Source organism: Lepeophtheirus salmonis, chromosome 4 (genome assembly GCF_016086655.4).
Source record: "Lepeophtheirus salmonis chromosome 4, UVic_Lsal_1.4, whole genome shotgun sequence".
Lineage (NCBI taxonomy): Eukaryota > Metazoa > Arthropoda > Copepoda > Siphonostomatoida > Caligidae > Lepeophtheirus > Lepeophtheirus salmonis.
Genome location: NC_052134.2, coordinates 21,123,947 through 21,265,846, shown reverse-complemented (window position 1 = coordinate 21,265,846; position 141,900 = coordinate 21,123,947). Strand labels below are relative to the sequence as shown.

The 141,900-nt window shown below is 32.8% G+C and overlaps 17 protein-coding genes and 2 long non-coding RNA genes across 46 annotated transcripts; 7 read left to right on the top strand and 12 right to left on the bottom strand.

The window, feature by feature from the left end:
* Positions 1-2,078: 2,078 nt before the first annotated feature.
* Positions 2,079-7,801, top strand: LOC121115673 (sodium- and chloride-dependent GABA transporter 1). The gene is made up of 7 exons (XM_040709773.2): positions 2,079-2,887; positions 4,061-4,336; positions 4,403-4,529; positions 4,595-4,727; positions 4,792-5,030; positions 5,090-5,666; positions 6,755-7,801. The coding sequence occupies exons 1-7, from the start codon at positions 2,584-2,586 to the stop codon at positions 7,070-7,072; spliced, it is 1,974 nt and encodes a 657-aa protein (XP_040565707.1). The 5' UTR covers positions 2,079-2,583; the 3' UTR covers positions 7,073-7,801.
* On the bottom strand, positions 7,704-10,805 carry LOC121115674 (adenine DNA glycosylase). Its single transcript, XM_040709774.2, has 2 exons — positions 9,463-10,805; positions 7,704-7,915 (listed from the first exon to the last, which is right to left on the bottom strand). The coding sequence occupies exons 1-2, from the start codon at positions 10,780-10,782 to the stop codon at positions 7,865-7,867; spliced, it is 1,371 nt and encodes a 456-aa protein (XP_040565708.1). The 5' UTR covers positions 10,783-10,805; the 3' UTR covers positions 7,704-7,864.
* A 381-nt stretch (positions 10,806-11,186) lies between these two features.
* LOC121115675 (uncharacterized) lies at positions 11,187-20,832 on the bottom strand. Its single transcript, XM_040709775.2, is given in 2 exon segments — positions 11,187-18,107; positions 18,109-20,832. Coding segments are annotated over 2 exon segments (8,646 nt in total). The 5' UTR covers positions 20,551-20,832; the 3' UTR covers positions 11,187-11,903.
* Positions 20,833-21,436: 604 nt separating this feature from the next.
* Positions 21,437-27,432, top strand: LOC121115676 (beta-1,4-mannosyl-glycoprotein 4-beta-N-acetylglucosaminyltransferase). Of its 6 annotated transcripts, XM_071887717.1 has the most exons (5): positions 22,646-22,828; positions 24,367-24,621; positions 24,681-25,178; positions 25,801-26,679; positions 27,089-27,432. In XM_071887717.1, exons 4-5 carry the CDS (start codon positions 26,036-26,038, stop codon positions 27,324-27,326), a joined length of 882 nt encoding a protein of 293 aa, XP_071743818.1. In that variant the 5' UTR covers positions 22,646-22,828; positions 24,367-24,621; positions 24,681-25,178; positions 25,801-26,035; the 3' UTR covers positions 27,327-27,432. The 6 variants fall into 6 exon arrangements, with proteins under 6 accessions (XP_040565712.1, XP_040565710.1, XP_040565711.1 ...); XM_040709778.2 differs by lacking the exon at positions 24,367-24,621 and having other exon boundaries at positions 21,437-22,828; positions 24,971-25,178; XM_040709776.2 differs by lacking the exon at positions 24,367-24,621 and having other exon boundaries at positions 22,630-22,828; positions 24,942-25,178.
* Positions 27,433-48,138: 20,706 nt separating this feature from the next.
* Positions 48,139-48,709, top strand: LOC121116321 (cuticle protein 7-like). Its single transcript, XM_040710553.2, has one exon. It carries the CDS (start codon positions 48,194-48,196, stop codon positions 48,587-48,589), a length of 396 nt encoding a protein of 131 aa, XP_040566487.1. The 5' UTR covers positions 48,139-48,193; the 3' UTR covers positions 48,590-48,709.
* A 2,355-nt stretch (positions 48,710-51,064) lies between these two features.
* On the bottom strand, positions 51,065-55,894 carry LOC121115677 (katanin p60 ATPase-containing subunit A-like 2). The gene is made up of 5 exons (XM_040709780.2): positions 55,628-55,894; positions 54,796-54,878; positions 54,362-54,694; positions 52,665-52,951; positions 51,065-51,710 (listed from the first exon to the last, which is right to left on the bottom strand). Exons 1-5 carry the CDS (start codon positions 55,770-55,772, stop codon positions 51,272-51,274), a joined length of 1,287 nt encoding a protein of 428 aa, XP_040565714.1. The 5' UTR covers positions 55,773-55,894; the 3' UTR covers positions 51,065-51,271.
* Positions 55,895-58,578: 2,684 nt separating this feature from the next.
* Positions 58,579-63,944, bottom strand: LOC121115678 (uncharacterized). 8 transcript variants are annotated; one of them, XR_011779710.1, is made up of 7 exons: positions 63,596-63,859; positions 62,924-63,520; positions 62,570-62,659; positions 60,438-60,545; positions 59,150-59,177; positions 58,799-58,995; positions 58,579-58,743 (listed from the first exon to the last, which is right to left on the bottom strand). XR_011779710.1 is itself a non-coding variant. In XM_040709782.2 (6 exons), exons 1-6 carry the CDS (start codon positions 63,697-63,699, stop codon positions 58,734-58,736), a joined length of 1,068 nt encoding a protein of 355 aa, XP_040565716.1. In that variant the 5' UTR covers positions 63,700-63,944; the 3' UTR covers positions 58,579-58,733. The 8 variants fall into 8 exon arrangements, 6 of the variants coding, with proteins under 6 accessions (XP_040565716.1, XP_040565718.1, XP_071743815.1 ...); XR_011779709.1 differs by having other exon boundaries at positions 58,837-58,995; XM_040709782.2 differs by lacking the exon at positions 59,150-59,177 and having other exon boundaries at positions 58,837-58,995; positions 63,596-63,944.
* A 2,026-nt stretch (positions 63,945-65,970) lies between these two features.
* Positions 65,971-68,772, bottom strand: LOC121115680 (uncharacterized). 4 transcript variants are annotated; one of them, XR_005863643.2, is made up of 4 exons: positions 68,615-68,772; positions 68,334-68,538; positions 67,170-67,847; positions 65,971-67,111 (listed from the first exon to the last, which is right to left on the bottom strand). XR_005863643.2 is itself a non-coding variant. In XM_040709786.2 (3 exons), exons 1-3 carry the CDS (start codon positions 68,699-68,701, stop codon positions 67,348-67,350), a joined length of 792 nt encoding a protein of 263 aa, XP_040565720.1. In that variant the 5' UTR covers positions 68,702-68,772; the 3' UTR covers positions 65,971-67,347. The 4 variants fall into 4 exon arrangements, 3 of the variants coding, with proteins under 3 accessions (XP_040565720.1, XP_071743814.1, XP_040565722.1); XM_040709786.2 differs by having other exon boundaries at positions 65,971-67,847; XM_071887713.1 differs by having other exon boundaries at positions 65,971-67,847; positions 68,081-68,538; positions 68,615-68,753.
* A 950-nt stretch (positions 68,773-69,722) lies between these two features.
* Positions 69,723-70,686, top strand: l(1)G0004 (lethal (1) G0004). The gene is made up of 2 exons (XM_040709789.2): positions 69,723-69,889; positions 69,949-70,686. The coding sequence occupies exons 1-2, from the start codon at positions 69,859-69,861 to the stop codon at positions 70,581-70,583; spliced, it is 666 nt and encodes a 221-aa protein (XP_040565723.1). The 5' UTR covers positions 69,723-69,858; the 3' UTR covers positions 70,584-70,686.
* Positions 70,687-72,598: 1,912 nt separating this feature from the next.
* Taf7 (TATA-box binding protein associated factor 7) lies at positions 72,599-75,173 on the bottom strand. Its single transcript, XM_040709790.2, has one exon. It carries the CDS (start codon positions 74,583-74,585, stop codon positions 73,428-73,430), a length of 1,158 nt encoding a protein of 385 aa, XP_040565724.1. The 5' UTR covers positions 74,586-75,173; the 3' UTR covers positions 72,599-73,427.
* Positions 75,174-79,125: 3,952 nt separating this feature from the next.
* On the bottom strand, positions 79,126-81,650 carry LOC121115683 (uncharacterized). Its single transcript, XM_040709791.2, has 2 exons — positions 80,915-81,650; positions 79,126-80,817 (listed from the first exon to the last, which is right to left on the bottom strand). Exons 1-2 carry the CDS (start codon positions 81,648-81,650, stop codon positions 79,961-79,963), a joined length of 1,593 nt encoding a protein of 530 aa, XP_040565725.1. The 3' UTR covers positions 79,126-79,960.
* A 62-nt stretch (positions 81,651-81,712) lies between these two features.
* On the bottom strand, positions 81,713-83,336 carry lwr (ubiquitin conjugating enzyme lesswright). The gene is made up of 2 exons (XM_040709792.2): positions 82,986-83,336; positions 81,713-82,890 (listed from the first exon to the last, which is right to left on the bottom strand). The coding sequence occupies exons 1-2, from the start codon at positions 83,206-83,208 to the stop codon at positions 82,625-82,627; spliced, it is 489 nt and encodes a 162-aa protein (XP_040565726.1). The 5' UTR covers positions 83,209-83,336; the 3' UTR covers positions 81,713-82,624.
* A 924-nt stretch (positions 83,337-84,260) lies between these two features.
* On the top strand, positions 84,261-94,132 carry LOC121115685 (apoptosis-resistant E3 ubiquitin protein ligase 1). Of its 7 annotated transcripts, none has more exons than XM_071887710.1 (8): positions 84,488-84,809; positions 85,319-85,448; positions 86,520-86,784; positions 89,305-89,771; positions 89,827-90,128; positions 91,643-92,389; positions 93,587-93,661; positions 93,916-94,132. In XM_071887710.1, the coding sequence occupies exons 2-7, from the start codon at positions 85,401-85,403 to the stop codon at positions 93,612-93,614; spliced, it is 1,857 nt and encodes a 618-aa protein (XP_071743811.1). In that variant the 5' UTR covers positions 84,488-84,809; positions 85,319-85,400; the 3' UTR covers positions 93,615-93,661; positions 93,916-94,132. The 7 variants fall into 7 exon arrangements, 6 of the variants coding, with proteins under 6 accessions (XP_071743813.1, XP_071743811.1, XP_071743810.1 ...); XM_071887709.1 differs by having other exon boundaries at positions 84,504-84,798; positions 85,322-85,448; XM_071887708.1 differs by having other exon boundaries at positions 84,505-84,798.
* A 4,350-nt stretch (positions 94,133-98,482) lies between these two features.
* On the top strand, positions 98,483-108,051 carry PolD1 (DNA polymerase delta). The gene is made up of 6 exons (XM_040709798.2): positions 98,483-98,639; positions 101,109-102,968; positions 103,431-103,774; positions 104,244-104,461; positions 104,983-105,368; positions 107,417-108,051. The coding sequence occupies exons 2-6, from the start codon at positions 101,112-101,114 to the stop codon at positions 107,912-107,914; spliced, it is 3,303 nt and encodes a 1,100-aa protein (XP_040565732.1). The 5' UTR covers positions 98,483-98,639; positions 101,109-101,111; the 3' UTR covers positions 107,915-108,051.
* On the bottom strand, positions 98,646-100,993 carry LOC121115689 (uncharacterized). Its single transcript, XM_040709802.2, has 4 exons — positions 100,818-100,993; positions 100,603-100,759; positions 100,310-100,535; positions 98,646-98,976 (listed from the first exon to the last, which is right to left on the bottom strand). The coding sequence occupies exons 1-4, from the start codon at positions 100,831-100,833 to the stop codon at positions 98,752-98,754; spliced, it is 624 nt and encodes a 207-aa protein (XP_040565736.1). The 5' UTR covers positions 100,834-100,993; the 3' UTR covers positions 98,646-98,751.
* Positions 107,958-113,993, bottom strand: LOC121115688 (cytosolic 10-formyltetrahydrofolate dehydrogenase). Of its 5 annotated transcripts, none has more exons than XM_040709801.2 (3): positions 113,737-113,993; positions 108,843-110,908; positions 107,958-108,786 (listed from the first exon to the last, which is right to left on the bottom strand). In XM_040709801.2, exons 2-3 carry the CDS (start codon positions 110,883-110,885, stop codon positions 108,055-108,057), a joined length of 2,775 nt encoding a protein of 924 aa, XP_040565735.1. In that variant the 5' UTR covers positions 110,886-110,908; positions 113,737-113,993; the 3' UTR covers positions 107,958-108,054. The 5 variants fall into 5 exon arrangements, with proteins under 5 accessions (XP_040565735.1, XP_071743806.1, XP_071743807.1 ...); XM_071887705.1 differs by having other exon boundaries at positions 108,843-110,925; positions 113,737-113,850; XM_071887706.1 differs by lacking the exon at positions 113,737-113,993 and adding an exon at positions 110,966-112,065.
* A 2,626-nt stretch (positions 113,994-116,619) lies between these two features.
* On the top strand, positions 116,620-117,794 carry LOC139905057 (uncharacterized). The gene is made up of 3 exons (XR_011779526.1): positions 116,620-117,284; positions 117,338-117,477; positions 117,540-117,794. It is a non-coding gene; the product is annotated as an uncharacterized lncRNA (long non-coding RNA).
* Positions 117,795-122,053: 4,259 nt separating this feature from the next.
* Positions 122,054-124,829, bottom strand: LOC121115690 (uncharacterized). Of its 3 annotated transcripts, none has more exons than XR_011779705.1 (3): positions 124,433-124,829; positions 124,224-124,374; positions 122,054-124,143 (listed from the first exon to the last, which is right to left on the bottom strand). It is a non-coding gene; the product is annotated as an uncharacterized lncRNA (long non-coding RNA). The 3 variants fall into 3 exon arrangements; XR_011779706.1 differs by having other exon boundaries at positions 124,236-124,374; positions 124,433-124,562; XR_011779707.1 differs by having other exon boundaries at positions 124,244-124,374; positions 124,433-124,562.
* Positions 124,830-127,421: 2,592 nt separating this feature from the next.
* On the bottom strand, positions 127,422-138,348 carry LOC121115691 (uncharacterized). Its single transcript, XM_040709804.2, has 5 exons — positions 138,316-138,348; positions 132,270-132,497; positions 131,599-131,713; positions 131,435-131,534; positions 127,422-127,668 (listed from the first exon to the last, which is right to left on the bottom strand). The coding sequence occupies exons 1-5, from the start codon at positions 138,320-138,322 to the stop codon at positions 127,573-127,575; spliced, it is 546 nt and encodes a 181-aa protein (XP_040565738.1). The 5' UTR covers positions 138,323-138,348; the 3' UTR covers positions 127,422-127,572.
* Between the last annotated feature and the right edge of the window lie 3,552 nt (positions 138,349-141,900).

Here is a 141,900-nt window from a genome sequence, read left to right as displayed (position 1 = left end):
AGTTTTTTGAAAAAAATATTTCAAATATCAGATTTTCTACTAAAAAAATAAAAGTTTCTTGATTTGTGGAGGGCTACAACCATCCAGCCCACCCCTTGCGAACGCCCCTTAAAAAATGCTTTGTCAGCAGGACATAGGTATAGGCTGATACGACGCGATAAAAATTTTGGATCATAGAGAGCATCCCTAATAAAAAAATCTTTAAATAAAAAATCCAAAGTCGAAACAAAATAATAAGAAGATAACAGTTATATAATACATAAGTCAGAAACGACAGCTGCACCTTTATAAGGGCAAGAAAATTAATATAAACAGAAAAGAAAATATCCGAATTGTATAATAATTAACCTTCAATATTCAATTTCAAGAAGGCATTTAAATTACTTACTATATCGGCTGCATCATTACCTAGTTGTTGTTGTTGTTTTTTGCCATTATCACACAGCAGACTCAATTTTTTACTAAACATAATGGATAATGATGAATGGCGTGATCTGCAAAGTTGGGAAAGGTCAATTTATGTATTACAATATCGCAGGAAAACCCCATATGTTGTGAAACTTGAAATTATTGCATCCGGACAAAATCCAGATTCCTAATAAGCAAATTCTTAGCAATTTATGAAAGTATAAAGGTAAAAAAAAAATAGACAAATTTTCTGCAAGAACCGTTGGAAGTGAGGGGCAGGATTAGTGTTGTGTCGGTCCTTACTAGGACTGAGAACCCCGGTGCAGTCCCACTTCTCGCTCCTTAAAGAAGGTAAAATCGATCCCTCGTTACGTCATTGAGGCTCTTTTCTCTCTTTATAACTCTTCCATTATATAATAGAATACAATTATATAACTAAGTAACAGTATAATATGTTCGTATTATATTGTATTATAATGAAAAAATATAATGTTTTTTGTCAGACTTGTACATAATCTTAATACATATCTCATATATCTAAATAAACCATTGATATTTTTATAAAAAAAAATTACAAGGACTGAACGTTAAGAACCGGTTCTAAAAAAAACTGGAATTAACTGGATAGAACCGACATAACACTAGGTAGGGGGGTATGGCCCCTTAAATAACTGAAATTTTATATCCACTTTCTTTCTTTTCCTTTTTGAAAAAGGAGGAAAAAATATCTAATGAAATATCATGACAGCTAAACTGCTCTCCTCAAACACATTCCATAAATTGGCAGGGTTACCATGCAGATTGTCGGTTTATCATATTTTGTAACATGCCCAAAATACACCATATTTTCATCACTAGTAATAGTTGTAAAAACCATCTTTAAAATATTAAAAAATGCCGTTCATGCACAGATTAAAGTAAAAGTGAATAGATGCAATGACGTATAGTCACGTAGATCTTGAATTGTCGTCCACTTCATCAAGGAAGGGATTTAATACAAATAGCTCCGATTATGAAACATGCACAAATCCATCGTTATGTTAGAAATCTTAGTTTGTCCCATAAGCATTTAATCAATGACGACCCAATGTCATTTGATCCACCTAAACTTGACTAAAATGCTTGTATCCCGTAATATCACATTTTGTATCGTGGAGTCCGATATATTATAGGGTTCATTGTATTAAGGTTTTTCCTGACTTCAATATATACTGGCTTTACAGTCCAAGTCCCCACCTTTGGGTTTCATACACCAAAGGATAAAGGCGTAGCAAAATGTTGCTCATTGTAAGCTACACGAAAAAAGGAGTTTATCGTATTCTGATAAAAGCAAATGACTCATGAATGATGAGAAACACACTCATGAACGCTATCCTTCCTATAAAAGATACCTAAATATTGTATCTTCAAATCTTCCCTTACAATCCTTGAAGACATCAGCAAACTATTCAGTAAATCATGTTTTCTTTACTTTTATAAAATAATTTCACCTTTTTTTTTTTTTGCAAGTCGAAATACAAAAATTTCCATTGGGGTTCTCTTTTTATAATATGGAAAATTTTTAACATAAAAAAAATATGCGAAAGCCGGTAAAAAAAGAAAGCCCCTGATCGAGCGTGTTTTTATTATAATTTCCTTCCCTCTTTGTTTTTCCTAAGGAATGGAAAATTATTAGTGAGGGAATGTTCAGTTGTAATAAACACTGGACAACAACGAATAAATTGGACTTGGGAAAGACTTTATCTAGACAATACTTGATATACCGCACTTTTTGACATAATTCATTTCCCATGATTTTTGAGTAAATGGTTAGACCGTGGTGAATCACGTAGATAATATAATTATTGAAGATAGAAAGAAATAGACGGAAAAATTTGGAGCGCGCCTTGTAGCGTTTATTTTTCGGGCGTGCTATTCTTTTGATTTAAAAGCGGTGAAATTCAAATAAGTGTTTACTCTTGCCATTGAAACACATCGACTCCGTTCTTGAATACGTCAACAACGACATTGAATTGTGACATAATAAATAAACGAACGAACATTCAAATATCATCACGTTAATTTTTCATCACAACACTGCACTTCCTCAGAGCAGGACATACGTAACGAGTTGATTCAGAGTCCTTTGGTGGCTCGTAAGATACAAAACTAGTCACACACACACACAAAATCAAGATGATACTTAAAAACAAAGAGTCGTCCCTAGCGCGACCCATCAACTATCTTCTTATGAAGGCAAAGGGTCAAGATCTTTGCAGTTATCAAACCACATCAGAGAAGATGCCAACGCCGCCGACCTCTTCAGGAAGAGAAGAAGGGGAGAAGGAGTTAACACATGAAGAAATTGAAGCCATTGCTAAGGAAGAAGCCCGTGGAACATGGGGCTCTCAATGGGATTTCGCCATGAGCTGTATTGCCTATGCTGTGGGGCTTGGAAATGTTTGGAGATTCCCATATCTCTGCTATAAAAATGGAGGAGGTGAGTAAATTAATACTAATTTATTTATGTTAAAATAGAGGGGGATTATGGGACGGAAAAGTAGCCTTTGGGGTTGGAAATGAAGGGAAAATTCCTTTTCTTCTTAACCCCTTTCCTTATTACTTAAATAAAGTATATCCCTTTTGTAAGACAACAAGTAAGGAAAAGGAAGACAAATCCACCACTAGAGCTCAAATTTCATATATATACATAATTATTATTATTTTTTGTTAAAAACACAAACGCATACTATGTACAAAATAATGATTTAATTACATATTATATATAACAAAAGCGCACTCTTTGAACTCTTATTTGCATGTGTTGTGCTAGTCCAAAAGTCAAACAATTTTCTCTCCCGCAATTGCAATTTACTATTATTTCAAACGGAGGATTTTCGTTATTGAATAAATGATGCACATTGTTTTATAAATTGCTCTGTTCCTTCCTTTAGACTGGAAATATTAGTAGAATTTGCTTTTGTTCCTTCCCTTGGACAGGAAATGTTAGTAGCATTTGTTTCTGTTCATATGTGTGGAATATCCTTTTGACGATTTTTTTACTGTTATCAAAGTTGTTGCATTAATGTATTATTATGGAAAGGGATTTTTTCTAGTTGTTCGAGGAGGGCTTTCTCTTTCTTCCTTTTCCTCTCTTTTTCTTACTCTTGGAATATTCCATTTCAATAAGGGAAAATTTTTCTATCTCTCTGTCTCTCTTTTCACTTTTGTTGTTTCTTCTTTTCGTTTCCATTTCTTTCCCCCTGAATACTTAAATCTAGCCAAAAATATGTTGTAATACATATATACATAAATCTAAGTAATCATTAAATATAGGATAATTATGCGTTATTATTTTTTATTCATTGTTAAAGAGGGTAATAAGGTTCAAATATTGTTAAACAGCAGTACGTAATAGCAGCTGATTTATTCTCAAAGAGAAATCAAGAGAGTTAGACGTACGAATGAAAAGCCGGTAATAGATTCTTCTCTAGGGGATCTTAGGAATATTTTAATGGAAAAATACCAACGAAAAGCGGGGAAATATTAATTTCCCTATCATTTTCTACAAACAGAAACGCACAACACTTTTAATGAAGCATGTTACATGATTATGATATGATATTATATTAATATACTTGCATTAATTCTATAATAACTCCACCTTTATTAGGAGCATTTCTCATCCCCTACGCCATTGCCATGCTCACTTGTGGCATACCTCTCTTTCTTCTTGAAGTATCTGTGGGTCAATATTTGGGTGTTGGAGGTATGAGCGTTGTGGGTCAGCTCTGCCCCATACTTAAGGGCGTGGGATACTCTGCTCTCATGATGGTCTTTTTGGAAAATGTTTATTACATTATTGTTGTGGCTTGGACGATATTTTATATTCTGAATACACTCTACAACCTTACTACGGGGTTGCCTTGGGATGGGTGTGATAAAGGAAGTAAGTGGGAGGAGATCCTTTTCACTTAATGATCATTTTAATTAATTATTTTTTTATAAATCATAGATGGCTCTTGGGCAGGAGAAGATTGCTTTGATCCCGAGTCTGGACTTCCCTACAATGAGTCTAATGCTTTCCTTGTTCATGGCTTATTAGAAAAAGACACCATGCCTCCAGTTGAGTCCTATTGGAAGTACGTTGTTATTTAGTCAATGTGTATTTAACTCATTAATTAATTATAAATTTCTTTACATATAGCAATCATGTACTTCAAATCTCTTCAGGAATTGACGAGTTGGGTGGAATCAGATGGGAACTCATGGCTTATCTTGCTCTAGCATGGTGTTTAGTCTATCTTGTTATATGGAAAGGTCTTCATAATTCTGGAAAGGTATTAATTCCCGATATCTGTTTCCCAATATATATATATAACCTATTTATTTTTTTTCATTCAGATTATTTGGGCTTCTGCCATATTTCCCTACATTATTTTGACAATCCTCTTCATTAAAGCAATGACTTTAGATGGTGCAGTTGAAGGAATTAAATATTTGTTCACTCCTGATTGGGATCGTCTTAAGACGAGTGAATGTTGGATTGATGGAGGAACTCAAATCTTTTTCTCATACGGTGTTGGAATTGGAGCACTCTTGGCCCTTGGTTCTTACAATAAATTCCATCATAACTGCTATAGGTTTGTATTCTGTATTTCGAATATTACGAGGGTTATAAATACATTCTTTGAATTTCCAGGGATGCCATGTTCGTATGCTGTGTTAATACGGCCACCTCATTGTACTCAGGAATAGTCATTTTTGCTATTTTGGGGTTTATGGCAAAACAGAAAGGCGTTGAAGATATTGGAGATGTGGTCAAATCTGGGCCAGGTCTAGCTTTCTTGGTATATCCTGAAGTTGTGAGGCAGTTAGAACCCTCTGCACTTTGGGCTATTTTATTCTTTTTGATGTTGTTTACTCTTGGAATTGACTCACAGTTTTGTGGGATCGAGTCCTTGATTGTGGGTCTTGTGGATAACTGGCCTAATTATCTTCGACCAAGAAAGATTTTGTTTACTGCTGCCATGTGCGTCTTTATGTTTTGCCTTGGACTTCCAATGATTACAAATGGAGGCGTCTTTATTTTCCAATTGATGGATTTCTATGCAGCTTCTGGGATGTCCCTACTTTGGTGCGTATTTTTCCAAACGGTGGCTATTTGCTGGTTCTTTGGAGCAAAGAAAGTGTATAATTGCATTGAGCTTATGGTTGGATTTCGCATCAACTACTACTGGTATTTTAGCTGGGTCGTCTTCGCACCATGTTTTATGTTTGTAAGTTAAATTTTCTTACTAATATGGCCTATCAACACACAAAACAAGATAGAATAATGAGTCTGGGTTACATTCAATTGAATTTTTTGAAGAATAATTATCGTAAATATCTATCAACAAAAACTATTCTTACGCAAATTTCTCCACTTAAAGTAACAAAATCACAATGAAAGAACTATAAATTGATTTTATGTCATTGAAAGGGGCCATATAATGACAAGAGACAATTTAAGTATTATTAATTAAATAAAGGTTCTAAACTACTTTAGTTAACATTCTTCTTGGATAGTACCTAGTCAGGGGTGTCCACATATTTTTTTTAAATCAAAAATCCACAACTATTATCAATAAATAAATAAATTTGGAAAAAAATTCAAAAATTCACAGCTATTATCAAAAAATATCAAGAATCTATTCCCAAGAAATTAAACTTTTTGGAAAAAAAAAATCAAATATAAAATTTTCTTGCAAAATGCAAAAATTCCTTCATTTGGGAGGTCTAAAGCCCCTCCAGCCCACTCCCTGCGGACGAGACCCCTCTAGTATCTCAACTCTTCCCAGAAATTTGACTATAAAGCCTATAATAATTGATCGAATTGTATTTCTATAAAATATTGTTAAAAAATACAATGAGAATCCTTTTCTTGATTTTTCTTCAAGATTGTTTTTATGTTAACTCACGCAAAATTGCTAACACAAAAGCAATTTTGAGTAAACATCAAATAAAGGAGAAATCTCCCATTAATTCTTTTACATCATATCAACACAAATATTACATAGACAGCCAATTAGAGGCTTTATATTCAAATTTATTGGACGGAGATGAAATATTATCAAAGAAGAATGTTGACTATAGTAGTCTTCATTTGATTTATGAGATTTAAATTGCCTTCCAATCAGATGTCTCTTCAAATATAATTTATCATTCTGGATGGAAATTGGCAATCTTTAATTTCTGGAAGAATACAAAAGTAACTTATTTTGAGTAAAATCACTTGAGCTTGTTCTTATGTTGAATGGCTAAAAATATGTCCTTACAAGAATAATTGAAATACTTATTCATGTTTGTCTCCTCCTTTTATCTTTAGGGAATTTTCATCTTTTACTTTCTCAAGTATACTCCCATCACCTATGGAGGATCCTATTCATATCCACTATGGGGCGAAGTTTTGGGCTTTGGCATCAGTTGGTCTTCAATGATCTTTGTACCTGGTTACGCTATATACTTTCTATGTACCAATGAGGGTACTTTTAAAGAACGATTACTAAAGGGCATCACACCAAATATCAAACCACGACCAGACGCTATTATTGCATTGGAGAAACAACGGCAAAAACGATTGGCGGATGAAGAAAATCCTGAAGTAGAAATGAGGCTAGTTGAGCCAGAAAGTAATCATTTATAAGGAGATTATTCATTATCGTTAATTAAATCAAAAGAAGAAAAACTCAAAAAAAATCCTTAGGGAGTTTTAGAAGCAACAAGCGAACAAACAAAAAATCTTCTTAAACCTTAACACTAGTTTCATTCAGACAATTATAATTATTAATTAATTTATATTTTAGGAAGCTTTTCGTTTGTTATCTTCCTATCCCTTTTTTTTATTATTATTATTTGAATGACCTCATATTTTATTCTCGCAACCTCTTTTATATTATTATATCATACTTATAATAATTAATCATTGATTTTATGTATTACAATAATCATTTTTATTTTATTACATATTATATAAATATCTCTTCAATAAGCAGCTTCATAGTATTCGATATAAATATATTTTTTTTATAGATAAATAGTACTTTTTGTACAAAAAAAATAATGTATACACAACAGCCCTATAATTTTACTCATTAATCAATGTTCATTCCAAACGTCTCCACCCCCCTTCTTGCCCCTTATTTTTTGCGCTTATATTGCTGCATGAAATATTATAATTAAACGTTTCGCTGCATCCCGGATTTTTATTGTATTTTACTTCATTATGTCATATATTTTATAAGAGGGGATTTACAATAATTTCTTCTCATGGACAGTTTTTGCAAGTCATAAGTTTATTTTTTGTCATTATTTAGAAATTCAGTATACACTATACATATATATTTATTGAAATAGAGATCTATTTTGTTTAAAATGTAAAATTCTTTTTATTGAGGCACAGCACGATGGATTGATTTCCTTCCTCCAATTCCAGAGCTCATTTGGTCGTAAAAAATGAAGTAATTCTTTTCTGCTTTTTTGGAGGTTCCTATCAAGAAAAAATTATAAGTTAATTCAGGGGCGTCTGCAGGGGGTGGTGTGGAGGGGAAAATTAAGGAATTTTTACTATAAATTTTAATGTTTGAATGTTTTTATTAAAAACTTTAATATTTTAAATTTAATTTTCTATGAATAGCTATGAATTTTTGAAATTTTTCTCAAAATTTTCTTGTGAACAGCTGAGGATTTTAGATATTTTTTGAGAATAGCTATAGATTTTTCCAAAAAATTGCAATAAATGCAATATTTGAAAGTTTTTTGAGCAACTGTGATTTTTGAAAAATTAAAAAATAAATAATTTTTGAAAAATTAAAAATAAATAATTTTTGAAAAATTAAAAATAAATAATTTTTGGAAAATTAAAAATGAACAATTTTTGAAATTTTTTTCCAAAAGATTTTAATTTTTGTTCAAAAAATTCCTAAAATCAAGCCTCCCCCTCCCCTAAAAAAAATAATATACATATATATTCCTGTGGACACCCCTGTAATTAGATTTAAGTAAGGTAATTACAAGTGTTGAGACTCGGTCTGAGACCAAATGATTTTTTTGGTCCGGTCTTATGTGATTTTTTCAAACTCACTCATCTGGACCGATATTGTGGTCCAGACGGAAATTTTCTTTTCTAAAAAAAATGTCACACAGATGTATAAAAAAATGACGTGGAAACAAAACCAATTTTTTTGTAGATCGAATTTTAAAACAAAACTGGTACAGACTAAAATGGTTGAACTGAACTAGTTAAAATTATAACAGTCTCAGATTTCCAGACCAAAAACCAACAATAATATCAACTAAATTATGTGTTAAACTTTGACTGTACCTTTATTGGGTTAATCGTTTTAATTTACACTGTACATAATAAGACCTTTTACCCGGACACAATAAAAAAAAACTTACTTTGGAAAAGTTTGATACTTTTCAGTCTAATTTTGGCATAGTACAGGACATTTTAATTTTAAAAAAGATTTTAGGGTCGAAGTCGGTCATTTTTAAACCTCTTGTGCATATTGTCCCCATAAATTGAACATTTTTTTTTTATGGATTTGGTTAATCAGAAAAAAAGACTTGTCCACCTTGCTTTTAATAATATAATTTAAGGTGTCAAAGATTTGCAGTTTCTCTGTTTTATCAAAGATACAAGAGTTAAGTGATATTGCAAAATTTAACCCAAGTGAAGAAAAAAGAGAAAGATTAATTTATTATCTTTCATAAAACACCGAAATACCAAATTATTGAGAGCATCTTAGACCTCTTAATTCATTATTAATAAAAATGTGTTTTTTTTACTGATTTACAAAATCCTAAAAAATAATCTTAACCTAAACAATTGTATAGTTTATGTTCTAATATTTACGGATAAAATAAACTTTGAGTCTTTAGCAATGATCAAGGATTCTTAATTACGACGAAATTAATTTGTATATAATAAATGTAAAAATAGTCTTCCATTTTCAGTTGAGGGCACTATGATAGTTAACGATAATTGAGTAAATACCCTATTGCATAAAATTAGTTAAAATATGTTCAAAGTACCATGGATTGTTTTTGATATAATCGGAGAACTTTTTTCATTGCTGTGGATATTGATGAACTCTGTACGTCTTCAGCAGTGCCCATTAATAAAAAGCTCTGATAATTGCCAGCTTTCAATTTGGGGCTTAAATCATCTTCTTCCTCTGCTAGGCTCGTGCAACTCCAGACTTTGTACGTTTGGCTTATGTGGGAAAATTGATGGAACACTTCTCCAATATACTGCAGAGAAGAGCATTCAATCCCTGCATCATCTCTTAAGACCCTATAAAGTTCATTTACGCTAGAGTTTCGCGTTTCGTCTTTTGATGGAATACTAAAAAATTCATATAGATTGGCTAAAAGGCCGATTGAAGGTCTTTGAAAAAGAAGGTAGCGAGATGTTGTGGGCGTTCTAATTATGATTACCTCTGAGACTGCATCTCTTACTTTAGTCTTTTTAAGTTTCACAGGATAGTTCATTACCCCCTTTGCCTTATCATAGTCCCTTATACATAAATGGCAGTCTTCAATGTCGTACTGATGAAGGGATGATATCTCTTTCAATGCTGCACATTCATCCTTTAAAGGACACACTTTACAAGAAGGATTCTTTGGAGTACATATAGTCGCACCCAGTTCCATGAGTGACTGATTAAAATCTCCTGGACGCTCAGGATCAACTAACTCATTTGCAACCCTCCAAAGGAGATCCATTACCTCTTTACTGGATGAATCTTTACCAATAGCTTTGAGTCTAGTGAGAACACGAACCACGTTACCATCAACTACTCCAACAGGACAATTATATGCAATGGACGCAACTGCACAAGCCGTATATTGGCCAACACCAGGGATTTTGCGCAAACCCTCAACTGTGGAGGGAAATAGTCCATCAAATTCATTCACTACCTTGACTGCACCCTCAAGAAGTCTTTTTGCACGTGAATAGTATCCCAATCCGGACCAAAGACGATTAATAGAGTCTAAATTTGCGGATGCGAGATCAGTGACCGTTGGCCAAGATCCCATCCAACGGTTATAGTAGTCAATAACTGTGGCCACTTGAGTCTGTTGCAACATGACCTCAGAAATCCAAATGCCATAACCTCTTTGATTATTATCTGAGGAGGATTCACTAGCAAGAGTCCTCCATGGAAGGGTACGTTTAGAAGAGTCATACCAAGACAAAAGTTTTTTGCGAATGCCAGATATTGCTATTAGCTTCTCATCGTCCTCGGAATCATGGTTTGAAAAATGTGATGTGTGGAAAGCACATATGTTACTTTTTCTTGCAAAGGACTCTGTCGACTCATCCGTCGACGAAGACAACTTCCTTTTCATATTTTCGTTTCAGCTCAAGCTCCTAGTCAAAGTTTAAAAAAGAAAAATTAAGATGATAAAAGATTTTGGTTTATTTAGAGCAATTGTTTTTCTTTAATTATTTAATTTTTCGATATAAACTAATAACATAATAGCTTTATATAATATTTTGTAATAGTATAATACTTATGGATAGTCAATAATTATCGATTGATTTATTATTAAGAAAGGATTTTTTTTTGTCTTCTATTTAAGTTTTTATTTTTTTGGTACATTAAAAGTCGTAAAAGGGGGATGAAGAAAAATGCTTTAAAAATAAGAATAATTTAAACAAACTTCATTTTAAGATAAAAATGACATGGGGGTTTTGTTTGGGAGTGGTTGTTGGAAACGCATCTAAATAATGTTGTTATAAAGTAAAACTCTTTGTTGGTTTGTATTTTTTTTTTTTTTTTAAATCATCTTAATTTGGTCATCCATTTAAAAGTGGTAGGTGTAATAATTATCATAATTAATGAATAAATTGAAGATAAAAAAATATTGCGTCATGGACAAAAAGTTATTTATGTACTTTGAATAAATAAGAGGAATTTTGAAGAACACTAAATAATATTAAGTATAAGCACACTAGGGTTTTTTTTGTTGTTGTTTTTCAGCCTTTTCGAATTTCGATTACAGGACTAGTACAGAAGGGTTGACATGTGGTTTAAACATAACCTACACACAAAAAAAACGCCAAAAATTACGCATTTAGTCATTAAAGATTCCTTAATTTGCATAAAACAATTTTGATTGTTGTACAATGAAATTGTACATCTAGGCTATATTCTTACCTATTCATGATAACTTACTTTTCCCCATTAGCCTCGTAATCAAAATTCAAAAAATTGGCAAGTAACCTCCCCTAATATACGAGTACACAAATTAATACACATCAAAATTGAATAAACATCCTTTGATTATAGCCAAAAGAACAACTATTTAATATATAAGTATGTTGTACTATATAGTGCATTAAAAATGTTCGTTTCTAATTAAAATAGATGCACAATTAAAGATTAATAAGTATCCGGGTTACCACCACGTAGATATTAACATAAGAATAATAACAGTAGTTCATAATCAGCGCAGCCGATGAGTGATTAATCTTCTTCTTCTTCCTGACCCTCTTCGTCTTCATCTTCTTCCGACTTACTTTCATCAACGACTAATTTACTTTCATCATATTCATCATCCGAGTATTTAGTAGGTTTTTTACTATTTGTATTTTTTACAGTCTTTTCGGGCAAGTTTTCAGCCGAGGAAGAAGAGCCTGAAAGAGTCTCGTGAAAGGAAAATTTTTTCCCCCGAGTTCTCCGTTTGGAATTAATAATTTGAAGTCGATACTTTTGAGCTCGTCGATCAAAGCCCTCAGAGTCTTCTTCCTCTGAATCTTCTTCTCCCCCTCTTTTTCTTTTGCGGCTGCTACTACTACTTTTGATATTGACGTTTTTCTTAGATGCACTTCTCTGACGACTACTACTTCCATAGTCTTCATCCGAGTCCTCCTCTGTTTCCGTCCACGAGTCATCTCGGCTTTTACTCTTGCCCCCTCCTCGTTTCTTCTTTTTGTTAGAGTTATTCGTCTTCTTTTGCCCATCGCCCTCATCGTCGCTTAGGCTACCATCAAAAATGAAATCATCGTCGTAGAGGACTTTTCTGTTTCTACTGGATCTTCTTGTGGGATTACTACTGCCTTTCTTGCCCTTGGATCTTTTATAGTTCCTTTCTTCAGAGTCATCAGAATCTGAAGGAACTTCGAAGTCTTCATCAGGATCCTCTTTTTCAGAGGCACTAAGTTGAAAATCACTGCCACTATCTTCTCCATCATCCTCACTGGAAGCAGCTAAATCACTCAACTTTTTCTTTTTCTTTTTAGTTGTGGATGAGGTCAACAAATCTCTATTGATTTTCATTTTAATGGACTGATGGCCCTCACCTCCTTCTTGATCCGCCTTTTCATCGCCTTCTTGCCCTTGTGCACCAAGTATATTCGACATATCTTTCCCCTTTCCAACACCAGGTCTGTTGTCAATCTCATCCCCTTCCTCACCATCATCTTCGTCGTCATCATCATCTTCTTCGTCATAATTAGAACGAGGCTCTTTTCCAGCGGCAATAGCCGCAGAAGACGCACCTGCCCCTACTACTATTCTACGTTTTAAATCCTCATCTCGAAGAGCAGATTTGATCATATCATCATACTCCTTCATATTGTAATTAACGTTGCGTGCAGCCCGTCTCCGCTGTGAAGGGCCAGCATTACTCTCAGAATCGTCCGAGGAACTAGAACCAGAGCTAGATTCATCATCGCTCGAACCTGAATTAATATTAGAATTCCCACCACTCGAACTTGATGATTTCACCTTCCTCTTTTTGGCACGCTCCTTCGTAGGAATAACTTTAGATAGGGATAAGGATACAAATGCGAGTCTCTCTTTTCTTTTTTCATCTGCTTCTCTCTTCTTCACAACGACTTCATACGTGGCAAACCGAGATTCCAATTTGTTAATAAGGATTTTATGTTGGCAATCAGGGCAATGCCAAATGCCTTCAGGGATAACCATCAATGAAGGTCTAAGACAGGATGCATGCCAACCCACCTCACATCCTTCAGAGTCGCATAAGAGAATCCATTCTGGATGATCCGCTTTGTTACATTTCTTACAAGCAAAATCATCCTCCTCTTCCTCAGATTCTACTTCTTCAATTTTTATAGCCGCCTTCTTTTTCTTCCGTTTAACAAGTGTCCTTGCGTGCTTTATTGGAGTAATTTCTTCTTCAGGTACATCAGACTCACATGAAAATTCGTGATCCGATTTGAATAAATCATCATCCTCTACGTGAACAATCCGTTCTTCTGCACCATATTCTTCGTCAAAGTCATCTTCGGCATTCTCTTCATCATCAGAGTCGGAGCCAGAAGAGTATTTCTCAAATTCCTTCAAATTTTGTTCACCTCGCTTTTTTTTCTTTTTTTTCTTGCGTTTTTTGAGCTTTGCTTGGAGACTATTATCCCCATCTTCATCATCGATTTCCTCTCCTTCGTAGTCGGATTCTTGCTGAGGCTGTTTCTTCTTCTTCTTCTTTAAATCTGGTTTCAAGACTTCCTTTATACTATTATTTTTTTTCTTTTGATGAGCTTTAAACTCTAAAAGTGCTTCCTCTTCCTCTCGTTGCCTCCTTTCTGCCTCTTTAATACGGAGACTCGCAATGCGTCCACTTGAACGTCTTGACTGTCGAAGTGGAGGAGGGGGAGAAGACTCTTGGCGCTTTTTGACAACATTATTGTTATTTGAACGACTTTTACTCTTTTTGATTGGAATTTTATTGTCATCTTCTTCATTACCAGCAGCCGGAGATGTTTTTACAGAATCCTCCTTATTTTGCTCACCCACTTTTCCCCCATTGATTCTACCATTATTCCTTGCATCATTAAGAGCACCCTCTCCTTCACCCTTAATAATCATTATGGGCTCTTCTACAGCTTCTTCTACAACAAGAGGGGAATCGTTGTCCACTTTAGATTTTTTAGCTCCATCTAAAAATTCCGTAGGGGACTCTGTAAGACCACGCTTCTTGAGAGGCATATACTTAGGAGGAGAAGATGGTACCGATTCTGACTTGTCAAGTTCTTTACTTATTTCAGATTTTGAGGAATCATCCGTAGTAACATCAGGAACTTTTTCAGTGGGTTCATTTTGACATTCTGGCTCAATGGCTAAGGTCTTTTCGACTTCTTCTTTAGTCGGAATATAACTTTGATTCGAAGAATCTAATTCTTTTTTTTCAACATTAGACGACCTAGTTCCATCATTATTTTTATTCCCAGGATTCGTCGAACCAGATGGTGTAATGAGGTTTGCACTTTTTAGAGATTTATTTTTTTCTGAAGTAATACCATCACTTTTTGTCTTTATCCCGTGTGCAGAAACTGAATCACAACTTTGCTGATCCGACTGTTCTGATTCACTTTTTTCGGATACACTAACAACATTTGCCACAGTTTCTTTTTTAGTAGGGTTTTTTTCGGCTATCAAGTCTGGAGAAGTCGCCGACTTCTCTATTGAATCCTTTTTATTAATAGTTGTAGTCGTTGATGAAAAATCATCATCTTCATTACTTAAAGGAACCAAAGTATTTTTATGATCACTTTCAAACGGACTTGGAGAATTGGATTGTTTATTTGAAGCGAGGTCTTTAGCTTCAAAGAGTGAAGATGATGAGGACATCTTAGAAGACGTTGCTTTAATATTACCGATAAGATCAGTTACTGAAACAATGCCAGGAGAGTCTTTCCTTACTGAGGAAATATTAGCTGAAATGGGTTCTTTCAGTGCAATATCATCCTTTATTTTACTGGTCTTAATTGAATCAACTTCTTTAAGTACATTTTTCGATTGTATGTCAGAAGATGGAGATAAATTTGACAAATCCAATTTTTCCTTCGGAACATTACTTGACGGAATTGAATCCATACTAATAGAACTACTACTAATCCCTTTTTCTTTTGTAATTGACTCTTGAGATGATGATTGATTTTTACTTAAATCTGTTTTATTTGTGTCATCTGTTTTAGATTCATCGGACTGATCTTCAGAAGAATAAGTGTCTGGACTTTTTGTAGATAGAAGATTATCCTTCAAATGCAATTGAGATCCTTTATCGCGAAGGGATTTATTTTTATTAACTTCAATCAGATGTTCTTTGCTAGTATTTACAACCAATTTAGTTTTTAAATTGTCAGGAATTGCAAATGAATCCACAGATTTAATAGTATCTTTGGATTTTGTAATTGGGTGATGGATTTCCAAAGGGGGACAGAATTGACCTTCTTTCTTCTTTTCATGAACTTTTTGATCCTTGGAGACATCCCTCTCAATACCAGAAGCAACAAAAGTTAAGGAATCCTTTTCAATATTAGATGTACTTTTTGACGTAACTTCACATTGTAACGCCTTATTATCATGCACAATTATATTTGATTTTTTATGAGTTGAAGCCGATTTATCCTCAACAACCACAGAACCTTTCTTCTCAATTTTACAATCCAATTTGATTGATTTAGTCTCTTTCATCTGAGATCTGAGATCAAGGAGCTTATTTCCAGATGAAGCACTACCTGTATCAGAGTCCACGCATAAGTTTTTCTCGCCACTTACTAATTTAGAAGTAGTGTTCAATTTGGTACTATTTTCCTCCTTCGGTGGAGTATTATGGTCAAGCAATTTTTTGATTGAAGAATCCCGTTGAAGGATTGGATCATTGACTTTGATTTTAGATCTAAGATCTGGAGACTTTATAGCGTGTGAGTCAGTAACATTTTCAGAAAGGATCGGATCGTTCACCTGGATTGAAGATTTAAGATCTGACGACTTACTAGCGACTGAATCACTATCTTTTACAGATTTAACGGAATCTGTAACTTTGTTCGTAGATTCGTGATCTGTTGACTTTCTATCGTGTGAATCACAAATTTCTCGAGACTTTATAGGATCATTAACTTCAATAGTAGATTTATTATCAGATGATTTAACAGAATGTGAGTCCCTAATTTTTCCAGATGTGATGGGCTCATTTACTTTAATAGTAGGTGTTTGATCTACCAACTTTTCAGAATGCGAAACAATAACTTTTCCAAATTTGATTGGATCATGAACTTTCTTTGTAGATGCGGGATCTTGAGACTTTTTAACATGTGAATCACTAAATGTTTCAGATTTTACGGGTCCAATTACTTTTTTTGTTGATTCATAATCTGGCGATTTTACAGAATGTGAATCACTTACTTTTTCAGGTTTCATTGGCCCAATTACTTTCTTTGTAGATTCATAATCTGGTGATTTTACAGAATATGAATCACTAACTTTTTCAGGTTTCATTGGCCCAATTATTTTCTTTGTAGATTCACGTTCTGGAGATTTTACAGAATTTGAATCACTAACTTTTTCAGGTTTCATTGGCCCAATTACTTTCTTTGTAGATTCGCGTTCTGGGGATTTTGCAGAATGTGAATCACTAACTTTTTCAGGTTTCATTGGCCCAATTACTTTCTTTGTAGATTCGCGTTCTGGGGATTTTGCAGAATGTGAATCACTAACTTTTTCAGGTTTCATTGGCCCAATTACTTTCTTTGTAGATTCGCGTTCTGGGGATTTTACAGAATGTGAATAGCTAACTTTATCAGGTCTCATAGGCCCAATTATTTTCTTCGTAGATTCGCGTTCTGGCGATTTTAAAGAATGTGAATCACTAATTTTTTCAGATCTGATAGGTTCATTCACTTTCATGGTAGATTTGTGATCTATTGACTTTTTGGCATCTGAATCACTAACTTTATCCGGTTTCATGGGCCCAATTATTTTCTTTGTAGATTCGCATTCTGGCGATTTTAAAGAATGTGAATCACTAACTTTTTCAGATCTGATAGGTTCATTCACTTTCATAGTTATTGACTTTTTAGCATCTGGATCACTAACTTTATCAGGTTTCATGGGTCCAATTATTTTATTTGTAGATTCGCGTTCTGGCGATTTTGTAGAATGTGAATCACTAACTTTTTCAGGTTTAATGGGCCCAATTATTTTCCTAGTAGATTCGCGTTCTGGTGATTTTACAGAATGAGAATCACTAACTTTTTCAGATCTGATAGGTTCATTCAATTTCGTGGTAGATTTTTGATCTATTGACTTTTTAGCATCTGAATCACTAACTTTATCAGATTTCATGGGCTCAATTACTTTCATTGTAGATTTATGAATTGGCGACTTATTAGAATGCGAATCACTACCTTTTTCGGAAATAATGGGCTCGTTAACTTTCCTGGCGGATTTGTGATCTGGTGATTTATAAATAAGTGGATCAATAAATTTTTCCACATTAATGGGCTGTTTCACTTTTACAGCAGGTTTATGATCTGGCAACACTTCAGAATGCAAATCACTAACTTTTCCTGATCTGACAGCCTCATTTACAATAGATTTATGATCTAGCGACTTCTTATCGTATAAATCAAACACTTTTTCAGACATGATAGACTCATTTCCTTTCAGAGTAGATTTTTGATCATCTGATTTTTTAGAATGTGAATCACTTACTTTCTCAGATCTGATAGGGTCATTCACTTTCTTAGTAGATATATGATGATCTGGTGATTTTTTAATAATTGAATCACTAACTTTTTCCGAGCTGATGGGATCGTTAACTTTCTTAGTAGATACGGAATCTGGCAACTTTTTAGCCTGTAAATCACTAACTTTTTCCGATCTGGTAGGATCATTAACTTTTTTTAGTAGATACGGAATCTGGCAACTTTTTAGCATGTAAATCACTAACTCTTACCGATATGATGGGATCATTAACTTTCGTAGTAGATACAGGATCTGGCGACTTTTTAACGTGTAAATTACTAACTTTTTCCGATCTAATAGGATCATCAACTTTCGTAGTAGATGCAGGACCTGGCGACTTTTTAGCGTGTATATCCTTAACTTTGTCAGCTCTTATGGGTTCATTTACTTTCTTAGTAGATACGGGATCGGGCGACTTTTTAGCGTGTAAATCAATAACTTTTTCAGCCCTTAAAGGTTCATTTACTTTCTTAGTAGATACGGGATCTGGCAACTTTTTAGCATGTAAACCAGTAACTTTTTCCGATCTGATAGTATCCTTCTTAGTAGATATATGATGATCTGGTGATTTTTTAGTTTGTGAATGACAAATTTTTTCGGAGCCGATGGGATCATTAACCTTAATTGTAGATTTATGATCTGGCAACTTTTCAAAATGCGAATCATGAACTTTTCCAAACTTGATCGGATCATTAACTTTCACAACTTTTTTTTGATCTGTTGGCTTTGAATCGTGTGTATTAATAACTTTCTTGGAAGTGTTAGGCTCCTTCACTATCATTACAGATTTATGATCAGGCAACTTTTTAGAATTCAAATTACCAACTTTTCCAAACTTGACAGGTTCATTCGCTTTCATAGTTGGTTTATCATCAGGTGACTTTTCAGAATGCGAATCACTAACTTTCCCAAATTTGATGCTAGATTTGTGCGAATCACTAACTTTTTCAGGATTGATTGGTTGATTATTGACTTTCAAAGTCGATTGGTTATCTGACGACTTTTTTGAATGCGTATCACTCACTTTATCATTATTGATGGGTTGTTTGACGTTTATAGTAGTTTTATGATCTAGTGACTTTTTGTCATGCAAATCACTTACTTTTTTGGAATGGAGTGGCTCATTCACACCTATATGAGACTTGGTATCATCAGAAAGCTTATCATCAATTATTTCAACTCTTTTTTTAACATCAATAACATCGACTGTCTTGTTTGTAACTAAAATCTTACGATCAGGCATTTTTTCCTGAGGCATAGCACTTAGAGGACCCATATGCAGCATAGTATCTTCCTTTGTATCTAATTTCGATACTGATACGGATTTAGAGGAATGTTCTTTTTCCAAAGAATAGGGAGTAAACAATTTTTCTTCTGATTTAACTTTGACTTTAGTATCAGAAGCATTAGATAAAGTGGATTCTATATTAAAAGAAGGCTTTGGCTCTGGTATATTCTTTACTTTATTGAGAGTAAGAGATGAGGAGATACTTTTTTGTATAGATTGCTTATGCAAAACGTCGTCGTCCGTATTAACTTTGGTTATAGCAGACTTTTCACTTGATGCAATTACATTTTTCGAATGATCTGAAGATATTTTATAAGAAGACGATGAGGACGAATGGGATTCATTCCTTTTAATAATCATTTTCGGTATGGAGGAGGTCGTTCTCTGTTGAATAGGACTCGTAGACAGTGAATAATTTTTTTCATTTGTGTTTTTAGATACTTCTAATCGATTATCAACAGCAGGTTTGTGATCTTGCAATGGACCACGACATTTTTCTTGGATGGACTTTTTTTCATTATCTTCAGTTCTCATAACAACTTTATTAGAGGTATTTCTATCTGTGGATTTATCTTCTGAAGGTGAAGAAGGGTTGAGAGGTGAAGTATCCTCCTCTAAGTCACTATTAGCAACACTGGTAGCGTTAGAGTGTTCAATTGAATTCGGAACGGGTCTAGTATCAAGAATAATATTTTCAAGTCCGTCCTGCAGAGAGGCTTCGTCATCCAAAGTGGATGGCGAGGGCTCTTTTGTACTAAGACCATTATTCTTAAGTTTATCGAGGAGAAGAATAAAGGAGGCTTTGTCTTTAGCAACGAGTTCCCATGTTTCTTCGTCCAGGTCTTCCTTGTAGATGCGGAGAGTTCCTTCTTCATCTTCAAAGTACCAATAGAGATCCCCCCGCTTATCCTGCCCCAAGGGGGAGGATCGCAGATCCTTCTTATGCGAGAGGGAGTTCTTAAATTTCACATTAAATTCGAATTGGGATTCACAGAGAGATCTTAGAATCCGTATTTTGACCTCTGGACTCAGGGATGCGAACCCAGAGTCCAGCATTTCTGCTTTGGCATCCTCTTCCCTTCCACTCAAGTACCGAATCAAGGATTTCTCCCAACGATCCGCAGAAATGGACTTGTGTACTTTGCGGAGAAGCTTCACAATCAGATCCACAAGGAATGGGGACGGCGGCCCCGAACAGGACTCCAGGCCCTCCTCCAAAGGGCTGATCCGTAATTTCCAACTCTCTCCGAATATATCCTTACCAAACCGATGCAGAAATTCCAGAATTACCGCAAAGTTCGGATCCGTGTCCGAAGTAGTGAGTCCCGTCATCTTGTTTTCAGGTCATTGGCGGTTTTTATTTTGATTTTGATTCCACACTCAAACACAACCGTAGCTTAGCGGCTTACACAAACTATCCACTTTACTTCTTTTCTTTCTTATCGGGCTCCTTCCTATCCCCATACGCCGCTCTCAGCAACTCTTCTCTCTCTCCCTCTTCTTGTCTCTCTTTATCCACCTCCAAACACGCCCTCTCACTCTCTCTTTCTCCTTCCTTCTCCCTCTAAACCCCCTATTTCAGCTTCTTCTTCTTCTCTTTACGTACAACAAACGTAGACTAAAGCTCAATCTTCGCATTATAAATACTGTTTAAATTGTGTACAAGTTGCAACTTGTACACTCCCCTTGTACAAGTTACAATTACTACGTCTCACAACCAGGGCTGCCAGTTTGAACTCTTCAACAAAACTCCAGGGGTAGCAATATAAAAACCCAAGCCTACAAGGAAATTGATATAATGACTGTGATTCATTTTCTTATCTTTATTTAAGAATTAAAATAGGAATCTTCACTCTCCACAGTTACCATTGAAACATTTATTGATTCCTTATTTTTTTATATTCCTTTATTCTCTCTTGATCAAAAATTCAATTTTAGCCTTAATTTTCGGACCCAAAAGCATATTCTTAGCATTATAGATCCCGAAAATGACATTTTTCTCGTAATGCTTACATATTCAAATTTTACTCTAATTTTCATTTAGATATATTTAACAATTATTTATACTGTTGATGAAAATTTTATCTATTTCATGAATCGATTTGGCAAAATCTACTAATTTTGTATAATGTGCTATATGTCTGAAACATGTGGCAACTCTATGGCTATAAAGTAACTATAGTTTGAAAAGGTTTCAAACGTGTATACAATATACAGAACAAGGCTTCAATCTATTGTAATATATTTTGTCTTAAAATAAGTAAAACTAATATTATTTATTAGCTTTTTATATAAGAAAACTCCAAGATTCAATACATTTTCTAAGCCAAAGTCCTAGAGGATACTATAATACCCAATATCTGGGGTGGAGAACTCCAAGAATCTACTAATTATTTAATTAGAAATTCAGTAATTAGATTACTATTGATGATCATAAGGCATTTATATCTATTAAATTTACTTATTCATTACGTATTTACGATTAACATTCAATTATAATAATTTGCTAAATAATAATCATCAATCCAAGTAATTAAAATCAATAAATGAGTCCAAAATTACACCATTAATAGATGGATCATCTAAGGAAATTATCTTTTAAATTGTTCATTTATAATTAATTAATGATTCATATAACTTTTTCGGTTCTAACTTGAACAATATGTTTGTACAAGTTACAATTTGTACAAAATCGTAACTTGTACACCACAGCAGTTTTTAAACATCTTTCTCTTCATCTTTCTAAATCCTTCTCTCTCTCTCTCTCTCTCTTATTGCTATATTATACATCAATTCTACCAACTGAAAAGTTATTTATTTTTACAATCATTGCTCCTTCGAAATTGCATGCTACATCTGGTAGAAATGCTACTCCAAAAACCAATTAAATTTTACAATGTAAAAAAATGTTCAGGTATAACATGAAGATGATTTTTCAGCTTCTAGCCTCCTAATAAGCTCACTCTGAGGATGAAACATGGTTACTACTACATACTTTATGTTACTAGAGAGTCTTATACATTTATTATTTTATTTCTATTGTAATATAATGTATATAACTACAAAATGGCTACTAGTTAACATATATTTATGATAAGACAAAATTCGATCATATATAAATTATCAATGATTCAATTGTCCCAATTAATTTAGATAGTTATCTATATTATATGAATTAATTAAATTTTATTTCTTTCATTGCATGCTGTATGGGTAAAATAATTGTCATACATAATGAAGAAAACATAAATTTCACTCATGATACGATAGATATGAATACATCATCAACTGTGTCTCCTAGGCATGCATAAAATCGTTGTTATCTCCGTGTGTATCAGATATTATGAAATTGTAGATTTTCTTGTACGCTTTTAAGAAAATAGAAACTTTTTATAAAATCAAGTCAGGTATATAGGAACAAATCGTCACTCAGAGTGTACACTAGTCTATGGTAATGTTCTTGTAAAGATCAACAACTTATTTTCTTATGGGTTATTCAGCAAAGTATACTATAAGTACTGTATCAAAAATGTGATCTTTTATGATGTTGAAGAAGAAATATATTCGCCATCCAGGACTTGGAATTATATTCATTCTTTTAGTGATCCAAGTAAGTTAAAAAAAAATCCAAAAAGGGTCCATAGTAAGATGTCCCATAAATATTCAAGTAACTTTTTAAAAATCCACTTTTTCTTTTCTATTTGATCTCAGCTAAACAAATACATGGTACATTTTTTCATTCTTGAACAAAGATTACAGGAGTTGACTTGAGCTTAAACTTTAACTATGACTTAAGAGTAGGGAGGATTGGGACATAAAATACTTCAATGCAAATTACAGAAATCCCATAAGTATTATTTTAGTAAATAGATGTAAATTTGTTATGTACAATTCTATATCATCCGCATAACCTCTGAGTAATTGAGCACAACATTTCAACTGGGTTTGAAATTATCTACACAAGATTATTATAAAGAAATGTGTCGAGTTTATTTTATTATATACCTTATGTTGGTATTAGTGTTCAATTTTCGAAACTGTTCCAATACATACAGTAAAAAAAAGATTGCAATGATTATATTTTTTAAAGAGATTGATGTTTTATCAATAAATTAAATATCTTATATACCACTTTTAATTCAAAGTGATAGTCCAATTCAAAATGGGAATAGTCCATTTCAAAATCTATTAATCAAACTCAAAATGAGAACAATCAAATTCAAAATGAAAACTGTCACTTACAAAATGAAAATAATCAAATTCAAAATAAAAATTTATCAATTTAAGAAAATAAGCTAAGAGAATTGGAGCTGTGATACAAAAATTTACTACAGATGCCTGTGCAAGATGTATCGCTAGTGCGTATAGAAACTAAAGTCAGTACTGCTTTAAATATTGAAGATATGGCGTTTTAAAATAATTTATTGTTACGATGTATTTAATTACACTATATATAGGTATATAAGTAACAATTTTTTTAATTTTTGGTCTTATACCAGGGTCATTCAAAAATATGTAGTTTCTTAACGAAAGTCATTTTTTTTTTTAAAGGTCCACAATTTTCAATCCAAATCAATTTTCAAGTGGACTATTTCCACTTTGAACCGGACTATTCTCATTTTGAAATGGATTATTCCATTTTGAACTAGATTATTCACATTTTGAATTGGACTATTTTCACATCTAGGACCCCCTTAGACTAAATATAGAGGCGGGACTGAGATTTGGGAATACTTGTAGGTCCTACCAGCTTATTGATAAAAATCAAAAAATACAAATTTTCAACTATATTTGGACTTCATTCCAGGTTAGCCCTGGGATTAAAGTGTATGTCTATTAGATTTAAAACATTATTTTTGTTTTACGTCTTATCTTTTGGGACACCCTAGTGTACATATTTAATTATCTAATGTATAATTTTGTTTCTGTGAAGGCTTCTATATTCAACAGTAATCTTCATTGAGTTTGGTTTATATAAATTAATAGAACTTTTGAGGCTTGCAAATTAAATAAAGAATTAATTAATTAGTTGTCAGTTATTATTTAAAATATAGGTATAGTGTAATCCAAAATTAGAGTCCTTCCTAAAAATTAAAATAATTATAGATTATGGTTTGTATTACATTATCTATTAATGCTTTTTTATAGGTTTAATATTGTCTTATTAAAAATGAACAATATCTCATTTAATGTACTTGCCCTAGCTTTGAAAAACTTGGCATAGAAGCCTCGTCGCTGACTTACAAGTCACAGCTAGTACACACGTCTTCCGGAATATTTTGCCTATGCAGCTACCATCAGGGAGTCCTGTTGAGCCAGAAAACTACATTGGCTTCCCCTTCAACGATACTATACATTGCAAAGTAGATGGAGTTTAGATTAGGTGAAGATTGAGGCCATAAGGTTTTTGCCCCAAAACTACTCAAAATTGACTTTGTACCATTCTTGTACTTTATTTGCAGTGTGGGTTGTCGCAATAATTCTGACTTTGGTAACGAAATCTTGATACACAAGTCTTAATTTAGTCAATTGACGTTCACGTTAATAGGACTTTAATTCAGGACTACACTGTATAAAACGATTTTTGTCCAAATGATTCCTTCGATTCCATTTTCTGTGAATGTTTTAAACTATGTAGTTATGTAGACAAATTACAAATCCTTTATTAGATTATTAATTATTTATCTAGCTGAGAATTATTGAAAATTATGGAGTAATTTCAGATACCAATTATCACGATATTCGTACCTAGGCTCCATAAAAGTTCTCAGCCAATACATGAATTGAATTCTAAAAGACTTCTTTTAAAAAAATGAAGAAAGTTATCCTACATCGTCTTTTGTACCTCAAGAGTATTGGAAGTTCAAAAATTTTGATGTAGAAAAATGGGATCAAATTCAAAGCATCAACTTGAGAGATGGCCCTTTAATAGACGACACTCAACCAACAGAATATTTCAAGTAAGTTATAGTTAAGATAAACATTAATTTGATTATATTTGGGTTTGGAGCCGTTGACCCCTCCTTTTTTGACAAATTCCCCTTCATTTCATTAAAAATAAAATGACTAATGTTCAAATTTATTAGGGCACAAAAAACTTTTTTCCCCTTGCGAGATATCAATTTTAAAGTACGCCAGATGACGTCACTTCATTAGACGTATGCCATTTTTTCTTCCCTTCGTAGAATTCACTTTGTGAATTCAACTATGACAGTAAATTTATGGAGGTTGCGTACTTATTTAACGAGTAATTTACCCTCATTAGCCCTAACGGATAAAAAAATATTCGATCAGGCAATTAAATTTGGCTACAGAATGATCATATGGTCGTTGTTTCGTCTACTTGGTATGAGCTTTGGTCCCTGGATATAAGATATCTTTGGGAAAGAATAAAAAAGAGCGAAGAGTTAAACGGCTAAATGAATGCAGTTTTAATATTTTTTCGTTCCTCGTTCAATTTTTTTTCCAGTCTGATGCTCTGGCATTCAAAAATAAACGGCGCTCCTTTTGGGTTCAATATCCAAGTCTGATTATAGTTAAGTTATAAATAAATTTTATTCTAATTATTTTATTTGTTTATAGAAATATTTCCAATGCTACTGTATGTTTCATCGAGGGAACAGATTGGACTCTTACATCAAATAAGGACTGCATTTGTAACGACAACTATTTTGGGACAGATTGTGGAATCCCTGACTCTGTATGGTACGGACATTATGCTACTCATATAAACTCACGAAAACTTCTCAAAAGAAGGAAACATCCCCGAAGACTTATTCAAGGGGTTTTAGTTAATCATGAATTCGATTTTTTAGAAATGAGAATTGGATCGTCTATTGATGTTATGGACGCGTATATCATACAAGAATCAAACTACACTACATTTGGAACACCGAGGAAATTAGAGATATATGAACGCTTATCAAGTGGCTGGTTGCGAAAATATCAAGATAAATTGATTTATGTTTTATTGTCACACTTTAATGAAAAATGGACAGAAAACGGTTGGTTAGCTGAAAGTTATATTCGCAATCACATGAGTCTGAAGGGGTTGCCAATGATCAGTGATAAACATGACGATGACTTATTCCTATTATTTGACTCCGATGAAATACCAAATCGCTCAGTGCTACTCTTTTTAAAGTTGTATGAAGGCTATACGGAGCCAATTAAGTTTGGATATCGATGGACAGTTTTTGGATTTTTTTGGCTGAAAGCAGATGATCCTGGTATTTTAAGCCTCTTATATGATTCAAAAACTGAGAAACTTTTGCAACTATATAATGCATGCACGATTGGCATGCTAAGGAAAGTTTATGGGAATAACGCTATGCTTCTAAGAAAAAATGCATATAAACATAAGAAATTAAAAAAAGAATTTAGAGTCTATGTGGCTTCACATGATGTCAAAGTCTGGAATATAGGGACTCTGGGACACTATGCCGGCTATCACTGCTCTTGGTAATTATAATATATATAAATAGATCGTTTTTATTGACGTCACTAATTGCATATTCATTGGAGGCAACGACGCCATCTTGGAGGCTCATATTTCATATTTTTACCAGATAATATGGACAAACCTCCAAATAACCTTGATGAAACTTCATCAAATGGCTTTAAAATATAAAAATGCATAACAAGTCATGAATCTTTATTGTATTTCACAACCTTTTTTTCTAAAAAAACAAAAACAAAAAATAAGCTTATAATCAATTGGTAGTTAGCCAATTCTTTCGGCAGCTAGCATAAAATTAGACAAGTTTAGGCCTCCTCCAAGATGGCCGATTTAATTAATCCTGACGTCACAAGAAAACGCTCTATTCCTATTTTAAAAATTTACATTACTATGTCACACTCATTTTTACAGGTGCTTTCAGCCCGAAGGTATTCGTCGAAAATTGCTCTCCGCTCAGAAAAATGATAAACCTCGCTGGGGGGATTATCCAGAAAAAACTAATTTAACATACATTCAGAAACTCATCAAATCTGGTGAATGGTTTGATGGAACCCATCCTTATATTCGTGCTCAGCCCCTAGATAAATACTACGCTCCTTCCTATGTTCTTAAAAATTCAAAAAAATATGAATATCTTTTGTTTCCATAGATCCATCATGTCATCCCATCAAAATATTTAGATATAATTGATTTTTACCTGTTAGACTTTAATTATAATTTTCTCATAATAAAATTATTGGTAATTGAGACTAAAATACTTTGATCCAGGGTTTCGTTTCTTTTTGGCTTTTTGAAGTGTATTATAATGAAAAATATGAATAATGTTTCGTAAGTTCTTGGATGTGGTTTCAAGGTATTTAGTTTTGCAACATGGTTTTCCATAAAACGTGTTTTTATAATATTGTTCTTTTTCATAACAAGGGTAGTAAAAAGTAATCTGTTATTTTTACAATAGATGACTTTACTAAGGTATATCTTGTCTTCCATAAATGAAATCGGTTTACGTTAGGCTCCGTTAAAAAGATAAGATTTCGTACTTAAAAAACTTCTCGGGCACTTTTGTGATTGTTTGACTCAGTATTGTTTTTGTGTGCGTCAAAGATGGACATTAGTGAAGAGAAAATACGCCCTATTTCACAGTTTTTCTTCGATAAAGGCGAAAACGGAAGTCAGGCGGCTGCAAATGTGAATAGTCTTGATGGGCTTGATACTCCAGTAGCAATTACTTGCAATATTGGTTTCGTCGATTCTGTTCCGGAAATTTTGATGTCAAAGATGCATCACGCTCTGGAAGGCCAATTGTCGAAAATCTTATTCTGTAATCGTAATTTATTCTGCCTAAAGGATAGATTTTGGACAGGAAAACAACCAGGCCACTAAAACAGTCCTCGCTTTCATGATCAAATATGCAGGAGGAAAGTATATGGACGTTGTCACTCTCGTACCGGTGACAAACTTGACCACTAGATTTCTGTTACACCAATATAACTATATCATGAAGTCTTTGTGGGAAATTGGATTCAGAATTGTTGCCATTGTCTGTCGAAAATCATACTATCAATAGAAAATTTTACACTGAGTATCTATGGGATAAAGTTCTACAAACATCAATCCGTCGTCCTTAAGACAACACGAAGAGGATATTTCTCTTAATAGATACAGTGTATAAATATAAATATATACAACTGCTTTCAAGGAAATGAATATTTTGTTGCTCCTAATATTTAACTTTCTGGATCTACTTTTCTACGTCCCAACTTTGCTCATATTCGAGAAATTTATTCTATGGAATCAAGTTTTCAAGTGAAATTAGCCCACAAGCTGTCTCTGAAAGCTTTACATCCTACAGCCATCGAGAAGACTTGCAGATTCAATTTTCCACGAGTCTACGATTGGGGCTCTCAAGTTATTTTCCAAAACTAACCCTGAATTTCTTGATACTGCCGAGTTTCTTGAGTTTATAAGAAATCAGTGGTGCATTCTAATCATTGAAAACTTGGTCACAAGAAGCGAGATACTCTCAGAGAACGCATCTTCAAGAAAAAATGACGCCTTTGGGATTTTTTTAAAGAGTTCGCAATATTTATTGACGAGTGGAAAAAGTTCGAATGGAAAGGACTCAATTCAATTTGACCCAATCGAAAAGAGATTTGGCTGATACTTTTCCAATTTTCAATCTTATGTATTGTACCGACTGCTACGCAAGACAGGCAGATTTTGACAAAAACCGCAACCACTCATAGTCTATGATGTAACTATTGCTAGAATTTTCAATTTAATGTAAAGTAGGGACTGCTGGCCAAGAAAAACAAACTTTATAGAATCGCCGTAGCTCATGGACAACGCGCTCAGGAGAAGTTATTCTCTTGAATTCAGTGTGTGTTCGCGCCCAGGTAATTCTTAGAGAAACAAATATACTTAATGTAAGATGGAGTAAATGTAATACTTTAATGTTTACTTATACTTAATCTGTGCAACTCCATCTAACCAAAGTTGACAAAAACACACAACCACCCATCTACTATTACGTCAATATTAAAAGCGCGGTGGAAGTTGTAGACGCGTTATGGTATAACCTTGTATTTCTATTAACCTTGATAAAATCTAAAATACAGTGAAGATAGATTATATAAATATTGAAAGCGCCCTCTATGTTATTAACATACCTATTTATTACTTCTACGATTTGAATGTTTTGGTCAGCTATGACGGCGACTACTTATTTTTCATATCAAAACTCTTGGTAATTATATTGAAAACGTAGAAGGAGCCAATCAAAAATTTTCACAATCGGATTAAATAGTTATAGCGTATCATTCTTTTTAAAACTAGTTGTTCAGCGATATCTTTTATCATTGATTTGAATAATATTAGTTTATTCATTTTTCATAAAGTTTCTATAGATTTAAAGTTAAAGTATAAAATATTTAACATATTCACTCCAGATCTTTTCCCCTACGGATCCCCTAATACACATAGAATAAGTAATATTTATTTCCATATGAAAAGCTAACTGAGGCGATTAGTTACAATCAGCTCTGACAAGGAAGGAGCGAGAATTACTCCGACGTCAGTTCTCCATTCTACTTTGAATACTACAAGGACTTATAATTGTAATTCCACAACAAACCCTGAGGGTTTCAACCCGTATTTAGTTATCACACACAAATATTCAATCCGGTTATGTATATAATTGTATGTAGTGAAAATGAAGTCCACTCTTAAGGAATTAAACAAAAATAACAACAGGTCAGGAAAAGAGAATTAACTCTTCAGTTTGCCAACTAAAAAAACCCAAAAAAAAACCGGTTGAGCCACAAATTGCACCCAATTTTCATTTTTAGCAATACTACTGTAATTATGGCAGTAGACCCCATTTAAACGGGATTCCAATTTAGTTTACGACTAAATTTGGCAGTTCTAAAATAAATTTATATAAAGATGTTTCTTGAAAACCTTATGAATGGGAATGGTGTTTTTATTCCAGTATGGTAAGCTTCTCATTCGGACCTCAAGGTTGTTCGTTTTCCAAGTCTTATGTATTTTATCCAGGATATCAATAAGATAATAACAGACGCTGAGAACACAGCAAACAACTGCTTTACCAGTTTGCCAGAAGCAAGCCAGAGCCATTTTGGTGTCTCACAATACCCACCTTTTGACATGGCGGGCCCGAAAAGGAGTCACCGTTGGGTCATATGGAGGTATGACTTTAGAACCTATCTCTCTTTATTTGGATACATGTGTTCACAGAAGAAGGCAGCGTTACTCCTTTACTTTTTTCTCTCAAGTACAACAGTTGCACAAAGCACTGCAACTAAAGCCCAGAGAAGATGAAGACTCTTATCCGGGGCATAAATGAAGCATTCTTCCTGATTGAATCTGTATTTTTTGAGCGTTTCTGCCTGACAGATTCTAACTTCCTATAAAGAGGATTCCTTTTGGAACTATCGTGAATAATACTTAAGGTCCAGCTGGGACGACTTTTACAGAATGTGTAGACCCATTCCCGTTAGATGAACTCCGATAGAGCCGTTCTCATTTCCGATAATACTCCAAGGGAACACATTGTACGAAAGTAGCAATTCTCGTTGAGACTGTTATCGGGGGGATGTCCAACATTCAAAGAAGCCCTGTAATTTGTGTGGGTATACACTTGTACCCGCTGCACTAGTTGTCCTGCAATTGGCTAGAAGTGCCGCTAGTCCAATGACACTGATGACTTTGCTTCCTGTAGCAAGTCAGTGGTGAGTAACACTGTTACGGGGTGTACGTTCCACGTCTCCCTTTCAGAACCCTCTCAAATAGCCTATGTCTACCTGATCGTGAATGGAGAGTTGGTTTCCTAATAAATCGATTTGTGTGCCAAAGTGAACCTTCTCCCAAGGAGTATGGCCCCTACGTTCCCAAGCTCTAAAGTCACTGGTCATATCACGGTATATAGAGGGAATAAAATGCCAACTTATGGCCCTGTGCCTTACCCATTCTGATGAATGGGTCCGATCAAGGACGATTGGAATTTCTTATTACGGATGTGGACCAGCTAATTTTGGGATCTTAACCTGACGTAGACCTGAAGTTGGTCTTCTTACACTCACCTAGTTCCCTGTGGCATGCTGTTGAAGAATGTGATGGAAAAATGGAATCCTTTAACCGTGATTTTGAAGAACTTTCCGAAGACTCCCCTGGTCATATTGCTATGCACTCAAAGGCTGAGGTTCTCGTTGAAGTTGATGGTAAGGCAAGGTATATACGAGCACGTCCGGTACCCCTGGCTCTCCGCAGACAAGTAATTGAAGAGTTAGATGAACGCACCAAAGAACTCCTAACAGTCAATATCCCTATTGGTTTGTTCCGGTACTCAGTTTCTTGTGAGGAGGAACTTTGAAGGCGTATGATGACGACGACGATCAACATCAAGCCACGAATGCTGCAAAGTCTGGGGATTGGTCCAAAGTCGAGTTTAGAGCCTACCTCAGGAAGAGGAATTGTTTCTCTATTCAGAATGAGTTGCTGTAGGGAGGGGGGGGGGAGGTATTCAGCTGGTAGTACCCAAGTCTCTGCAACAAATTTTTTTGGAGGAACTACACCTGACCCACCGTGGCATTGTGAAAATGAAAGCCATAGCGCGGCAGAAATTGTGGTGGCCCAGTATCGATATGTCAAAATATGTCCCCTTTACTCCTGCCGGTACCGCATTCATTTCGATTATGCCAAAACAAACGGCAAAGATGTTCTGGTACTGATGGACTCGGGATCCAAATGGATTGAGGCTGCAACTATGTCAAGTACTTCCACTGAAGCGACACTCAAGCAATTATTCTCGTGGTTCACAAGGCTTGGATTTCCTCGAATTGTCCACTCAGATAATGGACCTCAGTTCAGTGATTCATGCTTAAAACCAAAGTTAAGCGAATGGGAGTAAGGCACAAACTCTCCCCTCCATATTTCCTTGAATCGAATGATCAGACAGAAAGAGCAGTTAGAATTGTGAAGAACATGCTAAAAAAGAAACCAAATATTCTCTAGATGAACTAATTTTCTTATATCGCTCTACATCGCTCAATGGTGGGCGAACTCCGGCTGAACTTCAGTTAGCTCGTCCAGTACGAACCTTCCAAGATGGTTTCATTGCCTCCCATACACCACCTCTACTGAAATCTGAATCAAGTTCCCTATTGTAAATGATAGAGGATACACCAAAGGAATGAAGATATGGTGTAAAAGTTACCATAAACGTGAGGAAAAATGGATCCCGGTGACCCTAGTGAGCAAGATTGGCGAACTAATCTGGACTGTGAGAATCTGGGACCATGTTGACAAGGCACATTAATCAACTTAACCCCCGGCTCAATTGTTGGAGGGGGAGGGGGGGTGATGTTATGTATTTAATTTATAGTATTAAATAGGCCTACTTTACCAGTTCTATCTATCACAGTATTTTTATACTTTAAAAAGAACTCTATATTTTAGTACCAAGTACCAAGAGTATCTTTTAACTGGACGTATAATTAATATATAGAAAATGGCTACAAATCTGATATATTACTTAGTGTTTTACTATTAGTCTGAGACAGTTATATTTTTTGTTGGACCAAAGGAATTCGGACCAACAAAAAAGCTGGGTCTGGACCGGTCTTATAGAAAAATCCGGTCTAGATCGGTCCAAAGGAAAAATTCGCTCTAGTTCTATCCCATAAAAATAAGTCTAGACCGATTCTCAAACTAAGTTGTTTATAAAATGTATTTTCAAGTACAATGACGTCATGTGATGTTTCAACAGAGATAGATCGGATGAATTTTAATCCCGTCTTCTCTCATGGAATACGTGATTTCAGACATCTCTTGAGATGAATGATCAAATTAAAAGTATCTCCTTTCGATTCCTTCTACCTTCCTTTGGTCCTAACTTTTAGAGAAAATAGAAGTCCACTTCTTCCGGTCTTAATTAATTAAAAATGATCTTAGGCCTTAGCAATTGTATATATTGTGTAGTTTTGAGATTTTTTGAAAAAATCAATGACGGTTGATCTAGAAAAAAACGAAATTTGGTCACTCATAATAAAGTTAAGACCGGAAAATCGATCCATAAATTGAGACCGAAAAAAATCTGTCCACATAGTGAGACCGAAGAAAAATAGGTCTGCGGTCTGGAACGAAAAATATGCCTAGAAAAATCACATAAGACCCAAGCGAAAAAAAAAAAAGAAAGATGATGCTTGACCGAGTCTGACCACTAATAATTAAGTGAAAAAATCAACCACGTGTCTTAGGTTATGAATGACCCCTTATATGCTCTATTAAATAACATAAATGTACAATATATGTATAAACGAATATATATTTATTAGGCGTTGACACTAAACGGGGTTCTACTTATTTCATATTATATTTCAACCATTCAAATTTCTTTTTTTGAGAGATCATTTGGCTGTGGTTTGAATTTCTCTTTTTTCTTAGAAGGGTTAAACTTTGTAACGAAATAGTTATTGTTATGATATCATAAATAGGAGTATATTACATTTACAGGCTCGATTAGGTAATATCCGGACTATGTAACACATGGGCTGAAATGCCCCAGGCTTAATAAAGAAAAAAAATATATTTTTTTAAATTATTATTTTTATGATTTATGTTTTCTATTCGCTTTATGAAGTAGAGTCCCCATAACCTTTTTCAAGCCATTGCTTAGCTTGACTGGATTTTTTTTTTGCATCAAGAAAGAGTTTATAATTAGAATACGATATTATTTTAGATACATTATTTTGGAAACAACAAAAAACGCGTCATACTTAGCACAATAGCTAACAAACTAATGAAACAAATGGTCATGAAATTTTGACAGCTGGATTTTGAAGGTTGGTACTAACTGAAAATGTGATAATAAAAAATAACGCCATCTATATGTGTCCATCTGTCATAATATCCGAAAAATATCTTTTAGAGCTATAATTGACTTAATAGGAGGTCGAAAAGCAATTTACCACATCCCAATTCTCGAAAAACCTAACTTTTTTCTAATAACATTAGCTTTTTTAAATAAGCTGCGATGTAATGTATTTTCCTTTCAGATGTTTCATTTCATAAGTTGACTCTTGTATGATTTAAAGCAATTAATTGTCTCTACATATTATGAACTTAAAAAAGATATATCATAGCATTCTGATTTTGATATTAGTTTATATCAATCAAGGGGTCCTTTATCTAGAATTCGTCTCATTTCATATTATTTTATCTTTGATACTTATTCTGATCAAATTATCAATTCAATGTATTACTAATTAATCACTATTACCTAAATAATAATTAATCAACAGTTGGCAACAAGAAAGATATATAAGACTAGGTACATGCGACGTGCTTACACTTCCACAAAAATTAAATCTTGCTAATTGCTCTAAATTAATTAGGTCCAGATCGATCTAATCGACCTTGTATCTATATTATTATGCAATTATGTTAGTCGACCTTCATAATTTATAAATAATTATTATTTGGCACATTTCTTTGCCCTTTTAGAGTGGGAGGTCTCTTTCATCATATAGGTCGACATAAAGGGATTTCTAATCACTCAAAAAGATATAATGAAATACATAGTTTGAAACTCTGTGTCAGAAGGTGACGACAACTTGAGTTCATCATAAAAAGCAATGGAGCTTTATACGACCAATTATGGAATAAAGAAATACCTTTACTTACGAGGACTTTGAAATAAGAGAGCTTGGAAATGAGCCTACTTTGATCTTTAGATTAAAGATAGGATGGCTATTTCACCCAGATCGGAAGTACCAAGATCCAAAATAAGTAAACGAGTAATTTATTAGCTATGTTGCCAGACATTGTTGCCTTCAACGGCATTGGGGTTCCCCTGATCTGGTTCCAGGAGGGTTACAGGCTCACTGCAGCCATGTACATCGACTTTCTTGGAAAAAAAAATTCACAGCTATTCAAAGAAAATTAAATTTTTGAAGAAAAAACATTCAAAGATCAAATTTCAAATCTTGTATTTTTTGAAGAAAAATTTCAAAAATGTACGGCTATTCACGAAAAATTATTATTATTATTATTTTTCAAATATTAAATTCAGGTACCCCACCCCGTCTTACTATAAGTGTATCTAAACTCAAGATACGAACAAAGGTATGGACTGAATTAAACTCGTAAGCAGAGATACGACTGTAAGTACTTTTATATTAGATCTGCGGCATAATTGTATTTAAGTATGTCATTTAGACGTCATGTGTCAAATAATAAAAATTATAATTATATTTTTATTAGTAAGAAAAAGTTGGAGTAAAGTCAGCAATGGAAGAGGATTTCGTATACAGTCGAGCGTTCTAATTATTTCAACATCCACATCATAAGATATCAAGATATTATTTGAATCCATTCATATTTTCATAATTTGAATGATCTCAATAATCATTCACACACTTTAGATAAATGAAACATTTGTCTAATTACTTCGTTAACATTTATTACTGGATAACACTTGAAATGTTGTAGTTTAAAGAACGAAATAAATACCTCCGCCGACGAATTTTTGGCCGCTGTGAGTTTGTTTGTTAGTTACCAGGATTATCCCAAAAATAAAAGATCGATTTTGATCTTACTTAGTACGAAGATAAAATATTGTCACAGTAACAGGCCATTAAATTTGTATGGGTTCAGTGTCTAGTATCAATGTAACACAATACGTAAAAATCCATAGTTCACCATAACTTTTTAACAATTTGAGATTCATAACTCCTTTTTATTTAAGGTGGAGGTTTTGTACTCTACCGAGTGTCACTCTTATTTGTTTGTTTGATAGTCAACAGGATCAGGGCAAAATTTTGAGAGGTCGAGGTAATACAAAACGTAAAAATGTATAATTGCCATAACTTTAGGACTCAATTAGATTTTAGGGGGAGTTTTTGCTATCTACGGAATGACGATTAAATAATAGCTGCTCAAGTTTTGCCCATTTCAATCAATTATTAGTTCCTACAAGACACACGAATTCGGTGCTGGTTAATTGCAGGGCCTACCCTCAATACTTGCCTATATACTGTTTTCCAATGGGTTGAGATCAGTCAGGGATGGATTCCAAAAGCGGTTCAGCAAATAAAAAGTATATGACAGAACATAAAACTTCTGGGGGATTGTTATCAGTATGGACACTGGATAATGGTCAAAGTATTCCTAGCATAGGACCTTGTTTTATTTGAGATAGAGCTGACAAGGACACGTTTAAATCATTACAACTTTGACATTGGGATGCGTGGAGCCTCCCTTAGAACTGATTAAAGATTTCGTTTCGTATCTCGAAAATGCTTTGATATTTTTGAAAACGTTTTGTTTTGTATATACAGAATAATAACAGCTGCAGAAGTCTTATTTATGAAACCTTTGGATTGTGGTTTATCATACCACTAAAAAAACATATAAAAGGCTTGTCATAATTATATTTACAAAAAAAATCAAAAATCTATAGCTATTTATAGAAAATTACATTTTTTCAAAAAAAATTTCAAAAATAAAATATTAAATTTTTGAAAAAAATCAAAAATCGACAGCAGTTCACAAAAAATTACATTTACAAAAAAAAAATCAAAGTTCAAAAATACATAGCTATTCATAAAAAATTTCAAATATTAATTAAAACAAAATGTAATTTCAAATATTCAATTTAAAAAAAAAAAAATTCCCAAAATTAAATTTTTTGAAGAAAAAAAAATTAAACATTTTTGAAAGAAATTTCAATTATTTAATTTTTGCACTGCTGCATAAATTTACAGAATGAAGAAAAAAAAAATTATAGTCAAAACAAAAAAAAAATCCTTAATTTTTGAGGGGGAGGCTACAGGCCCTGCGGCCCACCCTCTGTGGACGGCTCTTTTAATTTACCTAAATATTTCTATGAAATATATGCATGTAGGACATCTTATATATACAAAAATGAACATATCTATCTTCCTCCTTCGTTTTTGCTGCCTAGCAACAGTTTTTGTTTTCTTCTAGCTCTATCTACTATTAAAAAGAAAAGTGAAGAGAAGATTGTATTAGTCAGTTAATTCGTCTTGGATGAACACTTATGAGAATTCAATCTATTCAATATTTTTTTATTTAGTAACATGAAAGGAGATTCCATTAGCCAGTTAATTTGTCTATGATTGCACACTTATGAGCATTTTATTGAAGCATTGGATATTAGGCAAGATACTATGTTATTTGGAGGTAAAGTAATTTGAATGTTGTTTTGTTGTTGTTGGTGCATGTATTAAGCGATCTTCACTTTAAGCAAGTAAGGAGTATGTAAGTTTAATGATATCACATCCACTTTGATTACCATCCTTTGAACGGACAGACTCATACTTACTAGTATGATGTACGTAAATAAATTTGACATTTCTTTTTTGTTTTTATGTTAACTCTACACATAATATATATAGTACTTGATGGATTATTATTATAATACTTATATAAAACGTATTATATGGATATGTATTGGTAAATAAATTTAATTCGATTACAGCTGTGAGGAACCTCGAATGTAAAAACCACAGCGTATATTAATCCCTTTCCAGTCTTTTTGTCAGTCCAGGTAAATTGTACTAAAAATGATAATTACATATGATACACATTTGCAAAAAAAAACCAAAAAAAAAAAAAAAAAAACAACCATCATAGGGCAGCAAAAACTTTATCATAATAGTTTCATTCACAAAATATACTTGATTTACTAACATTATTTTGATTTCTAAAACACGACCGATGAAAACAAAATACTTTTTTAATTTTTTTACAAAGTTAGTTTGATTGTATCTCGTAACCTTTTATAGGAAAATAAATAGGAAGAAGGCTCAAAATTAGTTTGTAGTTGTTCATTTTTGATTCAATTTTTCCCCAACATAGAATTATTATTCACAACTATTGAAAAGTGTTGACTGATTAACAAGAGGTAATTCGTGCTGAACCAATCAACGTTTAGAACTCAAAATCGCCAAAACAAAAGTAATGCCCTTTATTTAGATATATTATCAGGGGTATCCATAAGGGGTGCGCTGGGATGTGTTTTTTTTTTGCTTATTACTAGAAAATTTAATATTTAAAATTTGTTTTCTAAAATTTTAATATTTGAAATTTTTTTTTCTAAAAATTTAATATTTGAAATCTTTTGTCTGAAAATTTAATATTTGAAATTTGATTTGTGAAATTTGTTTCAAAAAAATAATAATTTTTTTTTGTTCAAAGCTGTAGATTTTTGAAAAAGCTTACAAAAAATTTATTTTTTTGTGGATAGCTTTGGACCCCCCCTTCCAATCTATTCCTGTTAACTCCTTGATTATGATTTGTAAAATCGATGGACAAATAAAGTCTATAGATCTACTGAAGAGTCTTATTGTGTGTTACCTCTTGTCAATCAATTATTTTAACAAAGAACTTTTTAACGGTTTTAAAAAGATTTTTAATTAGCCAATAACACCTTGCATAAAAAGTGCAAAAGAAGAACATCATCCCAACGAGGAACCGCGAACGGCTCTTTGAATGTTGCCGCACTTTTATTAAATTTTCTTGTTTAGAGTGGAGTTTTGTATGGATGAAATCAATGATAAAAGTCCAGCGTAGAATGCGCATGTTAAAAAAATAAAAAACAAAAATCAACATGGTGACCCTTTCAATTTGAAGAATGTTTTTAAGGAGATAAAAAATAATGCTCATGACGTTTCATTAGATCAGGTACAATCAGCTGTGACAAGAGAGGACGGAGAAAAGGATATAGACAAGGACATGTCGATCTCCAATTCTACTCTGAGTCCAACAAGGACTTACAATAATAACTCCACAAAAAATCCGCCGAGTTATGTTCCGTCTTTTATGAGCACACACGAACGTTCAAACAGGTTTTGAATATAATTGAATCTATTTAGGAAAGGAAGTTCATTTCTGAGGAAGTAAATAATAATGACAACTGCTAAGGAAAATAAAATTCATTTTTCAGATAACCAATTCCAAAAAAACGGTACAATTAAAAAAGTCAGACGATTTACGATCACTCCCTGTGCATAATATTAACTGTGTACTTGGTAATGTCGGAGAAGTTACCTTTTTTTTAGTGGAATCGAACAAGAATCTATGAAAATATTATACGACTTCAATAATTAATGAAGGTTGAATTATTTAAATTAATTCATATTTCGATATATTAAAGCATAAACAATTAGTTACAAAACAAATGTGGTAAAAATAACCCTTGAACTTGATCTATGAATTTCCATTCGGGTAATCCAAGCCGTTGAGCGTCACCAGTACCCCCATCCACGCCGTCAGCAAGTCTCAAACGTTGGAGAGGAAGAAGAGCTCTGTCAACAAGGCCAAGCTGGACCTAGTGGAGTTAAAGAAAATAACACAGGCTAATCCCTTCAATCCATGAGAGGCCATATACGAGATCTAGGGGTTGCACATCAGACTGTCTAGAGAGTCATTAAAAAGTTTGTGGAAAGTGGCATATGAGAGTGGAGAGGCCACTTTTCAATCCACCAATAAAAGAAACCCATATCTTCCGTTGCAAGACTCTTTTGAATGCGTCTTTTGAGTTCTTTTTTGACACTTCCCCCTCCCTACAGCCCTGATGCGATGCCAACCCCCCCTCGAATTCATCTTTTGGGTGTATGTCGAGGAGAAGGTCTGCAGTGTCTTTCATCCAAAGATCAAGGCCATCATAGCCACAGTCATCCAGCACTGGGACGGTATGACAGAGGACTACATCTGCAGCGGGTGGCATGCCTTCTGCTGCCACCTGGAAGCCATCATTGATGCCAAGGGTGGCTACATTAATGAATAAGAGAGCTCAGACACACATCTACTCCTACTATTGATTTTGTTGAAATTCTATTATTAATAATTAAATTATATCTTGTTGAAGTTTAAAATTCAAAGTACTCAGATATTAATAGACCACTCGGCTTAAGGATTTTCTCCAATCCCTGGTTTCAACTTTTTGTAGATTGTAAATAAACAAGAAGTGATTATTTCCCAATTAATTATTCATTCGTTACACTTCAATTTTGCTATAATAAACGGATACATTTATTTCCTGTAGTGGGGATCTTTATTGTATTTTGCTCCTTCAACTATATTAATCCCACACTGATAAATCCTTAACATTGAAACAATCAAGGATTTGAATAGTTTCTAAACCAAGACTCCCACATCTAGTCCTCGAATTTGTATAGAAATTATCTATGAAAAATATAGCGGGTGTACACACTTTTTAAAATGAATTCCCATATGCTTTTTTTGAAATACATAATTAAACAGTAATATATATACTTAAATATAATTCTAATATTTTTTTTTCTGCACTTTTGGTATTATAAATGTTGAAGGTTCCACTCTTTAGCCATTATACATTTTATCCCTTCAAAATCATTTAACAGGCCTCTGTTGTGAACAGTAATTTTAATTCAGGTGTACCATGAGTCCTTTCCTGCCTTATCCTTTCACTCTACGAAATGCCAACAATCCCTACGTTAATGATTGTGCCACTCCACCACTTGTCCCTCCCTGCAAAGACTCCTGCAATGTATCGTAAAAATATCCATTTTGACAAAAAGTGACTTGTGATTTAATGTAAATATTATTTAAATTAAATAAAGTTAGACGATTTATTATACAATTGTAATTCTTAGAAATTTATATCAAAATGGTATTTTTTAACTATTTTTAAAAATATTAAATAATTAGCATCGGGTATCTATGGGGAATAATTGTTCCATCACTAGTAAAAATATGAAGTGGCTTATAAAGGGTTTTTCATTAACAGGGCTCACATTTTTTTTTTTTAAATAAAACGAAAACGGTTTGAGATATCGACGATTTCTTTATTTGACGTTAAAATACATTCAAGTTAATTTATGAATGAAATTCGATGTCGTTTGAATGACTACCACGTGAACGTTTTACGAAGTCCAATCGTTGAACCCAATTTTTGACTACTTTTCCGCATAAATTGGCTGAAACTGCAGCAATTTCGTGTTGAATATTTGTTCTGAGCTCTTCTAACGTCGACGGGTTATTGGTGTAGACCAGGGCTTTCACGTGACTCCGAAGAAAATAGTCTAGAGGTCTTAAATCGTACGAGCGAGGCGGCCAATTGACTGGTCTATTTCTGGAGATAAGACGCTCACAAAACTTACTCTTCAATAAATCGATTGTAACATTTGCTGTGTGTGAAGTTGAAACCACATATCGTCCAAGTCCATATCTTCCAATTCAGGCCAAAAAAATCGGTTATCATGGCGCAGTAACGATTTCCATTCACAGTAACGTGGCGATTGTCATCGTCGACGAAAAAGTACGGCCCAATGACACTGGCAGCATGCAATCCACACCAAATAGTAATTTGATGGGGATGTAATGGCACCTCATGAATCACGTGTGGTTTTTTCGGCCCAATACCGCATATTTTGCTTGTTAACAAAGCCATTGAGCCAAAAATGTACAATAACAAATATGACGTAGTTTTGGAAACCTATCAACGTAAAGTGTGAGCGTCTCTATTGAAAACCCCTTTAGTAATAAATGTTTCGTCAATCTAAAGTGTGTCCTAATAATAACCCGGTAGTCTTTTGAGGATTTGAATAATGGAAATTGCATTTGTGTAATATTTTTGCAGTGATGATTATCGTTGAAATAGTAAATAGATGTACTAAGGGCTTTATATTGAGAAAATTATATTTATACTTAACATATGCTATTATTTCGCATGGAAATATAAGCGTAAATTTGATCAAGATGACTTTGAAATGATCTCCTTATGTGTGTCAAATATGAAATTAAATTAAATAATCCGAGAGGTAGTTAAACGATTATTATTAATAATTTATATCAAAGAAAAATTCTTGCAAATTTACAGAAGCATTATATAAAGTAACAGCGGCTCCCATCATTACAAAAGCAAGCTCACATTATCAGTATCTCACAAATGAATCTGAGTTACATTTAAATTTTAAGACTGTTATTTATAGAGTGGTAAACAATATGACGTGGAAAAGGAGTTATACTTTTTGTATTTACATCCAAAAAATGATTTTTTTTCCTAAAAGTGTTATCATTATTATTCCATTATTGAGAAGAGAACATCAAAGAATAAAGTTATAGCTAATGGATATGCTCACGAAAGACGGGGAGTAACAATGAGGGCTTGATTGGGAGTTATAAGTGTAAATCCTGGCTTGCCTCGGAGTAGAGTTGAAGATCGATATTGGAGTAATTTTAGCATATTTGTCTTTGCTATACCGGGTGGTCCATTGAAATCGGAACACTTACTAATTCAATAATTAATTATGGTTGAGAGATTGAAATTGATTCATATTTTGATATATTAAAGCATGAACAATTAGTTACAAAGCATAACAAACCTGAGCTCGCTAGCTTACGTACAAGTCGAGAAAATGACACATGACGTATCGACGAATATCCAATCGAACACTTAAAACAGTTGGGCGTCTCCAGGACCATCGTCTACCCCGTCAGCAAGTCCTTAACTTTGTATAGGAAGAAGGGCTCCGTCAAAAAGTTCAAACTGGATCCGGAGGAGTTAAAGAAAACAGCCCAGGCCAATCCTTTCAAGTCCATGAGAGTTAGAGATCTAGGGTTTTCACACCAGACTGTCTAGAGAGCTATAAAAAACGTGGGTGGAAAGAGCCTTGTGAGGCTGAAGAAGCAATGAAAAAACCCATCTCCTCTGTTTAAGAAAATTTTAAATGAGTCTTTCGGGTTCTTTTGAATCCCAGTACAGGCCTAATGCCAACCCCCTTAACTATACCTTTTGGTGGCATGTCAAGGGGAAGGCCTACAGTGTCCATAATCCAAACAAGAAGGTCCTCAAAGCCACTTTCAGCTTGCTCTTGACCCCATGATAAAGGACTATATCCGTAGCGGATGCCAGGCCTTCCGCCGCCGCCGCCTCTAAGCCATCATTGCCACTAAGGACGTCTAAATTAATGATTTAGAGAGCTCAGACACACATCTATTTGTAGTATTAATTTTATTGAAATTCTATTGTTAATTAATAAATCAAATCTTGTTGAAGTTTAAAAACTCAAAGTGTTCAAATTTCAATGGACCACTTGGCATAGGGAGTAGGATTTGTGTTAGTTCCCTTCTTCTCACGATTACTTGCAGCTGATCTAATAAAACGTCATGACAGCTAAGCACCCCTCCTCCCAAACAGTCTCCAATTTTTCAAGATGACCAAGATAATTTTTGATTTCTTTTTCTTAACATAACGGCAGTTCATATTTTATGCAACTCTAGTTATAACTTGTGTTAGACTGAACTAAAGCTGCATTCACTTATGTGCGTATTGCAATTTTTCAATCCAATTCTTCTATTTTTTATTAATATTCCTATGACATACTTTAGCTTAGCTTCTCCTAGAAGTTGCTCAGACCTTTTAACACTATCTCATATTATTATTTTATTTTTTTTCAAAATTTGTATCCTTAATTGAGGTTAAATTAGGAGAATGATGAGTAGATTTGTAAATCCTAAGCATTTTTTGTAAGTAAAAAAAGAAAACCGAAAATTAACATGGTAACCCTGACAATATGAAGAATGATTAGAAGGAGAAGGAAATAAACACAAGTTCAACTCCGTTGCAAGGAACATAGGGAGGATTCAACAAGGACTTATTCTTATAACTGACCAAGCGTTACTCATGAGAACACACACTCGTGGTTACACTTTAAACTTCGAAGTTATCTCCTCCATAATGAGACTATGATGATAACAGCTTTAGAAAATAAAAATAAAACACCGTTTACGGTGCCAACAACAATAACAAATCCTTAGTATTTACTACCCTTCAAGATGAGTATGTTGCTTAACCTGTGAGGGAATGTGAATTTCCGTTGAAAAATACCTCGGTTATTCCAAGGTTAATAGCAATAAAAGGTTATACCACTGATTTTTGACTTCCACCACGTTTTTAATATTGACGTCATAGTAGATGAGTTCTTGCATGTTTTGTCAAAATCCGTTTGTCTTGCCCAGAAGTCGGTCCGATACATTAAATTGAAAATTCTAGCAATTGTGACGTAATTAACAATGAGTGGTTGCCCTTGATTGTACTCATTTAAAATTTGGTCTAGATCGAATTTATAGACAAATTGTTGATGGAGTCATTTGTGTTTCCGAATTGCGGACATTGGTTCAATGACGTCATACGAAGTTTTATGTATTTCATATGTGAACAATGTGTAAATCACGGTATGTGATGAAATCCTTCCATGATTTCAAATGATATTTGCCTGTTGTCTCAGACCGTGGTTTGGACCAAAATATCAAAAGCTCATTTTTTAATATGTTTCCACTCATCCCTCTCACCCAACTCACCTTTTTTGGACAGAATCCGATCATTTTGGGATGAAAAGCCTGTTCCACAGTGAAAATCTTCTCATCACTGAACACAATGTTGGGAGCCGTACCAGTTCTTAGCTTCTGAAGAATGACATTACTTCTTTCAAATATTTTAGCCTTGACCTTGTTTGACAGGTGCTGTTGCCTCTTCAATTTGTAGTGATACATCCCAAAGTTATCCCAGATAAGGTTTCTCATTGCTATTGCACCCATGTTGAAATCATTGGCCATCTTGCTGAGGTTCCACCTGGGATTTTTTGTAATCCTTGGCTTGGCTCCCTTGAATACTCCAGGCGTCCTTTTTTATCTTGGTGTGCCTGATCTGGGTATTTCCTTAATAGGCTGAGTCTCCTCGTACCTCTCAATGGTTTTCTTGATGAGTATTGGGTTGACTTCTAGGCTTTTCAGGTTTCTCAAGATGGCTGGTCGATATTTGCCCTTCAGGTACTCCTTGATTATAGCCTCTGTCTTGGCTTCCATTGTGGTTATCAAAATTGATATTTATTCAAAACTGTTTGTTTGGATCTAGTTTCGACGCAACTAGAGTTTAAGGATAATATCTTGCAACCTTATATATATTTATATTAAATAAAGGTAATTGAACAGGACTTTCCATGGACCCCGTAAAATAACACTGTTTGATTAGGCAACAACAGCAAAACTCGTAAGTTAAATAATGCTTAGGATGTACAACTCCACAAATCCATTTTCCCTTGAAAAATACTACTCTTCTTATAAATTCATATATAATAAAATGTAAAGGATATTAAGGAGAAGAAGATGTTAAATATTATGGTAAAAGGCCATTTCGATAGAATGTCTTGTTTAACAGGTGTTGTAAATCATCAAGGTCTTTCATATTATATACACCACATGCATAATATTATTTAAAATAATTCAAATTTAATCTATATATAGGAGGATTAGCGTATTGACTAGAACGAAAGTGCAAATCCATCATGTGTGTCTTTAGTGACGTCGTACCTTTATTGTATCTCGCAACTTTTCCTCCTCTCAGAGGTGGGGACCGAAACTCGACTTGACCTCACAATCAAAGAATATTATATGTAACCATAGACTTGAAATGAAATCAAAAGAAATATGAGGACTCGAACTGGAGTCGATAAAAATTTGGATTTGTTAGTAAGGATTTGAGACTCAAGTTGAGCTCACAGTTTGAGAATTTTTCCCCACCACGCCCTCCCCAAAGATTTACAAAATCAGTTTGTAGTTAGACAAATCTTTTGGCCATGATTAATGGTCGAGTCTTTGAACTACGAATCCTAGTCGATTCTTAGGCAAAAAAAAAAAACAACGACTTAAGTTTACGTAGGACACGTGGTTATCTTTATCGTAACTTTTCCTCAGAGGCAGACAAAACGCTCAAAATCAGATGGTATTGAGCCAATTCTTCCGAAATATGGAATGATTATTCAACCACTGCAGGAATTGCTACCTACTTTTTAACAAGAGCTAATGTCAATTCAATCAATCTACCTTCAGAATACTGATAGGGGAAAAAAAGGAGAAAAATCGACAGCTGACAATAAAATTAAATGCAAATTTATATCTTACCAGCGAGGTAACGTGGGAAATTCAAATAGAACAAGGATTGTCTATTTATATGGGACTGTTTACAATCTACACTTGTAAGTCCTATTTATATTTAAAGGAACATAAAGACTTTATTCTGGTAGGCCTAGAGTTAAATAGAGTTTCTTACTTCAAAAAGATGGATTGAATCAATACAATAACAAATTTTTACTTAAATAACAAACCCAGATTTTTGTATATGTTGCCACTAAAACGAAAGAATCTCAAACTCTGCCAATGGGACATAATGGTTGTTTACTTATTAGTGATAAGTACTTCCACTTCTTTTTCCAATGCCAAAAGTGGTACACAACTATTAAAGAAATCAAGTATCTAGGTGATATAACTATCCATATAGATTATACATCAAAAACTCCACCTTATAAATGGAATTGATCTCAATGTGATTGATATAAGCTATTTCTGTGTTACATACATTAAAGAAATTGAAGGACTCTTATCAATGAAATAGTTTTCTTAGAGTAACAGACGAAGCAAAGTCGACCTAATAAGAAACGGGCTTCAAAATTTCAATGAAGGAGCAGTGGATAGAGGATTAAAACTCTTCCTGTTCCTCGCTTGGGCTTTCAGTCGATTATTCTATCTTTTAATGAAACCCATTAGTTCTTATGGAAGTATACGATTATTCTGTAGATCTTAAGGAATTTATGTATTTTTGAGCATTTTGACAATGATTATCGAGTTCAGAAGTCATTATGACAGACCTTCATGGGAAGGGGCATTCTGCACAATTCTTTCCATGAAAGGAGATAATATCTACAGAGTAAAGCACATCGGAGAGGCGGTCCCTTGAACAGAATATGAAGAGAGGATCAGAAAGCGTTTCGTTAGAATATAAATATGGAAAAATTTGAATTCCTAGGAAAAATAAGTTCAATCCAGACGTTGGGATAAATTTGTTATGCACTTCACTAATAATATTAATTATTTGTAAAAATTGTACGCGGCAAACTATAGATTCTTTATTAAAGGGAGACAATAATTAAATAAAGAATGAATCAATACGAAAAAAGAGAAAAAGCAACTACCGTCTTTCCCTTTTTACTCTCAAAAATGTAATTTATCTGTTCAAACAAGCCCAGTCTTTTGAAATGGAATTACCTCATTTTTTACATTTAAATTTTTTTATAGAAAACATTACTTCAATATGATGGTGACAGTTTTTTAAGGGAAGCTACAGCCTCTCCACCCCTACCCCCTGTGGACACCCGTGTGTTTCTAATTTATTTAAAGACCTGAGGATAATGTCTCCACCTTCCATTTATTATTGTTTAGTAATAGTTTCCTTACTAAATACATTTGCGCCATTTTCCGGATATTGATTTTTTTTTTTTTTTAGTTTACTCATATCTTATAGTTTTTGGAACTTTTTTTTGTATCTTTTTAGAGGGAAAGGTTGGAAAATACAGTTTAGACAAGGAAGTTTATAGAAATCTTATTGTCATTTCGTGTTTTTTTGTCAAAAAAGGAAAGAATGTTCTCAAAATATGTTTTTTTGTGTCACAATTTGAAAAGAAATATTCATTGTTCGTTAATTTTTTTCCTTTTTAAGCATTTTATAATTTAAAAAAAAGATTATTAAAAACCCTCAAGGGTAATTATCATTTTTAGACTATTGATCTGATTTTGGGGTTGTTTTCCTCTGTATCTTTTTTTAAAAAAAGCTTTAAATATAGAATGTAAGTAATGATGTGATACGTGCCTAACTCACATTACTTTGAATCCTAATGAATTACTTAATCCAAGATTGAAGTACAATAGTCAATTACAAGTACGTATTTTTTCTTTAGAAAATACCAAGCCGTGGTATTTAAATTTCATGTCAATGATGATGTAATAATACGCTCATTAATTACGCATACGCATGTTAAAGCGTACGCAGATGGATTTATACAAAGAAGAAGGCATGAAAGAGTATAAATTGATTCTCGAAATATAATTTCAACATCAGTTATCTACTATCTCTTTTAGAACCAAAAATCATTTCAAAAAGAAATGTTCCGATCCATCCTTGTTGTCGCAGTGGCTCTATTTGCATCTGCTCTCGCGGATAACCTTCCTCCTCCGCCACCTTACAAAACAGTTTCAGCACCAGCATACAAGCCCATCGTCTATGATGAATCCCCCAAGCCCTACGCATTCCAATATGGAGTAAATGACGAATACTCTGGAGCCAACTTCAAGGCTTCAGAAACTGCAGATGGAAATATCGTGTCCGGATCCTATACCGTTGCGCTCCCTGATGGTCGTATTCAAACTGTTTCCTACACTGTAGATGAATACTCTGGATATGTTGCGGATGTCAAGTACGAAGGTACTCCTGTCTATCCCAAATATGAGCCCAAGCCATACAAACCTGCTCCCCCTCCATACAAGCCATCGTCTGCCTAATGATGCATTTAGCTTCTAATCCATAGTAATGTTTTTACTATAAAAAATTAATAGTATTTGTTATAATTAATTAATTTTCTGTCAGAAAGAAAGAAAAAATATAAACTAATTTAACTCAAATTTTCCCTCCCATTGTTTCGGGCTATTCTTTTTTTACAATACTCCAAAATTGAAATGTGATTCGTCAACAGAAAAGTAATTTGGAATTATTTTCCTTCCACAAATTGTGTCACCAAATTATTATGATTCATCCTTTGCAAGCACTGCAAATTCCAAATTAAAGTAATCAAAATGCACCGTCACAATGAAAGTATTATACATTAATAGATGTTATGTATTTGATTAAGGCTCATATATCAAATGAAGGTTCTAAACTATAGTTAACATTATTATTGAGTAGTAGCTTATTTCATACCACACATTTGAGTACAAGCTATATAATCATGGTCTGAAATAAGTCTATGAAATATTGAGTTGTATGTATATATATACGATGTAAAAAAATAATTGGGTTTTTCCTCTTAAATTTTGCTAAAGATTTTTTTTTGTTTTAGCTCACAACACAAATATTAATTTTACAGTATCTTCACTCTGGTGTTAGGTCACTACTATCAAAATAAAAAAATCTAATTAGCTATGGACTTTTCCACTCATTTCTCTCTTATCAGTGTTCTAAACATTGTTGGAATGAGATCTTGTTAAGCTGTCAAAAATGCCAAACAAATATTATTTGTGAAGAGCTCCATAGTTGAGAAGATCTGGCTAACTACCAGCTGATTTTTTGCCTTTTTTTCTTTTTCTTTGTTGGGTTAAGGTTGCCGGATAGACTAAGGTAACAACTTACTTACAATAAAGTAATATCTAGTGATGAAAATTTGGGTTTTTTTAGCTTCTCGTTTTTGTTTGTTTTTTGGAGTTGGCAAACTCAAGAGTGAATTTTCTTATCCTCAGCCGTTGTCTTTATTATTTAATTTCTAAGGAGGGAATTTCCTTTTGTATTATGTTCAATTAATTATTCAAAACCTGATTGAACATTCGTGTGTGCTGATAAAAGATGGAGCGTAATCCTGAGGATTTGTTGCGGAGTTAAAAGTGTAAGTCCTTGTTGGACTCAGAGTACAATTGAGGATCGAAATCGGAGTAATTCTTAACTATATCCTTGTTTATTTCGTTCTCCCCCCCCCTCTCCATTGTCAAGGCTCCTTGAAAGCTGATCTAATGAAACATCATGAGAGCTAAGCTACACTCCTCCAAAAACAATTTCAAATTGTTAGAACTACCATTTTGATGTTTGGTTTTTTTTTTAACATGCCCAAAATAAACACAATTTTCCTTACTAATAAGTAACAATATCCTTCACACAGGTTACAAAAATATGAAATTTGAAGATTGGACTCTTTTTTTAGTTGTTACCGGAATATAATTCTTCATTTGTCAAAGTTGAAATCATTATTATTTCATTCTTGAAGAGAAACCAATGTATATACAATAATCACTAGTGTTTGAAAGATGAAGTGTAACTCTGAGGATTTTTTGTGGAGTTATAAATGTAAGCAAGGTTGTGACCTTATCTGTGTAGCGTTTCAAGCAGTTCTTTTCCTTCAACCGCTGAACCGGAACCCACAAAGTTGAACCGAGGCCGTAATCTCAGTTCTTGTGCGTTTCTTCCTATATAGAATATATAGGAAGAAAATATAATATATATAATAAAAAATAAATTATCTTTAATCAATAAGTCGATTTTCTGAGGTTTTTTTTTGTGGAATTACAGATTTTTTCAATAATTGTTGCACATCGCCAGGTTGATAAAGTCGTATCTGAGTTTCAAATAGCTAAGGACTTCTTATGGATCTGGAAATGTGGTTTTAGACACCCGAAGGTGTAAATAAAAAAGGGAAGGGGTGGGGTAGATTATGGATCCAGGCCTGCTACTAAGTTTGTCGGGATCCTATAATATGATAACTATAATATTTCTTAAGCCAGGGTTTCCCAAACTTTACTATGCCAACCCCCATTCTCTACACTAAATCATTTTTAGCTGAGGCCCTCTTATACGAAACATGTCTATTATGTATGTGTTAGAATGAAAGCAATCCTCAATTCTCCATCTTCCTGGACCATCCCCCGCCCCCTAGCCTCTCCTCACAGCTCCCACTTTGAAAAATAGTTGCTGGAGCTTGGCATACCACGCACTCTACATATAAGGTACCTGCGGCCCTATTTGTATCTATCGTTGGCACAAATTTTCTAGCGATGCTCCTTGTTTTAAGTACCTTTTACCAAACTGAGCTGAACCTGAACCGGCCACAACCTTCAGTGTAAGTTCTTGTGGATCCTCGGATTAGAATTGAGGATCCACATAATAGTAATTTCTGTCTATATCATTGCTAGATACAAAGTGGAATTTGTGCTTCATTCCTTAATCTTATAGTTGGTCTCCTTTCAAACATTATTCAAATTGTAAGTGTTACCACATTAATTTTGAGTTTCTTTTTATTTAACTTGCTTGCATTTAATGTTATTTGAATCTCTGTCCATTACATCAAAAGTAGCAAAAAAAATAAAATATTATTTTTATAAAGTCGTATAAAAAACAACAATATATTAAAAATTTACGTTATGGCTGTCAATACTGAAGACATTTACATCAAGCAATATTTGTTATAGGTCCATGAACACCACCTATTTGAAATCCATCATCCATTTTTTGTATTTATTTTCCAATTCACTTTGACTCCTTTGCTTTTCAATTTTTTTAAGAATCTCAGTCTTCAAATCTCCTCTTTTATAATATCCCTTTCCATGAATTAATTTTTGAGCAATTTGACTTTTTTGACAGGATAAAAGAACATTGACTATATCAGATCCAGAAAGTCCTTTTGAGTTTTTGGCAAAATCTGAAACGTCTTCCAGAGTTAAGGATTTGTCCTTTGAGAAAATATTTTTGGTAATTAATTCCTTCCGATCATTGTCATTATGAAGGAGTCCAACATAACATTGTTCAGGAAAGCGTCGTAATACAGCAGGATCAAGACTCCATGGTAAATTAGTTGAGGCAATGATAATTATATCTCCGTCATTCTGAAGTCCATCCATTTGAATGAGAAATTCTGCTTTTGATCTAAGTAAAGTACATAATACTATTATTTTGTTTGAATTACAATATTTTGATTGATGTAGTTAACGATATTTAATTTGACATTTTCGACAAAATTTTACTTTTTCAAACATCTTTAAATTTCTATATTGTTTGGTATACCCAATGTTAATCGAAATAAAAGGTTACGCCATCATGTAATCGGTCTTGCTATAATTTTCAATTTGATTTACTGTACCGACTGCAGGGCAAGACGGACAGGTTTTGACGTCAAAGAGTATAACAACGGTATATTAACACAATATAATACTAGAAATTATATGATTAATAGTAACAGTGTCTTTGACACCACTGTTAAAAAACGGATTTAATGTAAAAAAAAAAAAAAAAAAATCAGAATAGCGTCATGGTATAACCTTATATTTCCATGTAGCTCAGTTGCATCGCATTACCAATCTTTCAAATCTTATCAGGGTAAGATATTGAAAATGGGTCGTGTAATACGTCTTCTAGCACGATAATGCCCATAACATACGATTATTGTATCAAAATAGTGTCTCAAGAAGAAGGTAATGGAGTATCCAGTCTCTCGACATCAATATCATAGAAATCTTTTTCATTGGTTAGACTTGGTTTTTGGAATTTTTTTCATTTTTTTTTTTCAAAATTCCTAGCTATTCATTAAAAATTTCAAATATTAATTTTTTTGAAAAAAATATTTAAAAAATCTATAACTATTCACAAAAAAATTAATTTTTGTATGGAAAAAAATCTCAAATATGAAATTTTTAAAATAAATTTCAAAAATCTAATACTATTAAAACAAAAAAAAATTATTATCCCTATTTTCGCGTAATTTTTTTTTCATTTTTACCAAAAAAAAGGAACAATTCTTTAATTTTTGGAGCTAGATCTTGCGGACGCCCCTCTATATGGAACTTAAAGATTTAGTTTATCTTCTTATGTTATATTGTATACCTTCTAGATGCTTCATGCTCATGAAGCGATCCTCGATCCCCTATAATTGCATCAGCTTCATCCATAAATATCACGCAAGGTGAATTAAATCGGGCAAGTTCGAAAATCACTTTCATTAACTTCTCTGATTCGCCACGCCATTTGCTTGCAAAAGAGGATACTTTCAGATTAAGAAAATGAGCAAATCCCTTTAGTTTAGATGATAACGCTCGAACCAAAAGGGTTTTTCCTGTTCCTGGTGGGCCAAATAAGAGAACACCGGTGGATTTGGGGATTGAGTTAAATGCCTATTATAGAAAATGTATATTTAATAGCATAATTAAGAGCTGTGTGGAGATACATAATTAAGATAATAGTATTATTAAAATATTTTCTGGGCTGTCTGACGAGAAGTAAGATATTTTTGGAAGGGGGGCATTCAAATTTTGAGTGAATATTTGTATACAAAATACAATTGTAATAACTTTTTTTTTGAAATATAAATAGAATGCGTATTTATTTTTATATAAAATAATAGGTTTTTTTTGTTGTTTTTTTGCAAAAGTTTGATGCTTGTTCAATTATTATATTGTCTTTGTATATAAAAAAATTCCAAGTATGTAGGATGTCTGATAAAAAATAAATTTAATTATCTCATTTAAAATTTAATTATCATTCGAACATAAATATACATTTTTTAACATGTTTCTTAACGTTTGCGTTGCAGGGGCATGCGCAAGGGATTGGCTGGAGGGTTTCTAGCCTTTCTTTTCAAAAAATAAGGAATTTTAAAAAAAGTTATCATTCGGCCAAATTACGCCGAAGAGCAAAAAATTTAATATTTGAATTTTTTCCCTAAAATTTCAATTTTTTGTGATTAGCTATGGATTTTTGAAAAAATTTCCCAAAAATTAAATTTTTGAAATTTAAAACATATAATTTTTCTAATTTTTTTCCAAAAAAATCTAGACCGATTAGACAAAATAAATTGTTTATAGAATAACATCAGATGTTTTTTAAGTACATCGACGTTATACGAAGCTTAAACAGAGATAACCCGGATTAATTTAGATCCTGTTGTCTCTTATATGTATACAGTATTTGTTCTAAATCTTATCGTGTACTTTTGAGATTTTTTTTTTAGAAAAAAATGAATGACAGTTGATCTAGAAAAAAAATAGTCTCTCATAATATATGAGACCGAAACAAAATCGATCCATAAAGTGAGACCGAGTCAAAATCAGTCTACAATGTGAGACCGAAAAAAATTGACCCACAGTCTGAAACCGCGGTCTGCACGAAAAAATCGGTCTAGAAAAAATCACTAAAGACTAAACCCAAAAAAAAAAAATATGTCATGGAACGAGTCTCAACACTAATAACTACTATCTAATTTTGGGCATTTTTCTATTTCTTTTCATATGAAAGGCTGCATGATCTAAAAGGATACCGACATGCTGAATATACTATGTATATGTCACTTGGCCGAATATACAATGAATATTGTTATTTCCCAAAGTATTAGGGAATATTAAATCGTCTCTTAGGCTTTTGACTGGGATAACAATATTTTTATTTCCAAAAAGAGGATCCTGATAAAAATCATAAAACCGGACATTTGGTACATTTATTAAAAAAAAAGTCATCGGAAATCTCGGACAGGGTGTAAAAAGAGGATCTTAGTTTTATTATTATTTCAAACAAAAGTAGATACTCACCTCTGGATTTATCAAGGGACAAATAATGGATTCTTCTAGAGTTGTTTTAACATCCTCATGTCCAATGACATCAGTCCAATCAATACTTTTATTTGCGCAAATCATTTGGTCACTAGAAATTAAATGAGCAAGATCTCTCAATTCATCATTCTTAAGGAGGGATTTAGGTACGTTAAGGTCGTTGGGGAAAAGAAGTTCAGTTGGAGGGGGTACTTGATCACTACATGTCTTTTCTAAGATTTTTTTCGGCTGCCTTTTGGAAATCGGAAGTTTTTTTACTCCTGCATTAACTTTTCTGGGACGACATAGTTGGGGTCTTTTATCAAATCGAACCTAATGATTAGAACAAGCGTGATTAGTTTTCTTTAGAAGAATCTTCCATTGTTCTGCATTGCCATGATTAACTATGTGATGAACAGATAAAAGGTTCAAACCTGATAATAGGATATGAAATCCGACAAAATAATAGAGAGATCAATATTGTCACAAGGCTCCATTTCGTCCACTCCCCATGATGCTAGAAATAAATACCGAAAATGATAATATTAGCAACTCTCTAACAGAGTGTTTAGACCAAATGTTCGTTTTCACAATGATCGCATAACTCTCAAATTACTAAAGTGGTTCCCCAATTTGAGGTAGAGTAATATAAAGAGACAATTACATATCTTAACTTTAATTTTTACATCGATCAGTGAATTTACAATGGAGCTTGTTGGAGTTCAATGACTAATGCAGACACACCGCGGTGAAGATTAATATGGATACTAATTTTGATATCGATATTTACCGGCTTTCCCATGAGAACCATATGAAACATTAGAAAGACTCTCTTGGGCACCAAAGGCTCTCAAAGGTGACTGAGAGAAAGGCAAAGGACCAGGAGGACACCAAGGAGATAAAGAAGTAAGACAGAGTTTATTTAGACCCTGGTAGAAAGACACCACAACATATGGGTGACTGTGGGAAGACCCTGAGTTTAGAAACAGGAGTCAAACTTTATAGGCAAAAAGATTCAGACATCACTCTAGGACAAGAACTACAACACAATTTCCAAGAATTGTTGTCCCCTATCCATCCAGACCTTAACCTAATGTACTAATTTCCATGTAACTATTTTGAGTAACTTACCAATCTGGAATATAAACATCGAAATCCCTCAATATATCAACAGCAACTTTGATAAGTTAGGTGGCATGATAGCCGGCGAATATTTGACATAAACACCGGGTATTATTTAGTACAAAGATATTAATTGATAGTTACCCTGAGCTTCAATTGAGTCCGCAGCATCAAAAAAACCTTCAGAGCGAAGCTCTTGTACAATGAGCACAATTAAAGACTTTCTTAGTTTGGATTTTTCTTTTTTCTCAGAGTTAAGTGAATCGTGATACACACGATTAGATTCCATAGTTTGTAAATGTTTCAGATAAGACAAGAGGGATAATCTATGTATACCTGATTCCTTTCCTCCAAAATGAAGGAAAGCCCCTTATTCTATAACATAAACTAAAATGGAAAAAATAAGATGATTCAGAATTAAAGGTATTTATTTCTCGGCGGAACCTCATCAATTAAATACAAATTTACACTATATTTCATTGTCAGCTATCGATTTTACTACTTCTTTCCCCTTAGATATATATTGTAAAGGTTTTTAATTGATTAAATTGGGATTAATTCTGGGGGGAGAAACAGATAAAATGACTTTAATCCTTACAATCCATCAAAATCTATCTCTTTAACGCCAAATTTTATTATATAAGGAAAAGACCCTAGTTTGTATTAAAATATGTTATTAAATCATTATAAATTCTTATTTACTTTATTAACTACAAATTAACTACATTGTATATATTATAATTGCAAGGATAAGATATATTTCTCTAATTATCTTACTTTTCTTGTATATAATCGATCCAAAACAAAATTAATTATACAAATCTTGCCTTTTTATAGGTATTTTCACAGCCTATTACTTTGATTTTGTCTAAATTTCAATGTTAAAACTAAAGATATCTGACAAAAGAGCTGTTTAAGGTACCTGGAAGAAGAAACAAGGCCTTCATTCAAGTCTTTTGGAGCTCTGGGTAGTATTTCGAAGTTTATTGAGCCTAAGTTATTTTTTACCGGGTAGTACATTGAAATCTGAACAATTACTAATTCAATAACTAATTAAGGTTAAGGAAAAAACAATTAGTTACAAAACAAAGCAAACTTGAGCTCTCTAGCTCACGTTCAAGTCGAGAAAATGATACTTGAACGTGATCGACGAATTTCCATTCGTGCACTCGAAGCGCCTGGCCGTCTGCAGGAACACTGTTTACACCGTCAGCAAGTCTGACACCTTGAAGAGGAAGAAGGGATCTGTCAAAAATGCCAAACGGGACGCGGAAGAGTTTTAAAAAAACCAGCCCAATCCCCTCAAGCCCATGCAAGAGATATCATCGTTTTACACAAGACTGTCCGGAGAGCTATCAAAAAAGTGGGTGGAAAATCCATGTGAGGGTGGAGAGGCCACTTTTGAAACCAGTAATGAAAGAAACCCATCTCCTTTGTTACAAGACTCTTTTGGCCCCCTACAACCTTAATGCGAACCTCCTCGTCAACACCTTTTTGATTTATGTCGAGGGGAAGGCCAGCAGTGTCCGTCATCCAAACACCCAGGCCCCTCAAAGCATCTGTCAGCCAGCACTGAGACACCATGACACAAGACTACGCGGGAGGGGGCAGCCCTTCTGCCCTCCCCTGGAAGCTATCATTGCCGCTAAGGAAGGCTACATTAATGACTATGGGAGCTCAGACACACATCTATTCATTGTATTAATTTTGATAAAATTATATTTTTAATTAATAAATTATATCTTGTTGGAAGTTTAAAATTCAAAGTGTTCAGATTTTAATGAACCACTCGGTACAACAGCCTTTTTTTGCTTATAAAAGATTGGATACATGCCACCCTCTGCAGATGTCCCTATATACACATATATTTTATCAAGTTTCTTCAAGATATATTAAATTTGTCCACTTTATGCTGTAAAAATATAAACTATGAGCCACCAAGAAGTCAAATTGCCATCATGATGCAGTTTATTACGTCAGTGAAAATCTCTATGATGTGTCTAAATTGTACAATTTTTTTGATCGATTAGAGACGAGAAAAGTATGATAATTATAAGAAAAATATTTTTTTATTTCTAAAGAAATAATTATCTTTATCTACAATATGGAAATAAGATGTAATAACATAGCTTTAATACATTCTAGGGTCAGATATATGCATTAAACTATATAATAAAGAGATAATTATTTGATGAGAAGTAAGGTTTATGTTCTTTTATTTGTTCGTCCATTTTGACATCCAATAATTCAATATTTTACTTAATCTATAAATTGAATGCGAATGTCTGTGTGTGAGAGTTCTGGAATCACGGCCCAAAATAATGGATGGATTTTCCTGAAATTTTTCATGTAGGTTTTTAAGGCTCAAGAGATGGTTCTGATAACAATTTTTTTAGGCTTCAAGGCCATGGCGGGCTTAAAATAGTATTTTTCTAAAAAATAATTTTTTGACCAACAAATGACTATTTTGTATTAAACAAAAAAATAAGAGACCGTAAAATTTTGAAAATAATTTTTCAATTTGCACACTTTAAAGAAAAAATGAGATTATAAGATTTAAAGAAGAAAAAAAAGAAGAGAAAATAAGACAATTTTTGACAATTTTTAATATGAAAGATTATTGAGCGAATGTATGTTCAACTAGAATATTTTTTCTTCTCTAAATCTTATAATCTCCTTTTTTAAAAAGCACATGTGTTCAGAATCAACTTTAATTTCTTAATATCCCAGGCAACGCCCGGCAAACCTACTTTATCTCCTTGTAAGGGTGCTAAGGAACATTCCTACACCAGCACGCAGCGAGAATAACTCTTAATTTATTCATATCCCGGGCAACGCCGGGCAAGCCTCCTAAGTATTAATGAAAAAAGAGTTTTCGTTTTTACAAAGCTTGGTTGTTTAGGCCCCCAAAATGGCAAACATTAACAATGCTGACGTCACGTGAAAACGCTCTATTCCGAAGAATTATTGTATTTTCGTAATTTCATAATCGTGAAAATATGACTTACTATAACATACCAACTGATTTTGAGCCTTTTCTTCCCCATTTCTTCGTAAAAGTAGAAAAAGATTAAAATAAAGGTAGGGGCGTGATAAATTAATTTACTATTTATTTCAAATGTGTAGTAAAGGACGTTAAAAAAACCATATTTCATAATATTAACATAATTATAATCATTTCGGAAGATGCAATAGTTTATCACTTTCACAACCTTTTTTTTTATTAAAAAAAACAATAAAAGGATATTTTTTAGGGACGGCTGAAAAGAAAGAGAATAATTAGTTAATTAAAGAGTATCGTACAAATAAAAATACATGTATTTATGTTGTGAAGTTTTAATTAATATTCAAACCTGGACCTTCTTCCTCTGGACCTTGATCTTGAACGGCTTGAGGATCGAGAAGATCTAGATGATGAAGACCCTCTTCTAGATGACCTACTACGCCGATGTCTTCGTCCTCTACTACTATGTGATCTCCTGCTCCTTCTACTCCGCCGTCGATGTCTAGATCTGGAAAAATGAAAGATAAGAGGAGATCAATATCCGTTGTAATAAAAATGGCAAAATGATTTACTCAATTGGTGGTGTTAGGAGACCTCCATTTTTTTATATATATATACAGAGATGATCATTTGAAGTATATGTAAATATAAGTATGTCTTACCTTAACAGGTCAAATGTTACCTTACCTCCTGGAATTCAAAATCAAGCATTTTTTACTAATTAAATTATGACAAAATGTCTTCTAAAATGGGGTCACGATGATTTGCTAAAGGAACTTTCTATGATAGATTTTTTTTTAAAGTAAAAAAAAATAAAGTGCGACACTCTGCAACAGTCAGTCTATTATCGGACAAAACAAAACATCCATCCTTTTTTTGCAATTAATAAAAGTGAATTAACAATCCTATAACGCCCATGAGGCTAATGTCAGGCTTGAATATTGAGAGTCCTTCATTTTTGAACGCTTGAAATATTTGAAAGGCGTTCATTTCTTTGCTCCAATTTTATTGTTCTTTAACGAAATATTTTAATTCACAGCTAAAACCAATTGGGGGGAAAAGGGTTCACATGTTCAATTTTTGTACAAATTAAATATTGAACAATCATTTTTCTATCATGAACAGAAAAATAGTCCCAGCCTTCTTCATTGAACTCATATCTAGAATTCAATGCCTGGCCAATGACAAAGACATCTTTTACTCCAACAAATGTTTCAAAAATTCGAGCGAGAGTATTTAATTCGTAAATAGCTATGCCAATTATTTCAAAGCTGTTTACAATATAAATATTATCACTTGTTCTCTGCATTCTTGTCTTGGTGTAGAAAATGTCTCAAGGTTAATGTGTGCTCATAATTTTTACCATTATTACTCTTATTTGTTAGAACAAAAATGTAACTTTGTTTCAATTGAAAATCCGTCAGATTTTGAGTTTTTGGTTAGAAATTGAGATTTTTTTATTATTCAAAGTAAGTAACTGACTACTTCCTGCTCATGTTTATAATAAAATGAATGATTTTCTCCATATAAAAGCATCTCTAAAATATGATTTGTCATTTTTTGAAAAAAAAAAGTGATTTTGGTACTTTTTCTAGGAGCTAAGATAGATTGTTCCAGAAAAAAAAATATGTAAGACCGAAACAAAGAAATAATTCGGTCTCTAACAGAGTCTCAACACTAGTATTTATGGTGGCGTTATAGGTTTGTTAAAAACCCGATCCTTTAATGTACGGACAAAAAAATCAATATAAATAAGTTGTAATAAAAGAGGTAGAGTCAAAATATATCTACGAACTGATCACTTCAAATGGAGCTTACTTTGAAACTTATTTACAAAAAAAAAAAAAACAAGAATATAATTCATTATTATTAGGAATCCTCGAAAAGCGAGGTGAACGGATGAATGAAAAAAAAACCATAAAAAAAAAGGATCAGCGAGGAGGAATCTACCTGGAGCTTGATCTTGAACTTGATCTGCTATAGTAAGAGGACGAAGAAGTTGAATACCTTCTACGGGAGCTTCTTCGATGATGGCGTCTGTCCCTCGAGTCCTCAGAACTAAAAAACATAATCATTTAGAATTGTATAAATATTTAATCAAATGAAATTTCAATGAATATACAGTCAAACCTCTATTAAGCAGTCATGAAAGGAAAACTGAAAAAGACATGACTTGGTACTCGTGATCTCTTATACCAAGTTTACAAATTTGTCAAAATAATTTGAAAACTGGATAGTCCCGGTTAGTACGGTGGCCGATAGACCAGGTTTGACTGTAATAGTGTTGGATTTGAGTCAAAATTTACGAGTTCGGTGGTCCCAAGTTTGTTTTAGTTCTGCGTCAATTCGAAGTGTTTGTGTTAGGACACCCTCTTATTATCTTGGCCGATCCACTATCGCTAATCCTACTAATTTTGGATGGGTTCGCTAACGTTAATCCACTAATTAAATTATTTGAATGCAAATGACCCGCGATTACCATGGAACCCATCTATTCAGAGGTTCCCAACAAGGGAGTAATTATGGATATTCAGGGGGAACAGAGATGTTTTTTTGTTCTGGAACTAAATTCTCTTATGCAGCTAACATCCTCCCATCCCTCCAGTGACAGCTAAATACTATTCGAAAAGAAACCTCTTAAATGGCCAGCCACCTCCAACCCCTATCAAATTGATTTTTTTTTTTTTTAGGTCTTCAATATAATTTGTATTTATAGTCCTTGAGACCTCTTCCTCACTTGACTTCCTGGAAGTGGCGCTAACAGGGTGACATGACAAAGGCAATGGGTTTATAAATCTAAGTGGATTTTGGTGAGTCCATTAAGAACAAACTCAAAGCATAACTGAAACTGTAGGTTCAAATATCAAATCTTTAAAAACCAGTAGATCTTTATGTAGCAATGACGAGACTAGCATTCATACAATTTTGGAATTCCGCTAATTACTAATCCTCTAATATTTTCTTAGTCCACGAATTAGCGAAAATTAGTGCAATGCATATATCTGTTTAGGATATATAAGATCGATTTTTGGTGGAGCAACTGGGAAAATAGAACTATGCGTCATTGAATTATAGAACCTTCCCAATTGTTGATATCGTTTGTCGTTGAGTCTTTAGGTAGATTTTTAGTGGAATATCGCGCAAGGAGGCAAATTTGAACGATAAAATCATACTCCACAAAATCCACAAACAATGATAGAGGCAATAAGGAAAGGTCCAAAGGACAATAAGGCATAGTTCTTCTTTGCCCCTTGCTCCACCAAAAATCGACCTATAACTTAAGTTTCAGATTTTCCACATATGTGGACGTCAACACAAAATCAACCAAAAGTGACTTTTCTTAAAATAGAGTCTGGATTATATTTGTATCCTTCGAAGAATTACTATTTTCAATTTTTGTCAACAATGATCATTCTTATTCATCCTTTGGGAGCGCCGTAAATTGCTAATTAAAGAAGCAAAAGCTTCTCGTCATAATGAAAGAATGATAAACTAATAGATTTTATGTATTTAAAAGGTCATATCGGAGTCAAATTAAGTATCACAAATCAAATTAAGGTTTTAACCCATAGTCAACATTCTTAGGTATGTTAATTTATCCCAGAAATTTGAATACGGTAGCTATAACTCACCGAAATATGGGCATGAAACTCCAAGGGTCGTTAATATATTTTATAAAGTATGTAAACCAAAAAAAATAGGATTTTTTTGTGTTATGTTTTCATTTGATACTTATGATTCTATGATAGTTTTGTAAAATACGTATTAGCTTTAAATGGGTCCATTGGACCCAATGATATCTTCAGGCTTAATACAAGAACTCTTCCTTTAACAGGAAAGGAATAGTCTGTAGATTTTTTCTGTCCTTTTGAGTGAAACTAGATAGAAATTTGACTATTCGTTAATCGAATGTTTTTATTATAATTCGAATTCAACCAGAGTGGAATTACTCAAAAAAAAAGAAGAAAAAAAAGTCTTTTGGCCGAATTCGATGAATTTTCAATAAAAATTGTCGACTTATATTTATAAAATTGAATAATACCCGAATCCAACACTATAGTTTATACTAATTGATGACAAACCTTGAACGCCCAGATGAGGGACTTCGGCTTCTGCTTCTACTATAGCTAGCACTTCGACTACGACTCCGTTTCCTTCTATCAGAATACGACCTGTAATGAAAAAATATTATCAACATGTCATTGGATAACGGTAATTGGAGTAATTATATTATTATATAACTTCCAAAGGACTTTGAGCATTATTATTTTTTCTTTTCTTCAAAGGATAATGAAACTTAATTAATTGCTATTCCATACATTTTGAGAATATTTATGCAGAAGAAAAATTTGAAATCAATTACTTTGAAATACAGAGTAATTAATTATAACTGTATTCTGAAAGCCTTTTAGATATTGAATAAGTGCAATAATTACGATGAAGATGATCTCCTCCTTTTTTGCTTTTTGCTTCGTCCTCTCGAGCGTGATCGAGACCTCGAAGGAGAAGAAGACTGGGATCTCTCTCTTGAAGGACTATCATCTTTTTTAGATGAGGGTTCATCCCCCCATAGATCATATTTCCCAAGATCCTCACTCGAACCCTCATCCGATTCTTCTTCGTCATTCATGAGAGGATTAGTAATGGTGCCTGATGACTCTTTGGACTTGATGGTCATGCCACGAAATTTCTTTTTCTTCCTGCCAAAGTCATCATACTCATCGGAATCCGAGTCATACGACTTATATTCCACGTTTTCACGCTCATTGAAACCCCCACCAACCCCGGTTCGCTCCTCTATTTGTCCGAATTTGGGTCCATTGCACATGTTGCAAGTGCTTCGTCGGGCCCAGTTCACGTTTCCACATTTGGAGCATTGCCAATCCTCGGCGGAAAAGAGACCTTTCGACTTCTCAGCTGCATTTTTCCCTATTTCGATCCCACCATTAGATGATAAATTATTGGATGAGACTGGACGCTCCGCGTTGCAGCGATTGCAATTGGATCGGCGGGCAAAGTTCACATTGCCGCAACTTCATGAGCAATAAGGCACAATCATTCAAAAGAAATATTCTTAAATTCAATAGAATACGAAAAGGAATACTTACTCAGAGTCTGGACAAGTCCAATCTTCTTCCCGGGGCTTAAACTCGCCACGTTTAGCCGTCGAAGAGCTCATCGCTGATGATTGAGGAGTTGTCTCCTCCAACATACTTTGGTCGGATTCACAACAGTGTGCGAAGAATCTTGGATTCAATAACTATATATGGACATTCCTTCCAATTCTTCTCTCAAAATGAAAAATATATTATTATATATTTAAATGTTTGAAACGTTTCTTTCTCTTTGTCTCTGCCTCTATCTCTTCATTTAGCTGCCTCAATTCCTTTCCCCCTCTCGCTCTTGACTCGCTCTCTTGCTCTCTCACCTCAACTTCGACACTGCCTTTCCCCTACTAATATTATAATTATTAATTTATATTTAATACTCTAATTTATTAATTAATATTCTTCTTTAAATACTACTACAGCAGTGGTTCTCAAACTCTATTTTTTTATTATAATGGTGGTCTTTGTATATTTTTGATGGCCAGTAAATCCTTTTATATTTAATATGTGACCCTTCAAGAAGCCAGAATGACTTTTCTAGATTAGATACAAAAATTTTATTCATGGACAAATAATTATCTTCAACTTCTATGAACAAATTATTCTGATTAATCCTTTGACCAGGGAGTGGGCTGGAGGGGCTGTGGCCTCCCCGATTAAGGAACCTTGCTTTTTACTAGAAAATTTAATTCAAAAAAAATATACAAAATTCTGTGAATAACTTTGGATTTTTGAAATTTTTCTACAAAAAATTTAAAATTGGAATTTTTTTTTTCATTTTTTATATTTCAAATTTAATTTTTCAATTTCTTTTTCAAAAAATTTAAAATTTTGTGAACAGCTGTATATCTTTGAAATTAAAATTTTAAAAAAATTCGCCAAGTTTCCCAAAACGCCCCACTCTACAGACTTTCAATAGTCTATTTTTTAATAAAAAATAGCTTTTTGTTACGGGAAACTTTGGATCTTGTTTGTACTTGGGTCCCACATAATTTTTTTTTTTCTTAAATAAATTTAAGAAGATATATTTTTTCAAACGTCCTTTTTTAATAAATGGTATGCAATGTATGACATTTTTTAAAGAAATAATAGTTATTTACTTTTTTAGAAAAGAACAATCCTTTTTATTTTTTGCATGACATTTTAAAAGACATTTCGAATGGATACCTTTTATATATATATATATATATTTCTGACACTACTTTTTCTCGAATTGGGTGTCCCCTTTTCCTTTTAATACCCTATCAAATTCCTTTTCTGGGGGGCGCATAGACCTTGTTGATCCCCCTACCACTGCTATTACACTTATGTCTCCAAGTATCAAACTGAAGTTGAACGAAGATTTTTTTCCCCCCTTGTTTGATTGTTAGTCACCAGGATTTGGGCAAAAGTGACAGATCGATTTTTATCAGACTTGTTACGTAGATTATATATGGTCACACGAAGAAGCTATTAAATTTTGAGAGATCAATGTCAAAGGTCATGCAAATATAATACTTCAAAAAGCATAATCAACCATAACTTTGGAACAAATAGAGATACATAACTCAATTTGATTTTGGGCAAAGGTTTTGTGCTTCGCCGAGTGCCCATTCTAGTTAGAATTTATTATTTTTAATTCATGTTATACTGGGTGGTCCATTGAAATCTGAACACTTACTAATGTAATAATTAATTAAGGTTAATTGATTGAAATTAATTCATAATTCGATATATTCAAGCATAAATAATTAGTTACAAAACAACAAAAAAAACTGAGCTCTGTAGCTTACGAACAATTCGAGAAAATAACACTTGAACGTAAACGACGAATTTCCATTCGAGTACTCAAAGCAGTTGGGTGTATCCAGGACCATCTTCTATGCTGTCAGCAAGTCTGAAACTTTGTAGAGGAAGAAGGGCTCTGTCAAACAGGTCAATCCCCTCAAGTCCACCAGAGAGTAATAAAAAAAGTTGGTAGAGAGAGCCTTGTGAGGATAGTGAGGTCACTTTTGAATTAGTCTTTTGACACTTTGAACCCCTACAGCCATGATGCCAACCCCTTGACTACACCTTTTGGGTGCATGTCGAGAGAAGGCCTGCAGTGTCCGTCATTCAAACGCCGAGGCCCTCAAACCTATTGTCAGCCATCACTGGGACGCCATGACAGAATACTACATCCGCAGTTGGTTGCCCTGTGTGTCTGAGCTCTCTTAATGATTAAGAGAGTTCATACACACATCTATTTATAGTATTAATTTGGTTTAAATTCCATTGTTAATTAACTAATTATATCTTGTTTAAGTTTAAAATTCAAAGTGGTCAGATTTTAATGGACCACTCGGTATATTCTCTTAAAACAGTTCAGAAGTGATTCAGACGACCATAAAACTTCGTAGTTAGATATATAAATATATATTTTTCAGTAATGATTAATTTGTATCATAATTAACTCTGCAGGAATAAGTACAAAATTTATAGAAAAATAATTAACTTCTTCGAGAAGAACGAGAATAAAAAGGATTGGAAAAAAAATATGGATATTATGCTAAGATACTGCATTTTATAGAAACTCTATGTAAATATAAATAGTGTATTCTTATTGGTGAAAACTTTTTAAAGATCAATGAAATTATGTTATATATAAGTATTATATTATTCCATTGATATATAAGAAAGGCTTCAAATATCACAGAGGGAAAGAAATATTTTTTTACCATTACAAAAGATATGCAGATACCTTTGAGCGAAGAAATAAATAAGCCTCTCTATGCTTCTCAATATCATTCGTATCATATAACGCATCAACTTTTTTTCGAGCAGTTCTTAGATTTTGAATGACTTCCCTACTAATTTCCTTATAATACCCCTCTCGAATCAATTCCTTGTTGAGAAATACTAGACTTCTCTTTAGAGCACCATGCATAGACTCCCCCATGTTCTTGAATATCAGTTGTACGGATTGGCTCTCATCCGTACTGATCATCTGAAGGTAACAAACATTTTCATGGTTAAAAAGCCTTAATTCTGAATACTCAGAGAGATCAGATAAATTAGTATTTAATTGAAGTAACTCCTTCGGAAGGGACGTAACTAGTTTCTCTGTAAAAGATCCAAAGGGAACATTTGACTTTTGAAGAAGAGATTTCGCAACGTGTCGTGTGGAATTAAGTTTATGAAGATATTCTCCAATGGATTCGCGTGTTGAAGTTATGGGGAGTGAGGTTTTATGTTTTTGAATAGGGATTTTAGATTCTTGCATTACTTGAAGGAAGTCAAATGCTGTCAAGCGAAATTGAGATAATGGTTGACTTGTGATTCGAATTTTTTCAGGAGCAGTAAATACTAGAAACAAGTGTATACTCAAAGGAATGTATTTGGGATGTTTATTTATCTCTGGTATCTCTGAGTGCACCTTCCATGGCTCAACTCTCGGTAAACGTTGTGGTAGCCGGAATACTTGATAAAACTGTTCGGATGAGAAGTGTGAAGTGAAAAGAACTTTTAAGAACCAGAACTCTCCATTTAAATCACTATCTAATAAGTTTAATATGTCAAACTTAATAATACTGTCTTTTGTGACGGAGATATTTACTTGGATCTTGGATGAATCTATCTGCGGCAGAAGTTCGTACTGCGATAAGAGAACTGAATTTTGGCTGAGGATTTTGTTTATTTTACCAAGAGACTTAGATGCCTCAAGGGTTTTTCTTAGAAGAGCTGGCCTAGAGAGATTGTGAACATCTTCACTTTCTTCGTTATCATTGTGTGATTCAGGTTGAAATGGCAGCTTCCAGGTGTAGATAGCTCCACTTTTTTTTAATACAAGAGCCAAGGGCTCGTCGCAAACAAAACCCTGCAACATCCGTTTGTATTTTTGTTACATTGTACTCTTTGTTATATTCGAAAAGACAACCATTTTTATCAAGGATGTAAAATGCCTTTGGAAACGTTTGAATGTCTACAATCTCCTTGTACGTTATAATATCATCTTTAATCCTTTCTTTCTTATGAAATTTGAGTAGATCTAAGAGATTATTATTGGATCTAGGGTACAAGTAATACTCTAAGTAAGGATTTTTATAGTGATTAGGTAGATGAAAGGGATTGGAGACTTTATTATCATTGCAATAGGACATACAAGTGTAAATAGGGTCATCATTGCTGGCGATGAAAATAAACAATGAGGTTCCAGAAGGACTTTCAATTTCTAATCCATCCATGACTTCCTTATTCATTTCTAATGCTTTAATTAAATAGAGTCCATATACTTCTAAAATAAAAAAAATATATATTTTGTTAAGCATGTTGAGCAGACTCACATGTTTTTGAATTAATAATTTAAGGGATATAAGATGTGCTCAAGCATTTATGTCGCGACTATCATTTCAATTAGGGTTAAATGTTGCTATGTAATTTTTGATCAAACAGGGAAACAGCAAGTGATTGAGCACATCTTAGACCCCTTAAATAATTATTAAAAACAAGGTGCACAATATTCTTTACTTATATACAACATCCTGAAAAATATATAAAGTATAACTTTTGATTCATTGCATCATATTCTAGATGGTGCAAGAGGCTTAAAAATTGTCAATTTCAACCCAAAAATCCTTTTTTTTTTTCAAATTAAAATAGTCTGAGAGGCTTCAAATTTTCTCAGCCAGTTTTTTGATTGCCTCTAGTATAAAATATATTTTTGAAAAAGGATAGTCTAATTTTTTTTTTTTTTTTTTTGGGGTGGGGGGTATGAGAGAACCTTTGCCTAACAATTCGGGGAGTTGAGCTAATTTCTTGCAGCTCCAAGAAGATGAATTGCTCTGACATTGCGTGGACCACAGGGATCCATCCTCATGAAAAGAAAAGATTAGGTCTTTCGTGGGATCTAATGCATAAACAATTGCATGTTCCTCAAATTCCATGACTGTTCGCGGCTTTTCCATCCATTTCTCGCCTTCCCATGACTTTTTGTTATAATATAGAAATATAAAAATTAGATTTAAACTCTTTAAAAAATCATAGCATTGGTAGGTTACCTACTTCTTCAACGAGAATTATTTCAGAGGGGTAGGCCAGATAAAAGACGGAAGGCTCAGAACAGAGATGAAAAAAAAACTTGGGCGCCATGAAGATTTTTAAACATAGATTTAATGAAATTTTCAAAACAGAAGAAATAGAAGAAGAAGAGAGGTTTAGTGAACTGATTCTGAGATTTATCCATAAATTTACTAAAAATACAAACTTTAATGATTGATCCGGGATTGCAACTCCCCCATGTAGATCCCTGATTATTCCTCTTCACTTGTGATTTTTAGAAGATGATCCATTATTTAATCAAACAAACTCAGGATTTGAAAAATCGATGAAGTAGGCCTACATCTAGCTAGTGTTAGTTTTGGCCTATTGGCTCCGAAGATAACTACACTCGCTTACTATAATGAGTGAAATAGTTTCTTATTGAAAATTGAAAGATTATATAACAATATCTAATTTTCAAGAGCAAATTCATTAATAATTATTATTTGTACAAGTATTATTCTTAGAAAACCCATAAACATAGGTCTAAAAAATTTTGGGTAGTGAATAGTACATTATTTTTTACTCATTAGCAATGTCTAGGAGTTTCAAATAATATAAGTATATTATATTACGTATGTAATATTCTGAATTAACAGAGGAAAGTAAGAAAGGTATATTAAAATAACCACGTAATGTTAAAATTAAAAGGATAAAATGTTATATTTTTATAATTTAACAACATTCAAATTATTTCAACTAGTAATTCCCAAACTTTTCATTACTGCAGAGCCCTAAAGCATTTTTAATATCCTGCAGCATATAAAATATGCTTAATTAAATGTTTTATTTATCCTCTATGTAATCTTTTACGGAGCCCCGGTTGGGTATGTATGGTCTTAATTATAACAAAGCTCAACGCTAAATGGATTGATTACACGGGACTCAAATCCCAAGCCGTATACGTTGCAGTGCATAAACTAAATCCCTGCGGTTATACTGTTTCAACCCTATAGGTTGTAAGAATTTCTAAAACTATTTTTTTTTAAACAGAATAGGTTGCATTATTTATCTTGTGCTAGTCCATACTAATATAACCAGCTACAATTATTTCATTGATATTTGTTTGTTTACTTTATAGAAGTCCAGCAGCTAATGGAAAGCTTCTTTTTAACTATTTAATATTTGTTATTGACAATTCACAATAATAAGTGACTGAGTCCACGTGGGAAGTTGATTCTTGATTCTAGTTGGAGTTATCAGTCATTATGGCAGCGAAACGAAAAATTACGGAAAATGGTAAGATTTATTAATTCTGAATGTATTACTTATTTTTAATAAATTTACTTGATTTACAGAAGAGGATAAGGCCATGGAAGTCCAAGGGGAAGAAACAACTTTGCCCAAGTTCCTCGTTCCACCTGTGAAACGGGAAAAGCTCTCAGATGGAATTGAACTCCGTAAAATCCCTGTCCCTAATAACCGATACTCCCCACTCAAAGAGAACTGGCTCAAGATCTTCAATCCCGTCGTTGAGATCCTCAAACTACAAATCCGATTCAACCTAAAAACACGAAATGTGGAAATACGGAACTCAGCCGAAACAAAAGACTTGAATCATCTGCAAAAGGCGGCGGACTTTGTCCGTGCCTTTATTTTCGGCTTTGAAGTGGAAGATGCTCTTGCTCTTCTCCGTTTGGATGATCTCTTTTTGGATTCTTTTCAGGTCACTGACGTTAAATCGCTCAAAGGAGATCATCTCTCCAGAGCGATTGGTCGTATTGCTGGTAAGGGAGGGCGAACCAAGTATACGATTGAGAATGTAACAAAAACACGTATTGTACTAGCAGATTCAAAAATACATTTACTTGGATCTTATCAAAATATACAAATTGCGAAAAGAGCTTTGTGTAATTTGATTTTGGGATCACCGCCTTCCAAAGTGTATGGAACTCTACGCTCTGTGTCTGCAAGATCTTCTGAGCGATTCTAACAACATACACATCCATTTCCTAAATTTATATTTTGTTTTAAAATTCATACTGTAACATTGAATCTATACGCCGAATAGTATAATAAAAGTGTTTTTCCATTGATTTATCCCCTATTGGCTATTATTTTACTTATAATATATAAAGAGGTAATCAATTATCTCCGGTTTCCCTTGGAACACCGTTGTTTATCCAAGGCAATAGTCTAGAACGGACCTCATTATTATTCGTGTGAAAATGTTCCGCCCAATCCCTCTCGAAGTCATTTAATTCCTCTTTAGCAAAATTAATACAGTCCATTACATTGATAGGCATATCTTCACATATCTCCTTTCTTCGTTGGTATATTTTATCACCAATGGCGCGGCTATGAATGAGTTGAATGGCTCGAACAGAATCTGATTTGGTAATTTGTTTAACTTCCTTCAACTCTCTGTATAGAACACTACCAATTTTGAGAGTATGGTCGGAGGAAACTATTCTATGAATCTCTTTGATACTCAAATGAATATTGTCTGTATCATATTCATCCATTATTTTCCTATTTTTTAGAAGTAAAATAATGGATAAATTGCACAACATCTGCCATTTAACCAATTTATAATAACATTATCGAAAGATTCTCAATAAAAAATTAAATATATTATTTTTGCCCTTTTTTGGATGGGAGGACCGAGGTGTGTGAGCTAAAAATGACATCGTAGAATAACTACATTTGCTATAGCAGCCTCCGAGTGTACCGTTTTTGAAAGTGGAGGGGTCCATTATTGTAATTAAATTAAATATTTTTTTTTTTTTTGCTGCTATGTTAGGTGACTAACCATTCTCAATTGTCCGAGACATGTCCTATTTTTACATCCTGTGCTAAGAGTCTGGCGAACTTTCTTTTTTAATATTTCTCTAATTGGTCAGATAGAGTTGCACTGATAAAGTAAGCATTATAGTATTAAAATCTGAGCTATTAATGGTCTATGAAGTCCATATACACTAAATATATTTCCTTCTCTAGGAACGACCAAGTATCGAACCTACGCACATTGAGTTCATGAGAATAATTTATTCCCAGAACGTTGTCCATTGTGCTGCATCGTTCCAAAGTGATTATAACTTTTTAAATAATTCAAGAAATATCCCATTTTTTATGTGTTAAGTCAATTTTCATAATATAAAAAGTAGTTTTCCCTAATTTAATATTCAATAGGGATTTTTGTAATATTAAAAAAATATACAAATAAGTCAATTTAAATATAAAGAAAGATCAAAATCAGTTTTTTTATTTAAAAAAAATGGAATTGGCAATCTATAGAGTAGAAAACCTCTGCCTAAAATCAAATAGTGACATATAATTTTCGTAAAATGTTTGATCAAAATCGATCGGTAACTTTTCCTGTTGACTAACAAACATAGAAAAAAACGTAACTTCATTAGCGGAGATAATGAACAATAATCTAAATTTTACTAATTCCCCAAAACCAACACAAATTGGGCCACATCGTGGGCTGAGAGCCAAATCCTAATAACTAAAATAAAAAAATAGGAACTGCGTTTTTTTATATGAATAATGGCGATTTCTAATTTTCACATTCAAATGGATCTGATAAATTTATTTCAACAGTCTGATTTTTTTTAAAAGTATTAAATCTAATATTACATTTCTAGGATGACATATATGGAATAAGACTCATAGTTCAATTTTTGATTAACAAAAATTTGGCCCTCTTTAACTTTTTTTTCTTTTTTTAAATCAAAATAAGAACGCCATAGCTATATGATCATTGTAAATTCACAAATAGTGAGGTGGTCTCCCACTATGTTGCACAACCACTGTATAGGTTACTTCCTTACCACATGATAACTTTTCTGCACTAACTGTAATTAAAAAAAGTTGAACAACAACCCACACTGGTGTAGAATACTCTTATTTAGGGTTGCACCTTTCGCGATGTTGAAAGTGAAAAAAATGACAAGTTATCAAACCTTTCTTTAATTTGTAATATGGAAAATTGTTCGGCGACAGTTTCAAATTTTTCAAGTTTATTTATTGACATTCTAAGATTATAAGAAAATGAGGCTTAAAAGGAATCAATGTTAATTTTAATTGTCACTGAAATTAACACAAGAATCTCTCTCAATAAGGTTTTTTGTAATATAATAGGATAGGTACTATAGGGGCTAAATACATTTGGAAAATCTAAAGCAAATATGTAAAATAGAGTGGTATCTTAAATATTTTTTTGAACATGTTGGAAAGGATCATAGTACAGAATATTCCTTTTGTTTCGAGTAGCATATACTATAGTTTTACTTATATGCTTTATAGTACTGTTAGATTGAGATTAAGGACAAAAAAAAGTGCGTGCTATACGCGGAACAACAAATCTCTATATTACTAAATTAAATAATCATTTTAAGGGGAAATTATATTAAATCTATTGAAAGATTGTTTACTCATCTAAAATAGTAGTTAATTATACGTTGCTCTATTTTGTTTTGAATTAATTATTTTTAAGGTAAAAAGGCTATTATTTTTGATCAAATTTATAAATTTCAAGGAGGATGTACATTGCACAATCTCTAAACCATCAAGAAATGTATTTTCTAAAAAAGGTCGTAAAAACGTGTTTTTTTTTTAAATCTTAAATATTTGGGCAACATTAGCTACTCCCCTCTCAAAAAAGAGCTCCACGGGTTGGAAATCACTTCTCAAAACATTAACCAATATCCTAATATTTCTTCATATTTTATGAAAAGGAATACACTTTTGGACAATATCATCTTTCCAACATTTCGAGAGAAAAAAAAAGCAATTTAATTACATTTACAGTTATGATACAATATTATTTATTCTAGGAAAACATCATGGACATAGACTCTTCATCCACAACTTTTTGATCAATCTCACGATTCAAATCATTCAATGTCTCTTTAAATCTTTGTAGTAAGACTTGATTATCACAATGAGCAATATTATTCTCCAAGTCAATCTTTTGTTGTCTCAATTGATTGATTTCCATTCGAAGTTTCTCCAACTTCTGAGCCACAATTCCCTTTTCTTTCTTCTCCTCGTTCTTTGGAGGAAACATTTCCTTTGAAAACTGAGTGGGTCCACTTTGAGAGGTTCCTTTAGTGCTATCAGTTTGAAAAAATGTATTACTATCATCCCCTTCAGAGTCAATATCTACATCCGCATTGGGTCTATCATCATCCGAGTCCGAGAGAGCACCAAAGATATCATGAGCCTCAACAGTGACCTTTGACTCATCTGTTGTAAGGGGAGCCTCTTCTTTCATATCCTTTTTAGCTTTACCCATATTCAACTCTTCTTCTGTCACAAGTTCCCATTTGACAGAAGCAGCGTCGTTATCTACTCGAAATAAGCGTTTGACTTCTTTCTCGACTTCTGGAGCCTCTACAAATTTCTTTTTAAGCGTTTTTCGAAACCTTCTTTTTCTACAGTTTTTCATGGGATTTGTAAGACCATGAGGATATCTATACTTTCGATCTGCTTTGATTGGATCCTGACGTTTAACCTTGGGCTCTTCAGCTGCCGTCTCCTCATCCTCACTGGGTTCTCCTTCTTTGCAAATGAGGATTTGGCAAATGTCTGCTGTTTTGTAAAAGTTTTTCTTATCAATGGTTTTGTATGAGCCAATGACGGTGGGGAGGTCCATGAGCTTGGTGTTCATGCTCCATCCGTCAAACTCGATATATCCCTTTCTCAAATAAGAAGTGTTGGTACTCGTCTTGTCGGGCTCCAACTGAATAGCGAGTCGCTCCTTGATATTGGAGGCTCCAGAGCGAAGAGCCTCTCTCAATGCTTCGGCTGGCTCCTTGGGCAATCGCATAATGAACTGATTTTCCAACTCTGCTGGGCCGGTAGGAGGGGGGAGCCATCCTGGATAAAATCCTTGGTTCGATGAAGGATCGTCCAATGCTATACCTCCGAGGGGAGGCGAAGCGGGGACATGGCGTCTCTTATTGGTGTTAGATCGTGGAGGGTGCATTCTTTATTGGAATATTACAATATATAGATTAGTGATTACTAATCCCAATCTCCGACCAAATCCTCAATAATTACTCACTTAATTATATTTATATTGTTTACTTGGATTGACTTGTTAATGGTTGTTACAAGTTCTTCAATAACCATGTAAACAAAAACCAAATTATTCTATGTTTTATGACGTCATAGTACAAACACTTTGAAGTTTCTACCAATTTTATTTTGACATTCTATGCTAGTAATTATTATTTATTAGCTACTAGCTCGAAATAGATTAGAGGCTAACGCGTGCACTCCTAGCTAGTACCTGTGGCCTGTACATGCAATCATGAATGAATAAGGATCCATTTTTTGGATATTTTAATCAATCAATTAATAAATTATCAAGATCAGTGTTTTTCAACCTATATTGTTCCGCGGTGTGACACTGTAAAAATATCTTTTTACATCGTTATATTACCTTATATCCAAAATGTAGATAACAATTATCTATTACAATGGAAAAAATAAGATATTTTATCATCCCTGTTCAATAAAAAAAAGGAATAGAAATTCAGACATTTCACATATATTTTCAGTATATATTAGTTATTTCTTTGATTCTATTCAAATATCACTCTTTCATCAAAAAGAATATACCTGATTTTTGTCAACGATATCTTAGATTATAATGAAGTTTCAAGGTTAGAAAATATTATTTACTATATTGGATTGTTTATTCTATTTTAATTAAAGGAGTCAAATAAATCTGCTCAGCCATATAAATATAATTCCTTGGCTCAGATCATAAAATAATTTAACCATTTTAATAGTTAAAAATTAGTGCCAGGAGCAAAGCTCGTCAATTGGTACCCGATTAAGTAATCTGCTTAATCAAACCCAGTTATGAATGATAATGTATGTAATGAGAATCTTATTAATTTATTACTTAATAGAAAATAGTTTTTTTAAATCAATTTCTTCTCTGAAAGAATGAATATTATGCAAAAACGAAAAGTTAGACTTTTTTATTTATCATCAATATGCATTCATGCCACTAAAAATATATTGATTAATGATTATAACTCAACTATAGTAAAATATTGATGTTTCGATTATGTAAACTGTTGAATTACGCTTATGACTACGATTCAAATAAGTTATGCAATATTTAAGTTACTTTGTAGAACGTAAATTAGGAAGAAAAAAAAAAATTAAATGACAGGTTTTTCAATAATTTAAAAAAAAATATGATTCTTTGACTGACGAGTTTGTTAGTGAGCAAAAAGTGTTAGGGCGAATAACGCTTATTGCTTGTAATTTATTCGTTTTTGAATGAAGTAAGTAGAAGTGAACTTGTCAGACCAAGGATTTCAAGTTCATCACAGTTGTCTACATATTACCGGGTGGTCCATTGAAATCTGAACACTTATTAATTCAATAATTAATGAAGGTTAAACGATTGAAATTAATTCATATTTCGATATATTAAAGCATAAACAATTAGTTACAAAACAAAACAAACCTGAGCTCTCTAGCTTACGTACAAGTTGATAAAAAAACCACTTGAACGTGATTCACAAATTTCCATTCGTGCACTCCAAGCAGTTGGGAGTAACCAGGAACACCGTCTACGCTGTCAGTAAGTCTGAAACGTTGAAGAGGAAGAAGGGTTCTGTCAAAAAATGCTAGTAGGGACTCGGAGGAGTTAAAGAAAACAACCCAGCCCAATACCTTCAAGTCCGTGAAGGCCCATGCAAGACTACACCTTTTGGGTGTATGTCGAGGGGATGGCCTGTAGAGTCTGTCATCCAAACATCGAGGCCCTCAAAGCCACTTTCGGCCAGTACTGGGACACCATGACATAGGACTAAATCCGTAGCTGGTGCAAGGCCTTCCGCCACCACCTGGAAGTCCTCATTGCCGCTAAGGGCAGCTACATTAATGATTAAGAGAGATCAGTCACACCTTTACTTATAGTATTATTTTTTTAAAACAAATTATATGTTGTTGAATTTTAAAATTCAAAGTGTTCAAAGAAAAGGTATATGTCCTTTAAACATCCTATACATGTATTTAAAGCTGCACTTGAAGAAATGATGATGAGTCAAGAAAACAGGACATGGATTATCCGTACTTGATTTTAAGATTTATTTGAGGTTAATTTCTTTAAAAATATTTTATTCATTTCCTAAAAACTATACTGTAGACATAAATTGACATTAAAAAAGAAAACAACCCAAAATACTGAATTAGGAAAAAAACTTAAAGCGTTATAACTAGTGATTTGTTGGTCTTTATTCAGGACTTAATCTGCAGTACTGCAGATTAATAAGAGGGAAGTGAGCAGGTGGAATGTTCTAGAGATAATCGTAGGAAAATTAGGGACCACTATAAGAATGGAGACTGCCGGTCCTTGGAACCGTCCCCAACTGTCGGTCCAGGAATTTTTCATAAAATATCGATGTTTTATTAAGCCAAATATTATTTTTTTCATCATAATACGAGCATATTATATTTTTACTTGGTTTATTTATTTATTCTATTATTAAACGGAATAATTATGAAAGGAAAAACACCATCACTGACGTCACGAGGGATCGATTTTAACTTCTTTAAGACCGAATAGTGGGACTGGACCGCGGTACTAATTAAGGACCGACACAATACGGCTACACAGGATAGTCTCGTAGAGTTCAGTTTCGGTCCGGTCTAGTTCAGTTCTATAAACTTATCAAATTCGGTCCTTGAGGACGTCACTCAACTTTATTTCTTCTTTTTTTAACCAGTCCTATCTGTAAATATCAACATATTCTTCGGTCTCGTTGAATATTGTTAGTGTACATATTTCTTATCGGAATAAATTAAAGCTTAATCGTACTTTGGAGCAAATTTGAATGATGTTTCAAAAATACTAGGAAGTCTTAAGTGGGACTAGATTTGTAGGAAAAATGTCCTTTAAAAAAGTGTGCGTTTCTATCTCTCTAGTACTCCATGGGCATGGGTGGTGCAAGCGGAGCAGAAAGTACGTACTTCATTACTATCGGAGATAGGGATTTCGCTAATTAGTGGACTAACAAAAAAATAGCGGATTGGTTAATAGCAGATTGTCATCTCTGCCCCCCCCCTGAATATTAATAATTCCTGCCTTGTTAGGAACCTTTGACCTAGGTGGATTTTTTGGTCATCATTTGACAGACCTTTGCATTAAAATAATTTAATTATTGGATTAACGAAAAATTAGGGGTGGCCACCTCTGATGAATGATGACTACACATACTGCAATGGATATAATCATTGTTTATCATAATGTCCATAAAAGGATATATGATACCTTCGAAATGAATGAAAACATAGTTCTAGACGAAAAGAAGTCACGTCAGTCCTATCATTGTTATTGCTCAAGAATGAAGTTACTATTGTTTACTTTAATGCTATATTTGATACCAAATCAAATAAATGGATGTACTATCTTTACATGGGAAACGAGACCATCGGAGTCAAAGGAGTTTGACATTGTTAATTTCTTGGTGAATGAATCCAGCAAAAACGATTTGGATTGGATAATATATGGAAAAAATTTAGATCCCTTTTTACTTGGCAAAGAAAATAACGAAACTGTTTCCAAAGGAAGCTAATGACCAATAGGAAACGAATGTTCAAAATATAAATAATATTCGTAATTTTTTAACAATTTTATCTTATCATTATTTTGTTTATATGAGCTAATAAATAAAGTTTCTTGGAGTAATATTATGCATATCCCATAGAGATTTATTAAGTATGCATTAGGTAGTTAATACAGGCTCAGGTCCAGCTTTACCAAGCAAGATAAATGTGCGGGACCTATATTTTACATGTGAGCTAAATGTTGACATTTGAGAAAATATAATGTGAATGTGCTGAAATTTGAAGTGTTTTCTTTCAGTTGATAAATACTTTATCCGGAATACTGTGCTTCAATTACGTTTATCTTAGATATTAATTTTTTTATAACAATAATTTTTGTTGTTTTTTAGAATAGAGAAATTTTTTTATCATACTTTTATTTTTTTTTAAATCAAATTGATTCTTAGGAAACGCGTCAAGATTTCTTTTTTGATTTAAAAAAATAATAACGGTAATATTATTTATTTTTGCAATTTTGGTTCATATTTTTACCAGAATACACCTGTGAGTTAATGCAGAAGACATTAGTTAATTAAAAAACAAAACAATAAAAACTTCCTTCTCAAAAAATCCTTATTATCTTTTATAATCATGCACCTCGGATTGCAACAACATTTGATCCGAAACAGTTTTCAAATGACCTTTTTAGCAACTAAATATTTTTGACTTCTTTTTATTTATAGAAAATACATTTATTAATAAGTTTTTAAGTAAAATTTTAGGGAAGATTCCTTAATTTGTTTAAAAAAATTCTCTTCTACCTTGTGCAAAGCTCCTATTTTTATACTCTGTCCCCACCTAATACTCCAATAATAAGAATACCTCCGCATTTTCATACGTCAATCTTGAACGGAATGGAGCAATAGATGCACCCCGGGACAAAACGAAATATATTAAACAATAAAAAAAATATTTATTTTGATAGCAGTGGGTTATAATAATATAAAATGATGAACAGAAGAGATTTGGTAAAAGTAAGGAATTTGTTTACATCTATAGTAATTTGTATTAAAGGTTCTATATTATATCATGTAACTGTAAGTAAATAATTACTCATCATTGGAGAAATAAAGATAGATAGAGTGTCATAAATGAATTGCTACAATATTATATTAAGGTACCCCAAATGATGAATGATATAGCCTAATCAAAACCTTTCCAAAATACTTTTGATATCATATCATATATTTATAGAGCCAATCGTCACTTTTTTTTTTTATAGGAACAACTTAAAAAATTATAGTAGACAAAAAAGTATGCAGTAAGGGTGAATTTCAAACTGCCAGTGTGTTGTGTGTTCGTTCATTCAATTTTTATAATATGTAGATAATACTTGGTTTTATCTCTCTTTCTTAACTATACAACCACTACTTTAATCATGAGTAATTTGGTTGATCAATATACAAATTTCCAGGGTGGTGAAAAATGTAATTAATTAATTTTGTTAATAAATCCTTCTCTACTCACACTTAGAGAGTAAGTAGTAGTGATCATCGAAAGGATTCCTCCACGTTTCTTGTACAATACAAATTTAAGAAAATATATAGTTGCCTGTAGCGATACTTATATAGAGTCAAATAAATATCAGCAGTATGATCGGATTAGCCAAAAAGAACAAGAAGAAGTCTTTGTTAAAAGATATTATATAAATAAGATTTATATCTAAGTCTTAACCCAAAATGTTTTTATGCGCTAGTAGTTGAACGTTGATTGTTACTATAACAACTATTATGAGGATTGTTCAACCTCTGTATCAACGCCGTCATTGTTCAAGACAGAATCATTCTTCTCATTCGATTCATCTTCTTCTTTATCCTCCTCCTCTTCCTTGGTATCATTGGCATTATTAATATCTATGTTTTCTGTATTCTGGCTAGATTCCACAGGAGATACAACACTAGAAGAAGAAGTACTAGGCGTGGCCTCATTCGTGCCTAAACTGGGAGGAGAGGAAGAATCTTTCATTTCAGGCTGTTGCTGGTCATTTGTTGTATCTTGGCTTGTAGAAACTCGGGAATTAGCATCATCATCAGTGCTACCGCAGCAACTATCCATTGACGAAATGGTCGTATCACTTTTATCTACGTCAGTCTGCATTACTAAGTCATCTTTGGAACTAGTAGGCGAATCGGATTCTTCCCCCACTTCTCCCTCCTCTCTCGTCACCGCCTCATTTAGAGAATCAAGACGTCTCGCCTCCTCATCCATACAGGTTTTCAATTTTTTACATGGTGACGAGGTCGACAAGGCTGATGTCGACTCATCTTCATCTGTAGACTGAACTTCATCGTTGATGATTTCCTCCTGTCTACGTCGGATCCCCGAACTTGCTTCAATTAATAGATTTTCAGAACTGGAACATTCCGAGTCAATTTCCATGGAGTCGGTTAGAGGGAGTAATTCATCCGCCAATTCATCTTTGAGATGAAGGGATTCGTCATCATGCAGATCTTCCATTTTCAAGGAAGAAACGGCCGCTTCGTTAGTTGTGGAATCTGAAGAAGATGATGATGATTCAGGAACGACGTGAGGATTTGGCGAAGAATTTTCTGAGGATGAAGAGGACTCACCTGAGTCACAAGGTCCTAAAGGATTTATAGAACAGAAGAAATAAACTTATTTATACGGATAATGACATTTTTGCATGCATATACAATTATGTTTAATGGAAAGGAATAGTACCTGACGTTTCGAGATCTGTAGAGCTTCCGTTGATTATTTGCTGTTCATCTGGTTGAGAATTACCGTTACTTTGGGGCGGAGAGTAGACTTCCGTTTCGTCAGACTTTAAACCTTCTTTTTCATCGTCGTCTGATGACATTGATGGAGAAGGGCTAGTTGTAGTAGATCCATTGACTAAATGCGCCTCTCTTTCCCTTTGTTCCAGAGTGGATGAGAAAGATTCTGTAGCACTATTCCCACCATTAGTGACACTTACTATTGAAGAAGAATTAGAGACCGCTGAAGCAGAAGGGTGGACTGCTTCGACCGTTGATACAACGAGCATGTTTTTTTCTAGAGCCCTCATAAATTTGTCTGTGCGTTTATAGTGTTTAGATGGAGAAGTAAGAAGTTCACAGAGTCTTTGGACGGTAAAAGGAATCCCAGCAAAGAATTCTAATTGTTCAAAAACTGTGTCTTTAACAACATCAAACTGAAAAGGATCCACGTTAGGCGTAAGGGGGACTTCATCTGATTTTTGAGAAAACTCGCGTATAACTTTTTCTAACTTTGACCTAAAAAGCGGTTTTATTTTCATCCAAGGAAAATGAGTATTTCCAGTTCGAGCCACAAAAATTAAATAATCATCTAATATTTGGGGGATTTCCGCTCCGTCATCTTTACCAAACTTTTTCTCAAAACTGGTCAGTTCCATAAGAACCTCCTCTATATTTTCTAACATGCCATTTGCGCTCATAGTTTATGTGTTTGGAGCAACTTATTTTCCAGATGATTTTTTCGTTAGGTCGATGAATTCAACTGAAAAGAAAAAAAGAAAGATATTTATTAGGTGTTTATATAAAGTTTACAGTTCAAGTCTCTCTCATTTACATTTATTGATCTTTACTTTTTATGAGTCAACTAAAAAAAAATATATTATAATACATTGATATAGGTGTTATAATTGTACAAGAATTAAATCTAAATTCATGTCAAAATCCTTCATCCAAAAAAAAAACAAAAAGAAAAAAAAACTATAGAAATCATATATTATGTTAAATCTCTTCTAACGTCAGTATCATATATGATTTATATAATTTTTCAAGAGTGGAAGTGTATGCAGTTAAAATCTTGATCAACAAACATATTATAAGGTGGATATATTAAATTATTACTACATAGAAACGAATAAATTATGACAGTAGTATAATTTCGAAAAACGTTGGAAAGGAAAAGAGTTTGTATACAAAATAGGAGAAGACATGTCCAATTAAAGATTCACAGATTCCTCACACTTTGAAATCATTCAAACCAGAGGAGAAATATAGTGTCCTTGCAGAAAGATTGTCCCAATTTGAGGAATCGACGAGTTCATTTTTTTTTTTTTCAAGGAGGAATCTTTATATAGTGGGATTTCGTGGTCAAGATTCAAAACAAGAATAATGGAATCAAAATGCAGGAAAAGTTACAAAAAAAAAAAAAAAAAAAAAAAAAAGTGGACTCCTTGGATTCTTCATCTTGTTATAAATGGGTCATTTCTATTGTTTGTTGGTAGTGCTTTGCAAGAAGTTAGTGGTTTCGTATTTTAAATATCATGATTAGTTCTACTAAAGAAGGAGCACAGCATTTAAGTCAATGGATGGTATCATTAATAGTAATAAGTAATTTACGACTTCTTGCAGTTTTTTTTTTTTTAAAAGAGTTTATCAAATTATGTGTTGTACGAAGTGTTCAAGGGGCCATTTCCGTGGCAGCCATCGCTCGTGCTTGAGCCCGAACTCTTTTTTCATAATCAGATCGATTTTGACAATAACACGTGTAGGCTTCGGCTTGAGCGGGGTCTTTCACATTAGGATCATTTAAAAGATCTTGAATTCCGAGAAGAATTTGTTTGATGGTAATGGCGGGTCTCCAATCCTTTTCTTCATCCAGGAGCGACAAGCAAACCGTGCCAGAGGGATACACGTTTGGATGGAACAGTGGAGGTACAAACTTAACTAAAAATACGTAAAAGTGGATTTTAAGGAAAAAGACCGTAAGTTCCGCTTTGGGGCAAAAAGTGGGACTTGGAGGCAGGGGAGAGAGATATTACCTTTGGGGGGAGTTGAGGGGAAGTCGTCTCTGAATATAATTTGACCCTTGTACATTCCGTTTTCCCAAGGAGTTCCTTTTTTGCCGGGAATCCCGTATTCCCATAGCATCAAATTCATGGTCCCATCAGGATTTTTAGTAGGGCGAGCAATGAATCCAAAGGGATGGTCCTTTCTCCACGCCTTCCGTTCTTCACTTAACCGAGCTTGAGCGATTCCACTCATTATTTCTATAAATGACCTCCTAAAATTTAAATCCGATCAAAACCAATTCAGTCCCTTCTTTCTCTCTCTTCTTTTCTTTCTCTTCTTCCTTTTCTAATTCATTCTTAGCTACCTACTACCAGTCCTTCAACTCTCTCTCTCTCCCTCCCTCCCTCTCTCTCTCCCTATCAAGTAAAGCTTGAAAACAAAGTAGCGAAACGCGCCTGTTAGCTAGAGGAGATACATCGTCACGGAATTATCTTCTTCCCACGCGAGATGTCGCTTTATAATACAACAGATCACGTCAATCCATAATTTTTTTTAAACTAATAATATAACAAATTTACTAGCAGAACCGATGACGTCATTGAGACCCCAAATACAGGGGTATAACAATGGAAATAATTAAAATACCTAAATATAGCGTTTATAAGTAAGGAATCAATGGAAAAAATAAATAATTTAATGGATTTACAAAATTTTTAGCTATTACATCTACCCAAATAAGTGCCCCAATGACGTCAACGTAAAGCGACTTCATTGCTGTCTTTATCCTACGATTTCCTTGTTGCCTAAACTTGGTCTAATAACATTGCATCTTTTGTTATTTTTCCCTATGCCGAATGCAACTTTTCTTCCTTTCATTGAATTTATCTTATAAATTCAAATAAAGGGTAAATTCATAGAGGTTGTATAGTTAGTTAGTGTGTAATATTCAACGCTCCTAGCGACAAAAACAAGTGTCGCTAAGATCACTACGTTGTACGTATATGGATCACGTGCTCATCGTCACGTTACTTTGTTTTAAAGCTTTAAATATATAAAGTAAAACCCGAGAAAGGAAACTCACTGCTACCAAATGAAATACTACCTTATATTTCCTAATAACTTCGTGATATCCCCTCATAAAACGTTTCAACAGTCAGTTACTCAGCCTGAGCCGATACTTCCACTCTTGCCCATGACTGCCCTTACCATCCATTACAAAATACTAGTACGCTTTCATCTTATTATTATACTTATACATATATATTATTTCGTAAACGACGCTTCAGCTTCATTTTACACAAATTAGTGCTGTTCTTTGACTCGAAACAGAATGAACCCTCTTACAAAACAAACATGAAAATTTGATCCCATACTGTTAAGGACTACTGCTTAATCTATATGCTTGAAAAGTTATCTATGATTATCCTGGTACATTGTAATTAAAAAGGCCGGGGAGATTATGAATTAGGATTAAATGGAGGGGATCAATGAGAACATATATATCTTTAGAGAAGTTGATAAGATATTATTTATAGCATATTGTTGAATCATTGCAACATTAGTTTTTTACCGTTAGTTGATAGTGCAACTCGTGTCCTTACAATAATTTCATGTGTTGTTACTTCAACTTGTAATTGAATAGAAAATGATGGTAGAAATAATCATTGCGCTATTAGTAATCATAGCATCATGGATATTATGGCATTGGTTCTGTTGTCTGTTCATTTGTACCGATTTTCCTTCAGTTTCCCCAGTCTCGAATACTAAGTATATTCGACTCTACTATATCTATGGTATTAAATCTGTTACACCCGGCTCCATCAGTGTCAAATTACAATTTGGGTAGACTAGTAGTAATCTACTAATTAAAATTGTCGAATTTCCATGTTTTTTTTTAAAGACGGTGACCCAAATTATTAACTAGTTACAGTCAAATCCGGATAAAAACAATTACTTCACTAGATTGGGAACCTGCACCATGAAACAAGACAATGTTATATTAATTTCAAAGGGTTAGTTATTTCCTCTTTTTTTGGTAAAGGAATTGATTAATTTTTTCAACAGGTGGATTGTCAATTCTATTATTATATTGAACGAATCTTCTTTCGAGGTCCCTGGGAATTAAAAAAAATATTTGTATCTTTTTATCTGTAAATTTTGAACAATTTTCTATTTAAAAATGACGTTCAAAAGTTGCACGGAATTTTATGAAAAATAGTAGTAAACCACATGGAGTAAAAGTTTTGTGTCCGAGAAAAAGTGTCAGGATTTGACTGTATAAGTATTATTGATTCATTTAACTAAGTTGATTAATTATTATTCATCGAAATTCGAACAATTTAAATTTGTGGATTTGTTCTAGTAGTATAAATGGAGATAAATGGCAAATTATTACTAATGAGACAATCAGCGAGGATCAACTAAAGATATTTTTCTCTGGGAAAATGGCCGGTCTTTATACATTAACCATTGGGTTCAAGCATGTTTATTATGTATTCAATTTTTGATTAAATAACATAAATTATTAATTATGTACTTTTCTAAAAAAAATTCAACAACAGTTTATATGTATTCGAATATTTAGCTCTACAAAAACAAAAATTCAATATCTTTGTATAATTAGGATATTCAATCTTTTTAAAATACTGGCAAGGTAATTTTGAATCTAATTGCCAAAAGGGTTTTACTTAAACATAACTCATAATTTGATTAAATTTGTTGCAAATTTTTACCTACAAAATCCAAATCTATTTTTTTTTCTCAATCAAATTATTGAATTCCGAGATATATAGCTTATTGTTTTTGTTTTTTTAGATCAAACTGTGGTGTAAACCAACTTTCAAATAGTCTTAAAATCTCTATAATTGATGTTTCATTTCAACATCTAAAGTATTTCTTAAAAGTAAAACTTATTTTTATATTTGCTCTTTTTGGAGCCGTGACTGTATATTATGACCTATGGCCTGTGATTAATTTCTAATTCAACTCAAAATATCTTCAAAACTAATTTTATCATCCTCACCACATTTACATCATATATTACACATTACATTTAGAGTTAAAAAAATGATATTGTTATGTCCAATATATAATTTGATCCACAAGGTCAGATTTAAGGTCACAAATCAAAATATAGGGGCACGGCTCCATAACGAGCTAATATAAGAATAATTTTGTAATAAAACTTTTTTTACATTTCAGAAATAGATTGATTGTTGAATTTAAATCACAGGTTCAGATGATATGACTATTTGAAATTTGATGTATACCTCAGTTTTTGCTAAAATTGCAAAATAAATATTTATTTACGGTACATATCTCCGCAACTAACAATTCGATAGAGAAAAATCATGTTTTTGGAGTTTGCGAATAAAAATCTGCATGTATGAATAATATATTTCATCAAAATCTGAGGTGGCTGGATAATTTTTTTGGGGGGGATTTGATGTGGAATGACCCAATAAGAGAATAACAATATCTTACTTTTCTGATAATTTTTTTATAAATTACTATTATAAGCTTAATAACTTTTTCTTATAATTACAAATAATTAATTATTTCAGGTTAAAAGTTATCGCTTTTATCTTACAAATTTAGAGCCAGATCCGGCCTCTATTCATTTTGAAGATGAAAAAGAATTTTTTGTGCAAAGGAATCGATCCATAAGTTTGAAGATTTTTTTAAAAGATGTTTACGGTAATGAGGTGTTACCAACTGAAAGTGAAATTAATCATTTTAAAATTGAGTCTGACTTGACATTTCGTATTTTTTCATCGGTCTTGAATATGTATGCCCGAACTTCTTCAATCAAAGAAGGCTGCTCAAAAGGTATGTTCATAAAATATTTAAAAATATCATATTATATACAGGCGGCGGCAAGATAGCATCCTTTTGTACAATACTGCGTGGTCCATTAAAATCCGAAAGCTTTGAATTTTAAACTTCAACAAGATATAATTTATTAATTAACAATAGAATTTCAACAAAATGAATGCTATAAATGTATTTGTGCATGAACTCTCTTAATCATTAATGTAGCCGCCCTTAGCGGCAATGATGGATTCTAAGTGGCAGCGGAAGGCTTTGCACCGACTTCGGATATATTCTTCTGTCATGGCGTCCCAATGCTGCCTGAAAGTGCCTTTGAGGGGCTTGGTGTTTTGATGAAGGACACTGCAGGCCTTCCCCTTGACATGCACCGAAAAGGTGTAGTCGAGGGTGTTGGCATCAGGGCTGTAGGGGTGCCGAAAGTGTCAAAATGAGTATCTAATCCTCCACTAGTATGAGCTAAGATATGTTATTAATTAAATTCTGCATCTTTTTGTATAAAATAACTATCCCTTTAACACATCTTAATGGAAAGTTATTTAAAAAGAAATGAAAAAATCACTGGGTATTAAAATATCGAAGTTAGGGTTATTCAGTGTATAGACAATGGGGGATTCATTTATCTTTTAAAACTGTGTAAAACAAAATTTTAAATTTGTTATTATGAAACAAAAATAAAATATTTTTGATTTATAAAGCTTATTTTATTGCTTTTTTGAAAAAAGTGGTTATGTTGTCGTGCACTGTATTTAGGGTAACCATATTTTTACTTCAAAAAAGACGACAAAATCAGTCTCGACGTTCGGATTTTTTTTTTTTTTTGTACCTAGATACAACTTTATTCTGCTTTAACTTTTCTTAACTATACAATTTAAAATTTTCTTCATATAGTATTCATTTTTCCAAAATCATGGAATTGTAAGTTTAATATACACCACATATCTTATACGAGGTGTGTTCAAAAAGTAAGGTGACTTTGTATCTTTAGGAAAAAATATTTATTTATTCATCAATATTTATGTTGTCCCCTTCAAAGTAATCCCCCTCAGATACAATATACTTGTGCCAACACTTTTTCTCGAATCCTCAAAGCACTTCTCATAAGCACTTTTCGTTGTAGCCTTGAGCTCTTCCAGGGATACAGTCTTTATCTCATCAATTGTTGCAAATCTCCATCCTTTTATAGGTCTCCTCAGTAATTTTATTATTTGTCACCAGTTATGCCCTTTTTGAGCAAAACAGGATAATCATTCATAATCGCCTGTCAAAAGCTCCTGAGCGATGCTCATGCGACGATTCTTTTGTTCAAAACTAAGCAGTTTCGGAACAAACTTCGCTGACACTCATTTCATAATCAAAACCTTCGGGAAAAAAATATGGTACGAGCCAACCTATATGTCAATATTCTTCTCTGATATTGATTCGACAGTTTTCAAAAGCCATTTTCTTTAATGCTTCAACGTTTATATCTGTTGTTTGGGTGCTTGGGCATCCAGAATGAGGCTCTTCATTGGCATTTTCCCGGCCGAAGTAGAAGAGTTTGTACCACTTTTAAACATTTTCTTTTACTCAGAACAGTTTCAACGTATGCCACTATCAACATTTCAAGTGTTTTGAAGCACTTCTTTTGATTTTTTACATAAAATTTGATACAAACTCTTTGATTCATGTTGTTCAATACCAAAAAATCGCCAAATATGCAAAATAATCCCAACCGTTATGCCTCTCACAAATAAGCTCAATATATTATATAGCTGAAACAGTTAATATATGTTCGTAGCGAGTGTACTAACATGAAAAAATAAAAAAAATCTAGCATACCAAATGTACTTTGCCCCCGAAATTTGAAAAGTCACCTTCCTTTTTGACCATACCTCGTATACAAAATCTAAAATATCACCGGTTAGGGAGTCCTCATTTTTCTAAATTTATACAACATGCTTAATATTTTTATTGTGGTAAAATTAATATTTTCTAGATGGGGGCCAATATGATACAATGCCTTTAATGTAACTCTATATCTCTTATACAATATTTTTGATGTTTGAGTCCGTATCCCTTTAGTGCCCTTACATTTTAAAAATAAATGTTATAGGGTCTCTTTATAAGCTTTACAGAAAAAATATAGCTTTTCACTTTATAGTTTTTCATGCATGTTTCCATAGGCTACAATATTTGGCATGGCTATGTAAATGAACCAATACATTGAAAAATTCAGTTTTTTTACAAATTATGACATAAAATGTTTTCCCTATTCCCATTTTTTGTTAATTGATCTAAACTTTAATGTGTATTTTAGTAGATTGTAACCTCCAATTATGTCAATTTCCCAAATTTTCTTATGAAATTTAAAATTATGTATATTCATTCGTGTAATTTAATTGAACAGTCTTTATTTTTATTCTTGATGACGAGCGGCCTTTATCAAGATTGAGCATAGCACGTCTAAAGCCGGTCCTATTTATTATATATATGTCCTCTCAACAACCGTTTTATCTTTTTATTTACATATAATTCCAGTTAAAATAACGTATAAAGGAACACCAATTAAAACTCCAAGTATAACGTTAATATATGTATCCGACTCCTTATTCAAGAGGATTGAAGATTTTTCAAATGGAAAAGGAATTGAGAGCCGAATGTGTATTGGTAATTATTTGAAGGGATCTCTTATAGAGGCAAATGGATCGACTAAAACTATTTACTTTTATCTCCGTACTTCTGGTTTATTCATAAAGGAGTTTATTATGGGATTTATTCCGAGGCTCATATATATCTTCCCCGTTAGTCATAAATACACTGAACTATTCCTATTGAATCATTCCACTATTTTTAGTATTACTGACATATTTAAGAACAAGACCTTACATTTTAAATTAAATGAAAGACTTTTTCTTCTTGGCTCATTTGTCAACGCTGCAAATAAAAAATGTTCAATGACCTTTGATGAAAAACTTGTGGAATTCTTCTCAAATTTTGAGTACATGGTAAAGTAACTTATATTGATTATTTTCATGTACATAAAATATATTTGATCCATAGGGAGAGTTGATATTTTTGATGCAATCAATTATAAATGTTGATAGACATTGCTTATTGTACTCTTCCATAAAGTCCCTTGAACAATGTTGGTGGATAGGACCACTTAGAATTTCCTTCAGTGGTGAGCAAGGGATCGAATATGGGGGTCTTCGCAGAGAGTGGTACACCTTACTTTGGAAAGAACTGAGTGATACCAAAATATTTATTACTAATGAAAGAGGGACGTATGGCCCAAATCCACTTTGGAAAGACTTGAACATATTTGAGTTTGCTGGAAAAATACTTGGAAAGGCTTTGAGTCTGTAAGTCATTTATTTACCTTATTTAATTTGATATTACTTTAACCCTATAACGCTCACTATGTTCACGGCTGTAGTAAGAATTTTATGATGATTGAAATTCGAATCCTTTTCTATTTCTAAGAAGAAAAATGTTTTTGATTTTTTATTGAGATTTTTGGTGAGAAATTGTGAACTTTTTTATGGTTACAGTAACACACCGATGTTTATATATGTATGTATAAAAAAATGACTGATTTTGTCGATATAATAACACTTCTAAAATTAGATTCGTAACTTTTCTACAAACACGTTAGGGTTACCATGTTGATTTTTGGTGTTTTTTTTTAATATGCCCATTCCACACTGGATTTTTACCTTTGTATATTTGCAATAACATCCATAAGGTTTTTTAGTAAAAAAATAGTCAAATTGGACAAATCAGACAATTGCACTCGAATGTCACTTTTATGGCTTAACTTGGATTTTAATAATCGTAAGTCGTCCTAATTGACTTTCATTTGAGACTAAATAATACAAGGGCGTCCGCAGGGGGTGGGCAAATATAGTAATTTTTCCACTTTACTAGAAAATGTAATATTTGAAATTTAATCTGATTTTTTTTTTTAATTTAATTTTTCCCTGAATATAAATGCATTTTTGACTTTTTGTTCAAAAAATTTAATTTTCTGTGAATATGTATATGTATTTTTGATTTTTTTTTCAAAAAATTTAATTTCCTGTGAATATCTATGGATGTTTGAAATTATTATCCAAAAATTTCTTTTTTTATGACCAGCTGTGGATTTTTGATTTTTTTTTCCAAAAATATAATATTTGGAATTCTTTTTGAATAGCTGTAGATTTTAAATTTTTCCAAAAAAATTTAAATTTTGGTTTTTTTAATGTAAAAAAATCCAATAAATCCTAATAAATAATAATAATCATCATGCGAATACGCAAGGTTAATTAATATAAATACAAGGATGGATAGACAATCATGTAATTGGGCTTGCTAGAAATTTCAATCTGATGTATTTTACCGACTGCTGGGCAACACAGGCAGATTTTGATAATACCCACAACCACTCTTAGTCTATGACGTTTGTATTGCTAGAATTTTTAATTAAATGTATCGCACCGACTGCTGGGCAACAAAAACAGATTTTCACGAAATACACAACCACTCATCTACTATGACGTCAATATTAAAAGCGTGGTGGAAGTCAAACATCAGTCGTACACGCGTATGGTATATCCTTGTATTTCTATTAACCTTGAGAATACCCCTGTAATATGTTAATGAAGTAAAGAATCATGCCGCCCTTTTCTTATAAAAAAGGTGATTAAAATATTATGTTTCTTTCTTAAAAAATAGTACTTATGATTTGGTCCCATGTCTGGTACAAATAAAGGTATGAAAGAACTTATGTATCCCCAAACCATATTTTTACGTAGGGCGTTATAGGGTTAATACTAAACATATTTATTCTATCTATATTTAGATTACATCATGACTTAATTATTTCTTTCATTAGAGGTGCTAATCCAATGTTTCGTTTATACTTACCCTTCAGCTTCTCAAGCTCATTTCTTTATCAACTAAAAGGCATTAATATCGGCTACCGACATTTCAAAGTTGATTATCCAGAATTTTATACAAGTCGAATAGACTATATTGTTAAAAATAAAGTTGAGGACTTGGATTTATATTTCACTGATGAGATCTACGATGAAAAAGGACATTTGATAGAGTCTAAGAATTTGAAGCCCTCAGGCAAGAAGATCAAAGTTACGAACTTCAATAAGTTTGAATATCTTCATTTATTGGCAAAATATCGCCTTTCTGATCGAATAAAAGGACCCTTGACAAAATTTAAAACCGGACTTCATTACTACGTTTCCGAGACGTATTTGGCCAATTTTGATGAATCTGAAATGGATTTGCTATTCTCAGGATTCTCTACAATTGACTTTAATGATCTTAAGAAGCATCATAATTGCCAAAATGTGTCACATAAAATAATGGAGTGGTTCTGGTTGGTCCTGGAACATTTGTCAGAGGAACAAAAGTTGTTGTTTTTGAAATTCATTACGGGATCTTCAAGATTACCGCCGAATGGTTTCAAGGATTTATGTCCTGTTTTTACTATAAGGCAATTAAATGAGGAAGGGAAGTTACCTAGTTCGCATGTTTGCGCTAATGTACTGAATATTCATCCTCATTCCTCCTTTGAAGCCTTTGAATCATCCTTTATTACTGCAATAACTGAAGGCTACGTTGGGTTTGAAAACTATTAATTAATAATGATTATATTATGCTTTGTTTTTGATATAATATGGGTAATTCCACACAAATTTCCTCAATTTTTTTTTTTTTTTACAACCAATAGCTATTTGTTTTGATGAAATTCGAACTAGTATTAGATATAAATCTAATTAGCTTAAATTTCAAGACTTAATTTGATATCCGGTAAGCAAGAACTATGACTTATCTGTTGCATATATGTCAAAAATCTATGATTACAAATTAAATTAGACATTGATTACCGACCAAACGTCCATTTATTACTACGCACAAGAGTTAAAATAAAAGGTACACAATTAACAAATATGGAGAAAGGTGTATTCCTAACTAGAAATCGATAACAACCTAATCTCCTTGTCAGGAGCTTTTCCAACATTATCAATTTCTGAAATTTACCCCAGATTTGCTGCCTTATATTCAGCTCAAAGCCTATATCAACTTCAATATATATGGAATTCACATGACTTCCAGACAATATGTTAAAAACATCAACTGATATATAGTAATTTCAGTTTAATTCATTTCATATATAAGTAAATATTTATTGCATTATATTGAATAACCAGGGAAAAAATCGTCATAACTCTTGCTTGCTGTGGATCAAAGTTTTTAACTGAAGCTAATTAAATGATATCAAACATTGGGTATAATGGGGCATGAGCGTCGTTGACAAATATTTGTTTATAAACAAGCGATAGAGAAATACTCCCTAAATGATAATATTATTTAATAAAAAATAACATACGTAGTCGTACCTTGGGTATTTCTATTAACATTGATAACATCAATGTTACTCACTGAGAAGGCGCTCTAGAAATTCTTATGAGATCCTTGACAATATCGGGATACTGTCTGTAAATTAATTAAATATTGTGAAATTTAAGTATTTCTTGTTTATCGTAAGAAAAAATAATACTTTTTAAGTTGGTCCTACCCATATTTTTGTTATTCTCATTGAAGCGGCTTAGTTTTTTAGAACCTGTGAGTCTAGCCTTTTGGAATACCGATCAACCCCAACAAAAAAATAATGAAATAGTAACTGATGAACAATTTAATTTTTGGATATATTTAATTACCGAATTTTCTATAAACTCTGATAAATCCAAGGAGAGAAACCCTTGTGTCCACAGTTATGATATTTTTTTATGTAATTACCCATATATGTAATGTCTAGAAGAATGACAAAAGGGATCAAGAAGTAAATATTATAGATCTTTTATAATATTTTGATTTGTGATGTTAAGTAATTGTAATGTTCCGTGAACACCACTTACAGACGGAAGCAACGGACCGGAGTAAAGTCAATAAGAACACCTTTGGATTGGGGGTACTATCATACACTAAAACATATATTCTGTAAGGGATTACATTTAAAAGGACGTACATACATTTGAGTATTAAAATATACAAACTCGTAAAACACAAGGTACCTACCTATCTATTTAAAACAAATCCCTACGTCATGATTTAAAACTAAATAAAAGACAATACATAACAGTAATTAAATCTTGAGTGCTGTGGAGGATATAAAAAACATAATACTTAACTATGTCAATGAACAATTAATTAATTAATGATATTATGTTTTATAAAATTTTATAAAATACTAGGTTGTACCAATATTATTTACTTTATTAATATATAAATTAAGATAAACTCGCTAATCTTCTTCCTAATTCCCTTCTTTAATTCGTATTTAATATATGTAAGTTTCCCCTTTCTCGATTTTTGGATTTTTAATTTTTTGTGCATTTTTGCATCTATAACCCATGGCTTAAAATAAACTTTGAGACTCGGGCTATAAATTTCGTTTTTTGAAAAAATCAACTTATTTGCGAAAAAAAACTTGCCCTCCAGAGCCTAGGAATATGGTCTGATCAAAATGAAACATAACTTACGTGCGTAACTCCGAACTCTGTACAACTTTTATTTTATGTCTAAGGCCTGTATCTGTTTTTGAAATAAATACCTTATCCTATGGGTTTTTATTAGCGAACAAACACATACTATATATTATAGTAGATAGATAAAATATACAGGGATGCTTTTTAAAAATTTCCCATATTTTAAAGACTTTGTATTGCAAAAAATATCTGTCTGAGAGGTTTCTGTTGTTAAATATAATTACTCTTGAAAATAAATGTAAACAAAATATTAAATTTTCATAATTGCCCTGGAATCTATCATTTTTGCAAAAAATGGAAAAATCCCAAAGGGAACAGATTAAAACTCTATCCAAAAATTACCAACATCGATCGGAAAATTGTTTACAGGTGCAAAAAGCGATTGGGGGAAGGAATTGCGTCTGATAGGAGATCAGTGTGTTGAACAACCAAAGCTGTGAAACATCCAAGGTTGGTCAAGGCCGGCCGTGAAAAAAATCGGCGAAATCCACAAAGATCCGTAAAAAGCTGGCCCAGGATCACAATGTAGCAGAACCACTAGGACCAAGATTTTTAAATATGACATTGGGGTCAAACCTTAGAAAAAATTCAGTATCGTCATCTTTTGTCATAGGGTACCATTAGAAAGAGAAAGGATAGAAGCAAAGTTTTGCGGAACTGGCATGCAGTACATAAGAATGTTATATACTTTATCGAGAAGTTCTTTACTGTAAGTGGGAAATTCAACATGCAAAATGACTGAGTCTTGACAAAGACATATGTCAGCATTGATTTCATCCAAAAATTTGCCTACAAAGTGCAAAAACCTGAGTCCATTTTGGTTTTGGGCGCTGTAGCTTCAAATGGGGCAAAATCGCCTATATATTCCGGATTCCTGAAGGTGTAAAAATTAATTGATAACTTTATTTAGACATTTTGAAGACAAAAGTGAATCCCTGGTTTGAAACCGCATTTCCACGTCAATAATTTTTCATCACATAGGATTCAGCTACAGCTCATGGTGCCGACTCAGTTCAAAACTGCCGAAGAAAAATTTTCCAGCATTTTCGGGACAACCCCATGTGGCCTACTTCTTCACCTGATTAAAATCCCCTAGACTTTTCCATTTAGGAATCTTGGAGAGGGAGATCAATGTTTATCCTTCAAGAAATAAGGATGCTCTCATGGCACCCATTAAAAAGAAATGCCACCTAATTTCAGGTGATGTAGTACGTGCCAGTTTTAATGTGGTTTGGAAGAGATTGGTTGTTGTAAAAATAAGGCCAAAGGTGGCCAAATTGAATAAAATCATATTTTAAATATTTATAATAGTTAAATTAAATGTTTGAAAAGATTTCATTAAAATTGGACTTGCAGTTTTTGATTTAGAGCCAATTATTTATGGGACAATTTTAAAAAGTAACCCTTTACAATATAAACATGTGCCAAATATGTTTATAGTTATATTAAAAGTTCACTTTTTTGGGGGAAGGGGGTGGGGTAGGGTTGTATATTAATAAAGCAAAATTTGTTGTATCTGTTCGGAACTTAGATTATTATTATTATTTTTTTGAGTTTGCACTAAATAATCGTAGAACTTTCTGAGTACTTGGTGTAAGAAATTACCGCATATTCAAGTAATATGGAATCCCGGTATGTTTAAAAGAAACCAAAAATTAACGTGGCCACCCTGACAATTTGAAGAATACGATGTTGATCCGCGATTGTACTCCGAGGCCAACAAGGGCTTACACTTATAACTCCACAACAAATCCTCGTACTTAATATTCTTCTTTCACACACTAGTAATTGTTTTATACTTATTGTTCTCTCTTCAAGAATAAAATAATTATAAGAACAGCTTTGGAAAATAAAATAATCATCTTCAGATTGCATTAAAAAAAAGAGGGGGATCTTCAACGTTAATATTTTTTAAAACCTATAGAAATAAGAATGTAGCAACGAGGGCATGTAGCTTAAGTTTATCGTGTTATATTAAAAAAAGATAATAATAACTAATTTAAAAAAAATTGAAACACAAACATCACAAAATAACATATTTATATATATTACTAAAGCAAAGTTTGTCTATACGTATGAATATATGAAAACCAGTCACTGGATGCACTGTATATAGTGATCCTTGATATATATCATAAGTAAACTTTGATCCAAGAAATAACAATGTATTCATATTAATGAAATATTGGCTGCAGACTTACTAATTCAATAATAAATAGAGGTTGAGTCATTTAAATTAATTCATATTTCGATATATTAAAGATTAAGCAATTAGTTACAAAACAAAATTAGCCTGAGCTTTCTAGCTTACGTTCAAGTCGAGATAACTACACTTGAACGGGATCGACGAATTTCCATGCGGTTGGGCGTCTCCAAGACCACCTACTATGCTTTCCGAAAAATGAAAAATCCAATACTGAAGGTTATCAGATTATGGTATTTGTGATCTCATACATTTGAAGTATTTTATTAAGATCACTATTAAATTTCAGATTTAGTGTTTCTAAAATCTTCATCTAAAATAATGGATACTGTGACTCGTCAATTTAATTGCTTGCTTGAATTTCATATATTTTTAAAGAAACTTAAACTTTAAAGAAACTTAAACTTTAAAGAAACTTACAATGACTTTGATTCATCAATATTTCAAGAAAATTAGAAGTCGATTCAGAATCCAACTACTTTGAAATCTGAATACCTATAATAAACTATAGGAACAATAGGATAGAGTCCAATTAAACGAAACGTATTGGGCTACGGCTAGATGGATGGGACAAGGTTTAAAAACTTTAATATCTAATTAAATAATGAAATTTGTTTTTAATATAGTCATGAGTATTTTTTATACTTTAATAATACAATTTTTAAAAGGGGAAATATTGTTAAAATTTCTTGTTGGTTGTGTTTGATAGTTATTGTATAATAAATATTTTTTTAAATTAAATTTTTAATATTATTATATAAAACAATACATCAATTAATATTTTCAATATGATAATTACATTTTAATAGACCTACATAGTTTTTAGTTATGAATAAAAATTGACCTTCATTTTCCAGCCAAATAACTGGAGCGTAATTAAAAATTTGACTTTCCCTTCAATTCAGATAAAGATGAAACATTATCATCGTCAAAAAAAAAAAAAAAATCAGACATTCGATCAAGTTTATTAATTGTTTCTTCCTTTGTGCTTCAGCACAAGAAAATTCTGATCCTCTTCTGGTGTTCTGCTTAATCATGGAAGTATTATGAAGATTTAATTAAGGAACTACATTTTCCTTCAGTGAACGTCTAAAAATATTACAAAAAATTGATAGAAGAGTTATTTTAAGATGTATTTAAAAAAACCTTATTATTATTTTTAAATCATTTTCCAAAAGCAAATAAGTTGTTTCCAAGTTGAAAGTCAAATACAAATTCAATACACTTACTATGTTTCTTGAATTTTTAAAGTAAATTTAGTTTTTAAGTATAATTCGATTCTATACTTGAGTGTTATTCTGTTAATTACAAAATTAAGATAAGCATCTAATTTCAAGGTTCTTTAACATCTTTTCTAGCAATTTTTCAAATTTTACAAAATAGAACTATGCATGTAATAAAAAATACTGTTTTAAAATTTAGTATTAAGTGAATTTAGAAGACTTATACGGATACTTATACTCAGGCATATTTATATTGTTTAAAAATATTTACATTAATTTTTTAAATCCAAAATATTCCAATGTAGGACTTGTAGCTCACTCACTGTTTAAAAATTCAAGCACAACTATTTATTTACTTCATTATTCAACGTATTTATGAAGGACTACTAAAGAGTTTACATAATATATTTTGCCCTTCGTTATTATTAAAAGATTCAAGGACCCTTGAGTCCTTTAGCTATTATTAATAGAAAAAGGTAAGCTTCTGAGGTTTCGTTGACTTTTAAAATTTCCCCTCATCCATATATCTTGTAATTTATGTATAATCCTAGATAAAGAGCTATTTAGTTAGATAGCAATGCATTATATTATTATTGATTAGATAGCTATATTTATTTTAAGAAGAGGTTGTGTAAGTGAGCACAATTCAAAATATATAAGTACCACCTAGGTGTTAATAATATTATGATTAAGTTGCTAGGTAAATTGAATTTCATATATTATATCAACAAAACCTCCTTTATTATTTTATACTCACGTACGCTATTGACGTCAATATATTTGATTTTGTCTGCTCGCAGCTTAGGAACTTCTATAATAAGAAATTTATAGAAAGAAAAACCCGGGAAGTGAGACTGATCATAATTATTCTAATAATTATTAATTGAGAATTTATATGTGAGTTCAATTTTTAAATATTACGCATATAAAGATTTTTAATCTGATTATGTTACTAATTACATGTATTCATTATTTTTATTTATTATTAATTGTCATTGAGAGTTTACTTTTAACTGTCTATCATTAATGAGTAAATCGTATGGAGTTCCGGATCCGACGAGGACATCCTTTTAGTTTCATTATTTTTTTGATGCTGTTTTAGAAAGGAGTGCGTAAATCCAAGGATTTTGATTGTTCTTTGCCATCGCCGTAGTTCTAGACTTGGTAGTTGGGATCTTATAGAATTGTAGATATTCGAGGACTCTAAACTTCTCCTCCTTTCGTGTTCATTAATCTAAATTACAAAATATCATGGGATAATGAGTCCATTTTTTTTCTTTATATACGTGGCCCGTCATTATAAAAGCAAATATTAATTATTTTTCTCAAAATTGAGCCTGGATTACATTTGTTATCAATTCTCCTACGAATAATTATCATCCATTTCTAACAAGTAATTATTCTTATTTATCCCTTGGGACTGCTGTAAATTGCATTTAAAGTAATGAAAATACATTGATAGATTTTATGGTTGAAAGGGCCTCAATCCGAGACAACATGATTACCTTAAATCAAATGAACTATAGTTAACATTATTGGGTATTTTAAGTCATTCCACAAATTTGAAAACAATATTGACTCTTAATAGTATTTCTATGAAATATTGGGTTTTATATATGTATATATGAAGTAAAAAATATAATGGGATTTTCTTCCTTTCTTGATTTAAAAAAAAAAGTTTTTATATTGACGTTCCCACACCCCACAAATGAATGAATGCTTTTAAATAAAGAATTGTGAGTTCATCATGTTATACAGATAATTTAATATTCCATAGATGACCGACCCATTACTAAATTGTTGTAATTTTCGACATCTTAAAAAATGAAAATTACTAATGGATAATTATAATTGTTCTATGACACATTAGAAAGTTCAAATACCCACAGTTACATTATTCATAAATACAAAATAAAGAACTAATTTTAATTTACCAATATATAATGAAATGTAAAAATTATAAGTTGTACTATCTGCTTGTACTTAATCGCATATATAATATATATTATAATTTGTATAAACAGACTGTACAACTTACAATTTGTGTACATAATAACCATTGCTGTGAATAATTAAATTTTATACATCGATTATATCAAAATCCTGCCGGTGAAAAATGTACCAGTTTTTTATATTGAATATGTATTAAGAAAAATATATATATATGACCGGTCATGATGATCAAGGTTTAAAGTATATGACTGATCACAAGTGCATTTTCGCTGATCGATGTCCGTCCGTTATTTGCAACGCTGGATAACGGTTTATTTAATTACATCATCCGTCATTTTCCTAACCAAATATTTATTACTGTTATCATTTCATTTTGGTCTATTAAAATTACGCTTTTATTATGTACTTACTAGTAATATCATTGTGGGCATTTGAACTCAATAATGTGCCATAGAATACGTCTTATCAATTAGTAATTTTCATACTAAAAGTGAAATATTACACTAACAAAATATTGGCCATCCATGGAATACTCAATTATTGCATTTTATATTTTTCATCTTATTGTCAAGGTATTAACTTGAACACGACATTTTGATCTTGGTCCTACTTACGTGAAATTGTATTCTTGCTTGTGAAGGGGTTGGGGATACTTCAAGGTCCTCCCAGTAATTTTGTACTTGCCGTAGCCGTTTCTTCCGACCTGACAATTTTCTTCTTGGGTTGAACAAACTCAGAGCCTTATTTGCACCCAAATTGTGAACGAGCCCATCCATGATTGAGACAGAAGTGACACTTGGGGATCGGGGTTTCAATATACCCTTTCTTGGCGTCAATTCTCTGAAAAGGTGGATATTTATTAAATATGGTCATTCGTATTAATTATGGGAGTTGATCGGCCGATCACCTTTCATTTATCACAGGAGAAGTCTTATAGTCTGACGATGATGATAATGAAATCGAAGATCCACTTTTGATTGATTTAGTCTCTTTTGTCCCCCTACCTGACTCAAATACTCTCTTTTCTTCTTTTTTGATTACATCTTCTGCAATAGTATGTTGACCTTTTTTTTGTAATAATGTCAATTTATTCGTTAGTAAAGTATAATGTTGATTACTTACTGTAACAAATTCCCATTATTATTTGCACACAGTAAAATATCAAGTACTCAGAGTCAATGTAAACGACATGAAAAGAGTTTCTTTTTTTAGAAACAAGATATTTTTTTTTTTTGGAGAGATTATCGTTATATATTATTTTGTATAATCCTCCATCATAAGTCGATATAATCAAACATGATTACTTAAAGCAAAGCATGACCTTATAAAAAATACTTTTTTAGACATTCTTAAAGCTTCTAGAATAATTCACAAAACGAAAATCAATTATTGTTTTTTTCTCTCTATTTTTAGATTATGTCAGGTCGTGGTTCCAAGAACAGAGGTGGGCCTCCAACCAAAAAGACAAAAACTGTTCTTGATGAGGAGGATGACTTCCCCAATGATACCTTTGATGAACAAATGATGGAAGAAGCAATGCTTGAGTTGGAAGATGAAATAAATTTGGATCTTGACAACCCTACAGAGGATAAATATGACAAGGATATAAGCTCAAAGTTATCTGGGAAACGAAATTGGAGACGCCCTGAGCCATTACCATTTAATCCCAAAGAAAAAAAATTGATTTTTCAACAAATTGATATCGACTACTATGTGGGTTTTCATTGTGAAGGTATGCCTGGGGCGTCGGATGGACCAGTGCCTATAATGCGAATGTATGGTGTGAATGACGAAGGAAATTCTATCTGTTGTCATATTCATGGATTTCATCCCTATTTTTATGTGACTGCCCCTTCTGATTTTACTAGAAATCATTTGCCAAACTTTCGCACTTCTCTAAATGCTGCAGTGATCAGTGATATGAAGTCCAACAGCCGAAATATTAATAACGCAGTCCTCAATGTTGAACTCGTTCAAAAGTCAACTATTTATGGCTTTCAGGACAATAAAATGATCCCTTTCATTAAGATAACATTAGCTTTACCTCAGTTAATCGCCCCCTCAAAGCGATTGTTGGAAAGAGGAGAAGTGAATTGTCCTGGAATCAATTCTACAAGTTATAGGGTTTTTGAAGCTAATATAGATTTCGAAATTCGTTTCATGGCAGATACGAATGTAGTGGGCTGCAATTGGATTGAACTTCCTAAAAACACTTATCGCCTGCGCGACAAAAGCTCCAAACTTTCACGTTGTCAAATAGAGGTGGACATTGCTTGGGATAAGTTTATCAGTCATGAACCCGAAGGCAATTGGGCAAGAGTTGCTCCATTTAGAATACTTAGCTTCGATATCGAATGTGCCGGACGAAAAGGTATATTTCCCGAAGCAATTGTTGATCCTGTCATTCAGATTGCAAATATGGTCATCATACAAGGAGAGAAGGAACCTTTTATACGAAACATTTTAGCTCTTGACACTTGTGATGAAATTGTAGGATCTGATGTCATTTGTTTCCAAAAAGAATCCCAGCTACTAGAGGCATGGGCCCAATTTATGAGAGAAGCGGATCCGGATATAATTACGGGGTATAACATTAACAATTTCGATTTCCCTTATTTGCTTGATCGGGCCAAGCATTTAAATGCTCGCCATTTTAATTTGCTTGGACGAGTCATTAATTCAAAATCCACTATTAAGAAAACGATGCTTCAAAGCAAGCAAATGGGAAAAAGAGAAAATAAGTCTATTAACATCGAAGGTCGAGTTCAATTTGACCTTTTTCTCATTTTGATTCGAGATTACAAATTAAGAAGCTATACACTTAATGCAGTCTCTTACCATTTTCTTCAAGAGCAAAAGGAAGATGTTCATCATTCTGTGATAACGGATTTGCAAAAGGGAACTTCATCTACTCGCCGTAGACTTGCAGTCTATTGTCTCAAAGATGCCCTTCTACCCCTTCAGCTTTTACAGAAGCTAATGTGTGTTATTAATTATATGGAAATGGCTCGCGTAACCGGAGTTCCTTTTTCCTATCTTCAAACTCGTGGGCAGCAAATTAAAGTTGTGTCACAACTCATTCGCCAAGCCATGGTGAAAGATCTTCTTATTCCGACATATCAATCTCAGCAGAGTGACGATTTCTTCGAAGGTGCAACTGTTATTGAACCAAAAAGAGGATATTATGATAAACCTATTGCTACTTTGGATTTTTCGTCACTGTATCCGTCTATAATGATGGCCCACAATCTCTGTTATACGACATTACTTCAGGTACTAACTGCATTACTTGTCTACTATTTATCAGGGATGAGGCAAAGTACACTAAAAAAAACCAACCATAGTTATTCACAAAAATTAAATTTTTTGGAAACAAATTTCAAAAATCTATAGCTATCCACAAAAAAGTGAATTTTTTGGAAAAAAAATTTCTCTCCACACAACACTAATCCAACAAATAAAAAATATTTTGGTTTTAAAACAGTACTTATGTTTCATGAATACTTCAGTATAAGGAGAGGCGTTATCCCTTGAGGGGTCCCTTTTTTTTCAGTAGTAATATTAATTGGCCCTATTAATGTTAAGTCATCCATATTCACTCCAATCAGACTCCCTCTCCACAATAACACAATTGTGATGACGGCATTGTTAAGTACTAAATATGATCCCTCTACTTGCGCCCGTCCCTGCTATGATAAACTAAGGTAACTTTATTTCATTTGTATATTTTTATAGCCTGGAAGTATTGATAAATTCAATTTAAACGGAGATGAATATATAAGGACACCCTCTGGAAATCTATTTGTTAAATCAAGTAAAAGAAAGGGTCTTCTTCCAGAAATTTTAAACTCTCTTCTGACTGCTCGAAAGAAGGCAAAAACCGATCTAAAAAAAGAAACTGACCCTTTTAAAAGACAGGTACTGGATGGCCGACAATTAGCTCTTAAAATAAGTGCCAATTCTGTTTATGGCTTCACTGGTGCACAAGTTGGAAAGTTGCCTTGTCTAGAAATATCCCAGAGCGTAACTTCTTTTGGGCGGCTCATGATAGAACAAACGCGAAATGAAGTTGAAAAAACGTAATTTTTGTTTATACAATTATTCAGTGGTTCCTAACCAGGGCTCAGTCAGATATTAGATAAATAGGAAATTTGTTTCAGCGTATTTTATATATCGCTAGATTTAAGAAATGCTATAGGGTTCCGCAGTGATGAAAAGTTTGGGAATCACTACTCTAATTGACTGTGCATTATTATTAACTAATTACTAGTGTTAGATTCAAATGTATTCTGTGTCGATCGAGTAAGAGTTTTTGAGGATTTCCACATAACATGTAATGTGGTTTCTACTTTGTAATGCATCAACTCTCCTTTTAGTTAAAAGTAGCTTTTGTACTTTTTTACTATCTTTCAAGTAATTTAATGGATTATTTCTCGAATATTTCAAATTTTGATGATGATTCGAGTTCGATGATTACGCGAATCCAACACTAGTAACTACTGAGTATTATTATAAATTAACTAATATAAATTAATATCGTATTTTTAGTTACACTAAAGAAAATGGCTATGAGTTTGACGCAGTTGTAATATACGGAGACACAGATTCAGTGATGGTTAAATTTGGCGTATCTACAGTGGCTGAAGCTATGAAACTAGGAGAAGAAGCTGCTAAGAAAGTCTCAGAATCTTTTATTAAGCCTATCAAATTGGAATTTGAAAAAGTATATTTCCCATATTTACTCATCAACAAAAAAAGATATGCTGGTAATTAATTATAGTTAATAGAAATATTGCAGGGCAACAGAGAAACAGTCTATTCAATTTCATATTCGATTCTAGAAGTACTAGATAGCGAATCTAAAATTTTTTTTTTTTTTCGTATCTGGAAATATAGTGCTTGATAATTTTTAATTTGAATTTTTTGAGTATCTATCCTTTGAGCCAACATTTGAATATATGAAAAAAATCAATAATTTAAATAAAAATGAATACCTTCTTTGGAAAATGTTATGTTGGTTTTGAGTATGTGCTCATAATTTAAATGTATTCAATTGTTTCCACGCTAATGATATTCATTTTTAAGCATAAATAAGGAAGGTTTCATTTGCAAAAGACTATTTGTGGTTATGAACGGTATGGTTCAGCAGCCATATCGAGAATTATCAGCATCAAGTACAAACAGAATTGAATATGGAATTCAAAATATTTTTAAACAAATGTGTAATTTGTTGACATGTGTTAGTTACTATTTGAAATTTTTATGCACTTCAAAAATCTTTTTCTAGGTCTTTACTTCACCAATCCGGATAAATATGACAAAATGGATTGTAAAGGAATTGAAACAGTGCGACGGGACAATTGTACATTAGTTGCTAAATTAATGAACGAATGTCTAGAGAAATTGCTCATTGATCGTGACCCAGATGGTGCTGTTGCATATGCCAAGACAAAAATCGCAGACTTACTTTGTAATAGAGTAGATATTTCTAACCTCGTCATCACCAAAGAATTGACAAAAACAGATAAAGACTATACTGCTAAACAGGCTCATGTAGAGCTAGCAAATAAAATGAGGAAACGAGATGCTGGAAGTGCACCGAAACTTGGGGATCGTGTCCCTTATGTTATCATTGCTGCATCCAAAGGAACTCCAGCCTACATGAAAGCAGAGGTATGGATATAGCTCACATTATAATTACACTAGGTAACAACATTTTTGGCCCTGGTCTCTGGAAGCCATATTCATCATTGTTATTTATGTCTTGGAACACAAAAAGGACCATTAAAATATAGTTTTGCCTTTAAAGTTGAATTATCAACTGTCCACTTATCCCTGGATATGTTTGCTTTTTACATGAAGCGTATGGGGACTTATTATTATTATTATTTTTGTGGGTCCAGTCAATTTTCATTCAACTTAACACATGAATACCGGGATTTCCCTGGTAGTTCGACTTTTTACAACAGTATTATAAATATGTTCTATATTTCTTGTAACTCCGCATTAATCATAGAACCGAACTAAAAATAACATTTTTATCGAATCACAACACAATATGACTAATTAGTATAAGGAAAACTTTTTTCAGCAAGAAATATTTAAAAAATGGACATAACTTATAATTTTAATTTAAAAGTTTTTCCCATTGTTTCTCTCTTTCAATAAAACGTTTTTCTGAAGGGTATACAAAGCATTGCACGACGATTTAAATGTGTATAAACCCTCAAAAGAATATTCATAAACAAATAAAAACATTGTTTTACCCAAGTATTTTTCATTTAAATGACAAAAAAGTAGTTTAATGTGTGGCAAGAACTCTTACTACATGACATTAATGAGTTAAAATCAAGATCTACTCATAAATAAGGAAATAGAAAAATCAAAAATTCATTGAGCTATAAATAAAAAGATCTAAAATAAACAAGAATTAAAATGTATTTTAGATATAAGTACTTAGATTTTGGTTTTTGTCAGAATATTAAGAAACGACAAATGCCTTTTTTTGGAAATCAAAACAGGGGTCCTTCTACACTTTAGAGCTTTAAAAAAATCATGTTGTATTGTATAATTACTATTCAGAGCCATATTTCGGCTTGAAAGAACCATATTATAAATAAACATCAAAGTCAATAACAATTGATAAAAAATTGCAGGATTTGAAATGTAAATTATTTATTAAGTTATCTTGATTACAGTTCCTACAGAATGTCTTTAACTATTAAAAAAATCGAGTTAAATGAATTTTATCTTATTTGGAAGCTAATATCTCTTTCATTTTTTTTTTTTTTCAATAACTACTTCATACCATAGCTAAAATTAAAGAATTCACCATATATTACATTCAAAAAAAGATCTACTTTGATTGATTTTCTTATGCTTACTTCGTAATTTTCTCATTGAATATTTAATAAATAACTATTGTAAGGTTGCGTTATAAAAGCTCCGAAATTAAGTACAGTTAAACCTGTATAAGAGGAATTCCTCAGTTTTAGTAAAAATGTTTCACTTTTCTTAAGTGAAGCAAAGAATCCAATTTTTTGATTACTTAAGTAAATTGGAGACCTGCACAATTTGCTATATAGTTCAAATCATATTTATTTCCTCAATGGGCGGATTGTCAAACATATTATTTATTGAACGAATATGCTTCCAACATTATAATAGAATAGGCAAACGCCTCTGGAAATTATAAGGATTTTTTTGTATCGTGTTGATTTTATGGGAAGTAGTAGTTTGTGGAGTAAAATATTTGTCCCTTTAAGCAAATTTAGCTCTGACCGGATTTGCTATTGTCATGATCTGAATGTTTAATTAAATCAATCCCTACCTGATAAGTGATAATAATTAATTCTGAGGAGAGGGCCAGTTTTAGCTTGAGTAGGGCTTGGAACAAAGATAAATATGCGGGGTATTTTCTTACGTTCCTTTTTAAAATTATGAATTTAATTTCGAATCAAATTTTTTTGTAGAAACTAATATGTGCGGCCTTTCAGATTTTTCTTTCTTTTTAAATGACAATTTTTTTATAGAAGGAAATGCAGTTAGAATTTTCCCCCAATACCCAGTTAATAAATCTATTATTTGCAGGGCCTTTATTGAAGTGTGGGCCCATTGTGGCTGTATAGGTTACCGTGGCCAGTGTCAAAAATGCTGCTACTTAGTGATATTAATATATTTTTCATTTTAACTTGTACATTAATCATATAAATATTATATAGGATCCAATCTACGTCCTCGAAAACAATATCCCAATTGACACAGAGTATTATTTGACCAATATGATCAGCAAACCGTTACTACGCATATTTGAACCTATATTAGGTGAAGGAAAGGCTGAATCCGTACTTCTTAAAGGAGATCATACAAGAACTAAAACCGTCGTCACCTCTAAAATAGGTGCCTTGGCAGCTTTCACCAAAAAGAAATCTACTTGCATAGGTTGCAAAGTTCCTTTACCCAAAGATGATGACTCAGTTTGTGGTTATTGCGAACCCAAAAAAGGTCTACTTTACATCAAGGAAATGAAAAACTTTTCGCAGTTGGAAACACGATTTTCTCAGTTATGGACTCAATGCCAAAGATGTCAGGGCTCATTGCATGAAGAGGTTCTCTGCTCAAGTCGAGATTGTCCCATCTTTTATATGCGGAAAAAGGTTCAGTTGAGTCTCAATGATCAAAGTAAGGTTTTGAATAGGTTTGGGGCTCCGTCGTGGTGATAGGAGATATTAATAAATAAATAAAAAATAGATGAACTACACCTTAGTGTACATTTTCATTTTATTAATAAAAAAATTGTTTAAATTTTTAGATAAAAAAAATATTAAGAGAAATAAAATAGGTATGACAGACAAAATTATTAAAATCCTTTAGAACCTTCTTTACCATGCTCAATTGTAACAGTTTTTGTTTTGAGGTATTCATTGAGTGCTTCTTGTCCTAAATCCTTTCCAAATCCAGATCTTTTAAATCCCCCAAACGGAGCTGCGACGTCTGTTTTATTATAAGTATTAATAAAACAAGTTCCTGCTTCTATTAAACGAGAGACATAGAGCGCTTTATTTATGTCTTCAGTAAAAACTCCTGAAGCCAAGCCGTACTCAGTGTCATTTGCACGAGAAATGACCTCATCTATATTCCCAGGGTCAAATTTTGATACAATCATTATAGGACCAAAGGACTCTTCATCTGCAATATACATATCATCCTCAACATCTGCAAAGATTGTTGGCTCCATGTAAAGTCCGTTTGGGATTCCTTCAAATTTCTTCCCACCTAATAATAGCCTTGCACCCTCATTTATACCTCTTTCACAATATTCCAGCAGCTTTTTCATGTGAGCCTCGTGATTTTGTGGCCCATGAGACGTTGACCTATCTAGGGGATCCCCAATTTTTATTTTTTTAGTTTCTTTAATAACTTTTTCTAAGAACGCATCATAAATGGAAGCTTCGACAAATATCCTTCCTGCGGCGATACAGTTTTCTCCTTTGTTAAAGAATACTCCACCCATAGCTTGTTTTACTGCTTTGTCTAAATCACAGTCAGCAAAAATAATCAAAGGACTTTTACCTCCCAATTCCAGTGAGACCTGAAATCAATTATGAATAATTCATATGTGCATTAATAATATTTAATTTATTAAACCTTTTTTAGATTAGACTCAGCCGCGCTCTTCATAATAACATGCCCTATCGCAGTGCTTCCAGTGAACCCCAATTTACGTACTAATGGATGATCTGCCAAAGCCTGTCCTGTGATACGTCCGTCTCCGGTGACGATATTTATTACACCTGGAGGAATACCTGCTTTGTGGGATAATTCTGCGAATTTCAAAGCAGTGAGGGGACAAACAAAAGCCGGCTTAATCACTACAGTGTTTCCAGCTGCAAGACAAGCCGCCATTTTCCAACTTAGCATCATTAAAGGATAATTCCAAGGAGTAACAAGACCACACACACCCACTGGCTCTTTTACTGTAAAAGTTGTAACAAAATTTGGCCTGGATGCTGACGTGGGGATCGTAGATCCTTGAATTTTATCAGTCCAACCCGCAAAATATCTCCATGTGTCGATACTCATTCCTATATGTGTTTTTAGAGCTAAAGTATAAACAGCTCCTGAGTCAATGGATTCTATGGTTGCTAATTCCTCCTTATGTTCTTCCATCAAGTCTGCTAGTTTAAATAGAAGCTGGCCTCTTTCTCTGGCACTCATTTTACTCCATTCTCCCTCATAAAATGCTGTATGTGCTGCTTTTACGGCTTTATCGACGTCTCTTTTTGATCCGTTCACAAAATGACAAATTACAGAGCCATCATGAGGATTATAGGTGGGAGAAAGTTCAGTGTTATCTATGGAATCCACAAATTCTCCATTGATGAATAATTGGGTAGGAAATGAAACTTCCATTTTATTAATATTAATTTGGTGTGGAGTAAACACAAGGGGCTTAGTCTGACCACCTCCCCTCTTTGAAATGGCAAGGGTTTTCTTAAAATCCTTAAACGTTGTAGCCATAAAAACATCTTCATTTGTCATTGATACACCCATCGTGTCTTTGATTTCTTCTATAAGACGAACAACATCCATAGAACCAGCTCCAGCATCGAAAAAGTCTGTATCATCCGTTACATCTTTTTTTATAATACTTGTCCATATGCTCTTTAATTCAGGAAAAAAAGCCTCTTCATCGGGAGTAAATACAAAGACTTCTTCCTCAACGTCTCCATCTCGAGTTTCAAATAGCTGGTTAGCCTTGATAAACTTTCCTGCCCTAGACGCCATTTTTACATTCACACACTTTCCATCAGAGCCAGAAATGAGGAGTCCATCTTCATGAGCAATGCCTTCTTTATTATTTGAGAGAGTAACAACTCCCAATGGATCCGGTCTCTTTTTACGTCTCCATAGTTGTGATCCAAATAATTTTGTTTCTTTACCGTCAATGAGTGTCCATGCACCTGGAACAGAATCACAACCTCGAATGAAGTTGTGTATTTCCCTAGCAGAACTATCAATAGGGATACGTGTTGTCTCAGGCTTATTTAATTGTGGATCATATGTGGCTCCTTCTTCCGTCTGTGGGATACAAGGAGCACATCCAGAAGCGATGAGATTAACAGCTTCTACCATACCACGGATACCTTCAGGGTACATAAAATTATTGTACAGAGAATCAATTGTATCATTATCATAGACAGGAGTGGATCTCTGCAATAAGATTGGCCCTGTATCCAATCCATCATCAGGATAAAATATAGAGAATCCAGCTTTTTTATCTCCATCAATAAGAGTCCACCCTATAGCAGATGCACCTCTATGCTTGGGTAATATTGAGGGATGGTAGCAAATGGATTGGTACTTTGGATATTGGATTATATTCATTGGAATAAATTGGGAGCAATAGGGCATCACATTCAAGTCTGCCTTAATGGAAGTATAGCCCTTTAGAACGGATGGAATCGTTTCTCCTGTAGCTTTTTTTCTCCAGGCTTTGAATTTAAAAACAGGAACACCTTCAGATGATGCATGAATAGCTACGGGATCCTCTCGACCATTCTTATCATCTGGTACTGTAAAAACTCCAACAATTTCATGCCCATTATTTTTAATTCCTTTGAAAACTTCCACTGCAAATGAGGATTGTCCGATAATAGCCACACGGATAGGAGGAATTCTCATGGACATGTTGCGGATCCAAGTGAAATAACCTAAAAAGAAAATAATTCTAAGAATAATATTTTATGGTCCATCATTGTAGCAAGTACTTTTTTTTTAAATGGAAAAAGGGAATGTTTTAATGATTGAGTCTCCATTATGAGGACTCTGCGTTTGTATAATACATTAATTCTCATATTAAATAAATTATTGCAAGGAGTGAATCATCGCTCCAGTGATGAAAAGGTTGGGAATTACTGCTGTAATAATGATTATTGAGACCAGGGTACATAATACAAACTTTAATAGTCTAAAATAAGTACATGTTGAATGGGATAGGAGCTGCTGCCAGACCATTATTGCGAAATGTAAGGAACGAACACCTAGCCACCTAAGAACTGAATGGTTATTAAATCCCTCAAGACCTCCGTAACAAGTGCCTGGACTTTTCACAACACATGTGTGTCAACTACCGAGCCATAAATGGCTCGAAAACATTTTTCTTCTTATATTTTTTCTAAGGAAATAATTAATAATATTATCATATGTTTGTATATCTATTTTCTTGTTATTTGTTATAGAAAGAAACTGACATAAATAGTGAATAACAATAAAAAATCACTTATGCGCTACACAGCAAGCAGACAAACAAAAATATATTCACCACGGCCACAAAAATACCTTAAGTATTTTGTTGTCCGCCTTGATTCCCTAGTCTCTTTTGATAGGTCCTGGCTATTTCAAAATATATAATTTTTTATAAATAAACGAAGTACTTATGTTACGTTTTCAAAAGGACAGGAATACAATTTCTTCTTGATCCATCGTCGTATCATATATTGCCCATCTTATTATTTACAAGAAGAAGTTTTGGCTATCATATATAAATACAAATGTATAGCTGGGATTTTAATAGCATATCAATTATAATATAATCGAATAAAATACTATGTAAGATTTTCATATTATGAAACGTAATATATATGTAATTTATTTTTAAAAATTCTGGAAAAATAAATTAACAATAATAGTCAGGGAGTACATACTAAAGGGATAAATAGCAGTTGCAGTGATTGGCTAATTAGAGAATGATTTCTGGCCTTTTTTTCATTAATATTATCACAAATAATAAACTATTGAATATCACAATGGGGCAAACTAATAAAAGGATACCGAACCAACTGTAGTGTTAGATCTGTCTAAAAAGACTGCCGTCCTATCAGTCTAGCCCTAATACAATTTCTCAGTCCTAGGACCGGTCCCTATCGGTCTTTAGTAGAAACTACTAGAGCTAAAATTACATAGTTAGTACTAACTACGTCATTTGAATAGCCGAAGTTACATCATAATTCATAGCCACTTTCAAAAAGACAAGATATCTAGCTGTGGGAGATTTGTGACTAAAATGTATTATTATCAAAGAACGTATATAAATATTTTTATATATATTCTTTGATCGATTATTATACGTTCTAGCTATCATTAATTATATTCTTCATTCCTGGCTATGAGTGAAGAAAATAAAAGATAGCTAGGATCGTAGGACTAAAAGACTGATGTCCTTAGGACCGTTGAATGGTAAAGAAGATTGGACTGATTAAAAAAAGACTGAAAGGGGCGGGGAAAACACCGATAAGGCGATTAGCCCTAAGACTGATCCAACAACTACCCTAACTGTCTATAAATTTTTATCTCTCAATTGCCTTGTTGTATTACATAAGTATATTACCCTAAAATGTATTAAAATATGTTATTACATCGTTATACAATCTTATTTCTATGTTGTAAATAAAAAATAACCATTAGAATGGAAAGAATAAGATTTTTTTTTCCTGTAATTATCCTACTTTTTTCATACCTAATTGATAAAAAAATAAATTACAAATCTTGCCATTTTTAGGTGTTTTAGTAGATATTACCTTGATTAAATTAAAATATCCTATCCCTGCAAATATAATAGTTCCTTTATTGTCTAAATTACGCAAATTGGAGTACATTATGAGGTAATAACAATTTTTTAATACATATTCAGGAACGTCTGTAGGAATTGGGGGCTGGAGGGGATGTAACTCCGCCCCCCCCCAATTTAATCCTGCGGACGCCCTTGATATTAGGGTTTGATATATAACGAAGTTAATAGAGAGGTATATTTTTGATAGGCAGTGAAGGTTTAAGTAATTCTGAATGCACCGGCTGGGCTGTTGGGGTTTTTGACAATTTGTCTAATTTATAAATATAAAAATTGACAAAACATTTTTTTAAAAGAGACTAAAAACTTTTCCTTAAATGTTAGATTTAAAGTTTTTTTTTAAATAAGAATAAATTTGAAGGAATAACAATTTTTTATTGATTTTTTTTCTCACATAATTATGAATTTATTATTTTTTTTTGGAAAGGGGAAATTTTTTATTGTGATAATTATAAAAAAAAACCAAAAGTGGGGGGCTAATGGCTAATTTAATTTTACGTCAACAACTGTGGATTTTTGAAATTTATTTCTGAAAAAAAATAATTTTTTGAGAGTGGTTATGGATTTTGAAAATTTTTTTGCAAAAAATTTAATTTTTTATAAATAGCCTTGCATTTTTGATTTTTTTTTTCCAAAAAATTTAATTTTTAAATTTTTTTAGAGAAATTTAATTTGGATTTAAATTCCAAAAACCAATCCCCACTTCCCCCACCCCCCAAAAAAAATCTAGGGAAATTTTTTGCCCCTATGGTAATATTAATGCAAAGAAAAGTATTTCTCTCATGAAATGCGGTTGTTTAGGGCTTTTTGCAAAATGGTGGTCATTCCCAACAATGCTGATGTCAGAGGAAAACGCTCTATATGGGGAAGTCCTACAATTTGAAAGTACTTAAAAAAAATAGAATGTCTCACCTATTGAAAATAATATTTTATCAGCTCTCTGGGGAAACAGTTGCTCAAACTGTTAAAAATAAACTAATTTCATATGCACTATGATGGATACATTGAAGGAGCAAATGTGGCAATAATATATTTTGGGAAAATGACACCGAAACCGGTTCTCCCTCTCTCTCTCTGCATGTTTTTATTGATAATCGGTTCTATTTTTCATATGAGCACTTGAGAAAAAAAACAATAACATGTTTGCAACATTAATAGGACGTAGTATCATATGTTTCATTTATGGGTCTCATTATATTTAGAATTTTACAAATAAGATCTCTCATTTAACAAAATCTGTTTGAGTATTGAATATTATGAGGTGTGTCGACATAAAAAAAATCTTGAACAAAGATCAATATAAGGATAAAATTTGTCCATTTTTTTTAGTTTATACTCTAAACTAGTGCTAGTAGCCGGCATTGCTCAGAGTTATTAGGCGTCAATGAACAGACAAATGTTCGCTTTAATAAGACATATTTGCTGTAATAAAGTCGAAGATAACTCCACAACAAATCCTCAGTATTACTCTCCGTTTTCATGAGCACGCTCACATATCTTGTAAGCAAAGCTTTAGAGAAGCACGCTCATTTGAGCGCCACTCCGAGTGACATTCAAAAGGTTAGACCATCATGTAATCCAGCTTGCTAGAAATTTTGAATCTGATGTATTGTACCAACTGCTGGGCAAGACAGGCAGATTTTGACAAACCACTCATAGTCTATGACGTCATTATTGCTATAATTTTTAATTTAATGTATTGTACCGACTGCTGAGCAGGAAAGACAGATTTTGACAAAACACGCAACCACTCATCTACTATGACGTCAATATTAAAAGCGTGGTGGAAGTCACACATCAGTCGTTCACGAGTTATGGCATAACCTTGTATTTCTATTAACCTTGCCTCTTATGACATCACATCAAAAAATAGAGAGATAAAGAATGATTTTAAAAATTGCAAGAATAGACGGTTGAAGTTATATCTTAAGATTAGGTAGAAACTTTTTTTCCATACAGTATCTATGACTCTCTACTGTTTTCGTTTGGCGAATTTGCCTTTCATGTAGCTTGTCAATTTAAGAAGACTCAGAGACACCGCCAGCTCCTTTGTGTATTAGAGATTACGTTGGAAGACAAATCTTTATTTTTTGTAAACGAATTTTCCCTTCCAAAATACGATTTTCTTATATTTTTATGAATTAAATGGACATAAGATATCAAAATCACACGCAAGCATAAGCTCAAAAACTTGAGAAACTTTCATAATAGCTCAAGCTAATTCTGAGGCTTAACTGGATGATATGACACGAATCCTCGTATATGCATGTCTCCTAAGATAGTTGTTCCCAAAAAATTTTATGCCAAAGGCATGCCAAAATACAAATAAATATTTCTTGACACACCTATTTTTATAAAACCAATCATTTGGGTTATTATTAGCTATTGCAAATATTGTATTGCTGTAATAAATCGTATAACATTGGAAGTCGTCTTTTTTACGGCCAAAGATAAGCATGGGAAGATCGGTACTCTCCTCCTAAGAAACAAATGCTTTCACAAGGTTCTTTCCATACCATTGGGCCCAAAGAACCGGCAGTCCCTTTCTCGGAAGATACCCTGGATTTTATTGAGAAGAACCCTCAGTAGGCTTCAAACTTCAAGGTTCCATTTTTAAATTCTTCACGCAATAATTTGTTGGGATCTCTGCAGAGGTGGAGAAATGGATGGGTTAAATCGGAAGTTGGGACAGCTCAATAATGGTCTACAAAGATAATGCTTGATTTTTCAGACGGAAAAGAGGGCAAATGGACTACAGGCAACATAAGTTTTATGGGATCTCCAAGAGGCAGTTATTGAATTCGGAATTTATTAAGTTCTTGAGTGTTATCGCAGATGAAGGATATATATATTCCAAAATGAATTAAATGAAATAAAGTATATAAATAATTGAATTTGTATTTTTTCGTTCCAACTCGGGCTTTAGATATTTTTTGGCCTTTGTTCTTGTTCTTAGAAAAATAATAATATATATATTGTTCAAAATGTGTAAAACGTAAAATAAATAACAGAGTGATGTCATAGAAAAAGTGAAATCTTGCAAAAAGTATTAAAAATAATGACCAATGCTATTTTTGCGTTTTGCTACTTGTTTTAAAGCTTTATGAGAACCTTGTGTCAGAATAACATCTAAGTAATCATTGCTTCTTTTGAGAAACATTCTGGTAGTACTTGAATAGTATGACTAGAGTTGGTATCTTTATGCGGAAAAAAAGAGCACGAGGAGAAGGCGGGAGCGATACATATGGTACTCCTTAATTAAGGCTCTTGTTAATATGAGCTGTCTGTAATATAATTTTGGGGGGAGAAATGAATTACTGTTCTAGAACATTTATAATAGCATTAATGTAGGGAAACTATTTTAATTATATTTAAATTCAAAAATATATTTATTTTATTATGCATTTTTAAAACAATTTACACGAAAGATAGTTGCGTATGTTTAATTCAGAGGGAGAAGTTTACATAACGACGACTTATTAAATAATGAAAAGAAGAAAAAGGAGAAAGAGCTCACGCAACAACTGTTTCTCCTTTTCAAAATTTTTAAAGGGTGCTAGGTCAATTTATTCCGAGTAAATGGCTTCCGTGGCTTTTCATTCGTAGAAATTTCATTCTTTGTCAATTTATTCCCGGTAAAATTCCTTGTCAGACATTTCATTCCCACTTTCAATAGTGATATTTAGTGACTTCATACGGTTTCAATCCAGAGCTGAACTTAAAGAAGGCGAGAGTAAGTGATCATGGAGAAGGGCCCGAGCAAAGTTGCTTATTATTAAGGGTGATAATTTTGGTAAGAATAGAAAAGCGTGCGAGGAGAAAAGAAGAATTACTTATGGCATCATTGATTAAATAATATACATCTTCTTCTATCAATCATGAACGTTATCATTCCCGCCTTTATTATTCAATATTAATATAATATGAGATGGTGATAGTCGATAGAGAACTGAATATAATCCCCAAAATGACGTCGCCTTCTGTCTGGATTTATGAAAATGGAGGCCCAGGAATTTGGAAAATACTTACCGGATGAGAAACAGATGGTTTGTCGGATTTGTCGATATAAATGTGCCTTTAGTCCCCTGTCTAGAATTACACGCCACTCATTATCTTCATCTCATAACAAGAGTATGGATATTCATCTATAAAATCAATTTGACGATGAATACATCAAGTCAGACTTTAACTTTGATCTCACAACGATGCTTATTGCATGTAATATAACCTTATCCATTGCTAATCATCTACGTTCAAAAAATGTATGGAGAAATACAAGGGTAAACATATTGGTTCCCGAGGAACCATCATTAAATTAATGGAGGATGTTGGTACTGATGTCATATATAGAAATACATATAAAAATGTTTTGAGTCATCCACACCAAATGATGATCAAGTTATCAGTAAAAAGTATTTACGAATATCGAAATGGAACTCTGAATTTTGTAATATCTCACAGTAAGTATTCAATTTTTTTTTAAGTCTAACCATAAAATATGATTCTATTTTAGCTAAACATATCAAGAATTATGATAAACAACTCAGTAAAGGGCAAAAACAACTGCTTAAATGGTCACAACAACGGGGGTAGTAGCTTTGGATGGTTTGCAACTAGTTTGTCTGAGACTACTTACTTCGCTTTAAGACTTGGGTATGATAATTAGGGTTTCCAATATTACATAGTCAATAAATATTACTTTTTTATCACTAAAGGCTTAGCTATGGTTGATGGGCTCCAAGAAATGGTGTTCAGAAAACTCATAAAAGGCAAAAATAACTGTTTAAATGGTCACAACAACGAGGGTAGTTACATTGGGTGTTGCATTATAATTAACAATTGTGTATATCCATCATGATAATAGTATGTTGTTATATAAGCATACCTAAATAACGGGGAAAAATCTTTTTTGATGCTCTTAATAGGGAGTAATATCGCCGGACATTACTACATAATTAGATTTTGTTCTAAATCTTTACGATGAATTTATTTATAAAATTGATTTATTAGTATATTTATTGTCTAATTTTATGATTTTGACATTTACTTTATTATTAATAATTAGTTAGATCTCATCGGTAGAGATATATCTATCCTGTGCACAATTGTATATAGCAACTTCCACATGAAGAAGAGGGGGGATTATCTTTTTGATTAAACTCCACGTCTCGCTTGTGTATTGCAACCTAAAGTTATGACATATTTAAATGAATTCCGATGTTAAAACAAGAAAAAATTATCTGGATCAATCTATTATTTCAATATTCTGTATTTATAATTTATTATTATTAATAGTTATATGATTTTAATTGTTTAATTTTGTATATTTAACTTAAATGTTTAATGGTTTATTTTTTAGTATGTTGATTATATTTAATTAAAGCCTTCTTTTTAAACTTTGAGCTTCAAATATATTTCAAATACTCTACTTTGTCGTTTCATTAGCTATTATTCTGAGAATAAGGTTCATAATGAATTACAATTTCATGGAGTGTGACGTTTTCAAATCTACTGTAACGGATAAAAAACGTCGAAGTCAATTATACGTAGTATATCTTCATTAAACATTTTGCTAATAAATACATTCGTTATACCCTCAAAAATCATAATAAAGCAGGCAGATGATAATCACATCAGTATTTTAAACAATGATACCATATGTCTTTTTTTCCCCCTCCTCCTTGCACGCGTTTTTCTCTACAATATTATCAACTATACTTATTATTTACGTAGATCTGAACTGTGAGATGAGGAAAGGAAGAGAAAAAAGGGTGATGAAATTGATGAGAGGGAGTAGAAGTAGTGATAGACGATCGTAAGAAAGAGTAATGACGGGATTTACTTGTACTTCCATATGTATGAACAATATCCACAGATCGGTTTCTACTCCGTCTCACTATTAAATATTCATAATTACATCATTTCTAATCAATAAACACAATAAATCTTTCATATCCGTCTCCCATTTATGACTAGTCATTACTCATCTCCAATGACGACTGCCCAGGCCTCCATGTACAGTCCTACACAAAAACTACTAACTAGTTTTGCCCCTATGACGTCACTAAATATCCCTCTTCAAAGTAGGAATGAAATGTCCGGGGATGACTGGGAATTAAACTAACTGTTACGTTTTTAGAGGTAGTTTTTTCATTACAAACTACTCCACTCTATGTATGACTAAGTGGCAAGGCTATCCTAGATACAGATAATGGAGAGTCGTAATTTACTATCAGCCTACGTTGAATGCTTTGATGAAAATTTGTATCTTCCAAGATCCAACGAGGCATTTTGAATGTTTTCATTTTTTAGTAATGCTTGAAATCCCATTGAAGGATCTTATGGCCAGATGAGGGCTCCCGGAGGGATTTTCCTCTCGTTTTATCAATAAAACTAGATGAAGCCAAAACTATGTATACCTATCCTTTAATTCTGATTTCATGTTCGCCATGAAATTGTCCTAAATAAATCAAACATAGTTATATCCATGATTAATTTCTTTAAAAATTTTAAGTTGGGACTACTAATCTTTAATTAATTCTATAATTCCCATTGAAATCACCACCACTAGTGAGGCAATAAGTATTTCCATGATGCGAATGTATAATAATTTGATATAAAGTTGAGTCTCTCTCACTCGGACCATAAGTGTTGATTAAAAATAATCTTGAAGTTGCATAAAGTAATTAAGATCTAATGCAACTCACTTTTTCTGTAGAATTATTAACATAAATTGGAAAATTCAACAATCATTAAACGAAAGTAAGGACTCCAGGTTTTATGCCAGATTCAGTGTAGAAATAGCAAAAACAATTTGGGAAACAAGAAGTACAATTTTAATCACACGAAGAGGAAACCAAGGTTAAAAGAAATACAAGGTTAGACCATCATGTAATGGGGCTTGATAGAATTTTCAGTTTGATGTTGTACTGTACCTACTGCTGGGCAAAATAGACAGATAATATTTGACTTTATGGTCATTCGTCTTTTCATAAGAGCGGTTCTGACTTTACACGACTTTCGTTCACGGATATTGAGTGAAACTATGGGATCAATTCCTGAATTTTTACTTGAAATCACCAAGCCTTGTTGATGTAATAATTTTTTTTTAAAGTATGAATATATCATAAGATATATACGCAAAGCTCTCGGGAATATCACTTATTTCCAGAAGAAACAATTATTACTTAACTATTAATGCTGACATATTACAGAACTTTTTCCTTATGGCGTCTTCATTTGTAGTACATTTACGTCGATAGATTTCAGTAAATTAATTATTGATTACCGGGTGGCCCATTGAAATCTGAACACTTACTAATTTAATAATTAATTAAGGTTGAGTATTTGAATTTTATCCATATTTCGATTTATTAAATCATAAACAATTAGTTACAAAACCAAACAAACCTGAATTCTCAAGCTTACGTATAAGTCGACAAAATGCCACTTGAACGTGATGGACGAATTTCTATTCGCGCAGTCCAAGCAGTTGGACGCTTCCGGGACCAATGTCTACGCCGTCAGATGAAAAAGGCTAAACTGGAGTAGTTAAAGAAAACAGCACTGACCTATCCCCTCAAGTCCATGAGGACCCATACACGAGATCTCGGGATTTTGCACCAGACTGTTCAGAGAGCTATAAAAAATACGTAGATAGAGCCTTGTGCGGATGGAGAGGCCACATTTGACATCAGTAATGAAAGAAACTCATGTCCTCCGTTGCATGACTCTTTGGAATGAGTAATAAATGAGTCTTTCGAACTTTTTACAGACACTTTTGGCCCCCTACATCCCTGATACCAACCCCCTTGACTGCAACTTTTGGGTGCATGTCAAAGGGAAGGTCTTTAATGTCCTTCATAAAAACACCGAGACCCTCAAAGCCACTTTCAGCCAGCACTGGAAGGCCATGACAGAGGACTACACCCGTAACGGTTACAAGGGCTTCCACTACCGCCTGGAAGCCATCATTGCATAATGATTAAGACAGCTCATATACACAGCTATTTATAGGATTAACTTTGTTAAAATTTTATTGTTAATTAATAAATTATAACTTGTTTAAAATTCAAAGTGCTCAGATTTTAATGGACCACTCGGTATCTATGTCTATTATTCCAAATTATTGTAATCATGACACTCTAAATAATTTTTGTCAGTTCAAATTTTTAAATATGTATATGTTTTATGTGGCTGTAGAACCTGTTTTCATAGTAAATTTCCCTTTTCTAATTTTTAGTCGTGGATATTATGTCGTATTCAAGCTAGACTTTGTACATCTTGTACCTTGTTCTAGCATACTCTAAGCAATGCTATAAAACAAAGTTATAATGCTTATAGCTTTAAACTCTAGCAGTAGTGTTGGATCGATCTAAAAATATATACAGACTCAACAGTTCTTTAATCCAGTCTTGATTACATTTGCTAGTCCTAGGAGAGATTCTTATCAGGTCTTTTAGTATTATGTCATTTCAGCTGTTGAAATCTTCATTTATAATTAGTGAAATAAATTGTCTCTATTTTTTAGCTGTTATTTTTTGGAATCCTTAGTCTGGAGAATAGATTTTCATTTTCTAATCTGTTGTCATTAGTATTTAACTCCTGAATAGCAAAATGCATTCAATTATATTCAAACCCTGATTAAATATTCTTGTTTGCTCATAAAAGATGAAGAGTAACCTTGATGATTTGTGGTAGGGTCACAATTTTAAGTCATTGTTGTACTCAGAGTAGAATTGAGGATCAACATCGGAGTAATTCCTGACTATTTCATTACTAGATACAGAGACGGAGTGGGATCTGTGCTTATTCCCTTCATCTCATAGCTGTTCGTAGCTAATTCAATCAAACGTCATGACAGCTAAGCTGCTCTCCTTCAAAACAATCTTCAAATTGTCAGGGTGACCAAATTCACTTTCGGATTTTTTCTTTTCATATAGTGGCAGATCATATAATTTTCAACTGTGCTTATAAATGCAAGTCCTTGATGTAGAATAAAGGATTGCCTATATAGCTGCTTGAAAAGTTATGACGGATAAGTTGTTCTCCTCCAAAACATTTTTTAAACTGTCAGGGTTACCAAGCTATTTTTACAATTTACAAATAGATTAGTGTAGGAGACAGTCCCTTTTTTTTTTTACAAAATTTAGCTAGATTCGGCTAATCATGTTTGTATGCAATTCTTAGATATATAAATTAGATAAAAATATGTTAATAAATATGCAAATTTTAAATTAAATTATATTTATTTAACGAATTAGGAAATTGCAATATCATATTTTGAGAATTTTTTTCCATCTAATTTATCAAAAATTTAAATAAGACTACTGATTATATTAGTTTCATTACAATTTAAATACAGGGTGGGCAGCAAAACCTGGACTCAAGAGATGGATTTTGAAATAAATCACTAATTTTACATTTTCCATGATAGGCAAAAAAATAATCTTGACAAAACATGTTGACAAAGTTTTTGCAAAACTTTTTTGAACCAATATGGTCACCTTTATTATCAATCACAGCTTGAAGGCCATGCAGGAGTTGATTACAAACTCCTCTCATATGGTGTCCCATGTAGCCACTATGGAGGACTTCAGAGAGTCCACATTCGGTGTGAGGTCCTGTTGGGTTCCCTCTCCAAAGTGCCCCGCATAGAAAATCCCAGTGGGTACAAGTCTGGTGAGGAAGGGGCCATATCTCTTTGGACCAGAATCGAACCATGTTATTTGCACAAAACTTTTGGCATTTGGTAGATGTTTAAGAGGGGGAGCCGTCCAGGTGCACACGTAATTACCCTCCGGGTAGTTGTTCTTCAGTCATAGAAAGATGACGTATCTAAGCACGTTATAGTAGGCCTCCCGGCTGATTTTCTGTCCAGTCTTGAAAAATGACAGATGTATCTTCTTTCCATCAGTGGTCGCAACGCCGAAGATAATTGTTTGGGCCGGATATTTGGTGTGGTAAACACCTTGGACCTAATCTTTTGTTTCAACACGCCAGCAGTCGTTCCGACAGTTGTGGAATTGATCAACTTTAAAAATCTTCCTGCCCCATATGCCTTGTTCCATGTGGGGGTTTCTTCCACTTTTATAGCCTCCTGGCTTTCATGCCCTCTGTCAGAAGGGGGTGTGGGAGTCCTTGTAAAAGAAACTAATCCCAATTTGTGCTTTGTAGGCCTTCCAATGGTCCTAGGAGCCACAAAAAAGTCGTTGGCGAGGCTACTCATCGACTTTGAAGGATCCTCCTTTATATTCTTCTCAAAACAAGAATTTCGTATCCTCTTTAAATTATGCCCTCTACTTCCTTTCAAACTGGAGATGTCTTTTCCATTTTTTTTTCCTCCTAGAACACTTAATAATGTCTGTAATCTTCATCACATCAACTTTATCATCTAGGAGATCTGAGATGTGCTGCCTTCTTGCTTGTTGCTCGCTCAAGATGTTGAAATGACTAAATGATTAGTGTAGTTTTTTTATGTAAAAAGAATTGCGGAAACAAAATATAAAAAAATAATCACTAAACCTTTTCATAGTAATGAAAAAATAAACATTAATTAACAGTCCAATTTTTTTTGCCCTACCCTTTACATAATATCAGTGCATAAATATTAATCTTGGTTTCGAGTCAAAATGTTAGAGTTTTGTGTCGAGTCTAGTTCATGTTTGGACAATATGTCAAGTTTTTACTGTCCTTTTGAGTAATACTAGAAATTTGACGAATTATTACTCAAATATTTTGAGTGCGTTCACAAAATTAGTAATTGAGGAGGAGAAATGATTCTTTTAATTTTAATCTAAAGATGATATCATCCGAAGGGTTCACAACATTATTACTAGTTGTGATGTGTCAAAAGTCGAATTTACGATTCGAGTAGTAATGAAGTTATGAACACTCGAGTTTAAAAAAAGAAAATGATATTAAAATTGAGTATTTTCATGAGGAGTCAAATTTGTCTTTACATTTTTAAGGATTAATGGAGTATTATTCATGATGAAATAATCGTGACGTATCACTAATTATTATTAAAGTAAATATTTGTTAGCTGTAAAGACATCAATCACTCTAGTGGAGAAAATGTCCTACGAGGGTCACTTTTTATCAGACAAACTTTCATCAGTTATCTTCGATACGCCCATTTCTTTTAATACTTCATCCTAAAGAAATTTCCATCCAACGGGCCAATCAAAATTCCGGTCATTGACCTCCCTCGATGATCTCTGGTCTCATCTGGTACAACGAAAATATCATTTTCTTCCACCTCTTCTTTTATTCTATTTCAAACTCCTAGACATACTTCCCCAACCACGACCCATCGACCTGGAGAAGTTTTTTCAGTATATTTTTCAATAAACTTGGAGAAATTGGTATGATCCAAAACATTTTAAGGGATATTACACTACACAAAAAACCTTGCTACATCCAAATTGAATAATGTGCCGTTTAATTCTCCTTCGTCTCCTTGAATCTTGTGTTTCTTGAAGACTTTTAAGTTGTTGATATGATGGGAGGTTTTGGAGAGGGGAATTACTTGCCAAAAATAACGAGAAACTGCAAAAATATCAAGATATACTTTTATTTTTCAAATCATAACTCCACACATGAGTACCTCTGTTGTTAGAAACCCATGAAAAAAGGCACGTTTTCTTCGGCATGATGCACGTGAGAGAGCAGTAAGGGGAAGTTTCTTTGATGATGATTAGTACAATACTGAGGAAAAGTTGTTGAGAAGATGCAAGGGCACCTATGTTATTCCTTTTTTTTTTATATAATCTCTTTCTAGCCATCCAATTTGCTCTTTTTCAGATTCCAACAAGCCTAATTATTCTTTATCTCCTCCAAAACATTTTTCAAATTGTCAGGGTTACCATTTTGATTTTCGGTTTCTTTTTTTAGCATACCCATTCTACACTGGATTTTCATCATTGTTCGTGAAGTTGTTGCTTGTAAGCGTTCCGTTGAATTGTTTTTTTTTAGAGTTTAGCACTCGACCGTTTTTAGCGTTCTGTTCAACGTTCAATTCATAAAGTAGAAAAAACAAATTGGGGTTACAAGCTATATGTAACGCTGAATCGGTAAGTTCAGCTATATTCCATTGTAGCAAATTTGGAACTATCCAGACAAATCCTAGTTTCTAGAACTTTATCAAATGAACTAATAAATTAGCTTTGGTTCATTTGGTTCAAATAGGGTTTTAGTAATTATGACTCCTGCTTCTACTTGTAAGGTTAATTGACAATAAAGATTTTAACTTTAGATAATTTCATATGTTACAATTTATACTTATTTGGTTCTAAACAAAATAAAAAAAAACCTACTTCAATACAGTCGATCCAATTTAGCATTACAATACTTTGCTAAAATAACAATATTAACAGACCAGATACAGTCCTGCTTTCAAAGTGAGATAACGTAGGGTTTTTCAATAAGGGGTGTTATTTTGAGTAGCTCGCTATTTCGGTAGATGTCACTTTTGAAGCTCTAATTTGTTTTTCATTTGACAGGTACAAACTACCCCATTAATAAAAATGGAACGATACGCGCATCAAAAACGCATTGAATTTATTATAATTCACCCAAAAAATGAGTAAAACCTGGCAGAGATTTTTCGTGAAACTAAAATATTTTTAGGTTGTCGTGAAGCACCTTGTTTAGTGCATCTGAGGATCGCAAAACCCAAGATTTATTTTTGAAGAGCCTCTGCATCCTCAATGTGTAACTGTTTGGTACGGTTTATGATCCGTCGTGGACTTAACTTATTCGAAAATGAGGCTGGTGATAAATTGCGCTATCGAGAGATGATTATGATTTTTTTTTGGCTGGAATTAGATGATATTGATCTAGACAACGTTTACTTTCAACAAGATGGCGCTACGTGCTACACAAGCAACGAAACCATCGTTCTTTTACGTATTATCTCCCGAAGAGCTGTTGAGGGCATACAAAAGCCACTTTGCGATTGGGTGATGGAAAATTTCATAAAAAGGATACGGCTCTGTAAGCGTAGCTGTGTCGGCCTGATATTGTTTTCCACTATTCATGGCATATCTTTATTTTTAGATTGAAATAAACATCCGATCATTTATCTAAAAAAATGCACTTTTTCTTTGAATATCAGAATAACACTTCTTATTGGAAAACCCTTTATTTTAACGACTCAAAATCGGATTTTTTAAAAATAAAATGGTAATAACTCTATTCATATCACTTATAATTATTTATCTACGACTCAACATTTCAAATTATTCTATGCCTCCTCCCTTACTGTTAAATTCAATTATATCAGGTAATCAGGTGAGTAATTCGATCAAGCATATATGTTAGTGATGAAATAAGACATCGCCTCGGTAACAAAAAAATATACAGTGCATTTTTGCTCTTTTTATTCTATATACAATTCTCCACAATCATTAAATAATAGTTCCATAGTTGAAAAGAATTGGCTAACTACCAACTGATTTTGGGCCTTTTTTCCTTTTCTTTATTTTCAAATCAAATAATCTTTCAGTTGGTGATACAATAAAGGTAACGACGTGGTAGAGCCAATTATTTATGGGACAATTTTAAAAAGCAACCCTGTATATATAGATTTTATTATTAAAAAAGGTTTATAAAATAACCTCATTGGATCCACATTTTTAAAAATCATATCAAAAAAACGTCTTGGAGAATAGATTTGAAAGGGCCTAGTTATAGATAAATAAATGCATATATACATTGGCAATTCTGTTTTGCGAGGTTAATTAAAATCTTTAGTCTGCAGCAATGCTCGCCAACTCTGCCAAAGTGTAGAAACAAAGATTTTTTTAATACTTTAAGATACGAGTCCCAGAACATGGGATTTTTTTTCAAAGATACGAGATGGTCTAAAGTTAGTAACAGAAAGCCAGAGACACTTCCAGTTTGATTTTTTTTTAGTTATTTCTTTTGGGATAAATTGCTTCGACTTACAAAATCCGCTCTAGGAACGAATACAACCCGTCAGTCAAAGTATTGATGTATATCTTAAATCTTTAGGCATATAAGTATAACTCCCTGGAGAGGTCGCTGACGGTGACCTTGCCTTTCTTGTCTTCGACATACTTTTTCACGACATCAACCATTTCGTCCGACCTTCGAGGCCTTGACTTAGATCTTGTGGTCACCTCAGGAGTCCCTTTGGCTACCACGCTGTAAACGGTGGTGCGGCTGCAGTTCAGAGCCTTGGCAATTTCAGTGGGAGTTTTTCCCTGCACGGAAAGTTCCAAAATTGCGACTCAACGTCTCTCCATATTATCAGCTGTTGTTTCACTGTTGTTATTTAGATTTTGCTGAAGTTTTGTTTATAACTAGTCAATACCCTAGCCTCGAAGTATAAACCGGTTTCAACTCAATAACATCACTAATATGTACATGGCGTAAAATTTAAAGGAGTGTTCAGTTTTAGACGCGCACACCTTATTGGGGCCAACATTTCATTTTCCGAAAAGTGAAAATATTTTCTTCGAAAATATAATTTCAAAAAAGGAAAGAAATGGAAGTGTGCTGAAAAATTGAGCTTTTCCTCACGCTAGCATCTGCTCCGATTCCGGCTATGCAAAAAGTAACGATTAAACTGCTTAAATTTCTGTGGTTTTATTAAAATATATCATTTTTTAAATTCAAATGTATAAAAATAAGTATTAATTTATAAATTAGTCTTCTTAATCACTTAAAATGTTCATTATTTAAAATATAGATTGCTTGAAACAAATACTACGTAGGTAAATACTACGTAGGCCCATTTTCCGGGGGATTAGGAGCATGACATTCCCAATAATATCGTTTTCGAAAATCAATCATTTCTTTGAACCAGAGGTTTTCATTCTGTAATTATAATAGTAATAATAATTAAGAGTTGTTATAAAAAGAGACTGAATACAGTGCATCGAAAATTCGGCGCCAAGTCAATAAATAGTCATTGTAATATTATGTTTTATTAATATCAAATATACGGAGTTGAGTCCCAAAACTTACATTTCGGGGGACTTGTAGAATAATGTCTGCCCTACCTCTCATCCAAATTTGAATAGGCTCTGAGCTGCCACACGACAGCGTGGTTACGGCATGGGCACAGTCTTCATCGTAAAGAGTTGCCAATCTGTTTGCCGGCATGTCGAGGCTTCTATAAATATATATCTTTATATCCTAAGAGGACATATATGTCCCTTTTGAAATAATGTGTTTCAAATAATTCAGGGCATCATGAAAATTTGATATTTTTATAAGCAAAAATTATTTTGACAATCTTATTTTAAATATCTACCAAAATCAGTGGCTTACAAAGAAGAAAACTATCAAAAAAAGTACCACCTTAACCACCACAGAGGTTCTCAACCTTTTGCATCTGAAGGCACACTTGTGATTGTCAAAACATTTATAACACACACTTTCCCAAATAAATTTACTAAATAATAATACATATAGTACCAATAGCTCCGTGGCACATTGGTTGATAACTCATGTCCTAATGTATATTGGTTACATGTATAAATATTAAAATTAGAGTCAATTTATCTCAGAAATTTGTCCGGAATCCTTAGTGCACCATGTATAAAGATACTGGAAACTCAACAAAACAAAAAAAGATGGGGATACAAATGTTATCTCCCTAGTAATACATATATAATTAATACCCACAATAGCTTTACAATCTTAATCTTTTTAATCGATTAAACATTTGTCCAGTCAATTGCAATTGTGTATGCCAAAAAAACATAATCAATGCCAACCTGAATTTACGGTTAACTAATATTTGCTCCATTTTTTCAAATCAAGGCCTAAATATTATATAGGCTATGCTTAATCCTTTAATACGATAATGATATAAAAGAATCTACATATCGTGGGTTTAGTGCAAAAGTGACGCAACTGACCATTTTTTCAATCTGAGATATGTTCAGTATAACTTTGTTGAATGTATATTTAATCGGTTTTTACAGTTGTTTATCTCTCCATTCCTTCTGGTACGCAACAATAGACAATGATTCATGTTCCTGACACAAAGTGTTATTTATTTATGGAGAAAAACCTCTTACGACGTTTTTGCGTCGTAAATTTTAATCCTGGTCTATAGTCATTACTTAGATAGTGCAGCAGCAACTTGCATGCAGCTGGTGCAAATGGACATAAATATTTCTTACGTCAATTCAACGGCGTATATTTTGAGACCTTGGTAGTTACGTCATTTTTGCAATACTAGAATCAGCATAAGAACTTATTGGTCATAAAGTAGCTTTATAATGCATGACGTAGGGGGACCTTTTATTAAATAGGTCTATAAAGAATCCAGCAATATTTGGATCTCCTCGTAATTAGTGGCAGTTTACTTGATGTCACATGATAGAATGGTGAAAGGAAATGCTCCTATAATATGTATAGATTATAATGTTTAAATGAGAAAATATAATTAATCACAACACAAAAACAAGCTAGAATCATTTTTCTCAGCATTGAGTCTGTATTGCATATGTATTCTACGGCAAATTATCGCCTATTTCTATCAATAAATTATTCCGATTACCCTTGGAGAGGAGCCTTAAATTTTACTTAAAGTATCTTCACAATAAAAGATTGAGAAATCGATAGATTTTATTTGAAAAAAAAAAAAAAAAACCATTTTGGGTCCAATATAAGTCTATTAAATCCAATAATATTCTAACATAAAATTCATGGGTATTTTAACTTATCCCCCTCAAATTTGAATACGGCACTTATAATAGTGGATGAGCAAACTAAAAGCAATATATTATCCGCAAAGTGGTGTGTGACTGTAGCCTTGGAACTTACTATAAATTTATGTAAACAACGTTCATGCCTCATAGATTCAAATGTGTCTAAGAAGGATTGGGCTGTAGGTATACCGATATCAAGTATAAAAATATATAGTATTTTTTTCATTTCTTTATTTTTTTTTTCAAGATTGTTTTTACGTTGTTACACCATACATTTCAAAATGACATTTTATTAGGAAAGGAATTTCTCATTTACAATGTCAAATACTCTTGTTTTTAGAAAAAGATTGTTTCTTAAAATATTATATTATTTTAAAAGAAGGAGGGGGGATACTCCGGCCTCATTGGTTACAGTGGTCTAAGACCTGCCTTTAATCAATTTAAACCCTATTTTGAGTGTCCCGGAGGAATGTTTATATATGATCTACATTATAATTCAACTCAAAATATAATCCAAAAACAAAAATATGGAACGACTTAAATATTTTATTGAAAAAAAAAAAAAATTCAAAACATATTCGAATCAAAATTTATGAATATTGTAGGTATTCATAATCTATATAAATACCAAAGTATTAAAGTACCCCCCTAAACTCATTACGCAAATATACTAAGTGGGGACCCAAAAGTTGCAGTAGCATTAAATTACGATTTTATACACATTATTTTTGATTGCGATGTTTGATTACGCAACCAAACGACAGCTGAAACAAAAATAAACACGTTTTGTTTTTATCCCATGTCTGTAAGAGTAAAAATGCCGGTGTCAGTGCCAAGAAGGTTGCACAAGGTGCTTTCCCGCCGACACAAAAATACCCTATGAATTTTGTTGTCAGCTATCGATTCCATATTCTCCCTTAATACTTCGCGGCTATTTCATAATTTATTCTTTTTATCAAATACACGAAGTAATAAGTGATTCTATACATATGCTCCGTTTCCAAAAGAACTGGAATACAATTTCTTGTTGATTCCTCGTCGTTTATATAGTATATATATTGGCCATTTTATTATAGAAGAAATAGCCAAAATTTCTTCATAGAAATAATATAATACCAAATGATTTAGGGCCTTTTTTCTCTTTATTTTGTTGGGGGAAGGTTGCGTGATACAATAAAGAAAACTACGTGTGCAGAGACTGATTTTAACCAAATCAAGAAAAGACAACTCAAAAACAACACCAGCCTCGAAATGCAGGAAAACTGACTGGCAGCTCCTGACGAATGTCTATTGCACCTTGCATCCAAATTTGGATTAGCTCAGAGCCACCATATTAAAAGCGTGATTTGCCAAGGACACTGCCTTCATCTTCAAGAGCTGTCAATATGTTCTCCTGCGTTTCGAGGCTGGTGTTGTTCTTGAGTTGTCTTTCTTGATTCCATAAAAATCATGTTTTTCATATTTTAGTAATGCTACTGAAAGTTTTGGGTCACCACTCTGTAAATTAATTTTTTATTTAGAAAATTTGATTTTTTATATAAAAAAAAGATTGAGAATATTTGTTAATTAAATACTTAACATAATTTTTTTTAAATAATATGCGAAGCACTTAAGATTTTTTTTTTCAATGGCTTTAAAAAAAAAAAAAAAGATTATGTTATTCTTTCGAATTATCTTTTTTATAAATATTATCTTCTCAAACGCCCTTTTTGAAATAAAGTGTATATATATTTTATAAAATAATATTTTATTTCAGAAAATTATATTTATTATCATGATTTAAATTACCTTTTAAATAAAATTATGGCCTTTATGTATAAAAAAAATATTTTTTATTCCCAGTAAGTATAGTTAAAAATTTATCATACATGGGCCCAATCAGGTGCCCTGATGCAAGTATCCGGTCAAATTATACATACCCTTATATCACAATTTTGACTATTGTGATCCTCATAAAAAAACTCTTCAGATGCACATCGCCGGAGGGAATAATGATGGACTTTTTCATTTGGAGGAGTCCTGGAAAAGAGAAAAGATTCTTGAAGGGGTGCGTACATTTTTATAAATTCAATCAATAATTAACCTTTTGGACTTTAAAACGATTCGTTGAATGTTATTATCTCGTCTTCTATCAGCTACCTCGACTTTCGGCTCCATTTCCTGTTTGAATTGATCCCATTCCTTAATTGGATTAGGTTCTATAAATAATAAGATATTATTTTGAACATCAAATAAAATTATTGTAGTATAATAGACTGTCTCGTTTTTTGGGTTAATATTTTCCTGCACAAAGACCTTTTCTGCTGGGGGACTGACTTTGATTTTTAATAATTTATTGGGTCTAAGATATGTTCATCAATTATTTGAGGCATCTCTGTTGTATAAAAGATTACGAGAAGTAATATTATGACAAAATGTAACTTTAGTTGAAGTGATAATTGTTGAACAATGATGAATAAAGTTACCATTGACACAACAGAGAAACTGCAAATCTTAGACTCTTAATTGATTAAAAACAAGGTTCACAAGGTTTTTTTCATTGATAGATCAAAATCAAAATGATATGAGTAGTTTTGCACTATTTGTCATATTAAGGACGTTAGAAGAGGCTTTAAAGTAGTCAATGCGACCCAAATCCCCATGTACCACGCCCAAAAGGACCTCAAACTTTAACTGTCTCTAAGAAAATAGGTCTTTCTGCAGGGGGAAGGGAGAAATATAACCTGAAAACGAAACAGTGTAGTAGAGAGTTACCAATTTCATAGATTTTATTTCTTGGGGAATTAAAGGTAACATGTTTCACAGACTTTCCGAATTTGGAAGAGCTTATATTCTGCTGTAATTCCTTGAGCAATCGTCTATTTTCCCTTCGAAGCCGTTTTTGAACATCATGGATCCATAATTTGTCCATGGATTCCGCATTTTTCATTCCTTTGTTATTATTATGCTTGTTATTGTAATACATTGTTGAATTATTTTCATCTACGTACATTGAAAGTAAAAGCGGAATTTGAATTTAGAAACAAGTCACACAACCTATCAAATTTGTGATGCTATCGTTTTTTAACTCACGTTTCTTAGGAACAACATTTTTGAAATCTTCGTGAGCATACATTTATGAAAAAAATATATTTTTAAGCTGACATCTTCTACCCACCGACCTACCCATATAATAACTCGACACTCAATAGGCAAAGAAAAGGAGAGTCAAACTTCAGCTGATATCTTATGTTATATCTATGTAATAAAAAAACCTCGAGAATTAGTATTATTTATGTAGTAGTCAACAGCTGAAAGATGAGTCGCTCTTTTTCTCCTTTCTATTCAATAGGTTGTGGACCCAGTTATTATATAGGCCGAAGCTTTCATTCCAGGATATGAAAGACAAATTAGAGTCCAAGTATTTATTTACTAAGCAGCACGTAACTGTATTAAATACAACTACGTGGTGTTTACATAATAAATACTCACACTCGAATTTATTTTTCATGTCCCGGGATAAAATATGTCTTTAGTTGGTAGCCTGCAAGATATTAGTTTTCTCTTTGATTATCCTTTTTACTTCGACAATTCAAACGTATTATGCATCATTACTTTTATTGTCCCACGCAACCTTTCTCAAAAAATATTCCCACAAAAAAAGGCCTAAATTTTGTTTGTAAGTAGCTATCTTTCGAAACTATGGAATTAATATTCAATAACTGTTGGAAAGACCATAGGATAAGAGTGACCCGTGTTCAACAGCTGTTCAGACGAAACCTTTCTTCACATCGGTCATTCAGGGCCTCTCTGGAGTATATTGCTACCACCACCAAGGTCTGCATCAGAGGCGGTTCAGGTCAAGTTAACAATGGGAGGAGGGGAATTATATAATGGCGACGTCATCAGGGGCATCGGCATGGCTTCATCCCTCTCTATTATATCCCAGAATAGAATGAGGAGTGGGAATAAGTCATTTTCAACCTCAGCAAAAGGAAAACAGATGATTGCTCAACTTTTTACTCTTGTATACGAGTAACGTGATCATTATCAGGAAATATGTTGTCTTGCAAGCTTAGCAACATTGGCTTACTTTTTTAAATTCATGCTCATGAAGACATCGACAATTTTAATATCTCTGAACATAATTTACATGATGAACCAAAAAATATATTTAAGTATATCATGAGTGTTACTCGTCAAATCAATAGCGAATTTATTTCCAAGACCTCTTTTTATTATAATATGCAAACATGAACAGTTATGTGGTCATGTCTTTTTCAAAATGAAGTGGAACTATTGCCACAAAAGTGTTTTATTAACAAATAATAAAATGCAAAGTAGTTTTAAATATTTAAAATATATATATGGCATGATTTACAAAGAGTGGTGGAGGGGCACGACTTTCACAAGGGGGTAATGTGAATATTTTACACACATCCCTATAATGAAGGCTTAGAAAAGTTATTTCAAATCATTTTTGTATAAATTTTAGATTTTCCTTCAATTAGGTGCTTCTTTTTTTCTTCTTTTTTTTTTAAAACTTGTTTTAAGAGTAAATTTCGATGTCAATATTCCAACCTTATTTAAAAAAAAATTATAGTGATAATTTGGCCCCCTCTAACTTTTACTGTCCCTTAAAATATTCATCGCAGGGTAGCCAAGGATCCTCTGCCCTTTATTACTGATTTGTAATGTATTGTGGCACTTTTCTGGCTAATAGGAAAAGTGCTGCATATAGGCTAAGCAGTTCTCTTCTAAAATTTTCTTCAAATTGTCAGCTTTACCATGTAGATTTTCGTTTTTTTGACATGCCCGAAATGCTCCCCGTTAGCATCACTGACCATAGTAATGATGTATAATAAAAATCCAATATAATTCAATTTTTGTAGAGACCAACCCCTCTGCCCGGTTCCTACGCCCCTGCATTAGTCTTGCAGTTTAAATACCATGACTAGGGTGAGGGAGGAATACAACCCCCATGACTAATGTTGTGTTGGTTTCTATTTATAAGGTCCAGTCCAGTTTTTGGACCGTTCCCTAGGAAATAAAGTTGATTGACGTCATCAAGGACCAAATTGTATAAGGTTTTAGGACAGATCTGCAGTACTGAACTGGATTGGACGGAACTGGAGTCTCCTGAACTAAATAAGGACCGACACAAGACTAATAATATACCGGGTGGTCCATAGAAATCTGAAGACTTACTAATTACTAAGCTTACACAATTATATAGAAAACAAAACAAACCTAAGTTTATGTACAAGTAAGAAAATGAAACTTGAATTTGATCGACTAATTTACATTTGCGCACTCCCAGTAGTTGGGAGTCTACAAGATCCCGATTCTATGTCGTCAGCAAGTCCAAAACGTTGGAGAGGAAGAAAGACTCTGTTAAAAAAGCCACACTATATCCCGAAGAGTTAAAGAAAACAGCCCGGGTTAATCCCTTCAAGTCCATGAGTCCTATGCAAGAGATCTTGGGGTTCACACCAGACTGTACAGAGAGCTATCAAAAAAGTGGATGGAAAGAGCCTTCTGATGGTGGAGAGGCCATATTTGATATCAGGAATGAAATAAAATCATCTCTTCCGTTGCAATACTCTTTTAAATGAGTCTTTTGACACTTTTAAAACCATATAGCCCTGATGCCAACTCCTCTACTACACTTTTTGGGTGCATGTTGAGGCGAGAGCCTAAAGTTTACTTTATCCAAATATCGAGGCCCTCAAAGCTACTGTCAGCCAGACCTGGGACGCCATGACAAAAGACTACATTGGTAGTGGGTGCTAAGCGTTCCGTCGTCACCTGGAAGCTATCATTGATGCTAAGGGCGGCTACATTAATGATTAAGAGAGTTCCTACACACATATATTTATAGTATATTTTTTGTTGAAATCCTATTGTTAATTAATAAATTATATCTTGATAAAGTTTAAAATTAAAAGTGTTCAGATTTTAATGGACCACTCGGTAAAATAAAACCATTATAATTGAAATTTTGTGGGCGTTGTCCCTCCATACTCGGTTCTTACGGCTCTGCACAAAAGTCGCTTTTAAAAATATAATATCCTTATACCTAAAAAACTGTTCATCACATGTTGGGGACCTTTGGTTTAGATGACCGTAGTGGGAGATTTATTTCTTGTTTGCAATTAGGATTGATGGAGAGTTAGAAAAACATAGAAATATATAGACAAAATAAGATCCTCTCATAATCGCATTCTATGACCGCATGCAAAGAAAAAACGCAAAGGATTTATGATCCAAGACATAAAATGGTTTATTCAGACTCTTAAATAATTTGACTAATTAGTTCCTGTTATTTATACATAGTTATTAGTTGAGAAGACCAAAAAAAGGTATTATTACTATTCTCCCATGGAATTGGTATACCACAAAAATTAAAAGATTGGAAGTATCCGTATCAGAATTACAACAAGAAATATTGATTATAACTCATGAGAATGAAGACATTATATAAATATAGTTTAGTTCCTCAAAAATAGTGGTACGTTGATTTGAGTAGAACGGGACTGAGTCGTTAAAGATTGACTTGAGTCTATAAATTAGATCAAAAGAAATATAAAGTGAAAAGTTATGTAGCTTAGTCCACTGCCCATTTATAGATTTCTAAAAATTAATTACTATATGTTTACTCTTTATTCATTTCCTCCGATAACGAAGTTGAACAGAGGTTATGCTTTTGCCTTTGTTTGTCTATTGGTGACTAGGATTACGGCAACAGTTCGTTTTTGAATGAACAAGGTAATAGAATTATATATGGTCAAAGTAGGATGTCATTAAATTTTGATAGTTCAAGGCAACATAAAACGTAGACAATGAATAATTTACCATAACTTTGGAACAAAGTGAGATTCATATAACTCAATTAAAGTTAAAAATTTTGGGCTAGGCATAAATTGTAATAAATGACCTTTTTTTAAAGTGGTTTTACTATTATAAATTGTTCCAGCAAAGGGATAATTTTCCCCTGATAACGACAAAAATTTCTCTTCTTTGTTTTAGGGGAAGGGGGGTCAAGCCTTTCTAGCTTTCTTTGGACGCACCTGAAATGATGTCAAATTATTGATTTTTTCGTCACAACTTGAAATAAATAATTCATTATTGTCAATTTTGAAGTTTTTCTTAAAAAAGAGCAAGGGTCAAAAAATACCTCCTCCCCTCCAAGAAAAATTAGACTAACAGCCAGGTGGAGGGCACAAAAATGAACAGAGTTATTCTCCAGACTGAAAAAGAAGTCATAAAATGCCCCTGATATTCTTCATACAGTATCAAATTATTACATATGGGGAAACCTTAATTTTTATCAATATTTTATAATAGCCACAACGTCTATTGGTTTCAATCCTTACAATACCTAGATAATGTCTAATAATAACCTCTTGAGAAAAATCTATAAGATCTAATTTGCTTTATAATAGGTTTATCTGATTACAAAATCACTTAGGTAAAGAAGCACCACAATGCTCAAAAGATCAGGTGTAGCAATAAAAATGAAAAAGCTAATTACATAAAAAATAGGAAGTTATTCGAATTTAAAAATGGACTCACCACTTAAGTCCATGCCCTGTTACTACTTGGGGAGGGGGGGGGGAGGGACTAAAAGTTTGTTAGGAAATTAGTCGTAAGCGGATTTTCTTTATTTTTTGAGGTCAAAATTTCGAAATAAACAATTTAGAGTTCAGAAAATTGTCTTAATTTAATCATTTGATTGATTCAATTTATCATTAATAAATTCCAATTGCTGTTTCTTTTAAAATGGTTATTAGGCTAAATTTGACCTACTTCAAAATATTATAACTGTAAAATATTTCCAAAAAGTCTTTTAAAGAACTAGTTTTTTCTTGTTGACACAATTTTGAAATTAACGATTTAGTATTCAAAATTTTGTATTTTGAATTAACTAATATTGTTAAATTAAAAAAAAAGAACTTAAAATGTTTGGTATAAATTTTGTCTCTCACAAAAAATTATAATAAAAAAATTTCCATTTTTTTTATTATTATGTTGTTTCAATCTTGCAATTAACAATTTATTATTCAAAATATTGTCTTTATTTAATAATTTGATTTTTTAATTTATTCACATACAAATTCAAATTCCCCTTTCTTAAAAAATGGTCATTTTGTCAAACTTTGTCTGTACCAAATAATTATAACTGTAAAATTTTTTCGTAAAAAAATGTTTTATTCTTTTGTTTTCATGATTTTAAAGTTAACGATTTATTATACAAAATTATTTCTTTTTTAATAATATGATTTGTGAAATTAAAAAAAATTTCATCTTTTCTAAACAAATAATATTTAGTCAAATTTGATCTTTCCTAAAAACTAAAAATTTATATCTTAAATTTTTTCTTCATGTATTTGTCTTTTTTTAAGTAATGTTATTTGTCAAATTTTGTATTTTTAAAATTTTATCTATCAAAATTAGTATTTAAAATAAAAATTGTCAAAAGTGTCATAGATTTGTCAGAAAAACCACATAAAGAAAAATCCAATTAAATACACTGTTTGAGTTGAGTCAAAAAATCATTGACTCTATTCAAGTCGAACCGAGTACATAATTATTCGAGTTGACACAACACTACTTGCAAACCCCTCTCTTTGAGTAAGGGACGTATGTACATCACCGCTTAACAACAATTCTCACGCTGTAGACAGAGTAGACCTATCCAGTCATTAATTATAGTTGTCTACCTTACATTGAGAAAAATACTATCAACCAAATGTTATAAACTAATATATTTTGGTAAAAAATAAATAAATAATAAATATGTATTTAGAATTTAACTTACAGTTCATGTCGAAAGGAATCCTTTACTTGTACTGAGAAGAACAAGGGATATATCCAATAATACCTACATATACCTGTAAATAATGAAAATAGAAGGAGAACTTAGCTGCTTTCTCAGTGTAACGACTAATTATCATTATATAAATCCCTTTTATAGGGGATGTTACTTACTACAATGAACATTTTCTTTCATTTATTTTATAAATTCAAACAATACAATATTTTGAATGACGTCATAAATTGCATCATAATTGAGAGAGACGCCATCTTTGAAGCTCAAAGTTATATTTTTTTAATACAAAAAATAGAACAATTTTCTATAAATCTACATAAAACTTTATCAAATGGCTTTATGTATAAAAATAGACTTAAGATCTGCATTGAATACTACTTGATGACACTGATAAACAGTGATATTTGAATGAAATCAAAGTAATATGTACACAAAATCCCTAGAAATGACTATATTATTAAAATTACTTTTAGCTTTTGATAGGACAATTACAGAAATATATCTTATTATATTTTATATATGATATATATTTCTTTGTTAGTCCCCAGGATTACGCCAAAAGTTACAGATCGATTTTGATCAAACCTTGTACAATGATTTTATATGATCACAGTAAGAAGCTCTTCAATTTTGAGAGGTCATGCAAGTCAATACTTAAGGTTCACACAATACGCAACCAGGCTATAATCTATATTAATTAAGCAAAATTTATTTCAATGTATGTTTGAAAAAAAGGCATTTTTGATCTAAGAAATAATAACGTCCTCTTATTGAGGAGGTTTGGCAGGTGTTTGCCATGTAGTATCTCTGCGGTATATCAAAAATTCATATACCCTGTCGTGACCTTCATTGCATCACACAACCTTCTTTATAAAAGAAACAGAGAAAAGGCCCGAAATCATCTGGTAACTAACCAAAATAATTTAATCATACCAAATATTACTTTTCTTTTAAGAAATGAATTAAATATATATATATTTCCTAATATCAAATATACTGTATATACACAGTGACATGGACTGCATATGTCGAGAGTTGTATAAAATCTGAAACGCAGGTATTTAAAATGAATGAAATATCGTAAGCATTTAGTTCAACACATATGAAAAAAGAAAAGAAAAAGGGAAATACTTTATATAAACTTAAACTTTAAAAAAAAAAAACCTTAGATAAAGTTTAGCAGCAAACAAAAGTACTGCCTGGCTCATCAAATCATTTAAAAAAAAATTATGAAGCTTTTATTATTACTATTTTATTCTTGAGGAGAGAACGTCTAAGTATTGAGTAACTACGTGTGAGTGTGCTGAAGAAAAATTGAGAAAAACATTAAACATTTTTTGGGGAGTTATTTTCCGTATTATTATTTCAAAGTATGCCTGTTATCGGAAGCCTAATATCTTCGGACAATGCTGAGTATAGCCCCTAGTATATAATACAACTATGCAATACAGGGACACAATTTTGATTGCCAGTAAGGTTTAAGTCCTTTTAATTATTAATCCTATTTTGACATCCAATAGCTGAGTTAATCTTTATATTAAATGTCTGTGTGGGTATCGGAAAATAAGGACCAAAGCGATGAATGGATTTTGCTTTAATTTTTCATGTAGGTTTTTAAAGATCAAGAGGGGTTTTTGGTAAACATTTTTTTGACCTTCAAGGCCATGGCGGTCTTAAAATAGCATTATTCTATATAAAAAAAATTGACAAACAGAGAACTACTTCTTATAAAAGAATTTAAAAAGATATATATTTCTTAATGTCCTTGGTTTTTTAGGCCCCCAAAATGCCCGACATAAACAATGCGGACGTCGCATATAAACGTTCCATAGTAAAGATATGTAAAATCTACACCTTGTATTTAAATTTGTTTATTCAAAGTCCATCCAACTCGACTAATTGGCCCAAAACCAAGAAAAATGTCTCCTTTCTTCACTAAATAAAATGAAAATTTCGAATATTAAATTTTGCAATGGTATGTATTACCATTAGTGACAGCTGATTTGAGAGTGCATAATTTACACCTACTTTTATACAACTTGACTTGACTTGCAGACCAGTCTAGTCCCATTTGTCAGTCCTAACAGAAAGGTAATCTAGATCCCCTTTGACGACATAGATTATATTTTCCTTTTTTTTTTTTGTAGAGATCGATGTGAAGGACCGACAAACATAAGAACCGATGGGACCAGTTCTTATACTGTATTGGACCGACATTCTGTGGGTCCCAGTTTCTTCGGTCCAATTCTAACTTAACTCTAACATTATGAACGGAGACACTGGAGGGTTGAAATAATAATAGGGATGAAAGACATTTATAAATTTATTAAAATACCAATGAGTATATGCTATATGTATATATAAAATAGGACCACCTGGTCTTGTACGTGTCATGAAACTCATTAGCAAAAAAAAAAAAAAAAAACATTTGGCAAATATGAACTTCTTTCCATAGGCAGGCTATGTACAAGTTGTAGTTACTTGTAGAGGGTGCTCAATAATGAAAGTCCCATTAATTTTTTACGTCATCAAATTAATTAAAAGTATTGTGTGTAGATATCTCGTGCCTAAGTGAGAAATATAGGATGGGTCCTTAGCTCACATTGCAAATGATGTGCAAAGACAATTTTGAGCATTTTAGGGACAAAACTTTTTGTACTTCCTCTTCACCTGATCTTAATCAGCTTGACTTTGCAATATAGAGTATGGTCGAGGAGGCCAATGCGGTTTCCTGTTTCAGCAATGACTCCTTGATGGTAGCCGTGCAGCTGTTTGAGCAAAATATTCCATAACACAAAGTGTATTCTAGTTATAAGTCAGTAAGAAGGTGTCTCCGTCACGTTGGTCATATTAAGGGCACGTACATTGAATGATATATTGGTCAATTGTATTTAGGACAATATTAAAGTATTCATTTATAATATAATACAAATTATAATCTGTCAGTTATTTAACTTTTTAATGGGACTCTAATTTAGAACACCCTATAAACACGAGTTCTTCGAGTTTGAAATTTCTGTTAATTAATGCTGTTACTTAGTTTTGACTTGCTAATTTCGCCGTTTTTTCTCAGAAATTTGCTCATTTTTCTGAACTGCTATTAAATAAATAAAAAGATTTGGATACTAGATATATTATACAACAACGTTTGTTGATTCTTTTATGATATTTTACGAAGCAAAAACCTTCCTTCATTAGGCTCTCTTTTAAGGTAAAACTATGTATATGATGCAATCAAGCTTATAATTACATGATCAGATATGTGAGGGATCCAGATTTTGATAGTAGCGAAATAAAGGGAATTTTGGCACAAATTGACTTTTGAATAACCTCCCTTGTATTTATGTTCATGTTTAATTTATTTTTTGGTTTGGAAGTGGTGTTTGTTTTAAGTATTTTATATAAGTGTTCCCTTTGGGATTTTATTTTATTATTAACAATGTGATGATTGCTTTTTGATATGAAATATACCTCAACTTTTGGGGTATATGCATTACGCATGGATTGATGCATTAAATGGGAGTTTCTGTGACCTTGGGGCGGCTTTGTCGATTAATTACATATATACACAAA

Bases quoted from the DNA above. Each gene is read 5' to 3' on its own strand.
- lwr (XM_040709792.2), bottom strand. From the start codon at position 83,208: ATGAGTGGAATCGCTCAAGCTCGGTTAAGTGAAGAACGGAAGGCGTGG. The intron at 82,891-82,985 runs GTAATATCTCTC...ACGTATTTTTAG, and splicing joins CCCCTCAACTCCCCCCAAAG to TTAAGTTTGTACCTCCACTG.
- LOC121115680 (XM_071887713.1), bottom strand. From the start codon at position 67,439: ATGTTGCAGGGTTTTGTTTGCGACGAGCCCTTGGCTCTTGTATTAAAA.
- LOC121115689 (XM_040709802.2), bottom strand. The intron at 100,536-100,602 runs GTGATCGGCCGA...CCACCTTTTCAG, and splicing joins TCTCCTGTGATAAATGAAAG to AGAATTGACGCCAAGAAAGG. The intron at 98,977-100,309 runs GTAAGTAGGACC...TTTGTAATTTAG, and splicing joins AAGCAAGAATACAATTTCAC to ATTAATGAACACGAAAGGAG.
- LOC121115688 (XM_040709800.2), bottom strand. From the start codon at position 111,212: ATGGTCTGGCAGCAGCTCCTATCCCATTCAACAT. The intron at 110,909-111,178 runs GTACTTATTTTA...TTTTCTTTTTAG, and splicing joins GCTCCTATCCCATTCAACAT to GTTATTTCACTTGGATCCGC. The intron at 108,787-108,842 runs GTTTAATAAATT...AATTGATTTCAG, and splicing joins CTGAGTCTAATCTAAAAAAG to GTCTCACTGGAATTGGGAGG.
- LOC121115683 (XM_040709791.2), bottom strand. From the start codon at position 81,650: ATGAGCGCAAATGGCATGTTAGAAAATATAGAGGAGGTTCTTATGGAA. The intron at 80,818-80,914 runs GTACTATTCCTT...TAAATCCTTTAG, and splicing joins TACAGATCTCGAAACGTCAG to GACCTTGTGACTCAGGTGAG.
- LOC121115678 (XM_071887714.1), bottom strand. From the start codon at position 63,699: ATGTTGGAGGAGACAACTCCTCAATCATCAGCGATGAGCTCTTCGACG. The intron at 63,521-63,595 runs GTAAGTATTCCT...TTGCTCATGAAG, and splicing joins TGGACTTGTCCAGACTCTGA to TTGCGGCAATGTGAACTTTG. The intron at 62,660-62,923 runs GTAATTATTGCA...TTTTCATTACAG, and splicing joins AGGAGGAGATCATCTTCATC to GTCGTATTCTGATAGAAGGA.
- LOC121115676 (XM_040709778.2), top strand. From the start codon at position 26,036: ATGAGAATTGGATCGTCTATTGATGTTATGGACGCGTATATCATACAA. The intron at 26,680-27,088 runs GTAATTATAATA...TCATTTTTACAG, and splicing joins GCCGGCTATCACTGCTCTTG to GTGCTTTCAGCCCGAAGGTA.
- PolD1 (XM_040709798.2), top strand. From the start codon at position 101,112: ATGTCAGGTCGTGGTTCCAAGAACAGAGGTGGGCCTCCAACCAAAAAG. The intron at 102,969-103,430 runs GTACTAACTGCA...ATATTTTTATAG, and splicing joins GTTATACGACATTACTTCAG to CCTGGAAGTATTGATAAATT. The intron at 104,462-104,982 runs GTAATTAATTAT...ATCTTTTTCTAG, and splicing joins CAACAAAAAAAGATATGCTG to GTCTTTACTTCACCAATCCG.
- Taf7 (XM_040709790.2), bottom strand. From the start codon at position 74,585: ATGCACCCTCCACGATCTAACACCAATAAGAGACGCCATGTCCCCGCT.
- LOC121116321 (XM_040710553.2), top strand. From the start codon at position 48,194: ATGTTCCGATCCATCCTTGTTGTCGCAGTGGCTCTATTTGCATCTGCT.
- LOC121115691 (XM_040709804.2), bottom strand. The intron at 131,714-132,269 runs GTAACTCTCTAC...TATTATTTATAG, and splicing joins AAATAAAATCTATGAAATTG to AACCTAATCCAATTAAGGAA. The intron at 131,535-131,598 runs GTTAATTATTGA...TCTCTTTTCCAG, and splicing joins ATCGTTTTAAAGTCCAAAAG to GACTCCTCCAAATGAAAAAG.
- LOC121115673 (XM_040709773.2), top strand. From the start codon at position 2,584: ATGATACTTAAAAACAAAGAGTCGTCCCTAGCGCGACCCATCAACTAT. The intron at 2,888-4,060 runs GTGAGTAAATTA...CACCTTTATTAG, and splicing joins CTGCTATAAAAATGGAGGAG to GAGCATTTCTCATCCCCTAC. The intron at 5,031-5,089 runs GTTTGTATTCTG...TTGAATTTCCAG, and splicing joins TTCCATCATAACTGCTATAG to GGATGCCATGTTCGTATGCT.
- LOC121115685 (XM_071887708.1), top strand. From the start codon at position 84,602: ATGATGGTAGAAATAATCATTGCGCTATTAGTAATCATAGCATCATGG. The intron at 84,799-85,318 runs GTAGACTAGTAG...GATTTGTTCTAG, and splicing joins AGTGTCAAATTACAATTTGG to TAGTATAAATGGAGATAAAT. The intron at 90,129-91,642 runs GTAAGTCATTTA...TTCTTTCATTAG, and splicing joins CTTGGAAAGGCTTTGAGTCT to AGGTGCTAATCCAATGTTTC.
- LOC121115677 (XM_040709780.2), bottom strand. From the start codon at position 55,772: ATGGAATCTAATCGTGTGTATCACGATTCACTTAACTCTGAGAAAAAA. The intron at 54,879-55,627 runs GTAACTATCAAT...ATTTATTTCTAG, and splicing joins GGACTCAATTGAAGCTCAGG to CATCATGGGGAGTGGACGAA. The intron at 54,695-54,795 runs GTTTGAACCTTT...TCTAATCATTAG, and splicing joins ATTTCATATCCTATTATCAG to GTTCGATTTGATAAAAGACC.
- LOC121115674 (XM_040709774.2), bottom strand. From the start codon at position 10,782: ATGAAAAGGAAGTTGTCTTCGTCGACGGATGAGTCGACAGAGTCCTTT. The intron at 7,916-9,462 runs GTACTTTGAACA...TTTTCTTGATAG, and splicing joins TATATCAAAAACAATCCATG to GAACCTCCAAAAAAGCAGAA.